Source organism: Coturnix japonica, chromosome 2 (genome assembly GCF_054131305.1).
Source record: "Coturnix japonica strain WE chromosome 2, WE-NBRP24, whole genome shotgun sequence".
Classification (NCBI taxonomy): domain Eukaryota; kingdom Metazoa; phylum Chordata; class Aves; order Galliformes; family Phasianidae; genus Coturnix; species Coturnix japonica.
Genome location: NC_140664.1, coordinates 65,345,876 through 65,447,124, shown reverse-complemented (window position 1 = coordinate 65,447,124; position 101,249 = coordinate 65,345,876). Strand labels below are relative to the sequence as shown.

General features: G+C 38.4%; 1 protein-coding gene and 1 long non-coding RNA gene across 7 annotated transcripts; one reads left to right on the top strand and one right to left on the bottom strand.

Annotated features, from left to right (window-relative positions):
* Positions 1–24,446: 24,446 nt before the first annotated feature.
* LOC107309782 (uncharacterized) lies at positions 24,447–27,047 on the top strand. The gene is made up of 3 exons (XR_014943518.1): positions 24,447–24,618; positions 25,436–25,504; positions 26,896–27,047. It is a non-coding gene; the product is annotated as an uncharacterized LOC107309782 (long non-coding RNA).
* A 12,926-nt stretch (positions 27,048–39,973) lies between these two features.
* Positions 39,974–87,733, bottom strand: TPPP (tubulin polymerization promoting protein). Of its 6 annotated transcripts, none has more exons than XM_015854850.3 (4): positions 87,671–87,733; positions 72,998–73,312; positions 56,050–56,203; positions 39,974–46,786 (listed from the first exon to the last, which is right to left on the bottom strand). In XM_015854850.3, the coding sequence occupies exons 2-4, from the start codon at positions 73,306–73,308 to the stop codon at positions 46,592–46,594; spliced, it is 660 nt and encodes a 219-aa protein (XP_015710336.2). In that variant the 5' UTR covers positions 73,309–73,312; positions 87,671–87,733; the 3' UTR covers positions 39,974–46,591. The 6 variants fall into 6 exon arrangements, with proteins under 6 accessions (XP_015710336.2, XP_015710338.2, XP_032298425.2 ...); XM_015854852.3 differs by having other exon boundaries at positions 87,682–87,733; XM_032442534.2 differs by lacking the exon at positions 87,671–87,733 and adding an exon at positions 86,677–87,315.
* Between the last annotated feature and the right edge of the window lie 13,516 nt (positions 87,734–101,249).

The following is a 101,249-nucleotide window of genomic DNA, read 5'->3' as shown; positions in this document are numbered from 1 at the left end:
AGCAGTGCTCGAGGAAATTACACCAGCAAGAAAGGTTTGACTTTCTGTTTAGATTTGCTTGCAGCTCTTTGATGAGGAGTGCTGTATTAAACTACTCTTTGTCTTCTTTTCCTGTTCCTTTTTTATTTGTTACCACATGAAATATTTTAGAAGCTTGCTGCCTTTCCCCAAAGTCAAGACAGCGAAGCAGCATGGTCTCAGCAAACTGCACCTTTCTACACACTGCAGCAACATCTCTACCCTCTGTTCCATGCTTTGAAGCATTCCAACTGCTACATGCTGTCCACAACTCAAGTTACCTATTCAGGAAAAAGATTATCTGTTTCACTTACGTAACAAAAAGTTTGGTCAAGAGATCACAAAAGAACAGGATAAGGTCTCCTTTAAAATGCTCAGAAATGAAAGAAATAACTTTGATTATTTGAAACATTTGAGAGAAAAGTTATGTACTTTTTGGAAATTCAAATGAGTTATTATAAAGCCCTCTATAAATCAATTAACTGGTAAATCTAAAACAATTTGCATGGGATGTCATTGTTACAAAGGGGGTCTTTCACTATTACATAATCTAATTTAGCCAGGGAAGTCAAGGAATGAAGATTTTATATATTAATGCACTGAAGATTTGCTTATTATTACTCCAAAGCAGTGCATTGGGCCCTCTTCAAACAATGAAGCGTATTACTGTTTCTCTTACCTTGCTTCTTCATTACTTAAAAGAAAGGAAATCATGTAGGATTTTTTTTTAGCCTGGGAAACAATCTGAAGCTAGAATATGCAATATATTTAGGAAGCATGGCTGACAGTAAAATATTTTCTTTACATTTAGGATATATTATAGTCAAAGACCTGAAGAATAATTCCATATCTAACAACTAAAATCCTACCTGTATTGTTTTTATTTTTCTAAGTATCAGTTAGATACCCAAATGCCCTTTAGAATCTGGGCCCATGTTTTCTCAAAGGTTCTACAAAGGGCCCTGATGCACTGCCATTGTAGAAACAGAACTAGAATTGGAAGTATGTAAGTCTATAACTGTTGCTGAGACCTGTGGATAGTAGTAGTTCCTAATTGTTAATGCAAATTCTAGTGGTTGATATTAGAAGAACAATGAACAATGAACAATCTGTCAACACTGCTTTTATTATCTCAGTGTATTCCACATTCTACCATACTACAGTTAATCACATAATTCTAGCAGCAGCGCAGCACAAATGTACAAATGCTGTAGTGTTCCATCTTATAAATGTAATTCTTCCCAAATCTAGTCCCACAAAATAAGAAATGGTTTAGAAACAATCCTTATTATTGAAAATAAATAAATAAATAAATAAATAAATGAAAATCTTTTCCACAGTTTATTTAAAAAAACCAAAAAAAAAACCAAAAAAAACCCCTGACATTTCACTTGAAACAGCTGCAGCCAAAATCATGTCATCATTGCCCTTAGGTAATGGACAGTTCATGACAGTAGTGGTGGCTCAGTAACTAAGTTAAATCAGGGTTCTGATAATCCTGGTGGAGATAAAACAGTAGTAGCAAACAGGAAAAATTATGGAAATACTGTCTTCACACAGACAAGGTAGTGTTCATCTGCTCATCAGTTGCCAGTATAATACCCAGTGGTATTTTTACAATTTGTAATAATCCTTGAAAACCTTTAGTCTAAACTATCACAGAAGTACATAATTTTGCTTGCTATAAAATCTTTACAAAACATTGTCTACAACACAGTTAAAACACAAACATTGTATTTTTTTAGCAATAAGCTCATGATTCAAAGTGTAATTGTGAAATTTGTCCTATCATCCAATGCCTCCAGGATATTTTCTAGATGTTTGGATATCAAATTGCTGTGTATATCAGAATTATTGTGCAATTCATTAGAATGTTAGAGTAATACAGAGCACACAGAGAAAGGAACCAGTAATTATGGATCATCTGTAGGTACTTGAATAAATGCTAAAACAACAGTCCATATGTATACCTATGTGAGAATGTATACTTTACATTTACTTATTTGTTCACAGATTCCTTTTTTTTTTTTTTTTTTTTTAAGTTTCTGTGTGAAATCCCTTAAGCAGTTTCATAGAATCATAGAATCACAGAATGGCCTGGGTTGAGAAGGACCACAATGATCATCAAGTTTCAACCCCCCTGCCATGGGCAGCATCACCAACCACTAGACTAGGCTGACCAGAGCCACATCCAGCCTGGCCTTGAATGCCTCCAGGGATGGGGCATCCACAGCCTCCTTGGGCAGCCTGTTCTGGTGTGACACCAGCCTCTGTGTTAAAACCTTCCACCTAATATTTAACCTAAACCTCCCCTGTCTCAGTTTAAATCCATTCCCCCTTGTCCTATCACTATCCACTCTCGTAAACAGTCATTCCCCCTCTTGTTTATACGCTCCCTTCAAGTATTGGAAGGCAGCAATGAGGTCTCCCCGGAGCCTTTTCTTCTCTCCAAGATAAACAAGCCCAGTTCCCTCAACCTCTCCTAGTAAGAGAGGTGCTCCAGCCTTCTGATCATCTTAGTAGCCCACCTCTGGACCCATTCTAAGAGCTGAGCTCCATGTCCTTCCTGTAATGGGAGCTGCAGGCCTGGAGGCAGTACTCCAGATGGGGCCTCACAAGAGCTGAGTAGAGGGGGACAATCACCTCCCTCTCCCTGCTGGCCACCCCTTTTTTAATGGGGCCCAGAATACAGCTGGCCTTCTGGGCTGCAAGCACACACTGCTGGCTCATGTCCAGCTTCTCATCCACCAGGACCCCAAGTCCTTCTCTGCAGGGTTACTCTCAAGGAGATCTTCCCCCAGTCTGTAAAAATACCTGGAACTGCCCTGGCCCATGTGCAGCACCCTGCACTTGGTGTTATTGAACCTTATTAGGTTTTAATGGGCCCACTTCTCTTATCTGGTCCCTCTGGATGGCTTCCCTTTCTTCCAGTGTATTGACTGCACCACTCAGCTTGTGGCATCTGCAAACTTGCTGTTGGTGCACTCGATGCCATTGTCTATGTCATTTGTGAAGATGTTGAAGAGTGCCGGTCCCAAGACCAAGACCTGAGGGACACCGCTTGTGACCGGCCTTCACTCTGATGCAGAACCATTAATCACAACTCTTTGGCTGTGTCCAGCCAACCAATCCTTAGTCCACCAAACAGTCCATCCTTCAAATCCATACCTCTTTAGACAGAAGGATGTGGTGAGGGACCACGTTAAAGGCCTTGTAGAAGTCCAGGAAGATGGCATCTGTTGTTTCCTGTGGTTTCATTCTATATCAGAAAAAAAAAAGCCCTACCTGGAGTACTGTTTGTAATAAACAGAACAAATCACACAATGGCTGATATTTCCTGACTCTCTCAGAGGACTGCAAAGGGAAGAGTTCTTATTATACTCTCTTTGAGCTTTGAGTGATTTTTAGTAACAAGAAGATCTCCAGCACAGTTGCTTCTAGAAGTATTTTGAAATAATCACTTAGCAAAAAGAAATAGTATTATCTTGAACACCCTTCGTGTGGTCTATGTGTGGTACAAGTAAGTTCTTATGTATTGTTTTCAAGCTGAGGTAAAAGATAATTTCAGTTTAAAATGAATAAAAAATAAAGAGATAGAGCGAAGTATTTAAAATGTTATTAATTTTCTCTAGAAAGCACACATTGAAAAATTCGGTTGCTCAAGGGGTGCTCTGAAATTAATGCCTCCTCTATTTATTATGTTTGCCCATTACATCAGAGGCAGATGCTGATGGCATGGCAATAGAGTTTGAACTAATCTGCTAATCTTCCATTACATTTTGGAGCTGTGTGACAGATGGCAACAGTAGATCAGTCTAACAAATTGGCATCTAACACAGAAGTCCATATGAAGCAAAGATGTGTAATTGAATTCTTCCATGTGGAAATAATTGCCCCAAATGGCATTCATCAACACTTGCTGAACATTTGTGGATACCAAAGTGGATGCTATCACAGTGAGGCAGTGAGTGGTGCATTCCAGCAGTGGTGACTGTGTTAGTGCGTCACCTCCTCTGGTGCCAGTTCTTTCAAGTGCAGCATTCTGGGTCTTGTTCACCACTAACAAAAATGCATAGCCAATGGTAGTGATTATATTGAAACATACTGCTTCGTAGCTGAGAATTTGCTCTATCATAGAATCATAGAATCACCAAGGTTGGAAAAGACCCACAGGATCACCCAGTCCAACCATCCAATGATCACCAATAGTTCTCACTAAACCATGTCCCTCAACACAACATCCAAATGTTCCTTAAACTCCACCACCTCCCTGGGCAGCCCATTCCACTGCCTGACCACTCTTTCAGAGAAGTAGTATTTCCTAATGTCCAGCCTAAGTCTCCCCTGGCGCAGCTTGAAACCATTCCCTCTAGTCCTATCACCAGTTACACAACAGAAGAGGCCAACCCCCAGTTCACTACATCCTCCCTTCAGGTAGTTATAGAGAGTGATAAGGTCACCCCTGAGCCTCCTCTTCTCAAGACCAAACAATCCCAGCACCCTCAGTTTTGCCACATAAGGCCTGTGCTCCAGACCCCTCACCAGCTTTGTTGCCCTTCTTTGAACACGTTCCAGGACCTCGATGAGGGGCCAAAAACTGGACACAGTACTCAAGGTGTGGCCTCACCAGTGCTGAGTAAAGGGGGACAATCACTTCTCTGTTCCTGCTGGCAATACTGTTTCCAATGCAAGCCAGGATGCCAAGCACCAATCAATACCCCCAGGTCCATTTCCTCTACACAGTCTTCCAGCCACTCCACCCCAAGCCTGTAGCGTTGCCCAGGGTTGCAGTGGCCAGAGTTCAGGACCAGGCATTTGGTCTTGTTGAACCTTATCCCATTGGCTTCGGCCCAGCTATCCAGCCTGTTGAGATCCCTCCGTAGGGCCTAGCTACCCACAGGCAGATCAACACTTCCAGCCAACTTGGTGTCATCTGCAAACTTACTGAGGGTGCACTCAATGTCCTCATCCAGGTCATCAATAAAGATACTGAAGAGGACAGGCCCCAGCACTGACCCCTGGGGAACACCACTCATGACCAGACACCTGCTGGATTTAATTCCATTCACCACCACTCTCTGGGCCAAATATCAAATGGTATTATTGTGCTTTTTGTATCTGTTGCAGTTTCCATGGAAACAAGCAGGAGGCATTCATTACTTTTGGGGCTACCTAAGTACTAACTTCAGAAGCAGAAGTTATAATCAACTTGCTATATTAGCATTTACAAACAAATGTGCTTAAGCTAAGATGAAATTAAGAAGAAAATTTCTGTGAAATCCTGAGCTTTCATAAAGGAAAACAAATCTAAGTAGGGAAGAACTAGCAAATAGACTTTGAAAACCTACTGCTATAATGTAAACAACCATTTTATTATCATTTCCTACTTTCCTCAAGAAAATACACTGTTTCTATACTAATGTCACTTATATAAATATATATAGGTAAGATTTTGAAAGAAATATAGTTCTGGGTTATTCTTTTATGCCATAATTCAAACAACGTATCTACTGGCAAATTTAATGTAATAGTAATTCTGTGAATGGCATTCTATGATCTGGTAAAAATTATTCAAATGTGTTGTATATGCAGGAAGAGTGCAGAATTGTGAATTTTTAAATGTACCTACTTGATTCAGCATTTGGCATTGTCTCAGTTTCTCTCTGAATGCAATGAGTGGAGCTGAGCAAGTTTATGATTGCAAAGAGATGGACAAACGTGGCTGGACTGAGTGATGTTGCAGAGTATTATCTTACAGCAGTGATGAATACAAACCTCTAAACTGGATCTGAATAGCTATATACCAGTTCAACCTATGCATATTGATACCAGTTGTAGAGAACAAAATGAAGACCATTAGATTTAGCCATGAAGTAGGATGGCAGAGGAATTTTTATTACTCATTTCAAGACAAGATTGAATTTAAGGACAGTAACTGGTTAACATTTTAAACTAAATCCCCTATTTTTAGCCTGTCTTACTGATTATGCTAGGCATTTCAGGTAAATTGTGAGATTTTTCTGTTTTGTCCTTTTTACTACAGAAGATTTAATGAATCCCTTTGTTTATATTAGCAGCTAATCTACTAGGAGTGAAAAGAAAGAATTACCTTTCATCTGGAAACATTAACCTCACCTATAATACATGCCAAGGATGGCTCTATCCAAAAGAAGTTATGTATGTGCAATCTGTCTGCATAATCTGCAGTGGAAAGGCAATGTGAAAGGGAAATAAGTTCTTACATAGCACCAGATACCTAACGTATTTGATCATTTTATGTATTTTTATAAAATGCCACTTGTAATAGTCATCCTTATTTAAGCTCCAATCACAATGACAGTTCTTCTATCTTGTATTAAGACCCTCCCACACCTGCTGCTAGTCAAAGATGACTACAAAGATTTTCATTTCTATCAGCCTTTATACCTTTTCTTCCTGAACCCTTTGCATTTCCTTGATTTTTGACATCTCACTTCTAGTTTCTATACTCCTGGTCTTTGCCATCCTTCCTTTTAATATGTGTCTTATGTAAATGCAGGAGAGAAAGAAAAAAAAAAAGAAAAGAAAAGAGGTTTGGAAACACTTATTTATTGTATAGGCAATGACTGAGCAATTAAACAAACAAGTTGCCAGTGATTCTTCCTCTTTGGAATTTTTCAAAGCCATCTAAATGACATCCTGATCAACCTACTGTGTGGAAAAGTACTGTAGCTGTAACTAGGTATCCTTCTGTGAACAGTCTTGGCTATCCTGATATCTAATACTTCATTGTCTCCCATTGTTCTACATATGGCCAAGGTACTAAGTGGGGGTTAGCAGACCCCTTGCCAGCCTGTCACGATCAGTATCTGCTGGGGGTAATACTTGGATGGGCACTATACCAGCTGGCTGCCACTGGTAGTGAGAACTTGGCAGAGACTGAACAGCCAGTCACCCCCAGGAACGTGAGTACCTTTCTATTAAACTGATGAGTGTTAACTTGCCTCCGCATACTTTCTTTGGGATCAGTAAATGATATGCCAAAGCACTGGCATTTTGCAATACACCTACTGAGCAGGTGGTTTGGACCAGATTACTTCTAGAGGTTCCTTTCAACCTAAGCCATTCTGAGATGTAAAGAACACTCAAAATGTCATTACTGTATGGTGTTTCATCCTTGTTATTAATATCCCACATAGTTTTTTCTATGTCCTTTCAAATTCAGCTTTATCGTATTTCACTGCATACCCTTCTACCAGCTACTTACATGGGCCTGATCAACACAACTGCATATACAAGGTTTAAGACACAAGTCACTAGTAGTTTTCCTGGTCATAAGTGAGTTTGCCCTTGTTGATCTTTAAAAATCAAATGTGATTACACTATGTGTTAAAAATTCTGGTGGATGATTGTGTGACAGAAGCTATAACCATGGATTTCAGAGATAAAGCATTGAGCTGTTTGTAGCTTAACATGTGAAGAAAAGCAAAACAAAAGCACAAGTACTAAATAAAAAAGGCAGATAGATAACATCATCTTAATCTCTGGCACGATAATTTTACATTCATTTCTTGCTTTTCTACCTAGTTTCAGATGCTGCTAATTTTTGGCTGAAGTATGGAGAGAGAATTTTTCCTTTTGCTTATTTTTCATATACCATGTTTCTCAGAAGCTCGCTGTTCATGCCTTCCTGCCTAGCTTAAAGTGCACATATGCACCTTAAGGAATCCAGCTAGTTTCTCCTAGAGCAGCTATAGAATTCAATAGAACACCTCCAAAGCTCCTCTCTTGACAGTCATGTATGATTTGCTCAAAAGCATGTGTGATATCTACAAGTTGAGACCACACCCCATTGGACTGAAAAGAAACGCCTCCTGTTCTGCTTATTTTCATAAACTACATGCTGAGATCTTCATAGCTAGCAGCAGACATGGCTTTGTAGTGATTCTCACCTGTTCTTATTGAAAGGTTACAAAGTGGACATGGATGGTTTAATCAGTACATGGAAAGTCAGCAGCACAACTAAATTTACTGACCTGTTCTAATCTGAAGCTTATTCCATTAGAGATGGAGACCCTGCAGTCTGTAAGGGTTACCAACATCTAGTCTAGGGGTTACCAACATCCTTTTGGGTAGGGATGGGGCTTCATGAAATTTACTGGATCTAATGCTTTTTAAAGCTGCTCCTACAGAATGCCTTGTACTGTCAAGGATGCCAAATATAAATCTATCATCTGTCATTACACATAAAGGTTTCCCCTGGAATATCTTTCTTTGGAAGAGTGTTGTGATTTTGTGAGAGCCAAATTTTGCTTTTTTTTTTTTTTTCCTATCAAAATTTTTATCTAAATTGTGGTAAGGAAAACAAGGAACCATGGCTGATGAATAACAATAATCAAGTAAGAACAGCAGTAACTTTGAATTTAAATCAAGTAATTTGAAATAAAGTCATTAAAAGAATTGTGCTGCAAACAAAATCTATCACTATTCATTATTCATTTATTTTACATTATCATTCATTTATTAAGACATTTCATGGCTTAAGGGATTCCTTGTGGTAATTTGAGCAAAAAAACCCCACAAAAATAACAGTCTACATCCTTGTTATTAATGCATTGCATAAAATCTGTAGATAATTAATGCTATATTAAATGTGATTCGGAATTTTGTTGGGTAATTCCACTTCATCAAAATGGAAACATCTTACCAGAAGACACACATTTTTATGAATCTTTCTGTATGTAAATATTCTTCCTAAATAATGTAGAATAATATTCCTGCTCAAAGCCAGCGAGAAAAGAAAAACTTCACAACTTATGATAACCTGAGTAATCTGCCTAATTCAGTCCAAAGACTGAATCCAACAAATTTGAAGTGAATGTTATGATCATAAATCAAAATAAGATGACCCAGATTTAATTTTGTTATTCACTGAAGAAAAAAAACTTGCAACTTCAATTTTCAAACAAAATAATGCTTGTTTGCTACCAATTTGGGCTTTTTTAAGAACATTTGATATTTGTTCTCAAAGTTACAGTGAATTTGGAAGAGTTTGCTTGTGATACTTGGATTGTAAGTTTAAAAGGAATGCAGTGCATGTTTCATAGTTAATTGGACAATTGTGGATGGACTAGGAAGTGATGATCCTTTACTGCTTGGGTAAAAAGTGACAGATTCTTTGAAGGAGAAATGCTCTCTTCTTTGAATTGAATTAGTTTTACTGGTTTTCTGTGGGTATGGTAAAGGGAGAACGGTTGGACTAGATGAACTTGTAGGTCCTTTCCAACTTTGTGATTCTATGTTTCTATGATTGGAGAATTCGGACTGGGTTCCTGCTTATCTAACTGAAGCTACGAAGGATATGAGGTATAGCATAAATATGGCATGCATTCCTATGTTACCAAAAGAGCTCCCATAAACTAACTGGCTAAGAACAGTAAACTAATGTAATGATAAGTATTTCCTACACATTAAAAAAAATAAATTATATATATATGTGTGTGCGTGTGTGTATATATATGTGTGTGTGTGTGTGTGTATATATATATATATATATACACATATATATACACATGTATATGTATATGTATATAATATTTATATATTATGTGTGTGTTGTATTTAGATAATATTATATATATTATATAAAATTATAAATATAAATATAAAATTATATATATATATATATATGTGTGTGTAAAATTTATACATATAAAATAGCAAGATAAATATTTTCTAGACATACAAAATAATTTGACACTGTAGTATTTAATAATTAACTATACCAAACTCCTTTTACAAAAATCCAGCATCTGGAAGACATCAGAATTACTATCATAAGATTCTCAAAAGTATACCTGATGTGTAATCTTTTTAGAATCAATTAATATATCGAAAGCAAGTATCTTTATCATGATTACTTTAGCATGAAAACAAGAAAGATACTGATTAGCACATTAGCATCATGAAGCTATATAAATGGTTTCAAAAAACTTATGCAGTGGATCCAGATTTTGTCAGATTCTTGTATTTTAGACTGTTCCGTACAGAGTTACACTTTTGGAGGTACAGAAAAGTAAACCACACAGCTGAAGAGTTGAATAATTCATTTAGTCTGCTACATGAAAACAATGACATTAATCAAGTCATTTGGAAAACCTTTCTAAATGTTAACATTACATCTACATCACAGAGATGCATAAATCTTTGGGAGCTGTTGAAGATTATGTGTGTGCAACTAAGGATCCAATTTTACCACAGTCCCCATTGTTCATTTTCTTACTGTTTCAGTTCTTTTTCATGATTGGTCATCAGATAAATTATACCTTCACTCAGAGAACTGCAGCCCTGAAGTGAGGTGATACTAAAATGAGAGTCTGGGATGTCATCAATCATTATATCTTGTAAACTAGTCTTAAAAAGTGAAGAATAATGTGCAGAAATGCTGGAAATATTAAAGAGAAATACAGAAAAATTAGATCATGGGACTTCCCTGGCCACTACATTTATTCTGCTAGTTTTAAATTCATTGAATTGTGATATATATTGTCATGGAAGTTTTGTATCAGTTACTTTTTACTGGTTAAGAATATTCATATAATTTCATCTGAAAGCTCACAACCTATTCAATTTTTATTTTTTTTAGTATTATTCTTTAATAGTTTCATGTGAATTCTTTACCCTACATAAGTAATCATACTATCATTTAGAGATTCTTTTAACCAGAAGTTTGTTAAGCAAAGCTTGTCTACACTTTCTTTTCACTAGTCACTAGACTACTGTGTCTTTGAAAATAAGATCAAATTTATCATATTTGGACACAACACAGGTAAGGTTTTTATCAAACCCTTTTAGACTGGCAACGTACATCTTTATTGACACTGAAACATAGAGCCTGAAACACACTAGAAAAATATTTGCTTTTAATGACAACATCATGGAAACTATGAGAATTTTTATCCTGACATCGAAGTACTACACTGAAGTCCTACTGCTTTCCACTGGCTTCCAAAGAATGAGCTTACTCCTGACTGTTTTGTTGCCAATGCAAGACCTTTCATTTCATAATGGAGAATTTCAATACATTAATATTACTGAAGTCCTCAGTGCCATTATATCATTTTAATATAATCTTCTTCTATATAGACTGCATCTCTCGCTGTGCATCAGAAGCAAATCTATATTGGATGTTAAGAGCATTGATGAAAATTTTTGACAAACCAAGATGAAAGAATTCTAAATTAACTGAATTAATACTCTAAAATATGCGGATCTCACAAATATCTGCATCACTGACTCTGCTGCTTATACAAGACAGAGTTACATAGGTTTTGAAGGAGCATGCAAATAAAATTGCAGCATGGTGCACACACACACACACAAAAATGATGCAAATTTCCCTACATGGAAAAAAAGTTTTAAAATGTTAACTGAATTAAAACAAAATCAGCTTAAATTGGATACATAATTTCAGAAAATTGCCAACTCAATGGACTTAGCTATTTGCATATTTGAATTAATGTATCTAGGTATCCACACATATATCAAGCAATACTTCAAAATTTTGACTCCATTAAAGTTCAATTTTTTTTTAAACCAAGGCAAAGTTTACAACACAGCAGATTCTCCTGATGGCACTATAAAGGCACAGGGAAAATAAAGATGGGGTGATTGGTGGCAAACAACATGGCTTCACTAAGGGCAAGTCATGCCTGATGAACTTCATGGCCTTTTATGATGGAGTTACAGCATCAGTGTATCAGTGGATAAAGGAAGAGCAACTGATGTCATCTACTTGGACTTGCACAAAACATTTGATAATGTCCCACATAATATCCTGGTCATCAAATTGGAGAAAAAATGATTTGATGGATGGGCCATTTGCTACATAAGGAATTGGCTGGATGGTTGCACTCAGAGTGTTGCGATCAACAAATAGCTTGATGTCCAAATGACTGGTGACAAGTGGAGTTTCTCAGGGATTGGTACTGGAACTGGTACTAAATAACAATTTTGGAAGCAACATAGAAAGGGGATCAAGTGCACCCTCAGCAAGTTTGCAGATAACACCAAGCTGGGTGGTGCAAATGACAGACTGGAGGGAAAGGATGACATCCAGAGGAACCTGGACAGGCTTGAGAGGTGGGCCTATGCCAACCTCATGAAGTTCAACAGATACAAGTGTAAGGTCCTATATCTCTGTCAGGGCAATCCCAAGCAGCCCTGAGGAGGATCTGGGGGTGTTGGCTGATGAAAGACTCAACATGAGCTGACAATGTGTGCTTGCAGCCCAGAAAGCCAACCGTACTGTTGGTTACATCAAGAAAATAGTGGTTAGCAGGTCAAGAGAAGTGATCCTGCCCCTCTGTTCTGCTCTTGAGAGATCCCACCTGGAGTACTTTGTCCAGTTCTGGGGTCCCCAACACAAGAAGGAGATGGAGATGGTGGAGAAGGTCCAGAGGAGGGCCGTGAAAGTGGTCAGGGGACTAAATTACCTCTCCTATGAGGAGGGGCTGAAAGAGCTAGGGCTCTTCAACCTTTACCAGAGATGGTTCTGGGGGGTTCTATATCAGCCCTCCAGTACCTGAAGGGACTCTACAGGAAAGCTGGGGAGGGATCTTCTCCAAGGTCTTACCATAGCTTTCTCTAACTTGTTTGATGTGACTAGCATCCTTGCTGATGAAGACCGAGGCAAGGAAGTAATTGAGCTCATCTTTCCTCATATTTCTCCATATCCCTTGTGACCAGGTCTCCACTTTCCTTCTGGAGAGGACTCATATCCTCCCTGACCTTTTTATCACTGATATACCTTTAGAATTTCCTTCTATACTAAGATAAAACAGTATTTAAAAAAAAAAAAAAAAAAAAAAAGCAATATATTTACTCCTCACTTTAATCAATTTATAACAGTTGAAGGCTGTGGGAAAGATGAGAACCAAACATGATTCACTGGAAGTAAGTTATTTAAAGTCTTTCAGTATTCTCTCAGCTAAATTCTACAGGCAAGCTACAGGCAACCCAGGAACTTATAAGGTGTCATAAAAACCTGCAGACTGCTCAAAATTATAAGAGGAGTTGGGAACTAAAATTCAAACGACAGTCTTACAATAAGTACACAGTTTGCACCTAGTAAGGGAAAACATATATAAAATTATACTTCTAGTCTGTGCTCCCTAAAATTCTATATTTTCCATTATTTCTATAAAGGAAAATTGGTCATTATAGAAACACTCTTTGTTGCTTTACTATATATAAAAAATGTGGCAGTGCACTAAAGGCCTATATCAAATGCAACCTAATAAGGGTAGTGAAAAACAGGAACAGGATTTCCTGAGAAGTGTTGATAGCCCCATCTCTGAAGACATTTAAGGTCAGGTTGAATCAGGCCCTTAGCAACCTGATTTGGCTGCAGATGTCCACATTTATTGCTAAGGAGTTGGATTAGATGACCTCTTATGGTTCCTTCAAACTAAAACGATTCTTTGATTTTATTATTCTAATGTTCTTGTATTCCTCAGAAGGCATCATATATATACCACTGTCAGGGAACCAGGTATTTGTTCAGTTTGAAGCCCTTTCTGTATATTTAGTGTGATTTTCTGTACATTCAGATGTCATATCACATTTAGATCTAGTATTAGTGCTCATCTGTAACGTTTCACATCAACCTTCATGACCTACAAAATAATTAACAAAAGAAAAAGAAGACAAACACCATCTGTTTCTCATTATTGGTGAGGTAAAGAGTTTCTGAAATAGATTTCCAAGAGGTCAGAAGGTATCTTACATGGAATGCAATTGTGTATGAACAATTTAAAAAAAAAAAAAAAAAGTTTAAATTCGCATCAGAAGTTGAGTTTAGACAATAATAAGCCTCATAAAAGCAAGAAACATTTCATAAAATAAGTAAGCATTTAGTCCGGATAGTTCTTAAAAAATAAAAAGACAGGGTCTAAACTCACAAAACAGAGAATTTAGTGGTTATATTATTTGCTAGAAATGTGGCACCCAAGAATATCAACTATTTCTTGTTCTGGAACTGTAATTATGGACTGAGTGATTTTTTTTTTTTAGTTGTTTTTTAGTTTTAAATTTCCTACAACTCCTAATATTCCACACTCTCTTAATATTTTATTTTTCTTCTTATGTGACAGGAAAGAGAAGAAGTTCTGTCTTCCCTGTTATTTTATCATGCGTAATTACCATACACCTTCATTTCTCTCTTAAAATATATAATTCTGTCCACTTGTTCTTCAAATATGATTATTTTTAAGTAGTCCTTTCAGCTTTGATTATTCAATCCATTCTTCAGTGTTCATTTTCAGATTACTTTAACAACTTTGCATTGCATCACTGAAGTTAGGACCATAATCACAGAATCACAGAATTATCAAGGTTGGAAAAGACCTAGAAGATCATCTAGTTCAACCATTACCAATACTTCCAGGCTAAATCATATTCCTCAACACCACATCCAAACGTTTCTTGAACACTCCCATGGTCGGTGACTCCACCACCTCCCTGGGCAGTGCATTCCAATGCCTGACTACCCTTTCCGAGAAGTAATACTTCCTAATGTCCAGCCTGAATCTCCCCTGGCACAGCTTAAAACCATTCCCTCTAGTTCTATCACTGATTACACGAGAGAAGAGGCCAACCCCCAGCTCACTACAACCTCCCTTCAGGAAGTTATAGGGATATATATATATATATATATATTATAGGGATATAACACACACACATATATATGTTCTAATGACATTCGTTTTCTGTATTCAAAGGAAAGACACAGGCAGTCCACAGGAAAAGTTGGAACATTACAGTATATAAATGAGTGTCTGGAGTTGAATTAGTTTATTCTTTTCATATTGCAACTAGAGTGATGGGCATCTCCATAATTTAGTTGTCTCAGTGATGCTCTTATTAAATGAAAAGAATGTGGATGGAATCACAGATATTTAATGAAGTACTATATTATTTAGAATAAGATAATTCTAAATAAGATTCTTATTTAGAATAAGGCAGCTCTTTCAAGCTGTAAAGTCATTTTCTATTCTTTTCCATAATCAGATCTCTCCATTTTCAGTAAAATAATCTGTATTAACACTGGCTTTCACTGTATCTTAGTCCCTTCAAAGCTCCTCACAATTTTATCTCCCTGACTGGTTTCTTTCTAACATGCTGTTACTTGTATAATTTTAAACGTAATAAATTGGCAGTTATTGCAATTTAAATTTAAATACCTTTGAAATTAAAGCATCTTCAAACCATTTTTTAAATGGATATAGGTTAAATATATTGATGATTTTTTGATCATCAATTGCAATCAAGAAAACGATATCACCTGAAAACTTGTTTTCAGATGCAATATTCCTGAAAGCTAAAATTTCTTCAGTTTCATAGTTTAGTGGAAATGATTAGTGTGTTCAGTTAAACCTGTGAGACTATGATCTCATTTGAGATCGAATACAACATTGCTTTAGTTTGCAAACTAAATTATATAATGATCAGTAAACTCTGATCTTGGCAATGTAACAAATGCAACAAGAACAAAGACACTTCTAAAAGTTGTTCTTCCTTACAGCTACGAGTAACTTCCCATATATCAAACACAAAGCTTAATATAGTTTTGGTCATCTTTCTCCCTTTTTGTGGTCTCTATAAGTTGTATTGCTTTAGGAAACCGAATACAGTTACTACCACCAGTCATATTAAAGGTGTAGGGAATACACAATTAGCAAAAAGATCTCTTTAGTTGTTGGAGTGTCAGGTGTTTTTATAGTACTTTTATAAAAGTACAATATTTTTTCTTTTTTTCCTTTCTTTGTTTGTTTGTTTACTGTGTCTTGAGAAAGGTTTTGAAATGCAACTGTAGCACACATAAGTGAGGCTTGTATTTTTACTTCTGACTGACTTCTGAAATAATGTACTTAGAGCAGCGCAAAAGGTAGATCCTGCTTGACCTACCCAACTTCATTCTATGACAAGGCGACCCACTTAGTGGACGATGGTAAGGCTATGAATGTGGTCTGCCTGTACTTCAGTAAAGCCTTTGACCTTGTCCCCCACAACATCCTCATGGATGAGCTGGCTGCCCATGCTTTAGATGGGCGTACACTCTACTGGGTGAAACACTGGCTGGTTGGCTGGGCCCAAATTGTTGTGGTCAGTGGAGTTAAATCCAGAAAGTGGCTAATCATAGGCTCCTCCAGAGCTTGGTACTGGGGTTGCTTATATTTAACATTTTTACTAATGATCTTGATGAGGGCATTGAGTGCACCCCTCATTAATTTTGCAGATGACACCAAGTTGGGAGGTAGTGTTGATCTGTCAGAGGGGAGAAAGGCACTAATGAGGGACCTGGATAGGCTGGATCTATAGGACAAGGCAAACTGTATGAGTTTCAATAGGTCCAAGTGTCAGGTCCTGAATTTTGGATACAACAACCCCAGGCAACCCTACAGGCTTGGGAGGAGTGGCTGGAAAGCTGCCTGATGGAAAGGGACCTTAGTGTGCTGATGGACAGTTGGCTGAATATGAGCTAACACTGGTGGCCAAGAAGGCCAATGGCATCCTGACTTGTTTCAGGAATGGTGTGGTGAGCAGGACTAGGGAAGTCATCCTGCCCCTGTACTCAGCACTGGTGAGGCCTAACCTTCAGTACTGTGTTCAGTTATGAACACATCCATATAATAAGGACATTGAGGTACTGGAGCAGGTCCAAAGAAGAGCAACAAGTAGCTTGTGAAGTATTTAGAGAGTATGCCCTGTCTCCAACAATCAGTATATTCTGAAATAAATATTCTGGTTTCATTTAAAATGAATTCTAATGTGAAGAAAACACACAATGGAGTGAGAAATGACTGTGGAATTTCCCCCTGTAAGATCCCAGGAAATACGACCAACGGTATGCTGCTCTGCTGCTATGGAAAAAGAGAACATTACATCTTCCTTAAAGATAGTGGGGCTGTAAGCCTGCTCTCCTTTTGCATCTCCGCAAACAATGAGTAACTACAAGGTATAAACTATAAATACTTCCTGCCCAAAATATGGATGCGCAAATGATCACATTGTCATCATTTAATGATGAACAAATGAAAAATACTATGATATATGTAAGAGTTCGTAAAAAAAAATTTTGGTACTTTTCATGAAGACAATGTTAGTTTTCTACACAGTACCTTGAATAGTGGTATATTTTAAGATTGTAATGAAAACAATACTGGTAACACAGTGGTGTTTTAGTTATTACGCAAAGTCAAGTCCTCTGTTCTCCATGCTGCTTCACCAGCATTAGGCTGGAAGCATATAATAAGCTGGGAGTGGACACAGCTAAGATATATGAACCAATCTGACCATATGAGGTAGTGCTCAGCAATGAAAGCTGGGGGGAAAAAGGAGGAGAGAGGAACAATGGAATGTATGGTATTTGTCTTCCTGAGTAACCACTATGCCTGATAGAATTGTAGAATCGTTGAATTGTTAAAGCTGAAAAAAAACTCAAAACTCTCAACCCATCATCACTATGCCCACTCAACCTCGTCCCTAAGTGCCACATCTGTAGAATCATAGATGATGGATGAAGCCCTCTGTTACAATCAGGGAGTCCATTTATTCAGTCCTTCCACTTTTCACCTATAATGCTTATTTCTGAATCTAGAACCCAGGAGGAAAAATACAGCATTTCTTAAAGAAAGTATACAGATCCCTGAATTGGCAATGTGTTCTTTCAATACATGCCACTAATTTCACATATATGTAGACACACTCCCTTGTGACAGAATTATTAGCAAACAATTTCTGTCTGGACTTCTACTGGCATTTTATGAAATCTGCACACACTGCTATAAGACATACTTGTCTGTCATTCACTCTCTTTTTTATTTGTGGACTGACTTCCAGTACAGAGTATTTTCCAAGTGGGGATACGTAGTTGTTTAATAAGCATTCTGACATCAAAGTGAGACAGACATGGGGAATATCACTAACAAGACAAAAGAGTAGGAAATTGCTTTCCAGCTGTTGTAGCAGCTGACTCAGAAATGTTCCATATTTCCCTTTTTGAGTTATCATCTATCACCATACACAACAGTTTAAAACCCCATTACCTTGTGTATTAATAGGCACAAGAATTGTGATATTTCCAACTAGCTAGGGAGTTCTATGGGTATAGCCTATGATTAACCAGGAAGAGCAAAGGGCCATTTCACAACCTTTGGACATTTCCTTGGAATCATTCCAAATAAATTAACAAAAATATGCACATGTGACATCTTAATAACTACTTCCAGTAAGCTCTGGGCTGCTATTTCTCGTATTAATTGTATTGATTTGTATCCTGTAAGTTCCCTAATAAATGATGAAAGAGGATATAATGTTAACTGATATTTCCCCTACCTTTTCTCCTCAAGGAAAAAAAGATGTTCCAAAGGGTAACAACATATCATGCTGGAGACATGCAAATTGAAAAACAGACAGTATTCCATCGGATGTTGACCTCTACACTACTATCTCCTGTGAATGTCATTTCAGGAGAGCCAGCAAATTGCATGTGCCACTGCAGATAGTAAGATCAAAGACTTTCTCATGACTCCTCCAAATGATCCAGTAGTCTGGATATTCAGAATTACCAGAATGAACTGAGAGCTGAACCAAGTGAGGAGCTTCTACATTCTTCCAAGAACATGTATAGATATCGTATAGATATCTTTTGCACTGCAGAATTCATGTGTTGTAGAAATGCAGTACTGTAGCCTTGTAGAACATCATGGCAAAAAAAAAAAAAAAAAAAGTCATATTTGCTTAATACCCTAAGTAACAAAAGAGTACATATAGTCTCAATCAAAAACTCCGGAAAGCATCTTTTCATATGTATGTATGATCTGATAAATAACAGCTCTATTTAATGATCCTAAGATTTAGTACCATGTTCATGTTAGCAGCTCGTTTGAGAAAATGCTAGAAAAGTCTAGATACAATAAAATATTTATCGTCCACAGCTATATATATACAGGAAGAAAAGTAGGATTGAAAGTCCATCATCCAAGTCATGAATGCTCTGATAAATATACAATCCGTTAGAAATAAAGTCTGAACTTCAGTAATCCATTCTAATCATTATCTGCCTCACTGATGTTCAAAGCTCAGGCCACATCAATGGGAAAGCAAAAACAGCAATAAAAATAGAGTGATAGTAAATGCCATCTGCATCTTTATGAAATTAGAGCCCTGAAAGGCTCAACATTTCACTCACAACCAATTACAATGATGCAAAACCATTTCAGGAATATCTAAATACTGGTCAGCCTTTGCTTAGAATATCTGCAAGGGAGAACAAGGCCTCTAGTATGTTCTCCCCCATTCAGTATCTTGATTGACTGCATACAGTTAAGACCAGGAATAGAAGACTGAATTTATTTCCAAAAGGTAGACAGTACCATTGGGCACAGCCCTAAGCAAAGGTTGGTGTTTAATCTTCATTATGGCAGCAGGAGTCACAGGAGGCACTGTGTCCCAGAGACACACCCCAGGGGAGGAAAACATATACATAATTTCCTCATTGCTTCAAAGGGATAATAATTTACTATTCCATCAACGATGTTGGCCATCGTCTTGTGGAACGTATGAATTATAGTTTAGACTGTTTCTCCTTCATGTTTTCTTCCTGCCACTATACTTTAAGATGGTTGTGGATGATAAGTAGTCTGCAGAATAAAAGGAAAGAGTGTCTGTGAGGGTCTTTCTTTCTCAGCTCCTTTTGTAATTGCCTAACCCATATAAGTCAGTGATGAACCAATTTCTTCTGTGAGAAACTCCGGCCTCCACAAGATCTAGCACTTCCTCCTTTACCCTCAGTTCAACATTTATGTATAAATTAGATTTATAGATTTTACAAAACAAAACAAAACAACAACAACAAAAAAAAAACAAACAGAAAGCAGTATTTATTAGTGAAAAAAGGGTGAGCAAATAAGGTCTGGTGGGGTGAGCAAAGGTGGGAAGAAAACCATACTTATTTTTCTTGTTTTAATTATTTCATACAAAGAAGCTTAAAAGCAAGACTTGCTAAGACTTGTTAAGATTTCCCCCCACTTTAGCCAATCAGAACATCTATAAATTTGCTTTCTCAACAGTGTTTTCTTTGCTTGTAAGTGTGGTCTCTACTTTCAGGTAACCAACACATATGAATTCTCCTGAGGGAAGAATGTGATGAAAAAAAATTTCTTTTACCAAAAAGGTGGTATCTGTGCTTCACATTAATTTTTATTAAGCTGTAATTACTTGGTATTTTTTTCTTCACAATAGTTCATATACACTGCTATCTTAAGTATAAGATTAAATTTTTAAAAGTGGCTTCTGTAGCTTGCTTCTGGCACTGCTGAAGCAGTGGAATTCAACATCTGCCACTAGTTTTAGACTGTCTAACTCTTCTGAACTGTCTTGTGTACTAATTCCTATCTCAGTATTTAACCAAACTTGCAGAATCTTTTCTTCAAAAAAATTAGGACCAAATAAAGTAGATGTCAAGATCCTCATTGCTTCCAGAGCTTCAGTCCTATATCAGATTATATTTAAGGAATATAAATTCTGAATAGTTTCCAAAATTCCAAAATGCTTATCCTGTCTTGGTGTGTAGCTCCTTTTATGAAATAAGATGCTGTTTCATCATTATAATTGTATTCAAGACTTCAGAGCTTTCTTGCTTCTTTTACTGCTCGTATTTGTTCTTTTTTGTTAGCTTACACAGTCTTTTGAATCTTGGAAAGAATTATGATGAGCTTAATAGCAAAGAGCATGGAATTTGAAGTACAGTATGGCAGGACATGTTAAAGTTCTAACCTAACAGTATATGGAAAAAGACAATGTCTGATATTAAACTTCAATCTCATTTTTGTATGGATTTGATCTGGGACAGAGTTAGTCTTTTTCATTGTAGCTTGTATGATGCTATGTTTTCTATTTGTGATGAACAGTGTTGGTAATAAGCTGATAATTCAATTCTTGCTGAAAGGCATAACCAGCATCATGGCCTTCTCTGTTTCTTGTGTTACTCCACCAGTAAGTAGGCTGGGCTGGAAGTGCACAAGTAGCTAGGAGGTTAGGAGGAGATACAGCCAGGACAGCTGACTCCAGGTGACTGAAGAGATATTCCATACCACATCATGCTCAGCAGTAAAAGCTGGAGGAAAAAGAAGTTGTGGTAAGGGGTGTATTTGGATGTGAGCCTTCCAAAGTAGCCAGCCCTGCTTCCCTGGAAATGGCTAAATATCTGCCTGCAAATAGGAAGTAGTGAATAGTTTCCTAATTTTGCTTTGCTTACACGCACAGCATTTGCTCTGTTTATTAAACTGTCTTTAATCCACAAGTATTCTCACTTTCACCTTTCTGAAGGGCAGGGGTGGAGTGTGTGTGAGCAAGGGGCTGTGCGGAGCACAGCTGCCTACCAGACTTAAAGCACAATAGCCTTTTTTGGTAGCAAACATGGAGATCAAAGGGTTCAAAACTGATTGGACTACGCTAATCTGAATTTGTAGCTGTTAGAGATGTTTAGCAATAAGCTGGCAAGCTCCTTTACTTATCATAGGGTTTTCTTGCCTTACTGTATATTACTGCTTTTTAGTAGTTGCTTTTTGTTTTACCATTTACTTTATACCTTATCATTCTACCTTGCCTGCAAAAAATTTGTTAACAGCAATAGCAAAATACTTGGGCTGGAAGCTGGTCAAGGCACTGCTACTGATTCTCTTTTGCAATACTGGAGAAGGTGAAACTCCAGTGTGAACTGAGTTGGAGAGACTGCAATTTGTGGATAAGTCCAAGCAGGAGGAGATATGCCATGAAATATCTTTGGCCACAGTTAAACCTATACCACAACAGGTATGCCTTTGAAGAGTTTGTGACTGATGGAAAAGGCCATGCCAGAGCAGATATACCTTTGTACAGACTTCTGTCTGTTGAAAAGTTCATCCAGCAGCCAGCACAAGCAAAGGAAATGTTAAATTCTATGGCCTGCTCCAAAGGATGTACTGTAACAGGAACTGCTCAAACTGACAGTGAACAAGCCTTACAAGAAGGTACCATAATGGTTATCTACATAACAGCCAAAATAAGTCATGCACTAAATGCAGTCAATGAACATGCAGATATTTTTATGGACTTTTGACAGGGGTGGTCCATAGATTAAAATAATGGTCTTTTTATATAAAATGACATTCAGTCATGAGCTGGTGTGTGACTTCTGCATACAGTAAATGATATGCGAAAAGGTTTGGAGATCATATGGTTTCTGTCTGGAATAGAATCAATTTTCTTCATAGTATTTTGTATAGTGGTATATTTTAAGACTGCTATGAAAACATTACTGATAACACAGCAGTGTTTTAGTTATTACACAAAGTCAAGTCCTCTGTGCTCCATGCTGCTTCACCGGCATTTGGCTGGGAGCATACAATAAGTTTGGAGTGGATGCTCAGCAATTAAAGCTGAGGGGAAAAAAGAGGAGAGAGGAACAACGGAATGCATGATATTTGTCTTCCCAAGTAACCGCTATGCCTGACAGAATTGCAGAGTTGTTGAATCATTAAAGTCAGAAAAAACCTCTCAAAACTCTCAACCCATCATCACCATGCTCACTCAACTATGTCCCTAAGTGCCACATATATAGAATTGTAGATGATGGACGAAGCCCTGCTTTCCTGGAAATGGATAGACATTTGCCTGTTAATATGAAGTATTGTGCAAATTCTTTATTTTACTTTACTTGTACACTTGTACCTATGGCCTTGAAGTTTTGCGCAGTGCAGAAGCATCTGCCTGACACTTAAATTAATAAAGGCACTGTGACAGGATACTGGGTGACCAGAGGCAAGGATTGAAAATACAGTGTACCTTAGGTAAAGCAGCTAAAATGATTTGGATCAGTGGGCCAAGGTAAACCATATGAGTTTAAATAGAGCCATGTGTCGGGTCCTGCATTTTGTCCACAACAACCCCACAGGCTTGGAAAGCTGCATGACAGAAAGGGACCTTGGTGTACTAATGGATGGCCAGCTGAGTATGAGCCAGTAGTGTGCCTAGGTGGTGAAGAAGGCCAGTGGCATCCTGGCTTGTATCAGGAATGGGGTGGTGAGCAGGACTAGGGAAGTAATCCTGCCCCTGTACTCAGCACTGGTGAGGTCTCACCTTGAGTACTGTGTTCAGTTTTGGGCAACTCAGTATAGAAAGGACATTGAGGTGCTGGAGCAGGTCCAGAGAAGGGCAACAAGGCTTGTGAAAGCCCTGGAGAATGTGCCCTGTGAGGAGTGACTGAAGGAATGAGGGCTGTTTAGTCTGGGGAAGAGGAGGCTGAGGGGAGACCTCATTGCTTTCTTCAAATACCTGAAAGGTGCTTACAGCAATAGTGGGGTTGATCTCACTGGTGACAGGTGACAGGACAGGGGGAAATGGCCTCAAGTTGTGCCAGGGTAAGTTTAGGTTGGATGTTAGGAAATACTTCTTTACACAAAAGGTTTTTAAGCACTGGAATAGCACCACAGGGAGCTGGTTGAGTCACCATCTCTCTGAATGTGTTTAAAAACTGTTTGGATGACTTAGCTATGGGCTGTTAGAGTTAGGACAGTATAGTTAGGTTGCGGTTGACCTTGACAATCTTGAGGGTCTTTTCCAACCTGAGCAATTCTATAATTCCATATCTGCTGGGGGAAAAAAAAAAAAAAAAAAAAAAAAAAAGATTTAAAAGGATAATTGGATTTACCTTTTCTAAAAACAACACTACAGTAATCCTTAAGAAGTAAATGCCTTTGAAGTTCAATTTCAAGTTTCAAAGCAGACATTACACACTACTAGGGAAAACTAAACTGTTAGGTGACCTAATGACAGCAGAACTGTAAGACATCTAACAATCCCACAAGATAAAAAGCATTTAAAAAAAAAGCCACTATTGTTCTCAGTTTGCATGAAGTAAACACAAAAAAAGGTATGTAAACACAAAGAAAGGATTTCCCGCAAGTTAGGTGGAGTATTCAAAGCTTGTAATTGAATCAAATTGAGCCAAAATAGCAAGATTGCTAGGATCTCTTAAAACGTAGCACAAGGGGATGTGTCTGCATCCATATGTGCACGTGAGTGAGATGGTATTTCCTACCTCTTTGTTGCTGCAGATGATATAACTGTGTTTGCACAACATCAGTTTCCTGTTACTGATATTTAGGTATTTTCTGTTTTAGAATCAGAGAATATCCCAAGTTAAAAGGGATCCGTATAGATCGTTGAGTACAATTCCTGGCTCCACACAGGACCATCCAAAAATCAGACCACATGACTGAGAGCATCGTCCATATATTTTTTGACCTCCAGCAAGGTCAATGCTATGAGCATTTCCTCAAGGAGCTTTTTGCAGTACCCAGTTTCTCTCTCAGGGAAGGACCTTCTCCAGATATCCAGCCTGAACTTCCTGTCACTGCTTTGTGCCGTTCCCTTGGGTTCTATCACTGGTCAGTGAGTGAGGAGATTGGTGGCTGCCCCCACATTCCTCCCTATGACGAAGATGCAAGTCACCATGTGGTCTCCTCTGGCATGATCAAAACAAGGGACTTCAACTGCTCATGATACATCTTCCCCTTTGTAAGTACTGAACACTGAAATAGATTTGGTTTTATTATCTGAATCTATTAATGTACTACTGATTGGCTTACTGGACATCACTAATGTATACTCATGATATTAGAATGTAGGAAAATATCCATTTAATATTTTAATCAAAACATATCTGAGCCTCAAGACCATAACCTGTAACTATTTATACAACTAGCACAGTAAAACTTGAGAAAGATCATAGAAGACCAACAGAAGCTAGTCTGTGAAGACTTATCTGTGATTAAAGTTACTTCATGAGAAAATTTTGAAGTTACTTTTAAGTCAGTTAAAAACACTTGCTAAAGTGGATCTAATTTTTGTATGGTAAGAGACCTTTTCCTATATGGAAATGAGAATGTTATTATTCTGAATCTAAAACACAGCACCATACCAAGAAGAAACTAAAGTATATCAGAGATAAAACCAGGGTATAATTTAAAATATTCTAAATCTTAGATTTCAAATTCACTTAACAGACCACATGACTGAGAGCAGTGTCCAGATACTTTCTGACCTCCAACAAGGTCAATCCTGTGACCACTTCCTTGAGAATATTGTCTCAGTGCCCAGTCTAGAGACTATAGAGAAACTAAATATTTTAACTCTGACATACTACTCTGTTGCAGCACTGAGAAAGCATCAGACTCACAAAGAAAAGTCATAGTTTACCATTTTTATTTTAAGTAAAATTATAATCATTTCTGTGGTGAAAAAAAAAAAAAAGAAGAAGAAAAAGAGGAATTTTCATTACCCCTAAAAGATTGCAAGTCATTGACCACTGACCAGTCAATCCTATTCTCTTTAGGAGTTGGTATCTCCAAACTGCCTCAGCTGTTCCTTCGCTGACAAAGTGATCAACCTTATTGCAATTGAGGTAAAAGTTCCTTCATTCTTTTTCACTAAATCTTTAACTTTTGTTAGGCAAGTTAGTTTTGCTTGTATAATATCTGCTGCATCTGAATTTAAACTGATATGCACAACCCTGGAAGTCAACACTGATCTGTGAACTATTTAAAATGAATTCTCTTTGCCCAAGAAACAATTGAAATCAGATAGGAAAGATTATGTTTGCAAAGACAAGAGGAACAAGACAGTAGTTTTGGTGTAAAAATCATTGGAATTTCCTGTCCCAACCAAAAGAACATCCAAAGATCTTGACAATGAAGGAGAAAGTATATCAATGTTATTTTTCATAACCATTTGACAGCACCTGGCTGTATCTTTATGTGGCAGCACTTGGGCAGTGGGTTGTAAAGGATAAAATATGCCCACATATGGCATGAAGTACTGATTCCTTCCATCTATTGACAAATGCTATAACAGGATGCAGGAGACTATATGGGAAATGCTGATCCTGTAAAGTAGGCTTCACTGCCTCCCAGTCACTCATAGATGTTTATTTGTCAGCCATGCAACAAAAAGCCTTGGTATGTGAATGTCTCTTCTTCATATCAAATAAGATTACAGGAAAACTCTGAAAAACTTTGTAGAGATTTTTGTTGCTGAAGTCTTACTATTACATTTCTACACATTAGGGCCATTTAGAAACACAGAATGACATAAGTAAACAATATTTTTATAACACAAAAGTACTCAGAACTGACATGGGATGATTTTTTAAAGGGAAAAGAAAAAGAAGAAAGATGAACTTGCCAAGTTACTAGGAAGTGAATACTCTTATAGCATTCCTGCACTAAGGCTGGATTTTTAATTCACATTTTAAATAATAGTGTTTCACATACAACCAGTTCATGGAATACAAGGTATTCTGTCTTTTCTGGGACAGTATATTAGTTCACATGCTCCATAATGAGTACAATGTAAAATTCTTAGAAAAGAAAGTTCAGATGGGATCAGCTTTAAAATTATGAATTATAAGATGTTGCTCATTCCGTTCATTTTGATCATAAAGTACTAGGGAGTATTCATACTGTGGTAGTAAAAATTATTATCTAAGACTCTGCTGTGTGTTCTTTAGTATCCAGTTTCAAAGCAAATTCAGTATGGTGTCCAATCACTCATTTATCCCCTTTTGCAGCAAGGTACTCATAGCTGTTGTAAATACCAGTTAAGAAATGAGGAAACAGTATCTTCTAGTTTGTCCAAGATCTCTGTGCTGTTGTTCTATCAACCTTTCCCGCAGTACTTAATTCTGTGAATGTCCTCTCTTATATTCCAGCAACTGAAATTTATTTTACAGTTGTGAATCTTTATTTTCTTTTCAATTCCGTTACAACGCGATAGCCCATTTTTCTTGTCTTTCAGGACAAACAGGATCAAAACTATGCTTCAGTTCATCTCCCTCAGATGTACTGTACACCTCCTCTGACATAAAGATTTGCAAAGAGATCCCTCCTTGTGCCTTTGTACAGTTACCATGACCACCCTTCAAGAAGAAAAAAATGGATTCTATCGTGTTTGTACATGCCTTAGCTGTAGCTCATTCTATTGCTGGTGTTGTTCTCTCCTGTGCCTGTACTGTGGCTTAGGGTCAATCTGCAAGTATCTATTCATGCTTTCCTTTTGATGTCACACAAAATTTTGGTTGGCTGTGTAAAGGTAGAAATCCTAGGATGATCCCTGTACAGGCAGGTTGTACAGGGTGGGGGGGCCTGTATATGGACAGGGTGGGGGGACCTGGCTTGAATTCCATAGAAATTAAAGAAGGGAGGAACCCTTACTTCAGAGGTGGAAGTGGGGAGTGGTTTACCAGGAATAGGCAGGGCTTGGGAGGAGTTTGGTAGAATTGGGGAAAGGCTTTCACTTATCAGTTGCACATTGCAAAGGAAGAAACTCCTGGAATTCCAGACCTCAGACCTTCAGATAAGAAGCTGGACCAATCATTACAAAGAAAAACTTATTCAAACAGACTTGACTATACACTGCGCATGTCCAAGAAGAAGTGAAAAACAAGAAATCATTCAAGGAATTAGCATAGGACAACCCACTGTCTAGAGTGAGTTAGCACTACTTGCTTAGCGGAGAAATGAGTGTGAATTTTGTGTGGTATAAATATGATTGCTTGAAGGACACTAGTTGTGCAATTGGAGTGGCACAAGCCTCACCTTCCCTCCCCCCCCATTGCTCTGGTGTATACACCTTAAGTAAACTACCTTACATTCTGACTCTTGTGAGTCTGAGTGCTGTTCCACAGGTCAAGGCTTAGAAAGTGGCATGGGTTTTTTACCTCTACAGATTCCAATATTAAGAACAGTTATTAAGTGAAAGCTCTTTCACAAGCTTTTCTACCATCTTTAAAATGTAAGGACTTTGTGTTACTTATTATGATGATGCCACAGAAGGAAGTGACCAGACTACTCTTTCTGTCAGGACCATTGTCTCTCTGAATCTGATCACATTCTCTTTCTCAATTTTTTCTGTTGCAAAACAATGCACTTGCAATTGAAAAGGACTCTCGAATCCTCTGTGGCTGCCGATAAAACCTAGATTCATTATGGTATTCTCTGAATGTCTGGCTGGTAGCAGCTCTCTATTTTACCCTACCTTGCTTCTGTGTAACACTCTGTGGTGCATGCTGGCAAAAGTGGACTGATTTTAACAAAAAGAAAGTGTGGTTTACTCCAAACCTTTCTGTGAAGCACAGAACTTTTGTAGTACCTGTTCCATCTGCCTGGCCAATAGCACTGTTTAGCATATTAAAAGAACTCTTGTAGCACGTTCCATACCTTGAGGACCTCTTGTTAACATACAGACAGATTTCATCTGAATGCCTAAATGTTCTTACCTAGAATATGTAATTTTTGACATGTTCTCAGGTTGAGATAAACTGAGGTTTATTTCTGCTAACATTCTGATGCCACTGCAGCTGCCATCAAACTTTTAGAGAGCCTTAATACTTCATATTTATATTTATTATATTAATTTATTTGTTTTACTACTTAATAATTTGGTGTTTCTCTTACTTTATGTAGTGATTGAGTCTTCCATTTCATGAGCCAAGTGATTAAGAATAATTACAATGCTTTAGTCATTAATCAGCATTTGCACAGCACCTACCATCTTCAATCCAGAGATCCAGAGGTGAAGTAAAAAGAAGAAAATCCAGCTTGACATGGAAATCAGCTGAAATATATATATATATTTAAAAAAAGAACTGAAAAGGACAGATGCACTGCTGCTAGCATTGATGCATATGTGAAGTACAGCAAATGGGAAACATCATCTCTTTCCTCACAAAATTCCTTATTCTACACCTGAAGCATTGCATAAACTTGACCTATGATTTAGTATTAAACACTGTGGAGTCTAGATGAAACATGTAAGAAAAATCTGTCCATTCACAAGTAAAGGCAGCTTTTCCAGGGCCTGTCTGCAAAATGTCACTTTCTGAAACCAGGAGACTGGGTCAAGATGCCCCAAGAGGCACCGACAAAAAACTCTCTCTGTCCCAGGTAGATAGAAAGAACTACATCAGGTACTTGTAATCATCAACTGCCACCATGTATGATATGCCATTGGGTACATGCATCTCAGCTAAAAAGAACAGTGCAGAGAAAAGTTCTGCCTTCACTAAACTTAACACAGATTTTGGATCCTAAACCTTCTTATCTGAATTTGAATGGGCTGTGGTCACAAAGACAAAGGCCAATTATACAATCTCCAACCAAGCAAATTAGATTCATTTTGAATGGCTTATTTGATTGCTGGGTTTATTTTAAAATAGCATTTGAATTAGTTTCCATAATTTACAATCATCCAAGCTGAAGTTTTTTATATACTGTTAATACTTAAAATGAAGCTCTAAACCCTAACCAGAATATTCCTAGACCACATTCTACATGGACAAGAAGCTTATAGAACATGGAGAGTTAACTTTCTCCTTAAACGTTCAACTCAGTTAGTTATTGCAGCAAGTCTTTCAGACTTACATCTATATCCCCCCAGGACATGAATCTAGAATTCCCATGGTTCTCATTCTATGGCTGAAAGCTTGGATAAAATAGTGACCACGGGAAAATTTTACTCATTTCGCTGATTCAAAACAGCCTGAATAGAACCTGCCATAAATCTCCCCTCCTACAAACTCCTCTTGCTTCTCTCAAAAAGAAATACCAGTGATAAAAATTATTAAATAGATTGGGAACTGTTCTTATTAGCATCCAATTAGGTTTGGCTTCATCACCACAGATACAGATCTTGTCTTTCTAAACCCTCCTTCACTTCCTAGATCTTAGTGTTCACATGCAATCATGGCCTCAAAAACCATCTCCCAGGCAGATAGATCAGTGAAAGTCTCCAGGTGTTCCATGTAGTGGACTCAGAAAATATAAGCTGAGGCTTTAGAAACATCTGAATTTGGTTAACCTCTTTGCTGCAGGATTTAGGGCTTTTGACTAAAATGATGTTATATGGAGTACTGTCTATATTTTTCATATACTCTCAAGATATGTCTTTGTACATTTGATTTTACCTTTAGTAAGAAGTAGAACTCCCTCTATCTGTCCCACTGATGCCTTCTGAAAAAGATAAGACACATTCAGTGTGCCCCAAATTGGCATATGCAAATATGTAATAGCAAAAATATTTTCAGTATTGTCAATAGAATATTCATCTCAGAGTCAAGAGAAGATCATAAGATAGCACAGTCCATACTGTGATAATCCTTCAGCTTAAGTGCTGTGAGTTGGATGTTTGTAAAGGGGAGAGTGCGGGGGGGAAAATTACTTATATCTAAGATTTAAGAAGTCCATCTAGGTAGTTGTTGAGATAAAACAATACTGTGTGTCATCTCTATGTTGGTGGGGCAATTAGCAAGCTACTTCAGAGTCCATCTTGAGGTATGGGTACTTGGTCTCATTAACATATAAATGGTTGTATGGAGTCCATTCCTCCTAAGGAATGCACAGCTGGCTTCATTAACATTAAAATGATGATCCTTTCCTTCAGCTCAAATAAACAAAGCTGCAGCACCTGCATATCCACCTTGGCTAGAAGTGTCTAAGGCAGCCATCTGTGAGTGGGAGAGCTGACCACTGGTCAGGAGTCAAAGCTATTTGGCCTATCCTGTTATATTTACTATTGCTGTTCCAAATACAAACAACTTAATACAAGGTGTTGCCCACCAGTAACACACCTTGCTTCTGCCATGCTTATTGCCAGTGAAAAGAGAGTAATGGCTTTGGACTCAATTACTGCTTGCAAGTAGGCTGAAAGACAGCAATGACATCATAGCAGAACTATAGGATATCAAAATCCACTGTCTTAGACCAGTGTTCTTGAATTGTCCTGTAGTTTTGCCTCACATATAGGAGAACTACCTCAAGTAAGACAAACATGTGACAATGATTGTTCTACCATCTTGGCAATTGTTAATTAATTTGTCATACAAGAAGCTCAAACATGAAGACTGTCCTGTCTCAGTCCAAGGACAGCGGGAGAGCCCTTAGATACAAGCGCTGTGTATTATAGCTACACATTGATAACTGAAAATGACTTTATATATCTGACATTCTCTAAATCAAAGAAGGCTGTCAATTGTACAAATATGTCAGTTTTCTATTCTGTATTCCAAAGATTACAAACAGTGAATGTTATGTCATCATTTAACATTTGTGTAGGAAGCCCACCTAGGGTAAGGAGAAACATAGAAAAGAACAAGACGTTGTATAGTGGCACATCAGAAACACTGAAAGAAGATACATTACAGAAACATATTTTGTTATGCAGTACTTGTATTCCACGGAAGATTCCATGTTATTTTGGAGTCTTTGAATATATGATGATAATTTAAAAGGAGAATCCATGACCTGAAACTAAGAAGAAAAAGTCAACTCTCCTTTCCAACAAATAGCAATGCCACAAAATTAATACTGTTTCTATAAAAATCTTGGACAAGGCTTTCAGAACACTGTGAACATTCAGGAGACTACCTTACTTTGTATTTCAAGAATGTTGTTTGCTCCTTGATCATCATTTACTGCCTTTCCCCCTCCCCATTCTTTCTTCTTCATGGCATTACAGCTACAAGGCAAAAAGAGGAAAAACATCTTTCTCACATTCATCACCACTCCCTAGGTGTGACATGAAGCCTCACAGTAAAAACAGATTGCCTAGTCAATGGGGGGTACGGAGTGACCACTGTCATGCTGGCTATTCCCACAGATATTGTAAAGCCACATAGTGACAATGTAGTAAGGAAAAGCAGAGCTATGCATGCTTATTCACACAAGTAATAACTTACATGTTTCTTTCAGTCATCTGGATATCACCTTTTCTGAGAATAAGGAGTCCAGCAGGCAGAGTGAGGAGATAAAACACCTTCACAGGAGGCACTGAGTGGCACACAGTAAGGTCACATGTTTATATGTACTTAGAGAAATAGAAGTAGGTAAGTGATAACAAGTAGTGCACAGGAAAACTGAGTTACAGGGTGGCAGGAAACTCACTTTGAAATTCATGAATCAAAGAAGGGCTGGCATTAAGTTATCTTAATCTCCTCATTCACAAATACTGAAGACATATTCTATCAATTTCTAATTACTAATCAATCTAATTACAGATTTTGAACCATACCTATGTTTGAAGTTGATCTTCAGTGTTTTTCAGAGTCTTCTAGTTCACCATATCTCTGTTTGGGCTTCTGAGATTCATTATGCCTGACATTCCAATATTTGTGTTACTGAGACTACCAAGTTAGCAAGATACCATTCAGCTTTTCATAGAAATAGCAGACTATGCTAATTCTCATCCAAAATCCACTATTTAGCAAAAGCAGAACTCAGTTTTATTTCTGCAACACAGGAAATTATCCTGTATATTCCTTCATCTGCATAATAATAGTGATTGCTTATAAAACTACATTAAACTGACATATATCATTCTGGTGAAAAAGAAGCTGTACTCTGAGCATCCCAGTATATTAACCACGACAACACTTTATTTGGCAGCTGAAACATCACAAGCATAGCTTAGGTTTCTGAAGTCTTTATGATTAGGCTTGACTGCATAAATGAATTCAGACCAATGTTTATACAGCTCAATGACAGTTTGGTACTGCTCTCCCAACCAAAAATACATAATTATATCTCAGGATCTGTAGAGAGATGTGCTGATGTAAAAAGGAAACTGAGAGCAAAGTAAGTGTTCTTAATACAGTATATCAATGAAGCCAAGAAACTACAGTATAGCCTCCTACTTTCATCTTTAAGAATTGGTATAATCAAAAGTCTTTCCTTTTTGAGTTTATATTTCAGCCTAGAGGGCAGAATCATAGAACTATATAAGTGCTTGAAGATGAAGTTTCATCTGAGAATTTCATATTTAATAATAAAAGGAGACTTGGTTGCACATATTCACTTCTACTAATTCCCTGTCATAGAATTCAACAGATCCTTCATAAGTTAATATCAGAGAGTTAAGGTATCTGTAATATGAAGTACTTACAGTAGCTCACCTTTAGATAAATTTGTCATTAACATTAGGTAACCCTGTTTTCTTAGTTTTATAATGTCACATAATTCAATGCAAAACAATAGGCTCAATAGGAAAATACTCAGAAAGAGTTTTATGTTCAAATATAGAAAACAAATGACATGAAACGTACAAAAATATCTATGAAGTATTTGTTAAGCCCATCTATGTACATATTTGGTCATTCCTACGTTGTGTTTGTATACTGTAATACAAGTAGCATTAATTTAACAGCCAGTAAGTAGCTACTGCCATCTATTGGAGAAATTACAAAATCATATAAATTATACTGCCAGAAAGGTATCTATTGTACAGTATCTTTTCTGTGGCGGAGAAAAAAATTCCTTAGTAGTCTATAACATACAAAAACTGCTGCGAGAACAATATCAGTGGCTGTTACCTTATGGATAGATAGATTACCAATAAGTATAAACAAAACAAAATTTGTTCTGCTTAGTTTCAGAACAGCTGTTAAATGTTGCTTCTAAGATAACAAGAAATAGTAATCAATTGCATGCAACACATAGCTATGCCAACATTACAGTGCTGAATATCACATCTACTCTTCAACTTGACCTCTGACAGCTCTTTTCAACAGCAGATTCTGTAGTATTTGGATATCTTTACAACATCTGCCCAGCTGCAGGTGTCCTAATACTGTGTTGTGGCATGAACTGCTCCCCATTGAGTCTTGTTCCTGGGAGCAACAACAATTAACAAAGAATTTACAGCAGTCAGCCTCAGAAGTTTTTCCTCTTCACAATGCATATGGTAGCATCAGCAGAGGCCCTGGAGGTATGAATAAGTGACCTTGAGGTTACAGCGGCTGAAGTACCAGATGATGGTGAGTTACCATTATCTTGCCCCACTCTGTGGGATAGGTGAAGTCAAGATTTTAATTCTCAGAGCAGAAACCATGAGTAACAATTACTCAAGAGGCTAAAACAAATCACAAATTTACTTAAAATTCAGTAGAATTACAATTGATAGTGGTTTGGCAAAACTTGCAACAAGATTATCCTTATATAAACTTGGCAGAATTACAAAAGGTAATAAGCTGGCAATACTCACAGCAATTTAAAACTCAACAGAATTGCAACAGACAACAGCTTTGCAATACTTGAAGGAATATTCAGCACCTATAAGTATACTACTCTTCTGTGCCAAAAGTCTCCATCTCGAAGATCTTCAAAAGCCACCAGGACACGGGGCTGGGCACTCTGCTCTCGGTGTCCCTATGGAGCAGAGGTTGGCCCAGATGAACTTCAGGTGTCCTTTGCCATTCAGTGATTCTATAGTTCCATGACTTCTGCAATGTGTTTTATATATCTGCCTGTGACACAGAATCCCACAACATCCTACTCTCCAAATTGGAAAGATATGGATTTGATGGGCAGACTGGCTGCAGAGTTGAGTCCAGAGAGCAGTCATCAATGGCTCAGTGTTTGAATGGAGATCTGTGATGAGTGGTGTCCCCCCAGGGGTCAGTGCTGGGACCAAAACTCTTAGCTATCTTCATCTGTGACATTGACAATGGTTTTGAGTGCACCCTTAGCAAATTTGCTGATGACATCAAGCTGTGGGGTGTGACTGACATATCGGAAGGATGGGATGTTATCCACTGGGACCTAGACAGGGTTGAGCAGTGGGCCCAGGAGTACCTTTTGAGGTTCAACAAATCCAAATGCACCTGGGTCAAGGAATATCCACTACCAGTACAAGATGGGGGATGAAACGATTGAGCACAGCCATGACAAAAAACGACTAGAGGTACTGGTGGACATGAGCCAACACTGTGCCTTCACAGCCCAGAAGGCCAACCATATCCTGCATCAAATAAAGTACAGCCAGCAGGTAGAGGGAGGTGATCCTGTCCCTCTGCTCTGGGCTGGTGAGACCTCACCCAGAGTACTGCATGAAAATGTGGAGTCCACAGTACAGGAGAGGCACAGACCTGTTGGAGTGCATCCAGAGATCCCCAGGACGTCCCCAGTTAGCCAGAAGTGACAAAGAATGATGGAGAATGTCTTGGCAACCACATCTGCCAACTCCCTCAGCATTCTAAGGTGCAGTACATCTGGTCCTATGGACTTGTGAGTGCCCAACTTTCAGAGAAGGTCCAAAACCATCTCATCGTGGATTATGCTGGGCCCATTCTGTTCCTCATCCCTATCTACCAACTCAAGGGGCTGTGTGCCCAGGGAGCAATTAGTCTTACTATTGAAGACTGAGGCAAAGAAGGCATTAAGTACCTCAGCCTTATCCTGATCTTTGGTCACCATGTTCCCCTCTCTGTCCAACAATGGATGGAGATTCTCCCTTGCCTTCCTCTTATTGTTGATGTATTTATATAAATATTTATTGCTGTCTTTCACCTTAGTGGCCAAGTTCAGTTCTAGATGGGTTTTGGCCTCACTAGCTTTCTCCCTGCACAGCTTCACTACATACTTGCAATCCTTATAAGTTGCTTGCCCCCTCTTCCAAAGGCGATAAACTTTCCTTTGGTTCCCAAGTTCCAACTAAAGATGTCTGTTCACCCAGACTGGTCTCCTTCCCTGTCAGCTTATCTTCCATGACCAATAATGATTCAAGTCTGCCTTACTTTGCATTTTCCTTCTAGTTGAAAATGAGAATGAATAGGTCTTCAAAGACTGTAATTCTAGTTGGCCATGAATTAAAAAGGGAAGGAAGAAACAAGGAGTTCCACAATGACCTTTTTGAAAAAAGAAAAGCAAACAAGCAATAAAAAAATTCCCCTTCATTCATAAGTAGAAGTGGGCTCTGCATTTATTAGCCGATCCTGAAAGGTCTGGCTTGTGACTTCCCCAATGAAACTTGTTACAAATGCCATATAATGAAGGAAATTGTTCATTTTCAGTCTGAAACCAAATGCTTCTCTACAAACACATGATGTTCTCTTTTATATTTCCTTTAAGGAGGAAAACAAGTCTAGGTTTTCTGCAGGAACCAAACATTCTTTCTATTCTCTTCAGGTTGATGCATTCATAATAGAAGTGGATAGTTCAGAAGACTAACTCTATGGCCTCCATTACTATCAAGTAACATAAGAAAATATAATTCTTCATGCTCCTAGTCAATCTAGTTTTTGCTTGCTTTTTGATTCTTGTGTCCCTAAATAACATAGTAATCTACATTGCTGTAGGCAATAAGCTACCTATAGACAAGATTGGGAACTACTTTGTTTGCTGCTTACTTTGTCCAGTCCAGATGAAAATTTACGATGAAAAGTTACACGATGTAACATCTTTTGGGGATTGATATTTTCTCTTGACAGGAAGTTAAGATGGTACAATACAGCTTATTTTGTTACTTATGAGAGCAATTAATTTTTCACATTATGACACTAATAAAATAAAGGTGTATAGATGTAAGCTATTTTTAAAAATTTTTTTAATGTAGCAAGTGGCCACCATTTAGATTGATCAAGATTTGTGGGAATCCACAGAAAACTGGCAATATTATTTTACATCTGTGACTAAGACTGTGGCTCCTGACTTACAGATAACTCACTCAGTTGCTGGCAGCGCAGGTACCACTGTGATCCATAGCATTTTGGTAATTATACATCAATAAGCATGTATGTACACAGAATAGAGTTGTCTCAGTCAGGAACTGAATTTTCTAAGACTGTACAGCTAGATCGAGAGCATGACCCCACAAGTGTACAGACCAGCAACGAGTCCATTTTCCTTCAATTTTCTCGTAGTAGTTTCTCCCTATGCATCCTAAATATCTGCCTTTGTTGCTTTTTTTTCCCCATTTATTAGGGCTGCTCCAAAAGTAATGTCTCCTATTTTATTATGTGGGCCCACTAAATCAGATGTGTATGTTTTCGAAATGGCAGTAGAAGCTGAACCTTCCTGACAATACTCTGTATGTGTATATCTATATACACATATATATAATTTTACTTTATTTTTGCCATGCTACAGATGGCAGCAGAGACACAGTCCAACAAAAGACGTATGACATAGAAAAGTATATGAAGCAAAGATGTGAAACTGACTTCCTCCATGCAGAAAAAAACTGCCAAGGATTTGTGGAAACCAAACAGTGGATATTAGCACAGTGAGGCAATGAGTGGTGTGATATAGCAGTGGCAACAGCAACAAGTGGATCACACCTCTGATAGTGCAAATTTGTGTGAGCACTGCATGCAGGCTCTTGTTCCTCCTTAACCACAATGTCAATGACCAGCTTTATTATTAAAACTAGGAAAAGAAGTGTTACAAAAAAATAAAATTTGTTGGTAGTCAGAGAACTAACTGTTCATGAATATGTATTTTTTTTTTAATTTATACATTCATTAGCAATTTGCTTAACATCTACACTGTAAAATAATTGTTGCAACAAAGTTGAACAGCAAGCATAATTTACTTCAAGAAAACCAGAAAATGATGTAGTAACACATTTATTGATCACTTTACCAACTAAAGATACAAATTTAAACAGTCAACAGCAGTAATATACTTTATGAGAACTCCTTCTTTAAAAATGGTGTTTACAGTATGGATTTCACTACAACTTCCCAAGCCAAGCTTTTACAGTGTTATTCAAATTGCTGTACTTCAGTATTTTCCCTAAAACTTCAATAATAACATTGGAGACAAAATAGATTTGCCATTGTTAATACGTTCTTAGAATTTAATGAGACAACTCTGGAAAGTTTGAAACATCCATAGCATTGTCATTACCATAACACTCACATTGATAAAGTGATACATTTAACACTTTCTAAAATTAATAAACAGTGTAAAAATATATTGCATATATATATATAATTTGTTTCCCTTTCCTGAAAACAAAACAAAAAAGAAACAAAACAAACAAACAAAAAAACCCACTAGTACAAACTAGTAATATGTGATCCCCCTTCAAGTTTATTTGTTCTAAAGATTGAATAGTAGTAATTTTAAATTAACAGAAACAAAGGTATGGAAAGAGGGAATCAATTTTGTGATCCCACAAAACTTCTTGTCATGCCTATTAAGCATATTAACCCTGCTATAATGGTGGTTTTATTTTTGCTAATGTCAGTTAGAATTCTAGCAGAGACTGCAGTGGTGATAAGATTCCACCTAGTGTGCTTTGCACTAGACAGTGCCTGGACCCATTCACAATATGGTTACAAGTCTTTGCTTAGGATACATTTAGCTATTACAGCTAAGATCAAGAAATGCTGTACTCAAGTTATTTGTTTGGAATAATGTCAAAAAGATTTGTTGACATACAAGGGAGAAAAAAGTAAGCTTGCACGATTAAATAATCTTGCAAAAGTTTTTACCAGGTTGAAAAATCCACAGTGAACAAACTAGGCTGTGCAGCAGACGGCTAATATTAGAAATGTCAACAGTTATAAATACTGCAGGTAGCAGCTTCCTGGGCTTTTTTTTTGTTTGTTTTGTTTTGTTGGTTTTTTTTTTTTTTATAGACCAAGTTGAAAAAGAAATCAAATAAGAACAAGAAATAGTAAAATTCACTGAAGGCTTTCATCATGCCGGACAGTACTCTATGGAAGACTATGTCAAGACCCACCTCAATTATTTAACAATTAGATTTTAATAAGTGCGCCAGGTAATCAAAGGCAAAACAGTTTTGCCTCTTTGCTTTATAGTCAGATCCTAATGGCATGCACATTCAAGTTTGTGCAAATAAATAACCAAATCACCTAAAGAAAATGAAAAGAAAGTATGTTGCGATAGCATGGACAGATAAATAATCTAGCAAAGGAATAAAGCATGATGTGGATAAATAAATGGCTAATGACTGAAGAAAATCAGCCCCCAAGATTCCAAAAATATAATTCTGTATAAATATGTTCCTCTTGCAATATTTAAATCTGAAACATAAAACTGTGCAAAGAATAAACATCAATATATCAGGAATGCTCTGAAAGTAAAGCCTCCTATTTTACTGTGTGGGCCCATGATATCACAGGTGGATGTTGGTGGTACAGTAGGAAAAGCTGCACAATTCAATTACATTTTGCTGCTGTGCAACAGATGCAGCAGAGAGGCAGTCTGACAAAATGGTGTCTGACAAGGAAGTGTGGATGAAGCAAAGATGCATCACTGAATTCCTCCATGCAGAAAAAATGGCAACCACTGGCATTCATCAATGCTTGCTAAATGTTCATGAAAACCAAAGAATGGATGGGAGAACAGCAAGGTAGTGGGAGATGTGTTTCAGCAATGGTGACCAGAGGATTGCCTCCACTGGCACAGAATTTTACAAGCATTGCATGTGGGCTCTTGTGCATGGCCGGTAAAAACACATAGCTAATGGTGGTGGCTAAGCTGAAAAAATAAGTGTCTCATAGCTGAGAATCTGCTCTACCAAATAGTGTCACTGAGCTCTTTGTACCTGTTGTAGTGTCCATGTAAATTAATAGGAGGTATTACTTTCAGAGTGACCTATGTACTAATCCAACTTCAACTATTTCTCTGCTTTACAGAAAGACAAATTCCTTTGTATTAAAAGCATCTTTCCTGATACCAAAACTTGTGAACCCAGCACAAATAGAAACACAGAAATATCTGTGTTGAATCCTGTAACTTGTTTTTGTTGATGACCTTGCCATTTCATGCACCACAGTGCAAACAAGTAGTCTGCCAACAGGCTTATCTACAGTTTATGGGATAACTGCCCTTACACAAAGCTTTTATAAAGAGCTAGTATGTATTCAGTATAAATGTTATAGATATTCAGCATTTCACGTGTATTAATATTACTCTACAGAACACAGCACAGGCTGCATTATTTCACATTATTTAATTTCTTTGTTTAAGAATACCATCTGAATAAATGCAAGCATGCAGAAACTCATCTGACATAAACTGGAGCTTAAAATAATTTGTCACTATGGGGTATAATATTACCACACAGATTGCCATTTTTCCTTTTTTTTTTTTTTTTTTTTAATTGCATTTATTATCTACAATATCCAGAGTAAAATGTACAGAGGATGAAGTATGAGCATAGTTTTAGGGGTATATTTTAACTTTATTCAAGTCTACGACCTGTTCTGAAATATATGTAACAAAAAATCTTGAATAAAAATATCTGAAGTCAAGTTTAAATTACCATTGCGTGAGTTACCTCACAGACAGATACTCCATGCAAGTGCCATACATTTTACACATACTCATAAAAAGAGATGCTTTATAAACACATTCAAAAACTAATTCACTGGATGTTTACCTGCAATGAATGTGGTAGGTACTTACTATCTTTTCAGATCAGGTTAGCAAGTTGGGCACTCCAGTGCCAACAAACCAAAAAGCCTCCTCTGTATTCTAGCCACTCATTTGTCTCAAAATAATGCACATGCACGTGCGTGTGTATGATTACAAAGCCAAATTATTATTACTCCTAAATAATTTTGGACTAACAGTACGTTATTTGTAAATTTGTCAAAAATACTTTACAAATGTTGTGTTTTCTGTTTGTTTTTTCTTTTTTAATCATTATTTATTTAATATCAAGTTTGCTCTTGCCAAAATCTGCCTACAGAGGGCAATCAATTATTTGGAATGAAACAGCTAAATTCAAACATTTTCCAAGAACTACAAACAGTTACATCATCTTTAACTCGTTTCAAATCCCATCATCTCTATGTGGATTTTAAAAAATACAGCTCAGGTTATATACTAAAAAACAAACACATACACATACAAAAAAACCAACCAACCAACCAAACAAACAAATGCCAAGTACATAACAGTTATTTGTTCCTGAAAACAGAAATTGTTTGGACAGGTCAGATTTGGAGGATCTATCTGCAATATACTTTAGCGTCCTGAAGCATCACAGCTGAGCAATCTTTGAAAACCTTTTTTTTTTGTTGTTGTTGTTAAACAAGCAAGCACAAATGCCACTAATAGTCTTTCGCTAGTTTTAGGATTCTGAAGATTTAAGACAAACAGCTCAGTCTATTATTTCCAGATTATATCCGGTGAGTCAAATGGGCACTTTTGCGTGCAAAATGAGTAACTCAATATCTAAATGCTATTTTATGGGCCAAACTCCAAATATAGGAGGTATGCAACCATGTATCATGTATCACTTCTGACTAAGAATTTCACACAAGTTTGATATCTGTCATTATATTTTGGGTATTTCATTTTTTAAAGGTTTATGCAAGACTCAAGTTCACAAACACTGTAAGACAGAGTCCATCCTCTCTTCCTGCACCAATATACCATGATTTTGTACTTACCAGACTGATAACAAAAAACTTTGCACATACACTGTAAGTGCCAACTCACTTCACAAAGTTAGGTTAAAGAAAAATACAGAATGCATAGTTTTAAATGGTCTCCTCAGACCACTCAGAGGAACTACTGATTTAACCCTGACTTTTTCTTTCCTGCTTCCTAACAATGGAAGAACTCTTCTTGTCACAACAAGCTTATGTCAGATTTACTGGAGAACACTTCCCTCCAGAAGTAGAAAGGGAGTAGTTGTATGTGTCGAAACATAAAAACACTTCTAGATCTCTACTTTCATGCTATGGAGATAGAATAATAGCATTTCCAACTGGCTCTGAATAGCTCCAGCTGCAGGATTAGAGCTTGGCCCTTTAAGATTTAAGGTTTAGGACAGCGCCTATGTGGTTTAATTATTTATCTGAATCTAAAAAGTACGCGTGCACACAAACTTGTACAAGCCTCATGTATTGCATTACTTACCATCAACTAATAGACAAAGAACAAACATAATATCCACACTACAAACAATGTACACAAAACTGCAGCTATTTTAGTGCACACGCAAGGCTAATGGTTTAAAGGATATGCACTAGGTGCAACACATTACATTTTATCCATCATGAAAATAAATGGTTTCTTTCTTGGGCAGTGCTAACATAGAATTCTTACCCGCGGGTGACAGATGTATGCCCCCAGAATACATGCAATTTCTGTAAGGCTAGTTTCTATTCCAAACAGCCGATACTTATCATACATGCAGACACAAATGATTGAAGTTTATTTTGTAATTATGACAAGGCTTAAGAAAAACAAAACAAAACAAAACCTTTCTTAATTACAAATTTAAAGTTTTGTGTTTGAAGAAGGATAAACAAGGACTCTCTTGATACATCTCACTTACAAGCCAAATTCTTAACAAGTCATATACCCTAGTTCTGGATTACCAACAAATTCTGTCTGCCATAAAAATAGTATTAATTGAGCCAACAGAGGGAAAACATGACTGAAACAAATAATACATGAATTTAATGATTACCAAAAGTTATCAGAGGAAATTTTGATTAAGGTAACATCAGTAAAATACATAGAAAATACGTTTAAAGGATAACCCTTTTGTTAATAAAGAACAAGGTGTGACATACCAGTAGTTTGGAAATTACCCTTTCATTTTCATAACGTAAAAAAAAATGGCCACATACTGGCCATTGTCCAATGTTCCACATTTCCTTTGGTCTTCCAGATACTTTGTTATAATTAATCAGAAGTGTTCTCATTGGACTGTTGAAACAATATATAATCCAATGTTTGCTTTTCAGTAACACTCCTGTGACACCTCCGATAGCCATAAAAAGGACAGTAATTTTTGTTTCTGCTTTTCCATACAGGTATGACTGTTGGAATACTCTCAACAAGTAACTGAAGCACAGAGAATGAGTAGAGGAATTGGTAAACAAGCACTAATATTAATAATAAAAAAAAATCTTCTGCATGTTTTACTTAAGAATTTTGCCTCAGTCACAATTTGAATTTGTTGTTCTCCATCTTGTAAAGGTTTGGTAGTCATATTAAGACATGGTTAAGATTGTGTACTACTATAGCACCTAAGGCTTTAATTTTGAATGAACAGTATAATTTGAGTTTATTCTTAAATACAGTTATCACTAAAAGCTACCTGAACTTTCCAATCATGTTTATTTCAAAAGAACGTTCAACAGTACTGAAAGCAAAACTATTAGGAATAATAGGGTTTTATAGATGATATCATGTAAGAGAGCACAGCAGATGAGCTGCTGAAAATTAGACTGAGAAGTCTGAAGGAATGAATTTAGATGCTCCTTTTTAGGAGATGACTGTAAACCTTATTGAGTACATGTCCTTACTTCAGGCACGCCATTTAGGTAGTCTAGAATAACGGTGCACAGGATGATGAGCTTTCTCTGCTGCACCTCTTGACCTCACCCATCATCTGAGTTACACGCTGTACTTGCTGTCCAAAGAGTACAGAGAACAGTCAATGAACAAACAATGAAATATACTGGTTATATCACTTGGCCTCATTTCCAAATAGGCCTGAAACACTTAGAAGCATGGCTAACATTCAAGCTATTATTTAGGCTTTACATTACCCACCAAAATTAGTGAGGAAGTAAGAGCATAAATGGGTGGCTGAAGTTCTAATACTAATAATCAATATATGAGGCAGCTATGATTCTATAGTTCTATAGTTTCTATAGTTCTATGCTTTCATTCATAGCCTGCATCTTTTGTATCAAGTGTAGAGGGGAAAATGTTTACAGATTACAACCTTTCCAGACCCAACTTCCTTTTTTCACTGTCATAACAGAATTTCTCTAGAGTTTTAAAGCTGTCCAACTGCAGTAAAAAAGAAAAAGTGTGTTCTTCAAAATAAAATACCACATGCTATCTGAAGCACCTTCTCAGGTCCTGATCCAAAACTTATATCACTGAATATATTGTGATTTGCATCAGATCTGTATGATGTGTTTTGTTCTGGCAGGAATTTCATACTGTAATATAAAGTTAAGCTCTAGCAGACTCCCAGCTAGTTCCATCAGCCTCTTCCAATTATGCAGTCTGGTTCCATTTCTAGTGTCAACTTGTATCTGTACCCATTCCCAATTCTTTTGCATGCCTTCTATACCTTATGAGTGCGCTGATTTCGCTCATGCTGTGGACTAGCAATTTAAAACCTGATAATTTCACAAAATCTTTCTAACTAATCATTCCTCCTCATACAGCAACAGTTTGGTATCTGTATTTATGTCCTTTAGAAAACCTATCACTTTAGCAGCTTAAGTTAGGTATCAACTACTATTCCTGTCATGGCAGCTAGCTAACAACAAACAGCATGATCAAAAATGTGTTGGAAGGGCTCTGCAACAGACCAGACTTCACCTTTGATTCAAGCAGGGTTCAGATCTTTTCAGGTACCAATAAGCTAAGTCTCTAAGTCAATGAACAGGGGTTTTATCATGCCTGTAACTTAGCTGAGGACTTTTCAAGAGTTACAGACTTAGCCTTTTTACTTAATAAAAAACAAAAGCTACAGGCTTATCCCAGGGCCTTCCTCAGGTGCACAGGCATGAACATTATATCACAAAGAGGGCTCTCTGCAGTTAGCCTGTCTACTGCCATGCAGGAAAAATGTAGTCATTGCTTGAATACCAATACGCTGTTTTCTTCTTCAGAGTGTGACAAGTAACCAGTGAAACAAAGGAGTGAATGCTTCTTCACTCCACTGAAATATTTTTTTCAAGAGCAATGAGTTAATCAAAACTTCAAAAAGCTTCTCACCCTGAGCATCCTTATACACGTCAAAAATCTTCCCAGATAACTAGAGCATGGGAAAAAGATATTTAAATCCTTACAACAGCGTGGGCTGAGTTTTGGCAAACTTCTTTCCCTCCTCAAAACAAAAAACAAAACAAATCATAAACAAACAAAAAATCTTCAAGTTCATGAGGAAGTCCTTGTATTTGCACATTACTGTTTTGCTTTCAGGCCAATGTATGGGCTCAAAGGGTCATTTGAGGCAGAATTACAAGAAAGAACACTTAATGTCAGAAAAAGAAAACATGAACAGTTAGGGATTGAAAACCAGTGCTCTTTATGTATATAGGCCAAATATAGATTGTGACCTGCAAGGAACATGATGACACACACAGCTCACTCAGCTTATGTACTCTGAGTACCATGCTGATCACAGTAGGAGAAAAACTGTAAACTTATCAGCCTTTATCAGTCAAGACATTAAAATCAGTGCATCTTCTTGAAAATAAGCAAAGCAAAAGTACTAGGAGGTGTTTTTAAATACACCAAAGTATATCTTTCATAATTTTACAGACAGAGTAATACGTCAGAGTACTTCCTCAGCTCACACAGAACTTTGGACTGGCCTCTATCTTGTTTAACCAGTAATATGTATGTATATATTAAAAAAAAAAAAAAAAAAGAAGAAGAAGAAGAAGAAGAAGAGTGATTTTTATTCCTGCTAACTTGTTTTGGCAATCTGAGCCAGAGGCAGGACACACTCAGCTGCCTATACCTTAAGTGTGTGGAATTGTTTTTTCTATAGAATTGGAAAGCTATTCCCATCAATAAAATTACTCCCAAGTAAGGCAGCATCAGAGAAACAAATCCTTTGGCTTCAGACAAAACTAACAGAACACATTGCCTGGGTATAACAGTGTATTTTTCTGTGCAATTAATTACAATTAATCATGTGGATATTAATATTGTATATATCCTTAATACAAAAGGCCATAAGCTTCCGTTACATATGTTATAGCTTAAAGGGGATAAATGCCAATGTATGTGCACAACATTCACATATTAGCAATCTGATTGGCAGTGTTTAGTCATAATCAATATTCTAATGCATTATTATTTTAACACCCTCCTGATTTCAAATGTTGGGCAGTTCCAATTTGAGAACAGACTACAAAGAGGTCTAGTAGACTTTCTTAGTAATATCTTGTTCCTTACCCACCAGGTTAGTACATTAGCTCCATCTGAATCCAGCCAGTCAGAAACATGCTACAGTAAACACAATAACAAAGCAGAAAGCACAGACACGGGGACAGTAAGGGTTGGTATTTTCCACCTCCTTCTGCAGACATAAATACATTAGAACCTGTATTGTCACAAAAATATCTTTTTCCCTTTTTCTTTTTTTTTTTTTTTTCAGTTTTTCATAAATGGTGTATAAATTTACAGATTAGCTCCTTATATAATACAACAACTTACTCCACAATAATACACTGTTGAATCTTTTAAGGAAAGTGCCAGATCCCATAAAAGACATTTTTTTTAAAGCCCCAAAACAGTAGTGAAATCAAACTGCCTAAGTAATGGCATACTCTTCATAAATGCTGCTATGAAAGAACCTTTTTTCAGAGGGTTCTCTTTTACAACCTTAGAGCAACTGGATATTTAGGAATGTTTGAATTTATATTTTTTTGCTCAGATTGACAAAGTGTGATGTAACAGCTCTTGACATTGTTATTTCTTTTTTCTTTTTGTCTAAAGAGCTCAACAAAATGATGTTTTTGTACTGATACGTTTATTTTTGCCAATATATACATAAGGAATGTAATGAAGTGGTGCTACACTGCAAGTTGCTCAGCAGATGTTAAAATCAGTTCCAGTTTCTGAAAAAAACTTCTTGAACACATAGTCTTAGCATTCACAATAACTGAAACACATGGGACTCATCTATGTCATTCTTAAAAATATATTCTCTCTCTCCCTTTCTTCCCCTGTATTTTAAACCTTCAGCCTTACTTGCCTCCTTGTACTTTATGATCATATGTGCCTGCATGCTTATAGCCAGATACATATCCTGAAGAATCAACCAGATCTTCTCGGCCAGCTTTGCCTTTGCCTTTCCCACTGGGATCAAACCTCTCTTTGTGAGAACCTGTGAATTTTGATGTATCCGTAAGGCGTGACACAGTTGGAGATGAAACTGCTTTCTATTAGAAGGAAAAAAAAAAAAACAAAACCATATCAGAAATCAAGTACTCTCAAAGCAGGCATTGTTCATGGTAATGAGGCTTACAATGGAAGATATATAAATTTCTACACATTTCTAGCAAAATTCAACAAAAATACTTGTTTACTGCCATTATATATAGCTACAATAATCATTAGCCAAGAACAAAATAGTACAAGCTTTGCAAAAAAATGTTGGTGGAGACTTTCAACATGAGATACTTTCAATCAATAATGAAGTTCAAAGTACTGAAGACATGAACAAGTCATAGGGAACTGCATGTTTAAAGCCTGTTAACATCCAAGCATAAAAGACTAGCTCCGGCAATTTAGAATATCTTCGTTTCAGCAAAACAATGTAACTTGAATTCCTTGTCTTAAAGAGACTGAAATTTATTCTAAGCTCTAGGAGTTAAGAGAGAAGTAACAAACGAGGACTGAAAGCCAGCCTTTCTCCCATGTTGTTTCCACTGAGTCATACAAGGATACTTAAAGTTTTGCTGTTGTTCAGACAAAGACAATGACTGCACAAATAAGGTATTTCACAGAGCAGTATGGGAATGCACAGCCTGAGTGCTCAAATTGGGAACAGTCACTTTGATCTTTAAGTTTACATTTTAAAAACAGAAGAGAAAGAAAATGGGGAAAAAAAGATTTTTTATTCTAGTGGAAATGGTGCTAAGATGAATAATACAATTAGTGTATACTTGTTTGTGTTACCATATGCTAGGGTGTATTTTATAGACAAAAGCAACACTGGCTTCCTTGCAGTGAAGTGAGTGTGCTGGGAAACACCTTTCATCAAAAGATTTGTTCCCTGCCTCTCCCCATCTTCAGCCTAAATAAGTGTTCATTATGACCTAAAGGCTTTCAAAATAACATACAGCTCTTTCACAGAATAACATAGCTTAAATGTCTTTGGAAACATTAAAATATCAGTGACTTGGAAAATATGTACGAAGAGAACAAAATACATAGACAAGCCTGAAATGAGTGCTGCAACTGAGTCTTGTTCACCACACAAGCCACGTATCCTCCACACCACTGAAATAAAAGCTGTTTTGAGGGAATTTGTCTGCCCACACGCATTACTTAATGAGAATCTCATACTTTATACTCCTGCTTTTCTCCCTCCAAACATGTACAATACTGCTGTGTTATGCAGTGTTGCTTTTACATTATATCCTGAGGAGAAAGACAATGTGGAGGAGGAAAGTCCTGTCACTGAAAGAAAATGAATTCTAAAGCATTTGTTTCTTAAAAAGCACCGTGAATGACCTTTGGGAACTTCTGCTAGGTAATCTCAGAGTACTATTTGCAGGTGTCGCCATTTTTCTGTATAGAAAAACAGAAAATAAGACTATGCCTATGAAGATGTATTGCAAGAAAACATACAGTTTTCTCACACATATTGGCCTGCTAGCAACTTATAACCAGAAAACCCATACTCACAGCTGAGCTAAGTAGAAAAAAAATACCCTGTGATCAGCAATTATGTTAGCAGCTCAGACAGGAAAAATGAAAATGCAATGAAACGTATTAGCTGAGACATCATGAGTAGCAAGATAAAAACTCCCAGCCTGGTGCCCATCCACAAATTTACTTTCCTCGAAGTATCAGTAAATTGAACGTGCAGTATACAGTCACGAGAGATCTCAAGAACTACCTGCCCACTGGAGGTTATTAAAAAATAAAAACATGAAGACCATCAACAAACACATACACTTCTGCAAGAGTGTGAATAAATTATATTTATGAGAAGAAAAAAGAAAAAAGATCATGCTGGGACAGTGGTTCTGACCTTTGTCTTCATAAATATTACTGAAACGTGTGCATGTGTGATAAGGAAAAAACCATCAGAACTCTAAATAAAAGGTACACTGACATCACAGAAGGAAAAGGAATGCTTTTTGTCCAGGAAAAAAAAAAAAAAAAAAAAAAAAAAAGTTAAACAAAACCTAAAAAGCCCCAGAACAAGCAAAATCACAAATCCAGAGCAAGAACAACAGCAATGCCCCATCATGTTTTCTTTCAGACCAAGTTGGATCAGAAGGCTCCCTAAATCACAAGAGTCACAGTACATTAAATGAGCATAAGAGCAATTGCTGTGAGGTATAAAGACTTTCTCCAAATTGTTTTTAAATGAGTAATTCCTGAATTCTTTCCTAAATTGAATGTTAAGATCAGAGATAATAAACTGCCACAATAAAGTTGTGCTATACACCTCACTTCTGCCTTCTGTCTTCCTTTTGTTTCTGGTGATGTATACTTATATTAAAAGCAAAACATTCCTTCTCTGGGTCATGAAAACATTAAACAGAAGCGTAGGGCTCAACTAAGCATCCTGCTAACTTTTTTATTTTCAAAGACGACTACCCTCTGTAAATATGGAGTAGAACACACAGAGTATAATGTTTCTCTTTTCACTGTTATTTTTTTCATGAATGGCTCTTATGAACTCAGTACCCTCCTTCTGTTTGCAGGAACAGAAGCATGACCAGCAGGTTGAGGGAGGTGACTGCACCTCTACTCTTCTCTCATGAGACCCCACCTGGAGTATTGCACCCAGCTCTGGGGCTCCCAGCACAAGACGACTTTGAGCACTTGAAGGAGGTCTAGAGGAGGGCCACAAAGATCACTGGAGGACTGGAGCAGCTCTCCTAGAGGGACAGGAAGAGAGAATTGGCAGTCCTCAGCCTGGACAAGAGAAAGCTCCATGGGGACCTTACAACAACCTTCCAGTATCTGAAGGGGGCCTCCAAGAAAGCTGAGAAGGAATCTTCTATAAGGGCATGTTGCAAGAGGACAAGGAAAAATGGCTTTAAGCTGGATGAGGGTATATTCAGACTAGATATATGCTATAAATTCTTTACTGTGAGGGTAGTGAGACACTGGCACAGGCTACCCAGAGATCTTGCGAATGTCCTCACTCTGAAGGTGCTCAAGGCCATTCTGGATGGAGCAACCTGGTCTAATGAGAGGTGTCCCTATCTGTAGCAGGGGGGGTTGGAACTAGGTGATCTTAAAGCTCCCTTCCAACCCAAACCTATGATTCTATGATAAAACCAAACACAACCTCCAAAAACCCTACAGAGACTAAGCTGGCAACTAGAGGACAAAAGTGTGTTAAACCCATTTTCATTACCAATTCCACGTGGGTACTGCAAGACAAAGAAAATAAAAGGAGTGAGGGAAATAGAGGAAGAGAAGCTGACTATCCCTCATCAGTAGGAAAAGATACAAAAAATACTGTGACCAGCACAAAGAGCTGAATGAGGACAATTTCCACCTGAGCGAGTAAGCTCTTCACCTTCCCGCCTTCTCTTTTCACTGTGATTCACAGACAAATGATTCTGTCTCATCGTATAGAAGTTCTGCTCCTGATCACCAACTGCTGTAACTACTTACTCTCTACAGTGACTTACATAATCTAGTTATACTTTTCTAGAGGCAATAAACTACTTGGAGCAACCTCCTTCTTTCCATTTTGTGAGCTTACAGAAGTCTTCATTTTTCTTCTGTTCTATTTGCACATAGAGTGCAAACGGGCATATCACAGAGGATACACGTAAACATAAACTTTTTACCTCTTCTTCTTAAAACTCTTATTATGACAAATGCTTTACTTTGCACAACAAACATAAATATAATGAATGTGTAAATTGATTGGAACACCAAACAAACCTGCCAGCAGTACTTCCCAAAATATCAACACTTGCTCTCCAAGACCGACCGCTCTTCCATTCACTCATGTAACTGTTTTCATTAACACAAGCCTGTAGTATAACCTGTACTTTTACAGGTATTTTACTGGAAGGCTGCTTTTAACTGTATCTACAAATTGGTGGAAGCACCCCAGATGAGTCAGGAATGGCACGCACAACCATTCCCCATCCCTTTGAATTGAATCTCCCCCTCACACTACAATCTCACTGGAAAGATAAGAACAGGTCTTAGAAGCCACTATGGAAAGTAAAAAGGAATTGTCTTTATACCAATAGATTCAGTGGTTTAAAATGACTGCATAGCTTTTGTTGTTAGCAATTCACTACTCCTTCCCCCTTTGCAGAGAAGGGCTGATAAAAGAGTGAGGATCTCGGAATGTGGGGCATACAGGAAAGAGCTCAGGAAAGCGGGTTTCTTCAGCTCCAATGGGTGGGAAGGAAGAAATAAACCTTACTCCTGTTTTCAACAGTAGAGTTATAGAATAAACAGGACCAGTTTAAAAGTGCACAGTGGGAAAAAAAGAAAAATATCTTTTTAAGAAGGGGGAAAGAATAGATAACTGACACAGTTCAGAACACAGGAAATTGCAACTAGATGGGAATTTTTTTCCACTTGGAATAAAAAACTCTTCACTGCTGGTAGGCTAAGCATAGCAACATCTTGCGAAGAGAGGTTTACAGATTCTATGTCACTAGATATTTTCACAGCTTAAAATCACAGAACACAAAATGACCTAGGCTAGAAGAAAACTTTGCATGAGACTGGATGCAACGCAAGCCTTTGCTAACTGCAAGGCTCAAATGAGCTTGCTCAAAAATTACTATAGTCAGTCGCTGCAAAGCCTGTATTATTTATTTGCTGGTAACATCAAGAAACCTTGTCAAGAATGACAATCAACAAAAACCAAAAAAAACCTTTTCAAAGGGAAGGTTGGTTTTTTTTTTGTTTTGTTTTTTGTTGATTTCTTTTTTCAGTTTTTTACTATTTCAAGACTCCATTTTTTTTCCAACTTTCTTTCCTCTTCTTCCTCTCTCCACTTTTCCTCATGAGCACACCAAACTTGAAAGAAAAAGCTAGATTTTCTGCTCAGCACGCAAAAAGAATGTGACAACTCACCCATTACCGAATGTACCTTGTATGTGGTATCACTTCCAGGAACGATTTCAAATCAGGAAGTTCAACAGTACTCGGATCTAACACCATCTATGTAAGGCAGTGTAATGACTAGGTATAAGGGGTAGATCATGTGTTGCACATACAGCATTTAAAAATGACCCTTTCTTTTCCTCCCTGGTAAAACTAGCTCTAGACTGTAGCTCTCAAGCATTCTGAGGCTTACATACTTTGAACTTTATTGTTGCACACTACTTTCTTTAGCAACAGTTTTTCAGACATTTAGATTAGATACAGGTGCAATAAAGAAATCAATTGATAATAACAATAAATCAATGACTTATTAATGATTTAAACATGCAGCTTACTGGCACTGATGACCACTTCCAGAAACTCTACTTAACAATTCAGTAGAGACAGGAATGTGAAGACTTTCCCTTCTCTAAAGTTACTCATATCTAACTATAAAACAATTAATGTTTTAGACAAGAAGATACCGCAGAAAAAAAGTTGAAAGGTAAGCCATCTGCTCAGATAGAGTCAGGACTAGACTTCTGTTCCATGCCCACAGGCTAATCATTATCAGACTTCTTACAATGTAGTCCAGATCTTGATTAATTTAGATTCTTAAATTCACTGAAAAATTTATGCTGGAAGGAATATTTGCATATATATGAGCTTATATCCAGTGCAAACTCTCACTCACAGCAAGGCTTTAATGAGCTTACTCAGAAACTTATCCAATCAACCTCTAAACACCTTCAAGGATGCAGATTCCACAAGCTCTCTCAGAAACTTACTTTAGTATTTGGCCAAGTCTGGGGTAAAAACAACCACCACAACCAACTTTAAGAAGATCAAGTCACAATGTACATCCTCCAGTCATGTGGCTAGAGACAGAAATAAGATCTCCCCTTAGCCTTCTCCAAGCCGAACAAGCCAAGTTCTCTCCACTTCTCCTCATGTATTACATGCTTCAGCCTAACCATCGTGGTGGCTCTGCACTGAGCTTGTTCCAGTATATCAATCTCTTTCTTGCACCAGGGAGTCCCAGACTGGACGCATCACTTGAGATACAGTCTCACAGCTGCCAAATAAAAGGATAGCATCATTTCAATGGATCAGCTGGCTACACACTTGCTCAGGCAGCCCAGGACGTGGCTGCCCTTTCTTGCTGCAAAAGTTCACTTGCCACAAGGACTGATGCTGACTCCCGTTCAACTGGTCACCCATCAGGACCACAAGAACCTCTTCTGAAAAGCTGCTTCAAGACCTGTGGGCCCCTGGGCTGCTGTGTTACATAGAGTTAATTCATTCCAGGCCCAAGAAATTGCTGAACTTCACGAGGCTTACAATCAGTCTGTTGCTACAACCTGCCAAGGTCCCACTGAATGGAGCCACTGATCTCCAGCCTATTAACCACTCCTCCCAGTTTGGAGCCTTTTGCAAACTCTGCCCCATCTGCCTGGAGAGACACCTGCTGGCTGACAGCTGTACTTTGCACTACTGACTACAACTCCAAAGCCAACAGACCAGCTATTCCCCTCTCATCTTAGGGCCACTTTATCTAGTCACCCCAGCTTGGTGGTGATGAGCTGGCTCTGAGGTCTTACTGACATCAAAGTATACTATACTCCCTATTTATAGTGCTTATTTGATCTGCCACTTCTTTGCCCTTAGGAAGAATGGCCTTGCCACACTGGCTGCTCCAAACCCTTTCCTTGCCCTTTGCGTGTTTAGAAAGTGCTTTTGAGATAACTTTTTTCACAGTCTCCACCAGGACTGAGGTTATAGTAACTGGCCTGTAGGTACTCAGATACAAACACCTGCTAGCCCCTCTTCAAGGATGTGTGTGGTATACAAGATACTGACTCCAATGACATCACAGCTCTCCAATTGTGCAAACTTACAACTTGTCCTGCTTGCTCTCCATGACAGGTGCTTTCATGCACAGGTATCTGAGACAAGTCACAAATCCTGCTTCATTTACTGAATAGTGAGACCGTCCTCTGCCAAGTTTATCATTTAGGCTCACCTGTTCTGACTCTTATGGCTTTACTTCTTCAGGTTACAGTAACTCTACAGTTTCACACTCTCCTCAGTAGATGCATCTCCACTGCCTGCAAGAGCCTACAGCAGCTATTACTTGGTCTTTTCACCTTTGTGTGAGCACTAAATTCAGGATCAGCTGACTCTGACAGGTCTTGTTCACCCTCACCATTGTCCAGGGCATTATAACTACTCCAAAACTGGAAATCTAGAGGTGCAGCAAATCCACAAGATTCTAAGGAGTCACAAGCCTTTACCATCTTTACAGTCTTTTTCCACTAGCTCAATGTCCAAATGGAGATCAGTGATGAGCAGCGTTCTTCAGGGATTAGTGCTGGGACCAGTGCTATTTAATATATTTATGGGCAACATGGACAGAGGGATCACGTACTCTCAGCAAGATTGCTGATCACATCAAACTGAGTGTTGCAGTTGACCTCTTAGAGGGAAGAGATGGCATCCAGGACCTGAACAGGCTTGAGAGGTGGGCCCATGCCAACCTCATGAAGTTCAGCAAGAACAAGTGCAAGATCCTGCACCTGGGTTGGAGCAACCCCAAGCACAAATATGCACTTGGTGGAGAAGTGCACATGGCTTGAGAGCAGCTCTGAGAAAGACTTGGGGGTGTTAGCTGATGGAAGATTCAACATGAGCCAGCAATGTGCATGTGCAGCCCAGAAGGCTAACTGTATTCTGGGCTGCATCAAAAGAAGTATAACCAGCAGGTCAAGGGTGGTGATTCTGTCCCTCTACTCCTCTCATGACACCCTATCTGAAGTACTGTGTATAGTTCTGGGGCCCACAAGACAAGGACATCAAGCTGTTGGAGTGGGCCTAGAAGAGGACTACAAAAATTATCAGAGGGCTGGAGCAGCTCCCCTACAGGGACAGGATCAGAGAATTGGCAGCCTTCCACCTGGACAAGAGAAGGCTCCAGGGGAACCTTACAACAACTTTCCAGTACCTGAAGGGGACCTACAGGAAAGCCAGGGAGCAATCTTCTATAAGGGCATGATGCAAGAGGGCAGGGGGAAATAGCCGGAACTGGATGAAGGTACATTTAGACTAGATATAAGGAACAAATTCTTTGCTGTGAGAGTGGTGTGATATTGGGACAGGTTTCCCAGAGATCTTGTGGATGCCCCCCTCCTGAGTGTGTTCAAGGTCATTCTGGATAGAGCTTTGAGCATGCCAGTCCTGTGGGAGATGTCCCTGCCTGTAGTGGAGGAGAAGGGAATGCTACTGTCACATTCAAATATATCTGCAGCACCCACATACCACTACCCTACAAGCTGTCAAATCACCCTACCATTCACTTAGAAGGAGACCGTTCCCCTTCTAGCAGCCATTGCTCATTTCAGTACTTGGGTACTGAAATGCAGAAAACAAAGGAGTCAGAAGTAAGGCCTAAATGAATCTGCACAACTCAGGGGGGGGAACCTGCTGAAGAACAAGCTATTCTGATTAATTAAAATGACTCAAGGACAAAAAGGTGACCCATCACTAAGAATCAAAACTACCCCTTATTTCAAATGGGAGTACAAGAGCAATAAGATGAAATCATGTAGAAGCCTAACAACTATACAACTCAAAAGAGATCTCTCCACTTGACATTTTCAGTGCAAAACCAGTTTCAGGAAAGATTATTTGTTCACTAAACTCAGGGAGACCACTAACTTTAAGCAGCTGAACTAGACTTAAAGGACTATTCAAGATCATAGTGAACACTCCAGTACTCACTGAATTAATTACAAACTAAAAGCTTGTCCAACCTGAACATTTAGAAGGACAACCAAACCTATGTCCATCAGGTTTAAAACTTCTTTTATTAAGGTTAGCAGACTATTAAAAGTTTATATGCCAAAAAGAAAAAGACAACAAAACAAACAGAAAACAAAGAAACCAAAGACTAAACCAAATGATAATTATTTCCAGAATGCTGGTACTGTGGGATTCACATAGTTGATTTTAAGGTTTATTTAAAATCTTTTTGGTATTTCACTATCAACTACCATCAACATAGAACTGTTTAACAAGGTTCTGAATTTACTTTATTTGGATACAGCACTCTTCATAAACTTTTCTGTTTCAACCAGACTAGAGCTCTCCTTGATTTGTTCTGATTACTCTATGTGGAACTACAACTCCCAGCAGAAGCAATGACAGTGCCATACATGCCACAGTGCAGTAATCACACACTGCATAATCACTGTTTTCACTCTGCTCAACACAGCTGTTGCTTCCAGGCACAGACACACTGACTTGGATTTGAACTACAGAGGGAAGCAAGTGAATATAAAGCTAGGGTAGAACAAAACACAGCTAAAATATTCCATCCATTAGAACAGTAACGTACCGTTACTCCAGATATAATTGGTGCCTTTCCTTCAATTAGTTTATATATTTCTTGAATTGCTTCCTCATCGCTTTTTTCTTTAAATCGCTTCTTGGAGAGTTCCTGAAGAGCTTCTTTAAACTGCTCAAAACTAATAGTTCTAGAAGACTTTCCCCTGCCAAAACATACAGAAATTGAAAGAAATTGTAAGAGAACACAATAAACACCCCAAGAATAGCAGAATATTCTTAGTTTTCCACAGGGAAAAAGAGAAAGCTGTAACAGAAAAGAAAGAGCCATGTGCAACATTAAAACACTTCCCAGCCCACTAAAACATAATTTCCTTTTTTTATGAACATCAGTAGGATAACACTTTATATTATCGATTTTTCTGATGGTTCAGAAATAAATAAGAACTAGAGGAAACTAGCAATCTATCAGAATGTCTGTAGCTTAAAGCAAGTCATGAACTCATTTGATCACTTTTAGATCAGTAGCCATAAAAAAAAATAGAAGCATCTACAGTGAGTTTTTCTTTCTTATTCTTTTCAGCAGTGGTCAGTAACAGGATAAGGGGCAATAGGCACAAGCGATGCTCCACCTGAACAAGGAAAAACTTCTTTACTTTGAGGGTGATAAAACACTGGAACAAGCTGCCCAGACAGGTTGTGCAGTCTCCCCTGGAGAGGTGCAAATCTTGCCTGGACACTTTCCTGCGCAGCCTACTGTAGTGTATCTGTTTTAGCAGAGAGGCTGGACTACATGACCTTCAGAGGGACCCTTCCAACCCCTATGATTCTGTGATTCTTTGAATAACAGTTCATGTTCATGCCACTTTATTCACACGGTCAATTTGTTCACAATTAAATCAAGAATACTGATTGGTGTTAACTATGCTAGTGAATCAATAAAAGAGGATTTTTAAGCTTCCTATCATTGACAAATTTTGTTGTAATTTACAGACTGTCCTTGTTTTCCTTCTTAGACCATCACCTTTGTAAAACATTTATCTGTTCATGGGAAAAAAATACAGCAGTCTTACAAAGCCCCCAGAAATTCAGATCTGAAGATTTCCTGTTGTATTTACCAATGGGAAGCCCATGTTCTCACACTAGTAAAGTCTTTGCTTAGTTTTGGTCCAGAGGAAAGGATTTTGCTAATATACTCTCTCCTGTATAGTAAATTACAGACCTCTAAATGAATTTATGCATTAAAATTTATGCATTAGTTTTAAGCTAAAATTCAGCAGGTTAAATAGAAAATTTTCTAAAAAGATGTTTTGACTGACACTAAAAAACTGTACTAATTAAGGCTACAGCAGAATAATAGAAGATTTTTTGTTTGCTTATGAAACAGGGAAATCCTTGAAATCAACTCCATGTTGCTGGGAAGCATGCTGCTACATCAGATTTGTTTGCAGCCTATGCATTTATTCTTATGTCAGTTTAGTCAGCACCTCTACCAAATTAGCAAAACAAACAAATAAACAAACAAACAACGCCCCAAAACAAAGAAAAAAAACACTCAGATCAACCCTTTCAACAGTGACAGCTGTTTAGCAAGAAATAAAAGATAGATGCAAGCACAGAGAAAGCATGCACTGGCACCAGTGAAATCAAGTTAGAAGAACTACGACAAATGTATTTTAAATTCAGTTGCAAAAAGCACTGCCCAACATGAGTCATAGATGTCTTTTTTTCTTTCTTTTTAATGTCATTTCAGACATATTCAGGGGTTAAATCACACTCAAACATGAGACTGACTCCCCTAACAAAAGGGGGGAAGGAAGATTTCACACTTTTAGATGCCAACAGCTAGGAAATAAATCCTATGTTAATTAACTCAAAATGAAACGTCTTTTTTTTTTTTTTAATAAAAAGGAAAAATTGTTTTGTTTTGTTTTGTTTTTACAACAAAATGCCAACCTTAACACAACCTTTTAACTAACAGTTCACTTCTAGCACCTTTCATCTCCAACATAGCTCCACATGTAGCAAATCCCTATATCCTTACCAGTACTACCCACCCTACGTAAAAATACATTCCATATTTTGAACAAATTCTGCTTTTTGCAATCACTTGTCTGCTTCAAGTGAAGTCCATTCTGGATCATCTCATGGAATTAGCTAGTAAAAGAACACAGTGACAGTGGAAACAAAGAATACAATCCAACATTTCATTAATCAGAAAAAACACACTGCACACAGTTCAATTAACTACTTGGAATTCATCCAGGACTCTCATTAATAGGATTAATATCCTTCTTCTGATGATCAAAAACTTTTACCTAACTCAAGAGGTCAGGGCTTCATACTTGTGTACTTATTATTTAGAAAAAGACTACACTGCCAGTCACCACGAAGCATCAGCATAATCAGCATAAGGCCACACTAAGGCCCTTGTTCAGTAAGGACTCACAGCCAAATCTATCATGTGGAATTTTCACATGCAACTTTTTGCATTACAAATGTTACCGGTAACATTAGCCTGGATCATCAATCAGGAACACAGTGGGAAAGTCCTTGAAGTAATTTTTCACAGTCACAATGATTCCTTCCTAAAGGAATCCTATTCAGGTACATTATTGTTGTTGCTTTTTTATTGTTTTTTTTTTTTTTGTGGCTTCCCTCCCCACCTTTCTTTATTATCCCATTTAAAATTGTGGGGTTTGCGTTTCAATGGCAGAAGTTTTTGAAATGTAAAGGGCAAGGGAAGAGGAAGTAGGAAAGAAATAGAAATCATTAACAATGGAGGGCATGTGGAAATAGAACTTTCATGAAAACAAAAGCATCATACAAGTGATCTCCTCAATGAAAAGTGAAAAATATGTGTAAGAGGGAGACTAATCATATAATTTTTTAAAACTTAACTATGATACCTTTATGACACCTTTATATTTAGGAAGGATAAGCCACAGCTTTCTATTCTAAGCCACGCTTCCTACAATAAACAGAATTATTCAAATGCATCACCCTTCAGTGGAAGAAAGCATACTCATTGTACACATTAAATTTCTTTCTAACTGCCCCTATGTTTGGGAACAGAAAGGTATTAAGAAAAATGTCTGGAAGGTTCTCATCATCCTCCCTTCCTTGATGGATCTCTGCACAAGTGACCACTAGATTCTGAAATAAAGTTTTAATTCCTCAGTTTGTTTTTGGAGTCCAGGTTTGTATATCATGCAATCATAGAATGACCTGGGTTGAAAAGGACCTCAAAGATAATCCAGTTTCAACCTCACCACTATATGCAGGGTCACCAACCACCAGACCAGGCAGCCCAGAGCCACATCCAGCCTGGCCTTGAATGCCTCCAGGGATGAAGCATCCACAGCCTCCTTGGGCAACCTGTTCTAGAGCATCACCACCCTCTGACTGAAAAACTTTCTCCTACTATCTAACCTAGACCTCCCCTGTCCAAGTTTAAAACCATTCCCCCTTGTTCTATCACTATCCACCACTGTAAACAGTTGTTCCCTCCTCCTGTTTATACACTCCCTTTAAGTACTGGAAAGCCACAATGAGGTCACCCCAGAGCCTTCTCTTCTCCAAGCTAAATAAGTCCAGCCCTCTGACCATCTTAGTGGCCCTCCTCTGGACCTGCACCAAGAGCTCCACATCCTTCTTGGGCTGGGGGCCCCAGGCCTGGACGCAGTACTCCAGATGGGGCCTCACAAGAGCTAAACAGAGGGGATAATCACCTCCCTCTCCCTGCTGGCCACCCCTTTTTTAATGCAGTTCAGAACACAGTTGGCCTTCCAGGCTGCAAGCACACACTGCTGGCACATGTCCAGCTTCTCGTCCACCAGGAGCCCTAAGTCCTTCTCTGCAGGGCTGCTTTCAAGGAGATCTTCCCCCCAGATTGTATAAATACCGGGGATTGCCCAGGCCCAAGTGCATCACCTTGCACTTGGTCCTATTGAACCTCATTAGGTTCTCAACAGGTCACTTCTCCAGCATGTCTAAGTCCCTATGCATGGCTTCTCTTCCCTCCAATGCATCAACCATAGCACTCAGCTTGGTGTCATATGTAAAACAATTATCAGTTCCAAGCCTGGACATCAGTGTAACAAATATAAACACAAAAGATCAAGCACTGGCCCAAAGCAAATTGTAATAGCAAATGACACACCATTTATTTGCAAATGTTATTATTAACATTGTCACGTTATAACAAGATTAGTCCAGTGTAACGTAAAATCTTACTGCTGCAAATTAATAAAACTTTATAGTATTCTATATTATTTGGACCTGTATACTTTTTGAAGTAACAACAGTCTCCTAGACGGTTACACAGCATATAACCCAAACATAAAATCCTCAACCAATGTCAGAAATCCATCTGCAATAGCACTATTTCAGCTGACTGTTAATATAGCATTCTCCAATTTAACAGTTTCCTGTCTAAATCTCTAATCTACAAAAAGCCACCCTATACCACTTGCTAATCATGTTTTCTTCTAATTTTCTTAGATTCAAGAAGGGAAAGAATGGTGTAAAAACAGTGACAGAAGCTTCTAATCTTGCTGTCATGCCAGGAGGGACTACAGCAGTATAAACTAATTGGCACTGTTTTGTGTTGGTAGTTGTCACCTGACTAGAAAGTTTGGGTCTGTGGATTATGGAAAGTCTGACACAGGTCTGGAGTCAGCATAATGACAGATGGGTGTACAATAAATGTTTCTGAATAAACTCTTATCCAATGAGCCTTGTTTCTAAGGTTTATTTTAAATGCACCATAGACTTGCATGTGTCAGCCAATTCAGATGTCACTAAAAATGTAACCAAACTATCTCTTTTAAATCCTAATAACCTGAATTTTGAATACTCCCTATACTTATGCCCTCCCCAATGAAGACAAATACGAAGGATTTCTCTGCTAACAGAATTCCCAAGTGGTTTATCTGTCACACTTTCTGACTTACTGGCACAGTAAGTTTAATTGGATAACTCTTCTAACGCGCCACTCCTTACTCTCTTATATTAATTCTTAATGGACTCTTAATCTAAATGATCCAAATTAATCATTTAATGGTATCATATTTATTAGCAAACTTCACAGCTCTAGACACAAATTTTCATCAGTAATATCTATCAGAATTATTCCTTAAATCCTAACAAAACCAAATGTGCTGATAACGCTCAGAACAGACTAAAAGACATACTATTTCCTCAAATCCCTACCAAATGCAGATTTCGCTAACAAAAATCAGTTTTCAAATTTAGGCTGTATCTGCTCTAAAGTACAAAAACAAAAGCTGAATGGAGAAACATGAAAAATGTGGTTGTTTAACAAACAACACTATAATAAGAGAGAGAAAAAGAAACACTTTTTGTTTATTTCTCATAATGTATTAAAATAGAAAAAAACAGATGGATTGTGTTCAATTTGTAAGTAGCATCTGCTAAACTAAAACTCACTGCAGCTGGAAACTCACTGATTTTCACATGCCAACAGAGTTTTCTATTTACAATATAGAAATAGAGGGGGCAGAAGAAAGATACTGCAGTACAACTCTACCAGTACACTGTAATATTTAACAGCTCTAAAGAAATGCAGCAGTAAAAGAACTAAGAGAAAATACAACTTGAAGCAGCAGTCTGCATTAGAGACTCCTGCTCAATTAATGGGTAGAACTGGGATACAGAAATTGAACATCTGGATTTTGATGGAAACAGGATTTAACTGGCAAATTCTTAGAAGATATCCTCCCAAAAGATACCCTTGGCAAAATGATCCTAGGAAGAATCTACAATAGAGATTTTCACCCAAGTAATATTTGAAGTGGGGACATGCCTTTGAGCATATGACTATCAAACAGAAATTAGTTCCCTTCACAAAAGGATCAGAACTAAACAAACAAGATGTCTAGACAACCTTCGCAATTACTCTATAGATATAACTTGCTTGGTTCTAGCAACCTGGCCTAATCAGAAAGACTAAAACTGAACAGGTTCACTTACCCCATGGTCAAAGGGCAATACCATTATCAGTTTTATCATCATCCAGGGACAGCAACACAATAAGCATGGCATAGAATCCATTTTGTACTGCATTTTTCTCTTAGTAGCACAGTGATAGCCATATGCAACTGACAGAATCTCTCTGGAATCAAGTAGAGGGCAGCAAAGATAGAAGCATACAATTCATCCAGTAAGTAAACACAGATGCACCAAATCACCTCCAGGCAATAGTTGTCTCACTAGGGAATGAGACATGTGCAACACATCTAGATCAGTTTAAGTACATGAAGATGTGACAGCTTGTGAATTGCTTTAAAAATCCTAAGCAAGAGGACTTAAGTAGTTCACTGCACCACTAGTAGGTATCTTTGTCAGCACTGGAAATAGAATACAACTTGTGGATTTAGATAAAAGCTATTTGCTAAGACAGGAGGGGAAAAAGGAAACAAATATGCAATGATAACGGTGTGTGTTTATATATATATATATGTACATATATATATATATATATATATATGTATATATAGAGCAATGTAGTTTGTTCACTACCCAATGACTGATGTCCAGCTAACAGCACGGCTGCCTGCCGACCAACATCCCACAAGCATTACAAGTCCTCACCAACCACTGAACAATGCCCAGCAACCCCAAGCATCAGCTGCCCCTTGTCCAACTCCCCACATATTTATAGCCTTACACATGATTTCACATGGTATGGAGTAATTCCTTTCCTAATTCAGGCCACCTGCCCTGCCTCTACCCCACAGTCTGCTGCCATGCCACGCCATAAAGGCAGTGGCTCATCTCTGCTGAGTGGCACAGCCTGGCCCTAGGCACATTCCCATCAGCAACAATCAAAACATCAGTGCACAATTAACAGTTCTGACTGAAACCAGGTCAGTATTCACCTTTTATTCCATACAATTTACACCCAACACTTTGTCACACAGCCTGATCAATTACATAAGTATCATTGCTGTAGTCGATGGGCTATCCCTCTAAATTGTCCACAGAGTTAATTTCATCAGTGACTGGGGTTCCATCTGTTACAACATTCCAGAGCAGGAGAAATGATGTATGATGCTGGATAGGAATGCACGCTGGGGTCAGTTCTGGTTTGGAGAAAAAGGTTAGAATTTATTCTACTCTAATCTAGGAGATTTTTGCTGTAATAACATTGATTATTGCCTCTTCTCATTCAACATCAATATCCCCCTTGAGGTACACATTGGACTTCCCAAACGTTATGCATACTGACCAAGTGAAACCAGGAAAGATGGGAATGAAGACGGTGAGAGGAAAAGCAGTTAAAGACAGGTGAAGATTTAATTTTATCATGTCAAATCTTATATAAGCATAAAAGCAATTTCTGATTCCAATGAAAGCTCAACAACAATAAAGGGCAAGATATGCTCAGGTAAGTAAGAGTGCATGGATGTTGGGTTGTTTTAATAAATCAGAAGACAGAAGCAGAAAACCTAGATATACTTTTATTTGTAGGATCATTTTCTGCTGGATATATGAGAAAACGGCAATACTGAGAATAAACAACTGGCTTTAACTGAGAGCATAAGCTCAGACTTTAGGAATCAATGGCCATGGATAGAAAAAGAAAGGTGTGAAATGAAGAACAATATGTCAAGTGGAGGAAGAAAAGCATGAAGTACAACGGCAGTCCATTTGCAGAGGACATACACAGAAAAAGCCACAATGAACCTGTCAGGCATGATCAACTGCCCAGAGCTAAACCATATGCTTCAAGAAAGGAGACTTCAGAGAGAAGGTATACAAGCAGTAGAAATACCCCAATTTCTCTCTCCAACAAAACAAGATACATAACGTAAAATAAGGAAGAAACTGCATGTCTCCCCTTCTGGGTAATTACTCTCCCACAGGAAAGGGAGAACTATGAGAGTGGGAGAAGGCAGGGAGGGGAGGGAGGTCACAGAGAATCTCCGGAAGGGCGAAATAAAAGCTGCCAACCTTTCCACCTTGGGAATTTCCACCAATCAATTTAGATTTGAATTTCCATACAACTCCAATGTTCACAAAACTTCCCTGCTCCCCAACTCCCTAAGTAAGTGACTTAAATTTACTAATGTCATTTTTGTCATTTTCCTGAATTGCCAGCGGCCATTCCCATTATATAGAACAGAAATCAAGGGAATAGGTAGACTGTGGCCAGAACAGCCTCTCAAACTGTTTACAATTAGAGTAGAATATTTGAAGAGATATCCAACAGAAAATAATCCGAAAACAACTGCATTATTTGAAAACAGGAAACCTATAAGCATCTACATGTGCAAAATATGCCTTTGGCCACAACAGATTTTCCTTTTTTATTAAGCATACATTTGAGATCTAGATCATCAGTGTTCCAATACTTTATCCAAAGCAAGAAACAGTTTTAAAACATTGTTTAATTAGCTATGAGCTGGCAGAAACATCAAGTTACTCCAACCAAGAACAAACCTGATTTGCTTAGTCCAAGCAAACTCACACACAAAAAAAAAGGCTTGAGTCTATCATTCAGGAAAAAAATAAATAAATAAATAAATAAATCAGGTAATGAAAAACAAAATAGGAAATCTATGAGTCCAATCTAATTCTTACAATTCTTACAGATATAAGAAAATATGAAATAAGCTAAACTTAAAGAGGTGCTTTAAGAGTTATTTTCCAAGTCATCTAGCATGCCTTTACTCAAATATTTTTTCAGTCCTCTTCAGATGACAAAATAAAAGCCAAAGGTAATCCGTATACCAAATTTTCAAACTTTCTTGAGTAGTCTCCAAATTCTCTGTTCCTCTTGTAAAATTTGGCAGTCAGTTTCTGGTTCAGATTAAATAGAAGTCATATAGAACACAATGTACACAAGCATCGGGTTTAAAAAGATGTTTTAGTTAGTGAACACAGAATTGTTGAAGATCATGTATGCATAATCGCAATCAGCTAAGAAATGCTGAAAATTGATTCTCTAAGGTTTGGTGTTTGAAGAAATGCCAGAAGACAAAATTTCTGTGCTGAGGGCACAGTTTTGCTCAGCACACTTTTCCTAATAGCTTTAGTGTGTCCTTATCTCAAAAAAAGAATGGGGAAATACAGAACACACTGAGGTATTTTTACAGAACAAGTTAACCTGAAACTAAAGTATAATGAATAAGCAAGCTCAGTACAAATAGGATAACACTTGACATTTTTCAGAAAGCAGATGCTGCAGTGTGGTGAGACTAAAAAAACAACAACAACAAAAAAAACCCTAGCCCAGCACACTAAATCCACACATATTCATATAGTATTGCTGCTTCCACCCAGATCAATGAATAAACAAGCATAAGACCAATTCTACTCCCTAGGTTGAATAGTCCTAGCTCCCTTGCCTTATCCTTGTAGGAGAGATGCTCCAGTGGCATTTCAGTACGCCCATGCCACTCTTGTACTGCAGAGTCCAGAACTGGACATAGTACTGCTACTGTGGCCTCACCAGGGCCATACAGAGGGAATGATAATGAAGCCCAGAATAACCTTGCAGCCTTCCTTTCAGCAAGGGCACACTGGTTGGCCCATACTCAACTTGGTGTCCACCAAAACAGGTGAACACCAGGGTCTTTACTGCAGATCTGCTTTCCAGTTCATTGGTCCCTGGCAAATATTAGGGGGTTGCTACTTCTCAAGTGCAGGATTTTGTACTTTTACTTAACAATCTGCTTGAGACTCCTGTAAGCACATTTCTCCATTCTGTCACAGTCCATCTAGATGGTAGCATGACCTTTTAGTGTATTATCCACTCTTTCCAGTTTTGTGCCATCTGCAGACTTTCTCAGGGTACACCCTTCTCCATCATCCATATTATTAATAAATACATGGGACAGGACTGGACCCTGTATTCATCCACAAGGTACATCACTAGTTACTGACCCATAACTAGACTCTACTCCACTGATGATCACCATCTGGACCCAGACATTCAGCCAGCTTTTGATCCTCCTCACTGCACATATCCAGCTCATACATGAACATCTTGTTTACAAGGATCACACGGGAAACAGTGTTTCAAAGACAGACAGTGTCCACTGCTCTGTCCTTAACTACCAGGCCAGACACCTAACTGTAGAAGTCTTTCAAGTTGATCAAGCTGAGTACTCCTTGGGTGAATGGATGCTGACTATGCCTAATGATATTCTCGCTGCCCACATGCCTGGAAATGGCTTTCAGGACCAGCTGCTTGATTTTCATCCCCAGGAAGGTGGTGAAGCTAACAAAATCTCCCTTTTTGAGGTCAGGAGTACCATTTACTCTATTCCAATTCTCATACGCTTCTCACCAAACTGCCACAATCAAAGATTGAGAGCAGCTCAGCAATTTCATCTGCCCATTCTCTCAAAACTCTGAGTTCATCCCATTACAGTACACAGAATTAAGTGTATCCAGTTTGCTCAAGTATTCCCAGACCTGATTCTTTTCTACCAGTAGTATATCTTCATTGTTCCAGATTATCTCTTTGGCCTCTCCTTCTGTCCAGCTATCATTTTTTTCTTAGATTTGATACTTATCTATCAACCTACTGTTGTGGTCTAACCCAGCAGATACCTCAGCATCACAAGCCTTTCACTCATTCTCCTTGCCCCCAGTGGTCTGGGGGGGGGGGGAAGGGGGGGGGGGAGGAAAAGTAGTAGAACTTGTAGGTTGAGAAGAAAACTATATACTAAGACAGAAAAGGAAGAGAGAAATAATGGTAATGATAAGAATATATATATATTTACAAAGCAAGTGTTGTACAAACAACTGTTTGCCACCTACTGACCAATGTTCAGCCAGTCCACAAGCAGAAGTAGCCCCTCCAGCAAGCTCCCCATAGTTGATATTTTTCCATGATGTGATATTGTATGGAATATCCCTTTGGCCATTTTAGGTCAGCTGTCCTGTTTCTGTCCCCTCTCAGCTTCTTGTGCTCCTCTCAAGCCCTCTTGCTGGCAAGATACTATGACAAGCCGTGGCTCTGTACAGCATTGCTCAGCAACAACTAGAACATCGGTGTGCTACTGTAAACTGAGAAGTAGAAGGGTTAATGTACCAAATACTTGTTAGCATGGTTGTTATCTTTTATTTTTCTAGCAAGAGAGTGGATGGAGTAGGGGACCTTGCAAAGACAAGACAGCAGTTTTCCAGGCTGATGATCTTCTGCGACCATGCAGACCTGTTAAACAATAACAGACAGTGACAGAGAGATCTAGCAAACTCCACCTGGGTGCTACGGAGGGTCAACCAATAGTCATTTCAGCAGGGGGCGAACGAGACCCCCTGGAGTTCTTCCAACCCAGTTACCCATTTCCAGATACATGATAGACTGAGCATAATGAGAATCAAAATAGGTTTTTTAAATAACTTCTCCTAGTGCCACAAGTTATGCTGGAGAAAATGATTGGATAGGATTGTAAGAAGTGTAATCACCACTCCACCTGTCCCACAGCACAGACCCTCATTGCTGCAGACTTGAACATACTTTTTTTGTTAAATACAGACTGTACTAGATAATGAGCCCAAGCTGTTGTCTCCTCTACAAATCCTCACTTCAGTAGCTTCTCATATCAATCCCATGCTGATCTGGGTCTTGCAAGTCAAGTAACATCTCAGTTCTCAGTGTTGTCAGTTTCCTTCAAAAGCTCAACAAACAACACGCTGAGTAACAAACACCTCAAATACCAGGAACCAGACAAATCCAGTATTAGCTGGTATATTGTAAAGAGCATACCTGGAAATCTTGTATAATGAACTCCAATCAGTAAACACAGATCTTGTTTTCTTATACAGATTTTTCAGTTGTGGTGAATGAACTACTACCACGTTACATTGTCACTCTATGTCTGTTGTTGGCTGATAGAAAAACAAAACATCCCTGTTATGAGTTAAAAACTATCAGTCCTATCTTTTGCACAGCATAGATTACACAGCCACTATCAACACAATTGCTTCAGTCATTAGTTTACTATCCCTTTTTAAACAATGTTTTCAGCTGAAAAACACAGAATAAAGATTCAAGACATCTGGGCCATGAAGCTAGTGCTGTCATGTGTCATGGGAGTCACAGCCTGGTGCCAAATATCACCATTGCTTTGCAGCTGCTGGTGCTCATAATCACAAATGGCACTAAGTGGTACAATGCTCTGCTGTGTCAGCAGAGATGAAGAGTCAACAGAATTAATTCTTCTCATTAAATTATGATGGCTTATTCCTCTTCTAGAGTCTTGTACTTTTATGCCTGTTAAAAAAATAGTCCAGAAAACCTTAGGAAGTACACATACCCACAGATAATAACAGAAAAGATTGATCTAACTTCTTGAGATTACATTATTTTTCTGGGCTTAGTGTCCAAACCTTCTCCTAGAAGGAGATTCATTAGAAAGCTTTACAATCCCCAGAAGATCTCCATTTTCCTGGAAGAGCAATAGTCCTCAGACCAAACTCAGAAAATAAAAGCTGTAGTCTTTTAGATCCTCACAAGCTTAACAAAAGTCAAAGGTCTCTCTCACTTTCTTTCTTATATCACCTCTACTAACACCAGCAAATCTTGAGAGGCAAAGACCAGTTTATGGAGCAATAAGAACTGCGAAGAGCTAAACATTCAATTCACAATTTTGATCTAAAGCAACAAACACGCTTAAGAAACAGAATCACTGAGACAAAAGGAAATGACAGTTAAAAAGGCAACAAAGGTACACACATACACAAAAAGAAGAATATAATAAAGCAGAACAATACAATTTGCAGGAGAAAAACGCATCTATTGAAAGTTATGTTGCTGCACAGACCTGGCCTGTTTGCAGCAGATACAATTGATACAGATAAGTGATCATGAATTTTCTGGATTCAACAGGACCTCTATCAAAACTCTACCATCAACAGTTTATAAGAATCCCCAGAAGCTTGTGCCACAATAATGACAGGAGAGCAACACTGTAAAGTATTCACCACGACACTAAAGACTTAAACAGTTTGGTTGGTTTTCAGGGATAGAAAAGGGGTGATCCTTCTGGATTTCCAGGAAAACAGACAAACCATCAACTCTGAATGATGCACTGCAAGGCTGACTAAGCTGCAGGCTGACTCTGGAAGTTCAAGCCCAAAGAGGAAGACAACCCTTCTCTCACAACACAGTAATGCTGGCCCCATACCAGTTTGAAAACTGCAGAGCACATTGCCTATCTTGGCTGGACTGTCCTACCACACTCACCATATAGTCTGGATTTGGCACCTTCCAACTGCACGTGTCAATGAAATATGGGCTGCATGTGCAACATTTTCCTAGCAATGATGTCAAAACAGCAGCTGTGAAAGTATAGATCACCTCTGCTGATGCAGACTTTCACAAGCACAGCATACACGTTCTTGTTCATTGTTAGGAAAAATGCATAGCTAATAGTGGTGACTATATTGAAAAATAGTGTTTTGTAGCTGAAAATTTGCTCCATTAAATATTACTATAGCACTCTTTGTATTTGTTGTAGTGTCCATGGAAATACGTAGGAGGCATTACTTTTGGAGTATCAACAAATAAGGAAAATAGGCACACAATCTTGCCAACTTCTTACTGGAAACATCAATTTTAAACCTTTTGCAGTCTTGTAGCAATGGTTAACTACTGCTGTACTAAGTCCAGGCTGATCTCAGGTGGAAGCACTCCTGTAGAGACTTGACAGATCCAGAGTGTGGGAACTAGGCTAAACAGCTGACTCTGCAAGATGTACTAAATATAGAGGATGAGTGGAACTGTTCAGGGCACATGAAAATTGTTGTGAAGATTCTCCATGGGAACAAAAACTTCCTTTCTCAAAAAGATGGAGGAGTGTTTTCTGGCCTTTAGAACACATGGCTTCCTCAGCAACAAGAAAACATGTCAAAGTAACATAAGAAACTATTAATGGAATCTCAGAGGACAATTATGCTTTCATTTGATCTTTCACCAAAAATACTTTTTAAGGGTGGAGAGTATGGTATATTTGTATAGCTTCTGTAGATTAAAAAGCTTGCAATAACAATCCTGTATAGAACTGCAAAAAATTGTTTAAGATTTAACACATAGTAACATCAAAACAAACAAATGTTACCATGGAGACAACTACCTAAATAAATGCTCATAATGGATCCAAGCCCTGATGTCACCCAGGCCTGCCTGCAACCATAGTAACATGTCAGTATAAACAGAAATATTTTGATTTTTCTGTCTAATAATATCATAGAATTAACAGTTTTATGGCAGTGCTTAAAGCATTCTCTTGTAGTACTGAGTGATAACACTTCTAAAATAACAGCAGAGGCATTTATATCATGGCTATTACCATATTAACTACATACAACAAATGAAGTATGTGTATGGCATAGCTAACATACCACATTCCTGAGTGCAGTTGTTGACCTCAACAAAGAAATTTAAGTTCCTAGAACAACATGCCACAGTGCTGGTCAGAGATCAGTAACACCTATTATTAGATATTCTGCTTTCCTTAATACAAAAAAACCCTCAAGTTCTTAGACTGTTGTGTTGTGTCTCTCAGTCTTGCAGGATTAACAAGAACGCAGACACATTTTTCATACTAAATGCAAAACATTTATGTGCCCTTTTCCTGTGTCACCAATGAGATTGCCTTCTCTAAGACAGTAAGATTCACTCAACCCATCTTGCAAGCACACTCGAAACTTCTTCAACTCTGGAAGAGTTGCATAAAAGAAACAAGTCAGTTAATGCACACAAATTTTTGAGAAAGCAGGTGATCATTTCAGCTACTAAAAGGATAATCATGGAATTCCCATTCCCATGAAATCTATTTATTTCTAAATGCTACTGCATATCTGCAAGTTGCAAGCCACTAAGTTCAGTGTACCCAGAATGCATTACCGCTCCTAGCACATCAAATACAAAGGAAAGATGTCAATATACAATAAAAATAGTAAGTGGAAAAAGAAATTCTTAGAGTAAGCTAAAACTAAGATATTTATATTAAACTCCACATTTCATCAGAAAGAAAAAGCTGAAGTTTTTCTCTTTTTGTTGTTTTATTATTGTTTTTTTTTAAAGAGAAATAATACTTCTGGTCCTATCATTACAATTTCAAACCCAATAACCTGTAAAGTTTTTTTTTCCCCTCAAATAATATGATTGCATCTTGTTTTCAAGTGTAACAGTTAGGCTAAAATATTTAAAATAAATAAATAAAGCATCTGTAGCAGAACAAAAATTCAATCCTGAGAAAGTTAGCAAGATGGCAAACAGGGACCTTATGCGTAGAGATACTACTTATTCTCTAGTATTCTAACAAAGCTTGCCATTGTCATTCACTAGGAGCACTGCTGGCTAGAAAACAAACTCTGCTAAATGCACTCCTTTCCCAGTCAAAGACCTGACAGAAAATTTGTTTGGCTAAATGCAACGGTAACCTCAGACAACAAAACATTTCTTCTAGTATATGGACTGTGTTCCTTGGCCAACTTCCAATAGCCACCAACACCACCTCAGTGAAACTATATGGATGGCTATCAGAATTATGGGTCAAAGTCTGTCTTGTGAGATTAGAGTGAAGCTGGTGAACAGAAAGGCAGCAGTGAAGTACGCAGCCTTCAGATTCCCAAAAACTTAACTCTTTCATTTGGCATAGGAGCAGTACACTGCAGCTTCTGAGGTGCTGGAGAGACTTCTACAGCATTTAATGTTTTCCATTCAACAGGGATGCAAAAAAAAAAAAAAAAAAAAAAAAAAAAGAAAAAAAAGAAAAAAAAGAAAAAAAAAAGAAAAAGAAATAAAACTTGAATTGTCAAACAAAAATGACACAAAAAAACACCCTAGTGCTCTGTTTGGAAATAGCTCACTGTAAGTTAAGAGTATACTGAGTAGGCCTTTCTTGATGCACTCCAAATTTATCGTTAACCTTTAGTTTAGGGTTAAATCTGAAACAAAAGAGAAATAAAGGAAAAGTAGTTTTAAAATACATGATGTATATGCAAATAAGGAAAGAGTAAGCAACTAATAAACAATTAATGTAACTGCAACAAATGCAAATGTATTCCAACTACTATGTAAAGAAGTGAGAGGGGAAAGATAGCACCTCTCTTCTGAAATGTTCACTCAACAGCAATCTGAGTTAAATGCTGAACAGGCACACTGCACAGAAGCACACAAAAAACCCTGAGCTAAGCAGAGGCTGCTGATCAATGGCAGTGTGATGCACACATGTTCCTCTTCAGCCCTAAATCCCTGCCACATCACAACTGACTCCTGCCCAATGGAACTGGATTCATTTCTACCCTAGCAGGTACCACAACATATACTACTTTTAATCAACTAATTATCATTAGTTGCCCTATCATTAACTTGCCTGGACACCAATATGAGAAAGTAGTATCAAGATTTTATTGTTTCCCGTAATGAAAGAGAATTAAACTCGACAAAAGCTAAAGAAATTCTAAAAATAAATGTCAGCATCATACATCAAAGTCAAGAAAATAAAATGACCAGTTTGGTGTGACCAGTACCCTATGCTTTAAATACAAGCAGCTGTTTTGCTGGACATCAAGACTATGTGCGGAAAAAGGCCTTGATATAATACACCTTCATTCTTTGAGGCTGATTTTGGTCAAGATGTAAGACTACATCCTGACTTCATTCAGACACTGTTCAGGAAACATTCATTCTACAGCATTTACTGCAATTAAAAAAAAAAAATTAAAAAAATTAAAAAAATTAAAAAAACCAAAAAACTCATTAGGACATAATCAAGACAGATACTGGTTATTCCATCTCTCTGCACCGCATTACTCTTCAACACCTGCTATGCTGAAGTCAGGTTAATGTAACAGGCAGAAACTGAAAGCAACATCTTCACTAAGGAACATTTAAAGAGACTGACTGTGACAAAAGCATAAGCGACTCACAAGGTCCTTGAGGAATCAAAGATAAATGGTTATCCACAAAACATATTGGAGAGACAAAGAAACAATAGCAGAAAGGAACTTACTTGATTTTACTGAAGACAATGTCAACATCTGTGATTGTCACATTCTTCCCATCTATCACCTGACAGTCCTTACACAGCTTAGACCAGTTCTTCCCATGCATTTCTTTTCCTGTGGCTCTTGTATCACCATGGATAGCAAATTTTCTAAAGGTCTCTTCCAGAGCACTTATTTCCCCTGCCATAGCTCCTTCATGGGAGCTATTTGAATCACAGGATAATCGTTTTGCAGCTCGGTCCTTAGTTGGATCTGAAGGAGACCTTGGAGGAGTCTTATTTCCAGGTTTGGTCGACTTTGCTTTATTGTCAGCCATTGTGCTACAAGGAAGAGGAAGATAAACTTTGTTACCTTAATTTGCAATAGAGTTTACTTTCTGTTAAACTATAGGCTACTGTCTGATGTCATAAAGTAAGAGAAAGTGGTCCACGAAGATCATAAGAACTCACCGCCCTTCATCAAATAACTGAAGCAGGAAAACGACCTTCCAAAACAGGACACAAACCTAGTTTCACCATCTTTACAGCAGACAACAAGAGAATACTTACTGTTTGCTTCTTTTTTTTAATGACAAGATGAATTTTAGTGACAACATGAATCCATCACAGTTGTTCTACAGACTTGAGTAAGAGCATCTTCTACATTACAGGCATTACTATCCATGTTTTGTTTTTTTTTTAAACGAAAAATAAACAGTCCTTTGTACTCTTGTCCTTGGCATTTTTTTTTTTCCTTTTTAATTGAAAATGCAGCAAAAATATTCATGATTTAAAGAGATGACAACTGAGGAAGCCTCAGAAATGCTTGGATAAAATCCTCCAGCTATTTCTCAAGTTCTTGGCCCAGAGAACTGTAGCTATAAAATTCCTTTAGAATTAACATGCCCAGAATGCAGAAGCACTGAGATGTGCCTTCTGTCCATCCACTCTTTGCTTGGGCAAAGTTAAGAGGCCCTGAGAAGCCTATGGACAAAGTGCACCCTGTGCCTGTCCCAACAACTACATCTGCTCACACACAGATCTGAGGTGCTGCTACAAATCTGAATCCATAAAGAAGTGCTTCAGGTATCAGAACTTTGACAAATACCAACATATGAGCTAAAAAGCCCACCATACTTATCCTGCCCATCCTTCTGAAATCACAGCAATACAAGATAAGAGGGTAACATATGCAAAGATTGGTATGGATTTCTAGTTAACATTTACTTGTTGCACCAGATGGGAAATTCTGGCTTATATACTGTATTTTGATTACAAATTCATCAATAATGGAAACAATTTTTAACTTCTGCCCCTTCCAGTATTGCTTAGCCTCTCTTACTTGAACAACCAAGGCTCATCCTTTTCTGCACTCTGCAGAACCAACCATAAATACTTGTTATGCAGCAGTTATTAAGTATGAGGCCAACCAGGCTCCTGGAGGAGAAATCTTCACATTCATAATCTCTAGCTGTAACTGGAAATGGTCAGAACAAACAATAGTCCATTATGAACTCTAGATCATCACACTTCAAGTTAGTCTTATACCTTACACACAAGAAAACTAAAGGTCTATAACAATAACTCCAATACTCAACCCACATCCTTTAGACCCAATTCTATTTTTCCAGAATCCAATATTGAAATAATTTGCTTGAACAGTCTGTTTTAATTCCCAGCTGTATGGGAAACTGTTGATCACAGCCTGCACCTTTGACTGACCACCTGAGGCAAGCAATGAGTCATCTGCAGGAGCACAGGTGAAAGTAATTCTGCTGTGCTATCGGAAGGAGTGGAGCTTGGCTCCACCTCTCCCAGGTCTTGTTTAAGAACTGACCGCCACTAAGGCAGGATCTCTTTCTCTGGAGATTGTTCCTTTGTGGAGTTTACTGCGAACCTTCAGCGTAAGCGAGCATTTTCCATTTATCACAGATTATCTTTCTATCACAATAATCTTTTGTACAAAACATGTTTAACCTCTGTTTACCTATTGACTGAATAACTGTATAACTGCATAACAGCGAACTCGCATTATGGTCTCTCCAATCTGACATTGGTACGTACTTATTGGACCAGAGAAATTCCAGGGAGTTCTACTATTATCCCGACACCATAAACAACAAATATAAACCCATACTTGAGGAATTATGATCAATTTATATTGACAAGAAAACTGTTGTGAAAATAGGAGCAACAACAGTCTGATAAGCATTCTGAATTTCTGGAGATCAAACTTTTAAAGCATAATTAGAAACATCCTTTTAATCAAAACTATACAAAAATACCTTTATCCCTTAAATTTGGACAAATGTAGAGTGGCCAAAGCTGTACTTCATGTTCTGAACAGGTGTATCTATGAAATAATAAAAAGAAGTTCACTAGCCAAAAGTTAAAAATTAGAAGCTCCTTAAAAAGTTAAGCATTTAACCAATTCCCATTTCTACTTCCTCTGCGCCCTACCTGCCCTCTAATGAATAGTAATTTTGCTTAAACTTTTCTGAAAGTCTCCCAACAGTGAAACAACTATTAATTTACTTACAGTAAAAGGTAAGATAGTACAACTATTATAGATATATATATATTCAGCAAAACTACATCTAAATCAGCTACTAATGTGCCCTCACAGCCTGAAAAGCCAACTGTAACCTGGTCTGCATCTAGAAAAGCATAGCTATGAGGTCAAGGCCCCTCTACAAATTATTAGTTTATAAACTTCATGCACGAAAAATGGTTAAAGGAAGTTAATGAAGGTATTAGGCCTTAAAGTAGTTCATTTCTAGAATTAGTTCCTTCAAACATCAATAACTGAACTTCATACTGGTGTATTTTGAGGAGTTCTGGGAAACAGGGAGAGTGGAAGAACAGGACATATCCCATAGAAAAGGCTTTCATTTTAAATGAAGATGTCTGATATGCACAGCAGTCTCATTTCAAAGAAATCTACGCTAACTAAAGTAGAAAGTCAAGGCAGATCAAAACAGGCGATTTACTTTTTTCCTGGGGCTAGAAAAGATTAATGGATAGCCCTTTTCTTGTTGAACCACAGTTACAGGTTGCTTCATAAATTCTGTAGTGTAACAGCAGTTACCTCATTTATGTAAACTCCAATCTACCCTCAACTAAAAATCATGTTTCTTAACAATACAAACATTTGAAAGAGAAAACATTGATTTACATATTACATTATAAGGCAAAGAATTGCAAAACACTGAATATGCAATCAGATTTTTAATCCGGTCAGATCCTTTAACAGTATTTGGTTATCAATGAGAGGAACAGATTGTGCAGCTGTGAAGAAATGTTCTCTCAAAGACAGCTACTAAAAAGCCCGTTCATCAAAAAATCCAAAGCAAAATGTAGTTTTGATTCTTCCTTACCCCTTCTCCCTACATATACCCTGAAAGTGATTAGAAGGTGCTTGCTAGCTCCCACTAGAAAGGAAGACTAACAGTAACCTGAGGAGGAAGCACAGCAGAGCTATAAGTAGAAGTGACAAAGAAACTGGCTACTCTAAAAATACCAATTCTAAACTCCGGTTAAACAAAATTGAGTCAATTTTTTAAAATTATAAACTATATAATAACAATTACAGTTAAACAAGAACTCCTTTTATCACTGTTTAAAAAGTCTAGTATGCAGTTAAATAATACCACATTGCCAGAGACAGTAAAGGTAGGCAAAGAGGGATTAGCCACCTAACCCATCCTCTCCAAATATTTATGGCTCCAATCTAGTCAGCCATAGAAGATATTAAGGAGAAGTTATAAGCAGATGCTAAGAGTTCAGAAGGGTTTGTGGGGGAAAAAAAACAACAACAACAATTTCCAAGAATTGGGATTCCAGAAACACAGAACAACTGGAGTAACTATAGGAACATCGAGAGGGCATGTAGGGATGCAATGAGGAAGCTAAGGCCCAATGTCATGAGAGATCAAGGACAACAAGAAAGGCGAGCCTATAATTACAGGAGGGACATCACAGTTTCACTATGTGAATAGTGGAAGGAAAACTATAGAAAATGTGGGCCTTCTGCTTAATGAGGCTAGTGCTCTGATTATGGAGGACACTAAGAAGCTGGACTTACTGAATGCCTTCTCTGCTTCAGTCTTCACTGCTAAGACTGACACTCATGAATCCAGACCCTGAAGAGAGCCTGGAGAAAGGGGGACTTCCCCTTGGTCAAGGACAATCTGGTAACAGATTGTCTAGGCAAATCTAAGGCGCAGAAATCCACAGGCACTCATGGAATGCACCCATGAGTACAACAGAGCTGGCAGAAGTAAGTGCCAAGCCACTCTGAAAGGTCATGAAGAATGGGAGAAGTGCCTTAGGACTGGAGTAAAGCCCATGTCATTCCAATCTTCAAATACAGCAAGAAAGAAGAGCCAGGAAACTACAGGAGAATCACCTTGCACTCCTCTTTTCCATGAGAAGGTGATGGAACAGCTTATTCTGGCTGGCATCTCCAAGCAAGTGGAAGGAAAAAAAAAAAATAAATAAAAAAAATCCCAACTCCTACAATTCTGTAATTCCCCAAATGACAAGTAGTTAAGATGACAAAAGCCCTATGAACTAAAGAAAACTTTCAGTTCAGCCAGCCAAGAAAAACAGGATTCTGCTATGACCTTAAAAAGGTCACAGCCGTTCTAGTATGTTTGATCATGTCAAACATTCTAGCGAACACTCAAGGAAACAGCAGCCCCAAATCTACTGGTTTATTGTGAACTATAAAATAAAAACAGGGGAATAAAAGAGAGACATGCTAGATAGATTCTTTGCAATTCACTTAGCAAAGTCAGCAAGTTGAAGTACAGAGAAAAAAAAAAACAAAAAACTTAAACTTAAAAATACTTAAAGAGATAGTAAGCAGGAGGGGGACCGACTTTTTATATGGGTAGATAGTGGTAAGGCAAAGGTAAGAAGAAAGGATAAGATATCCTTGCAAAATAAGATCTGAGTAAAATAACTGGTTAAATAAACTTATATTGCAGGTATATGGCAGGAGGTGCTAGCTTAGCACAGGGATGTAAATCTATTATGCTGGACAGAACAATGAGTGATAGACTTTGCAGGACACAAAGACAGTTCTAGCTGGGCAAAACAACAAACTGCATCCTGATTACAATGTATAAATAAAGAAAACTAAGGAGGGTACCTTCTGGGGGGAATGAGCATACAGTCCTTGTTCTGCCAAGGGTCTCTAAAGTACCTTCCTGGCCTCTTTAGTGCCAGGTGATACCTCTCCACACCTACATTCTAACCTGTGGGTCCTGCCAAGCTACCAGAATTACTAAAGGTATTTCTTAGACGATCTTAAAATGGAAAGGTTTTAGAAAGGCTTTTAGAAAACACTGCGAAGAATTCTGCCCACAGGCACACAACAGCTTTACACTGTTTTCACTTCCATCCTCCTGTTAATGCTTCCTGCACGTGGTGTTGGTAAGCATGCAATTGCTTAAGGCACACTTTTTATCAGAATCTGTTACTGTACCTGTGGTAGTACTTACGCAGTGCACCACAAAAAGGTGCCACACAATGTTTGTGAAGATCTTCTATTCAGTTCAAGGAAAAAAAAAAACCAAAAAAACAGCAGTTTTAAGAAGATTTAAAGGGTTGCAATTTTTATGTGAATAAATTGGATTTGTAAATGTTATCAAACTCTGTAAACCACCCAAATTTTACAACTGCATCTGTATTTGACCTATTTTCCCCATTAACTATAAGTCATTTTTCAATAAAGGGAATTGTCATTTATTTATTTTTTATCTGTAACTATTTATGCCAAACAAAAACAGCAGTGAAAGTACAGCAGATGGAATCTTTTTCCCACATTTTGTTATAAACATTCAAGCTGAAGGAAGAGATAAACCCACAGAGTAATAAAACCACCTACTAATAAGGTGCAGTGTCTTATACAGCATTAAGGCTTAAACTTCCTTCACATCAATCAGTAGAAATCAGATTTCACTCTTTATCTGAGTTCTGCTTTGGGCATTTTTCTCCAGACATGACAATGAACCACCTATTTTCCCCAGTGCGTAACACAGACTGAAAACAAGCAGCGAACACTAAAGACAAGCATAGCTAAAAACTCTATTTTACTTACCTTCACTTATATAAAATTAAATCCTCTTACAGGTTTTGAGTAACCACATGGCCAAAACGTGAGTTCTCTTTAACAGTAAATATGTATTTAGTGCTATGGACACTACTCCCTATATCATGAAGCTGCATTAAGAATTTCAGCTGGAAACACACTCTTACCTTAGCAAAACAATATGCCATACTACTGCAGATTAACATGGTAGGCAGCTAAGCATCACCCAGCTGCTTACTCACTACTTCCCTCCCCACCAACTGGGTAAAAGGAGAGAACTGGAAACAAAATTGAACAGAATTGAACTGAGACAAAAATCTATTTACTAAGTCAAAAAGTAAATACACGTACACAAGGGCTGATCCAAAAGTTATGTTAGCCTGTGGCATCAGAAGTGCATGTTGGTACTATGGTATTGAAGGCTGAGGTTTATTGAAGGTATTGAGGTTGAACCTTCAAGCCAACATTCAATTAAATTTTGTTGTTCTGGTACATACGTTTTATCTACATATACAAACCAATTAATATCTATTAGTACAGTTTTAAATTTTAAAATGGACTTCAAAAATCACTCAGATAACTTCAGCAGTGATATCTGAATGTGCGCAGGCGTTAAAGTACTACTCTTTTCATACTTATGAAGCAATAAGTATCAGTATTTTTAAATACAAAGAAACAAATTATATTTCATATGTGTATATAACCACAATGCAATTACCATCCTTTAACCAACTGTCCACCAACCAACGCCCCACTACAAACCCTTTTTTGCACTAAACACCCAGCTAATCCCAAGCAGCAGTGAGCCTGCAGCCAATTCAGAGATTGTGAATGGGAGACAGATGTGTAGAGCCATAATCTGCCAATCCCTACAAGAAAGAAAGCAGGGGACACTCTACCGGTAGCAGTGGATCCCCTAGGCTATCACCATCAGGTAGAAAGAAGGGACCTAAGAGACAAGGAAGAGTGGAAACAGGTCCCTCTTTGGGGTGGATGAAGCTCTGGAACATGAAGGACAGGCAAATGAGTATGCTGATGAAGGTCCATCCAACGGTTGTGTAGGGTGCCTCAGTACTCCCATGCCTCAGTACTGCCTCTGCCAAGAACGAAACATGGGTAATTGCCATAAGCACCTCCCTTCTGAGGGGAAAGGGGGTCTGATATGCTGACCAGTCCCTATCCACAGGAAAGTCTGCTGCCACTCTGGGGCACAGGCCATTACCAGAAAACTCTCTAGTCTGGTATGGCCCTGCAACTAGTACCAACTTCTGGCAGTTCAGACTGGCAGACACAAACTCAAGGAGAAGCCTGAGGGCTATCAAGAGGAATTTGAGTGCACTGTGTTGGTTTTCTTGAAGGAGCAGGAGCTCAGGTAATCTTTTCTTTGATCCCTTCAGTAGCATAGAAAAATACTAAGAGGAACAGGAAAGCCTACCTGATCAACACATGGCTAAAAGGTTGGTTTCACTGAAGGAATTCTTGTTTTTGATCATGGCGTGGTTTATTTGGAACCAGACTTGCTGGCAACAGATGGAAAAAGCGTTTTAGCCCAGGAGTTAGCAGGCCTTGTTGACAGGACTTAAAATAGGTTTGAATGGAGAAGGGGATAAAACCAGGCTCACTGGAGATCAGCCTAAGGAAAGAGTGCCTAGGTTAGGGGTAAGAGCAATAGTCCAGCTGATGCACATCTACAGTGACACACAGTATGGGCAAGAAACAGGAAAATCTAGAAGCTATCATGCAGCAGGAAAATTATGACTTAGTTACCATCACTGGAACATGGTGCGATCACTCTCATGACCAGAGTGCTACAACTAAAGGCTACCATCTCTTTTGGAAGGATAGACAAGGAAGGAGGACAGCAGGGTAGCTCTCCACATTAGGGAGTGTTTTGATGTGGTGGAGTTCAGTGCTGGAAATCATAATGTTGAGTCCTCATGGGTAAGGATTGAGGGGGAAGGCCAATAAGACTGACATCCTTGTGAGAGTCTGTCATAGACCACCCAACAAGAATGAAAAACCAGATGAAACATTCTACAAGCAGCTGGCAGAAGTTATGTAATCACCAGCTCTTGTTCTCATGGGGATGTTAACTTAACAGATACTTGCTGGAAATACAATACAACAGAGAGAAAGCAGTCTAGAAGGTTCCTGCAGAATGTGGAAGATAAATTCCTCAAACAGCTGCTGAGAGACACTGCCGGGGAAGCATCCTGTTAGACTTGCTGTTTACAAAAAGTCTTGTGGGAGACACAGTGGTTGGAAGCTGTCTTGGGCACAGCACCCAAAAAATGTTGAGAGTTCTCAAATCCTGATGAAGTCAGAAGAGCAGTCAGAAAACTGCTACCTTGGACTTCTTAGAGGGCAGACTTTGAACTGTTTGGGACATCAGCTGAGAGAACTCCTTGGAAGTCAGTCTTGAAGGGAAAAGGTGTACAGAAAGGCTGAATATTGCTCAAGAAAGAAGTCTTTAAGGCACAAGAACAGGCTGACCCTGTGTGCCATAAGATGTGCTGGCAGAGAAGACAACCAGCCTGGCTGAACAGGAAGCTTTCACTGAGGCTCTTAAGAAAAAACAAAAAGCAAACAACAACAAAAACAGTTTATCATCTTCCAGAGTATGGTCAGGCAACTCCAGAAGAATAGAATGATGTTGCTTGGATACACAGAGAGGAAATTAGAAAGGAGAAAGCCCAGCAAGGGCTTTATCTGGCCACCACTGTTAGAGATAATTAAAAAAAATGTTTTCTTAAACACATTAACAGCAAGAGGAGGGCCAAGGAGAATTTCCTGCCTTTATTGGATGCAGTGGATAATATTGCCACCAAGGGTAAGACTGAGATTCTCAATGCCCTCTTTGCTTCTGCCTTTAGTAGTCAGACCAGTCATCGACAGGGTATTCAGCCCTCTAAGCTGGAAGACATGGATGGGGAGCAGACTAAACCCTCCCATAACTCAGGATGAAACAGTTAGCAAACTGCTGCTCACCCAGACTGCCACAAGTCCATGGGGCTAGACAGAATCTGCTTGAGAGTACCAAGAAAGCCAGTAACAGTGATTGCACATTTTCCACCTTTTATCAATCCTGTTCAACTGGGGAGGTCTCAGATGACTGGAGAATTGTCAGCCTGACACTGATCTAAAAGAAAAGCTGAAGGAGGATCTGAGTAACTGCAGGCCTATCAGCCGAAATTTGGTATCCAGGAAGGTCAAGGAGCAGATAATTTTCAATGTAATCACACAGCCTGTGTGGGACAACCATGAAATTACACCTTGCCAGCATGAGTTTGTGAAAGGCGGATCCTGCTTGACCAACACAATCTCCTTCTATGATCAGGATACCTGCCTGGTGGATGAATGAAGGACTATGGATGTAGTCTACCCAGACTTCAGCAAAGCCTTTCATTCTGTTTCCCACAGTATTTACCTGGAGATTCTATCAGCCCAAGGCCTGGACAGGTGAGTCTACACCTGGAATGCTGTGTTCAGTTTTGGGCCCCTCACTACAAGGTAGACACTGAGGTCCTGGAGCGTATGCAAAGAAGGACAATGAATGAGGAGCAGCTGAGGAAACAGAGTTTAGTCTGGAGATAAAGAATGCTCAGGGTATCCCCTGCTTACCACTCACTACAACCTGAAAGAAATCTGCAGGCAGGTGGGAGTCATCCCCCTTTTCCCAGAGAACTAGTGATAATACCAGGGAAGATTTAGGTTGTATACTAGGAGAAATTTCTTCTTAGAAAGACTGGTGAGGTGCTGGAACAGGCTGCCCAGGGCAGAGTCACAGTCCCTGAAGGTTTTCAAAAAAAGAGTATATGTGGCACTTCAGAACATGGTTTACTAGGCATGGCAAGTCTGGGTCGATGGTTTTACAAGAAGGTCTTAAATAACTTTTTCCAACCTTAATTCATCTATGATTCTATAAATTCCCTACTGCTATATAGCCTTCCACGTGATGTCACGTGGTATGGAAGAACTTTGTGCCATATTCAGCTGTCAGTTATCCTGGTTCTGCCCTGCTACAAGCCCACCAGTGCACCATAAAGGCAGTGGTTCTTCCCCACCAAGTAGTCTGGCCCGACTCCAGGCAGGCACCCATCACTCACCAGCAACCAATGTACTATTAACACTGTCTCTCAGCTGAAACCAATACACAGACTCTGATGTTAAATACTCTATTTAAGAAAAACCTCAGAAAACACAGAAAAGCACAGAAATTATTTTGTCTACTGACAAGTAGTTGTTAATATTCCTTTTCTAAAGCCATCACTATATGCTTAAGTAATTACTTCTGAAATATCATCAAATACTGACAAAATTAAGTTTAGGTTCTTAGTGTATTACATTCCTCTGTTCCAAAGAATAGCTACATAAAACAACACTTTATATATACATAAATAAAGCATCTATATGCATATACACAAACTAATTTATCAGCAATGGTTCTAATGAAACCTTTTTTAAAGCATATTTCACTTGACAACACTTCCACACCATTTTTTTTGTCTCCCTAGATTACTCATAAGTAGCTCAACAAAATAGCACATCCCACCACCGTATCTTTCACATAATGTTTCAACTATGAAGAAATCAGCATCAATACAGGCATCCTTCAGATATTTACGCACAGGCAAGCTACCACATTTCCACACTTCTCTCCCGTCCCCCATCCCCCACTATATTCCATACAAAAATCCCACTCAAGTATTCATCCTTAGTTCTGCTGAAATGCCACTTGTTATCAAACAAAGAAATAGAGCACAAACATTCATCAGTTCCACACACATGCAACGATACAAGAAGTATCTAGAATAATTTTCACAGAATAAAGTAAATAAAACATTTTTCAAAAGGGAGAAAAAGATAATCACATTCAAACAACATAATTTCTTACAGTATATCAAGAAAATACTTGGGAATCACAAGTCCAAAAAGACTAGAAAACGACAGCTATTTCTGCACTAGTTAGCTGTATAACTTATAAAGAACATGTTGAACCTATTCTCACTGTAAGATTAGTTAAGCACAAGTTCTCCGACTTTCATTAGCTAGCTGTGAAATTATACTATGTATGTAGTTCTTTATACACTATCCATCAACTCTTCCCACCACTATCATCCAAACAAGAATACCAATTTCAGCTTCAACAGAGCCTTTTCAAAGTATTTATGCAAAAACCCAAAGTCATAATGATCTGTTCCATGAAGGAGATTAGAGACATGCAGTTGGAAGACTGCTTCAGACAATATTAAGATGGGGAGCTTCATATAAATAAATAGGTGAAAAATGTCAAGAAAGCATAGTTGATGGTATTGACAAGGATAAATTTTAAGCAAGGAAAAAAAAAAATACAGAACTAACAGAAACTTACAGGGCTTGAAAGCACTCAGACTTAAAAGTACAAAACATTACCTATGATCAGGGAATAGAAGATGGTGCAAGAGCCACAAAATATCAGAACAAGATATCGTACAAGAGATATTTAATGAATTCTATAAATGTAACTTGTCAGGTGAAAGAAATCAGCTAAATAAGGTGTCCAACTAGTTTTGTAGAGAAACTGCATTATTAACAAAAAAATCACTGTATTACAATAATTTATATCCCTGATCACAGCTCCCAGGAACAATGGCAATAAAAATTATAAGCAAAAAAATTTCCTTTCAACTAACTGGCAGGGATATCTAAAAGCATTTAGATCCAGGTACAGTACATAACTTACTATCCTCGGGGTATAAACTTTTACTTAATTGCATGGACAACTTCCCGCACTGAGAAGCAGTGGAATATAAGAACATGGAGTCCTAGACACTTAAATGTGTATATAGCAAAACTGATCTAAGTTACTGTTTAAAGCTTCTAATATACGCTTATGTCAGCATGGCAAAGAAAGAGTAGGGGCAAAAACTATACACTTCCATTTACTTTTAGTTATGCAAAGCACAGTTTGTTTTCAGAAAGTAAAAACACCCTGCATGTCATTTGCTGAAAAGAGTTCATTTAATTTATGCAAGGGCATAAATATACAAGTAGAAACAGCAATAAAGTAACTACACCATGAGAAAGACCATTTTTGCAGCAAGTTTCTCCTCTATATAGGCTTATGAGCACAATCACATTATCACACTGAAGACTTACATAATCAAAATATATAATCCATGAAAAATACCTTACAGCTTATTTTGTTTCTTAGCTTAACTTCAAGAGAAAGTTACCAAATTTAAACATTATACGGCTTATTCTCTAAAGCACTCCTAGATGCAATAAGCATATCTCATCATCTCTACATGTACTAAGAATACGTTTATTTTAACATCAATCAACATTGCTGCCTGCCTGCCTCCCTCCTTCCTTCTTAAGAGAGCCATCTTTTTTTCCAGTTAATCTCGCAGTATAAAAGTAAAAACAACCTCTAATATACATTTGCTGACAGAAAGTAAACAGAATGAACACATCTGTGATTAAAATAAGATTTAAAAACAAACAAACAAACAACACAGCCAATACACAGCATTAATGAGGCAACTACTTACTGGATGTGCATTTCCATTTATTTACAGGGGAAAATGTGTACACTGCAGGAGATTGTCACATGAGTTTTATCTGAAATTTGATCCTTGCATGGCATGCTGCCCAAGCATTGCACTGCACTATGATTTAATAACAGGCATACACTTCAACAGTTATAAATAATGATGTGCTTGCAGGTATATGAGACTGTGATCCAAAGAGGTACGAAAGCATTCAATAAAGTATTTTATTTTGGTTTTGGGAATAGTGAGGTTGTGAAAAGGAAGGATCTGTAAATAACAATTTGAAAAGGAAGCAGCTTGTCACTAAATGACAAAAAAAAATAGCCATTGTCACCTTAAGAATATATATATATATATATACACACACACACACGTGGTATACATCTGATAAACAGTCATGTTAATTTAAGCCTGAGGCTGTGAGAGTGTCTCTTTCCATTTTTTCTCCATGTTTTTACAACTCTAGGTGGAAAAATATATATATATATATATATAATATAAACATACATATATATATAAATAAACAAGTCACCAGTCCTCTATGCTCCACTATCATGCTAACACTTGTCAGCCTTCTCAGTACTATAAAAGGACACTAATTACACTAGTCGACGAAATTGTTTGAATGCTCAATAAAAGTCAGTGAAAATAAGCCAATTTGCTGCTCTGTACAATGCAAACTTGTCTGTGTTCCATTTTGGGCCAGGGGTTGATTCTTCCCTCTTGCAGTTATGCAAACCTCTGTCAGTATGAATTTCACCACTACTCACACCTGCCTATGTCAATAGGTAAATTGCTTGTCAGCAGCATCTACTGCCAGATTCAAAGCTGTCAGCCTCTAAGATGCACACTTTTCATAGAAGTGTTCAGCACCTTCCAGCAGACTGACAATTTTTCTGATGAATAATTTAACAATGGCACTAATCAGGACTGAAGATACACTTGCAACCACTGCTGATTTACTGCTTGTTGTTTTTTTCACCGAGGTTGAAAAGAACTGATTAATTCACATCATTTTGTTATTGTGCCGTATTTTTTTACCCTGGCAGTTTTTCTGCCTACACCCAGCTTTATACCTGCAGGTTGTTAAGCTGCAGCCCGTAGTCTCCTAGACCAGATGCTATTTTCCATGGAGGACACCACAAAGAGGTAGTTCTCAGCAAAGCCCCTTGGGTATTTTGAAAAAAATAAACAAAAATGAAACCAAGTCCTTTACCAATCTCCACAAAAGCAGGCGATCACTCGCTCTACGCAAGAAGGCAAAAAAAGGCAACTGCAGGGGATGAGGTTTTTACTGTTGTCTTCAACAGCATATCGGCTCCAAAGCACGGATGAACAGCAATTTACTTGGTCTCCTGAAGGCGCAAGGAGATAGATGCCTGCACCTAGACCCGAGCTAACCAGCTACCCACAATAAGCCGACAGCACTGCCCTTCCATAGAGCTGTTTAGCGCAGCGTCCTCGGAAGCCGGAGAGCCATCCCATCCTCCGCCGGACGGGCTGCTGCTGCACTTCTCCACTCCCGTGCGGCAGCAGGAGCTCCCTGAAGACGCGGCTGCTCGAAGGGCCCCATCCTAACATGATGGCAACGGGAATAAACGCAACTTCACACACAGCCCCTCTTCTTGCCCCTCCGCGGGGTGGGGCGGGGGATCGTGGGGAAAAGGATATGGCAGGGGAAAGAGAGGTAAGGGAACGATGGTAACGCGCTATGCCTGCAAAAAGAAGCAGCCACTGTCTTGTCACAGCCCCCCGAGACCGTTACATAACGGCAGCAAGGAGCACAGCGCTGCGCAACCCTTTCCAGTGCGGACAGAACTCCGGTCCCAGCGAGGCACAGCAGGCAGAAACAACGACGCCAACGCGCCCGCTCCCTTCCCTTAGGGCTACATTAACCGAATGCAAATTAATTAGCCAGCGCGCCGAAAAGGGGCGAGAGGTGGGAAAAAAAAAACAAAAAAAAAAACATACCAGTGAAGCATGACCGTTCAAAAAAAAGAAAACGAACATAAAAGACGGACTTAGGAAGCTGACCCTGCCTCAGTCGCTCCGCAAGAAGCGCCCACTTACCACCGGCTCACCGAGGGAGCGACAGCTCCTGCCAGCTCAACCTGACTCTCGCCTATAGACTCTGACGCTACCAGCAGCCAACCCCGAGCTGGCGCAGCGGCTCAGTCAGGCTCTACCCTCTCGGCAGCGGCATTGGCGAGCGCCCGGTACCGCCTACTCGCCCTCCTCTGCCGCTCGTCCCCATAGGCCGGACGGGCTGTCCAGCTGGCGGCCGCTCCCGCCTCCCACGAAGCGTGAGGTAATGAATTAACGTAGGGGCAGCTGCTGCCTTAAATGGATGGTTATACGCTGTGCCGTCTCCCTTCTTTCTGCTCGTTACCCGGTGCTCGGCAGTAGGTGGGCAGGGAGAGGTGGAGATGAAGCCGCGCGGCCGGTAGGGGATGGCTTCTTTACCGTTCCTCTTGTTAAGAGCTGGGAGAGACACGGAACAGTTGGGTGGGTATACCCACACGCAAATCTGCATCGGGAGGCCTGGGAATTGAGGCCGGGTTCAGCACCTTCTGCCTTTTCTCTCGTCCCAAGGAAGATGCAGAGAGCAGGGCACAGTGCCAGTCTAGAAACCTGAGCCTTGCAGGCTTTGTCGGGTTCCGATGGCTGACCAATTAATTGCACCTTAAACACTGCTTGTTAACAAACAACTAAAAATATATAGCTTTAAAACAACTGGGTTGGGCTGGGCTGTGCAATGCGTTAGGTGTTCCTCAAAACCTCATGAGGACACTGGAAGCTTACTCTCTGTGAAACTTGAGCTGACCCAAGTCACTCCCTGCAACTGAGAAACAGATCAACTCCTAAAAAAAACCATGCAGAATCAGAATTAACCAGATTTGATTGTGATAGAATTCAGGCAAATCACGCAAATTTATGTGTGTTTCACCATCATCAGTCAACATGGATTCACCAATGGGAAATCATGCTTGAACAATCTGGCAGCCTTCTATGATGTCCTGACCAGCTGGGTGGATTAGGAGAGAGTAGCAGTATTACCTGATTTGACGTCAGCAAGGCTATTGATACTATCTCCTATAGCATCCTCACAGGTAACCTTAGGAAGCATAGGATATATGAGTGGAGAGTAAGTGGACTGGGAATTGGCAAAACTTGAAGGGTCTTGATCAGTGGTGCAGAATCTAATTGGAGGACTGTAGCCTAGCAGTGTTTGCCAAGGATTGGTACTGGGTCAAGTCTTGTTCAGCATCTTCACCAATGGCCTGTGTGAAGGCATGTATACAGTCCACCACAATACTCAAGATGTGGCCTCACCGGTGCTGAGTACAGAGGGATGATTGCCTCTCTGCTCCTGCTGGCCACACTATTTCTAATGCAGGGCAGGATGGCATTGGTCCTCTTGGCCATGTGGGCATGCTGCTGGTTCGTGTTCAGCCAAGTATTAACCAACACCCCCAGGTCCCTTTCCTCTTCACAGTCATCCAGCCACTCATCTCCAAGACTATAGCACTGGATAGGGTTATTGTGGCCAAAGTGCAGGACCCACCACTTGGCCTTGTTGAACCTCATCCCATTCACCTCATCCCAGCAATCCAGCCTATCCAGATCCCTCTGAAGGGCTTCTCTACCCTCAGGCAGATCAACACCATCTCCCAGCTTGGTGTCATCTGCAAACTTACTGATGGTACTCTCAATTCCCTCATCTAGGTCATCAGTAAAGATATTAAACAAGATAGGCCTCCATACTGACCCCCTGGGGACACCACTTGTAACAGGTTGCCAGTTGGACTTAACTCCATTAACCACTACCCTCTGGGCACGGACCTCTAGCCAGTTCTCTACCCAAAGAAGAGTGTACCTGTCCAGGCCACGGGCAGCCAGTTTCCCAAGAAGAATAGTGACAGAGACCATGTCAAAGGCTTTGCTGAAGTCTAGGCAGATTACATCAACAGCCTTTCCCTCATCTACCATTGTGCCCCGGTGGCGCAGTGGTAGGAATGCTGCTTTGCAGCACCAGGGCCCGGGGTTCGAATCCCCCCTGTGGTGCAAGTGGTAGAAGTGCTGCTCTGCTACACAGAGGCTCGAATCCCGGGGGCTGGACTCGATGATCTCTAAGGTCCCTTCCAACCCGCACGAGACTATTACTATTACTACCAGTCTGGTCACCCAGTCATAGAAGGAGATGGGGTTGGTCAAGAATGACCTGCCTTTCATGAATCCATGATGGCTGGGCCTGGCCCCCTGGATGCCACACACGTTCCATGTGACTTCACCCAAGATTATTTGCTCCATAACTTTCCCTGGTACCGAGGTCAGGCTGACAGGCCTGTAGTTCCCCAGATCCTCCTTATGGCCCTTCTCACATCTTCTGACAAGTCATCTTGTTTCCCTCTAGCTTATCAGGAAAGTAATGCCTTCTATTTTGTTATGTTGTCTTACAATGTCAAAGATTAGTGTTGGTGGTATGACCAGTATTGTGAGTGCTGTAAAAAGTATGTTAACAGCAGTAGGAGCAATAGGAGAACTGAAGATAAAATCACTCTGTTACCTGATGAGGATGGTCACCTCACACACAGAGATGCAGATGATGCAGAGAAGCTTCATGCCCTCTTTCCATCTGCCTTCAATATTGATTATGGACTTTGAGACCACTGGAGTGCTGAGCTGCAGGACTTTTAGTGTGGAAATAATGAACTCCCAGTCAGCTCCAAACCTGTGCAGGATTTTTTCCAGCTGGATGCATAGAAGTGTATAGGGCCTGATGGGATTTATCCCAGGGTTCTCAAGAGAGCTGGCCTATGTCATCACAAGACCTCTATAAATTATTTTTCAGTGGATTGGGAATCAGGAAAGGTCCCAGTCAACTGGAGGATGGCAAACATAGCCCCAGTTTTTAAGAAGAGCAAGAAAAAGAGATGCTGATAATTACAGGCCTGTCAGTCTCACCACAGTGCCTGATAAAGTTACTGAGATTATTCTGGGACTTACTGAAAAACACCTGAAAGACAATGCAGTGATTGGTCACAACCAATCCAACGAAGTTCATGAGGGGAAAGTCCTGTTTAACAAACTCAATCTCTTTTTGTGACAAGAGTTTCCCATCTATTTGACCAAAGGAAGCCGGCTGATATTTTTATTTCAACAAAGCTTTCAGTATTATTACTCACAGTGTCCATGTGGACAAAATGTCTAGCATACAGCCAGACAAAAATATAACACAATGGGTAAACAGTTGGCCTGTGAGTCAGGCTCAGAATGTTATAGTAAATGGTGTTACATCAGACTGGCAGCCAGTCTGTAGCGGAGTTCCTTTTTATGGCCAGTTCTCTTTAATGTTTCAATCAATTACTTGGATGCAGGACTTGAACTGGTACACTAAATAAATCTGCGGATAACTCCAAGCTGGGAGGAGCCAGTGACTTCCTCAGTGGCAGAAAGGCTTTGCAGTGAGATCTTGACAAATTTGAGGGCTGGACTGTTATTAACCACATAAAGTTTAACATAAGCAAGTGCCAGATTCTGCACTTGGGGCTGGACAGCCCTGGATATAATAATTTACAGATCAGGAGAGAAGAGGCTAGAAAGCAGCCCTGCAGAAAGGGATCTCAGGGTTCTGGTTGACAGCAGGTTGAATATAAGACAGTCCAAAGGGCAAATCAAACTACCTTCATAAAATATGATAACTTTCAGATCATTCTATTTCTGTGTTAAGATTAATACCTCCTATACTTCAAAGCAGGAGACTGGACATTCTTTTGTTGCCTGCGTTTACTTTCTTAAACTCAAGAAAGCAGCCATCAGTTATATTTGTTTATTGTATTTTTATTCAAAAAATAAAATAATGTGAATGCCACATTCATGTATTCTGCAGCAGTATCTACATTTACTTTACATGAGAAAATTACACTGTTATAGGAAATACCCTCGAGTTCCCAGAAATCTTATCTCATTCCTGCCCAAGGAATGACTTTTCTCAGTCCTGAAAATCATCTTTTCAGTTTTACACTAATAAATCAATATTGCTTTGCCATAGAAGATGGCATTCCTGAGTGTAGTCTAGCTCTCAGGTGAGACTGATTCTATGATTCTATGATTCTTGATTGGTTCATTCTCATCCGGAAGTCTGTTCCTTCACAAGAAAGAAAGACCATGACCTTGAGATCTCACTATGTTATCCTAAGATCGGCTGCATTTCCCTAGAGGTTAGTACAGCTGTGTTTGTAGGCAGTAGCTGTGGCTGGAGGATACCATGAATTTTCTTATCACAGACTACTGTGATAGTTCAGCTGTGACATGATCTGATGATTCATCTGTGTGACCTAGCATTTTAAGTTCTATTTTCCTCTTCTAAATAACTATTTGAAAACATTATTGATCAAATATTTTCTCACACACACTCTAATGTTCCAAAGCCACTCCAGCAGGAGCATGTTTCTTTAAGACCTAGGAGTGGAGCAGAGCCAGGGCATGGGCTATACGCTGACTCCTACAGGGCTCTTGCAGTGCAAAGTTCCTGAACACTCCTTTATACAAGCTTCAGTTGAAGAATGAACTCTGTTGCCTTTGAGCTGATGCCTACAGATTAGGGAAAATCTGGTCCTACAGTTTTCCCTTCCCAGAGCTACACAGTAAGAAAAGTACAGATTTCATGCTGAATTCCAGAATATTACTCAATTTAATTAACACTAGAAGTACACAGACCTATTAAAAATGAAATGGTACATTTCTCCACTTTATTCTGTCCATCAGCCAATGCACACATCTAATTTCCACAGCTGACAGATTCTTTTTAAATTGCCATACTTCTTGCTTGCCATTTCTATACTGCTTAATGTAATATTAACTATTCAGATTTTGTTGTTGTTGTTGTTGTTATATGTTTTTTTCCATTTTTCTCAGAAGAGAAGAGCTACTTACCCCAGTTTCTGTTTTCCGGTCAGAAGGAAAGATAAAACTGTTTGCAAGTCACTAGATATCCCTTCTTCTTTTCTGCTTATCTGCAGTGTGTGCTCCCTACTGTCTCAACTTCAGCAAGAAGGCCATTGGCTTTAAACTCTCTCTCATTTATTTGGTTTATTGTCTTCAGTCCCAATTGAATTGTATTTCTGCTATTACAATTAGTAAATTAACTTTCCTCCTCAGATTGTTTTTGTTTTCAAACTACTATTATTCCTCTCCCTTTGTGTTCCTTCCCAGCCCTCTTCCCACCCCTCCTGTTTTTGGGCCAGTGGGCCTGTGGGCCTGCTGTCCCCCTGTCATGGATGCAGAGATATCAAGAAATAACTCCATGGCCTTTTTTAAAAGCCACTTCTTGGAATATTTACAGGAACTCACAGTCAGTCGAGTCTACTTGAGAATTCTTTCATCTGCTGAAAATCAATTTTCCAAGTTACATGAACAAAATATTGTTATCTGCATGTGCGTACAACATACATTTTGACAGTATGACCTCCTATGTTACACAGAGTTCACTCCTTTGCAACTGTGTGTTCAGTCTTAGTCATTTCAGTCCTTTGAGGAGTGACATGGAGTTCAAAATGAAAGACAAAAAGCTTACCAAGATTGCTTAGGTAATAGAAGAAGCCCTTTGGGTACCCACAGTGATTTGCTGCTAAAATCTGAGAAGGTGGGACTTTTTAATACAGTTAGCTTAAATTACTTTGTGTTAGCAGAAATGAGAGTATATGAAGCCTTTTTCAAAACTACTGGTTTGTGCATCTCAGTTGTCACTCACTGCCCCAGTACTAAATACTCCAGTTTGCTTTGTGTAAAAATAAGACTGCTTTTAACTCTGATATTTTATAAAAGACTACTCTTAACAACTATTCATTGATTAGGAATTGAAATGAGTAAAAATGTAGACTTGTGATATAATGAGGTGATTGTAATTCAAGCAGTTACCATGTCATCTTCATTCTTGGCTTATACTTTCCTTCTTTATTTGCTTTATGACAAAGCAAACTTTGTTAGACTTCAATCCATCATCATGAATATACACTGGTACTGCGTGTGACCTATTGTAATTTCTAGAATGAAAGTGTGATGTTCTTGCCCCACCGACATTAGGTTTTTAACCATTAACTTAAAAAGAGTCAGCATTCAGTTTGCCATTTCCTTGCTTCCTCATGTGTATTTACTAAAAAGAGTTAGAGACAAACCGGTTTTAGAAAAACATTCCAGTTCTGTCCTGTAATGCTTAGTGAGTATGTGTTTAGACATGACAAGAAGCAAAAAGCCATGTACAATAAAGCTTCTCACATTCTGTGCTTTTACTTGATTTGGTCTAATGTCACATTTTGCCATCTGTGTTCATTCTTTATAAGTATTTTAAAAGCTGAACCCTACTCTTCAGCTAAGCTTCCTTATATATTGCAAACAAAAACCAGACAATTAGAAAATACAATGCAAACAATGACAACTAGAATAAAAATCATGGCAAGTAAAATCTCAGAGTAGCAATCTGTAAACAGAATCTGGGATGCTCTTGGTTGGTTGAAGAATTCCAGCAAAAGAATGATGCACCTTTAATGAAGGCAGTGGCAGACTGAATGGCACTTGTTTTAAGGTTAATCTGCTGTTTGAAAACTATGAGCATGACTTCAGAATGGAAAACCTAAAATAAGATTAAATGCCTTCTATGCCCTGCAATGATTCACTGCAACAACAAAGAAGTGTTTTCTTGTGTATAAAAATGGAGGTTTAGTTAAGATAAAATTTAAAGAAATTTTTCTGGTCAATAGTGAACCCCTTTTGCTACCCAGTGGGAGAAAAGATCGTTCTTTTCACACTGATAGGCACAGACATACTCTGTCAAATTTTGCAGAAGCTGACCAGGATATCTTTGACTCCAGGCATTTAGATTAGACTTACACCACTGTTCCACTACTTTATCAGAATGTAAGAATGAAATGTCTCTAACAGTCTGTTTCATAATCTTACATGTCAAAGTGCTGCTAACGGTATGTTTGTTTGTGTCAGACAAAGAGTGGAAGGATCTGAGACATGGAAACATGCTCTGCTTCTTCTGCTCTAAATACTGAAAAGTCCTGTCATGAAAAACAGCAGATAGGTATAATGCAGAAATTGGCTTTAAACTATCCCCATCGTGAACAACTAGAAGACATTCAAAGACTCAAGTATGAGGAAAAGCTCAGAGATGTGGAACCATTCTGCCTAGAGGAGAGAAGGCTCAGCAAGAGTCTTATTAATGTTTGTACCTGAAAAGAGGGCGAAAAGAAGCCAGGATCTTTTCAGTTGTGCCTGGAGGAGCAGTGGAGATGACCTGCAGAGGATCTGCCATACAAGTCATATCCAACGACCAACTACACAATTTGCATTTTTGCCTTACCAATCCCCAGCATGGGATTGGGCTTTTTCTGCAGTAGTCTCAGATTACAGTTAAATGATCACTAAAATCATATCAACTAAATAGCCCAGAGCAAACAGTTTGACAGCTTTGGGCTTTTGGGTTGGATACAAAGCCCATTAATGAAAATAATAATAACTAGTGTTCTGAATTTATCAGATATACAGAGTGATATTTGATGAGATGTAAAACAAGCAAAAAAAGAACTCCTTCATTACTAAATTATCAAACCAAAACAAAATGTTTCAACACCAAAAATTTATTTGATATGCTCTCCATCTCTTTTATTACAGCAGCACCACAGAAAAGTTTCTTATATAACAGAGCACAATCTTCCATGGCCACCAATCTGATAAAACTTTTTGTGTGCTTTTTCTGATGGTCAGAAGAAAAGGCTATACTGAGTGGTGTAGATCCATATTTTGGATTGTAGTGAATTTTAGTTTAATAAGATATCATAGAATCATATAAAGTTTGGGAGTGGGAGCTTACAGATCATCTGGTTCCAACACCACTGCCATGAGTGGGAACAACTTCCACTAGACCAGGTCACTCAAAGCACCACCCTACCAGGCCACAAACACTTCCAGAGATGGATCATTCAAAACATTTCTGGGAAGCAAGTTCCTTGCCTCATACCCCTCACTGTAAATAATTTTTTCCTAACATTAAATCTATCTCTTTTTAAAAATTATTTTATTTAAAGTTATTACCATTTGTCTCTTAATTTCTCAATAGAAATTCCCTCTCTAGTTGTCTTGTAGACCTCCATTAGGTAAGAGAAGGAGATTATAAGATCCCCCTGGAGAAGAGAGCCTTATCTTCTCAAGGCTGAACAACCCCAAATTTCTCAGCCTATTTTCATAGGAGAGATGCTCCAAGCATCTAATCATACTCATGGCCCTCCTCTGGACTCGCTTCAGCAGGTCCATCTTACGCTGGTGGCCCCAAAGCTGAACAGAATATTCTAGGCAGGGTCTAATTTGAGGGAGTAGAAAGGGAAAATATCTCCCTTGACCTGCTGGTCACATTTATTTTGATACAGTCCAAGATATACTTGGCTGATTTTCTCCTATAGTGTGCAGTATTTCAGTGTCTCAGTCCTTGCCTTCAGATTCTGTGACTAAGTGTGTCCAAATTTCTTGATACCATCAAACCAGACAGTGTTTATTCTGGGCTAAAGTTCATCTCTGCAGCACTGGTCATTTACATTTCACATTTATTCTCATACTGCAGTATGGTTCTATTCCTCATATAGTGAATGTTTGGGTGCTCATTTGCAGGCCTTTTATGTTTATCTAAAAGAGGAGAGTGATTATTTACTGATAGTAGTGAAAGATGGGACCTGCACCTACTCATTAAAAAGCCTTCAAGTCCGTAATGAAATGGGGACCATACTGTTCAGTTCTTCATATCTAGGTCACATTATGGCTCCGGTTTTAACTCTTGTTTTCAAATAGTTTAGTTGCATAAGCAAATTAAATGGAGATATGAATAAGGTTCAGTCACTCTCTCCAACTGAAGTATGTCTCATATATGTCAGATTCACAACTAGAAAGTTTATTAACAGTTCATTAATTTTGGGCTAGTTGAATAAATCAGCTGAAGAAAGTAGCTTCCAGAAAAGAAAGCAGGTGATCAGCTTCATATTAATTTTTCATTTCTGCTCTCATGCTTAGGCATAGGAAGAAAAAGCACAGCCAAGAAGACATAAGAGAAAAATGATCCTTAAGAGCCATTTCAAGACCACTAACTACTCACATCAAAGCAGGAATAACTCTGAGGTTGCTTGATCACAAATCTGGAATACTGGGCCAATATACATTATGGAGCCCATAACAGGAGCCATGGCAAGACTGCTGAAAGCTGTCATAATCTCCTTTGTAAGATAGATAATAAAAAAGAAGGCTAATTTATTAATGAAAATTATTTATCTTAATGCTAATGCATTAATGCAGTAAAAAATTTAGAACACTTTACACTAAAGATTTTTTAAAAAAATTAAATATCTACCTTATTTCAAAAAGGACTATTAAATGTATATTTCTCAACTTTATAAAAGTTACATACTTGGTAATGCAAGATTACAAGTACTGTGCATGTCAATACACTGATTGTAACAAGCTAGTGGATTTACAGCCCAAACTAGCAGCAGTAAGATTTCTTCATGCATTTAATGCTCTTTGAGCTATTCTTGTCCTTACTGTTGGTAGAAAAACAAAGATCAGTTTGTAGAATGCATCAGACATCTATCTTAGAACAGAGCCAACAGCTAAACTGATGAAGTCATGAGAGAATGGATTCAGATCATAAGTAAACAAGGTTTACTGTTGAAAACATGTGACCATAATTACTAGTAAAAGTCCGAAGAGCATGCTCATGTGTTACCTTCTTTCTGCTAGTTGTCTTTGCTGTTTTGCATTGTTCTTGTTTCGTGTGTAGAGCAAAAAATTTTTTTCTCCTACCTCCCTCCCTCTTCCTCTGTTTCTTCCTCTGATGGAATACATTTTGACACTGGCTAATCAGTACTGAATAAATATTTGAGTTAGATGGCAAAAGACAGGCTTCTCTAATCTACAAGCACAGATGAAGGCAATGAGATATATGCCCTAGTGGTGACTATGTGATTAAAATCAGTATTTTTGTTTAAGGGAAGTAGGCAGACTTGTACTGAAAATAAATCTTCCCTTTCTGGCAAACACATTGTGCCTGCACCAGCAGGATATCACGTTGAAGGATATGTTTCTCTTAATCAGAGTCAATAAAACAGAGTAAGGCAAGTTTTCTTGTCCACTCCTCCACTGGGTGATTCATGGTTTAACAGTTCATTAATGAAATGATGGTTCCATGGGCTGCATAAGATTGTTCCTTTCCAAGTGTTAGTTTTCAGAGCCAGTTCTAATCAGATAAGTGGTGAGGATACAATCCTTTGTTGACAACAACAAAGATATGCAAAATGTAACTATGGGACAGAGTTATACTCTGTGATATCAAGTACCCTAGCAACCGACATCTACAAATAACAGATGGAAAATATATTCTTTTTATTCTTCCACTGAATTATTGTTTTTATTCTGAGAATACTGCATTCATTTACAGGGATTTCTCACTGTAAATGAGTCTCACTAAAAAGCTCTTAAGTCAAATATTTCACATATAGATAGACAACTTGGTCTTGGAGAGCTGCCCTGGAGTGATGCAACAAACACAAGGTCTAATCTCTTTTGGATAAGGAATGATGTCAACAGTAGCTATATTAACAAAGAGGCTAATAACTGGTAAAGAAAACCCAAAGAATTGAATGAGTGAAGGTACGCCACCAAGAGACTAGTGCTAGAAACTAAGGTTTCTACAAAGAAAGAAAGAAAGACAGAAAAAAAGAAGGAAAGAGAAAGAGAAGGAGAAGAAGGAGAAGGAGAAGGAGAAGGAGAAAGAGAAGGAGAAGGAGAAAGGAAAGGGGAAGAAAGGGGAAGGGAAGAAAAAGGAAAAGTGATGTTACATTCTTTGATTTATAAAATAAATCCTGTACTACACAGAATGTGTGCTAGTTTCATGAATTAATCACCTAGCACAGATCTCTGCAGAAACAAAATAAATACCGTGCCTCTGTGTGTATATTGGTTATATATGTTATATGTTGATATATGTTGATAACACACCAATGCTTTAGTTGCTGTGCAGTGCTGTATAGAGCCAAGGACATCTCAGGCTTTCAGCTTCTTGTACTGTCCTGCCAGCAATGGGTCTGGGGGGGCACAAGTTGCTGGGAGAGGACAGAACCAGGGCAGCTGACCTAAACTGGCCAAAAGGATTTGCTGTATCATATAATATCATGTGAAAGAAATATAAACCTGGGGTGTTGGCTGGAGTGGCAGCTGCTGCTTGGGCATCAGTCAGCAGGTGGTCTTGCGTGTCACTTATTTTGTACATGTATATATATATATTGTCACTATTATTTCTCTCTTCCTTTTCTTAGTGAATAGCATTTATCTCAGCCTGCAAGTTCTACTTCTTTATCTTTTTCTCCTGATTCCCTCCCCCATCCCACTGGTAAATGGGGAGAGAGCAAAAGGCTGTGGGATGTTTAGCTGCCTGCCAGGTTAAAGCACAACAGCATTCCACTTTTATGGATCATCTTTTCAAATTCAGAGATACACTTGGTGTCTGGATTTAAAACAATGTACAGGCACATCTAGGGGTGCTGGAATTCTTAGTAATACATACCTATGGAGGGAAGAAAGAATTCTTGCCAGAGATAAGTGATATTCAGTATTTGATCACTGGCCACATACATCTGAACACCTTTTCTGGACAGATTTACAATATCTGGATTTCCATACAAGATTTCAAAAGGACTGGCTCCTTCTCCAAGTCTAGGTGTTATTTGAAATTTCAGTGCCAAAGAGGGAACTTCTACCCATTTCAAATGTCTTTCTGGTCATAATTTTTCTATCTGTTCTATTTAATGTTTGATTCATTCTATCTTCCTGATAACTTGACCGAGGTTTCTTTGTGGTATGTAAATACCATTTCATTTGCAAGAACCTAGATACTCTTTGGGTTATTTCTGCTACAAAACGAGGTCCTACATCTGATGAGAGACCTTCTGGAACACCAAATCTTGGAATTATTTCTTTTAGTAAAAATTTGATTACTTTGCTTGTTTTGTTGGCTCAGCACTGGAATGCCTCAGGCCACCCTGAAAAAGTGTCAACCAAATACAGTAAATATTTATACTCATTACACTTCGGTAATTAAGAAAAATCAACTTGCTGATATTCCCCAGACACAGTACCTCTTTTTACTTCTCCTTGGTGATTGGCGGGAGGTGGTGGGTGGAGAAGGGGAAGGAAGTGAGTCTCCTATTAATTTTAGGGTTATTTAAAAGACAAATCCTGCACCTCTGGACAATACTCTTGGCAATCAATAATGTATTAATTCCCAAAATGAATCTTCTTATTGCTTCAACTGAGATTCTATCCCTATTGGCTGGCAAGGGTATTAGTTCTGTTTATTCTTGCAGGGTTACAACTGCACATCCAGAGCTTTCTGCTCCTCCTCAATCACAAAACTGCTTCCATCAACAAACAGCTCCCAGTCAAGATTTTTTAGAGGGACAGAACGTAGGTCTGGCCAGCTGGGATATACTTGTTCAATTTCTTACAAATACACAGCTCCCTTATTCACAGGAAAAAGTGATGCAGAATCTAAAACACAATTAGTAAAGTAGTTGACCTGTTCCTACTTTGCCATTGTTCTAATCCTTACCATTGCTCTAATCCTTGCCAGTACATTACCAAACATAGTAGAAGTGTACTTGTGTCCTTGGGGAATCACCATTCAGCATAGCCAAGTCTTCTGTCCCATTGTTGGACTTTCTCATTCAGAAAGAATTTCTGGTGCTGCTATTTCAGAGAATGCTAAATAAAGAATCTTTCAAATCTAAAACTGTAAACATTACTATTAGTGCTAGTTGTCAACAACATGTAGGAGTTTGTTACTACAAGATGCGCATGACTATTTGATTACTAGCTCTCAAATCTTGCACTAATGGATAATCATGAGAACATAGCTTTTTAACAGGTAAAATTAGAGTATAATATTCAGACTAGCATTCTTGTAATAGTCAATACCTTACAAAATTCTCATTTACAAGTTCTATCCTAATGTGGGCCTCCAGCTTCATAGTAAACTGTTTTTGTTTTATTTGTTGAACTCCTGACTTCAGTTTTTTTTACCAGTTTGACAGACTTGGCTCTTCCAGGCTTTTCTGGCCCCCACACAGAAGCAACTACTGCATCCATGATTTCAAACAGAATTTCAGTCTTCTATTTATCTTTGCTCTCTTCAGAATTCCTGTAATAGACTTGAGCCTGCAAGGTGTGTATCCATGTCTTTTTCTTATCAGAAGTTAACAGAATTCCTAATTTCTTCTACAAATCCTGTCCCATGAGATGTAAAGGGAATTCTGGCACATACAAAAATTCATGAGTTAAAATCTTACTTCCAATTTCATGTCTAATTGTTTACCAAAAAATGTTTAACTTCCAGCTTTCCCATGGCCCCAGCTACTGGCATTGAATACTTACTTAAAGGTCCTTTGCAGCCACTTAGAATAGAATAAGTAGCTTCAATATCTACTAAAGGAGTCAGTAATTTAATTTCTCAAGATCCTCCTCTAAATGTCCCTCTTCATCTTTGGCTTACAGCTTACACTGTTGCTGCTGTCAGGAAGCTTGACTTCATTTTTTTGCTCTTCTGTGT

Excerpts from the sequence above, each read along its gene's own strand:
- TPPP (XM_015854850.3), bottom strand. The coding sequence starts at position 73,308 with ATGGCTGACAATAAAGCAAAGTCGACCAAACCTGGAAATAAGACTCCT. Across the intron at positions 56,204-72,997 it reads ATTGTCTTCAGTAAAATCAA|GGGAAAGTCTTCTAGAACTA; the intron begins GTAAGTTCCTTT and ends ATGTTTTGGCAG. Across the intron at positions 46,787-56,049 it reads CAATTATATCTGGAGTAACG|AAAGCAGTTTCATCTCCAAC; the intron begins GTACGTTACTGT and ends TCCTTCTAATAG.